Source organism: Staurois parvus, unplaced genomic scaffold (assembly GCF_062004578.1).
Source record: "Staurois parvus isolate SC_StPar_1 unplaced genomic scaffold, SC_StPar_1.0 ptg000078l, whole genome shotgun sequence".
NCBI classification, from domain to species: domain Eukaryota; kingdom Metazoa; phylum Chordata; class Amphibia; order Anura; family Ranidae; genus Staurois; species Staurois parvus.
The window spans coordinates 427,704-571,882 of record NW_028317874.1 but is presented as its reverse complement, the minus strand read 5'-3'; the positions used below and the strand labels follow the sequence as shown (position 1 = coordinate 571,882).

The window sequence follows — 144,179 nt, the reverse complement described above, 5'->3', positions numbered from 1 at the left end:
AAAGATTACTGTAATATCACAGCTAAAATGTGCAGATCATGTATCCATTTATAATGGAAATGTGGGAAAGAAAAGACATTTAGGAGACGGAATACAAATGAACTGTATATTCATGTTCTGAATTACATACATATATATTGAAGTCTCAACTGCCAAAGGTAATTCTGTGCTGTAGACTTGAGAGAAGTCAGAAGTCATGCAGTGGTAGGAAACAAACATTATCCAGAGAGCAGATTAGGCTAGGATTTGGATCCTGTTTTCATCTCCTTTCATTTAACTCAAATCCCTTAACCACATCACTGCTATATGGGGCTACCATGTACTTCCGTTTACAGTGTGTTGTATATGTATATGTTTTTGCCACACACAGCATAAGACATAACTGTGGAGCCAAGTATATGACTGTACATCATATTCAATTTGAGCAGGGTGGAGATAAAACAAATGTTCTCCACAAAAATGTACTGACTTGATGGCATATTGACTAATATTATAATCATCTGCATACCCACTTCCCATCCTGTGGAAGAATCTCAGGTAAAGGAATGTGCTAAGTTATGTGGATTTTCAGGTCTACATGGTAATAATAATGTACACCATTTAAATTTTCTTTGTCTGCTCACTTCTTATTTGCACCAATAATTTTGCCTTGAATGTCTTAAGCTGGCCATAGACAGTTCCTGCTGAACCGGCCAAGATTCGAACCACGTACGAGCAGGCTGAACGTACCCAAATTGATCGATCAACTTGGGTACAACCAGCCTGCTGGATTTTACGTGCGATTATTGCTAGTGGCTGTTATAGCTACTAGTTATAGCCACTAGCGATAATCATTGTGGCCTCCTGGCAGGGATGGCTCCTCCTGCCCCCGCTGGGAGAACATAATAGCTCCGCGGGAGGGATTCCTCCATCAACACAGACAGAATCCAGCAAATTTGTTTCCATAAACCCATAGTTGCAGGAAAGAAGTTTGCCCTGTCTATGGCCTGCCTAAAGCAAACCTGCCAAAAACCTGTTTTGGGCAATTCAATCTAAATACCTGTTAAACCATTGTGTACCAAGGTTACCTCCTGTAAAAAGCAGTCAGTACGAACAGTAAATCCAGAAATATTTCTAATTTTTCTGTGAAAGTTGCACTTGGCCTCACCTTCTTTTACCTCTTAGATCTTTTTATCGGTCAATAATGTTATTTCTGTCATAAAAAGACTGATAAGGAGGCTCTGGAGGTGGGTGCCAAGTTGAACTTTAAAGTAAAAGGCAAATCATTACATCACTGTTTATTAATATTGTTAAAATGTAAGAACAAAGTCAGTATCAACATGGTATAGCCATTTGAGGAATGTTTTTTTCTAAAGTGGACCCCCCTCCCTCAGATAAAAAATCCTCCATGTCTTTACATTATGGAGTTATAGGCAGTTTTAACATAATTGAGGAGATATTTCAATTTTATCCACAAAGAATATCTAAAATCTAATTCACATGTAGTGCCCTCTAGTGTACATAGTTGAGAGTAGTTAGAGGCTTTCTAGAAGCTTGTGTTTAGACAGAGAGTTACTTTAGGTTAAGCTGGAGGGCTCTACAGCTCAATCCTCTGGTACCTCCCCCTGCTCTAAAAGCTTGGATAAAATTCTAAAGTCAGTAGGCGGAGGTGAGGAGGGGCTGATCTGCATATTTATGGGAGTCTGCCCAATCCCAGGCCAGAGGCCTTGCAGTGTGACAGACCTGTCCATAAATATGACAGAGCCTGGCCATCAGGGAAGTTGGGTGGCAGATGGAGTACTAAGGGTTTGCTGCTGTGTAGCCTGGGAGGAGGCCCCGGAGAAGGAGAGTTCTGCTTCTAAACTGGAGGCTAGATAAAAGAGGAAAGTTGAAGGAGGAAATCCACTGCCCTGCAATCCACCAGGGAAGGACAGCCTGCATAGCTTCGAGGGGAACCAGCCTAGCGGAAGGTCTGAAAGCATTTCTAGCCACACCTCTGCATCCTCAGGGCCTATAAGGGAGAAGTTTGCTGGATGCAAGTTCTTGGCAAGTCTTCAGGGGACAGTTCATAGCTTACCCAATCCCTTGTCCTGGGAGCAGATACTATAGCCAGGTGGGCTGGTATTTTGTTCACCTAGGAGACTAATAGCTCTGACAAGTTTGGACTTTGCTAAAAATCCCGACTGTCACTTGCTAAAGACTTTCATATCTCCAGCTGAAACTCAGTCAAATTTCTGCCATTTTGTAGTTGTCTAGAGAAGGAAATTGTCCTCAATTGTTATTCTGCAATCAAGTTGGGCATCCCATAACCCCTTTATCCTATCTAAGTTAAATTCCCTAATAAATTCTAAAAAGAAAAGAAGCACATGGACTATTTCTTGTGTCTGGAAAATGTGTGTTGCCTGGCTGTGCAGGAGGTAAAAGGGGACAAAAACCAGCAGCTCTCAAGAGGCTAGAGCTACACTCAACCATTATGAGTATCCTTTGACATATATTAAAAGATACTGCTAATATACATGTGGAGCCATCATCTGAAGCTTTTGGACTACATACTTTCTTTGATATACTTCTTTATACGCATGTTTACATATCTGCAGTCTAAAACCAATATTAAATAAAATTATATTTCCATTCAAGCATGGGTTTCAATAAGCAAGCAGTCTAAGGGTTAGTACCCGGGCCATAACTGGATGTCTAAGTCAGAAATGCTCACAAATGGTTTCCAACATGCCAAATAAGCTATGCTACCCAATAAAAAGAAGAGTCATTGACGACATTACAGCGGGCCAAGTACTTCTCCACTCTAGACTTGGTGAGCGGTTACTGGCAAGTACCTGTGGCAGAGAAGGATAGAGAGAAGACGGCTTTTATCTTACCCATGGGCCTGTATGAATTCAACAGAATGCCCTTCGGGTTGAAGAATGCTTCGGGTACATTTCAACACCTAATGGAACACTGCCTGGGAGAACTGAACTTTGAGTCGATTCTGATCTACCTGGATGACGTAGTAGTCCATGCCCCTACGTTTGAAGAACATTTGAGAAGATTACGGCAAGTGCTAAGTAGGCTCTGTGCCCATGGTCTAAAGGTCAAACCGAGGAAGTGTCATCTCTTCCAAACAAGCCTAGAGTATCTAGGACACGTCGTATCAGCTGAGGGAGTTCGTCCTGCGGAGAGTAAGATAGAGGCAGTGAGCGAGTGGCACCAACCCAAGACACTTCGAGAAGTGAAAGCATTTCTAGGATTGGCTGGGTATTATCGAAGATTTATCAAAGGCTTTGCGAAGATTGCTGGACCACTACACAAACTCTTGAGAGGGACTGCCCAGGGTCCGAAGACACGACCCATATCATGGGGACTGCCTCAGCAGCAAGCGTTTGACGAGTTGACGAAAGCCCTGATTAGTGCCCCCATCCTGGCATATGCTCGGTATGACAGTCCATTCACATTCTACACAGATGGAAGTCTGCATGGATTGGGAGCAGTGCTAGCCCAAGAGCAAGACAGGCAGGAACGAGTCATTGCCTATGCTAGCTGATCCCTACGGGACTCTGAACGCAATCCGGACAATTATAGCTCCTTCAAACTTGAGTTGTTGGTGTTGGTCTGGGCAATGACTGAAAAGTTCTCAGGGTATCTCCCCGGAGCACAAGTCCTAGTAAGGACAGACAATAACCCATTGGCTCACCTGCAGAATGCGAAGCTGGGCGCCTTGGAACAGAGTTGGATGGCAAGGCTAGCAAAGTTTGATTATACCATCAAATGCCGTGCCGGTAAGGACAATGTAAATGCCCCTAACAAGTAAATGTAATTTTAAAAGTAATTTTTAATCTTTTTAAATCTGTAGCTTTCATTAAAAATATTTTTGTTTTGCCATGGTGGCCCTTGCTCAGGTATTTTCTTTTACTGTCTCGCAGTTGTGTTTCTGTGTTGTCGTGTTTCACATTGTCACAAGGGATGAGTAAAAACAATAAACATTGTTTGTAAAAGTGACAGTAGAAGCAAGGTTCCAGATTTGAAGTACCCCAAAGAATGGTAGTGGTAATTGTTATGTTTATGATGCAATGTGCTTTAGCAAACTAAATGTCATTCAGTTATGATTTACATTTACTTTAAAGCAGAGTTTCACCCAAAAGTGGAAGCTCCACTTACTTGCCTCCTCTCCACCTCTGGTGCCACATTTGGCACATATTGGGATGGAGCAGGTACCTGGTTTTGACAGGTAGCCGCAGCCAATTTCAGGTCAGATCGCTGCAGCGAACTGAGCTGGAAGTTCGCCCCCCCTCCTTCCCCCTGCAGCTCTCTGGGACACTTCGGAGGTCGCAGAAGACTGCGGCCCATTCACAAAGTGCAGTGCGCTTTGTGCATGTACAGTAGGAAACTGGATGTAAAGCCACAACACTTCACTGCCAGTTTCCCTTAGTCAAGATGGCGGTGCCAGCACCCGCTGGATCCCTGGACTGGTAAGTGCCCTAATATTAAAAGTCAGGGGGACATAACTGCTCTTTAAGGTTAGAATCTGGTCTAGAATTCTAAGTCCAGCCAAAAACATTTTGAAGGACGAATTGGGTTCTTACTGTCGTTCGGGGTTCCATTACCCCCAGTTCACATATATGCGGCCATGTGGGCCACGTTTTGCACGGGCACGAGAGCCCATTAATTTGAGATGACTCTTGTGCCCCGTGACACGTAGTAAAGAAGTCCCTGTACTTCTTTGGAAAATGCAGCCCACACAGGAACCTCGGTTCTCAGTACGGTTGCGTTTTCCAGTGCAGGCGGCGTGCCATTAGAACTATTTTCATGCGGATCCGCAGCAGCACCACCCGTACAGATGTGAACCTAGGGTTAGAGAGCGTTACTATCACTTCCTGTCATGGTGACAATATAATAATATACAGAAAATAAGGGGACCTCTTCTACAGCAGCACAGACAAAAATAAATATGTTGCTTTAGCAGAGTAGGGGAAGGTAATACCCTTCTATTAGTAGGCGCTCACTGGGTGAAACACAATAAAATGGGACAGTCTGCAGGAGGAGACTGTAAGGTTAACTTACTAGAACTGGAGAGTACAAAATCTGGTGCAGCTCTGCATAGAAACCAATCAGCTGCAAGGTTTTTGTCAAAGCTTAATAAAACAAGCTGAGTTTGGAAGATGATTGGTTTCTATGCAGAAGTGAACCTGATTTTGCACTCTATGGCTTTAGTAAATAAACCCCTGTGTGTCTGTGCAGGCAAAATAAAGATTTATGAGTGCGACCATGTGGTAAAAAGGTAGAACCCCATCTCATTTTACTGTATTGCTGTTGGAGAGTTCCCCTCACTTCCTGTCTGTTGAGATTGTTGTTAGTAGTCCAGGAAGTAAGGGGAAATTTCTCTAACGAAGCCCTACAGTAGATAGTAGTGAAAATCTCTCAGGATTTTCCATTTTCCCCACACTTTAGAAAACTAGAAAAAAGTTTTTGATTTAACATACACTTTAACCACTTGTCTACCGGGCACTTCTACCCCCTTCTGCCCAGGCCAACTTTCATCTTTCAGCACTGTCACACTTTGAATGACAATTGCGCGGTCATGCAACATTGTACCCATATGAACGTTTTATCGTTGTTTTCAAATAAATAGAGCTTTCTTTTGGTGGTATGTACTCACCGCTGGGTGTTTTACTTTTTGCACTATAAATAAAAAAAGAACAAAAAAATTAAAAAAAAAGGGTTTTCTTTGCTTCTATTATAAAATTGCACTGATAAGGCAACATTGATGGGCACTGATAGGCCGCACTGATGGGCACTGATAGGAAGCACTGATGGGCACTGATAGGAAGCACTGATAGGCAATGATGAGGCAGCACTGATAGGTAGAACTGATGAGGCAGCACTGGTGGGCATTGATGGGGAGGCACTGATGATGCACTGATATGCAGCAATGATGGGCACTGATAGGTGGCACTGACTGGTGGCACTGACTGATAGCACCAACTGGAGGCACTGACAGGTGGCACTGATGGGCAGCACTGATGGACAACACTGCTGGGCACTGATGGGTGGCACTGCTGGGCAGCACTGACAGGTGACACTGCTGGGCAGCACTGACAGGCGACACTGCTGGGCACTGATGGGCCACACTGCTGAGTGACACTGCTGGGCACTGATGGGTGACACTGCTGGGCACTGATGGGTGACACTGCTGGGCACTGATGGGTGACACTGCTGGGCAGCATTGCTGGGCACTACTGGGCGGCACTGATAACACTGTTCAACAGGTAAAAAGTTTTGGGCATAAAATTATCTAATCTTACATAATTTTGGGGTGCTGAAAACGAAAATGACCCTAAAAAATGTTGATTGGCTCTAGTTTCCATGATATATTCACCCATCTAATGACGTAAGCCATTCAAAATTATGATGCAACTTCAGCTGCATATTGCGCAATTGATACTGGTGACCAATAGAAAATTGCATGTATACTGAGATGATGCAATATTAGCCTTTAATTGCATCACTTCACTGCATAAAAGCTGCAGTATCTGTAGCTGATTGTAGTTCGACAGCGTCTTTACATTTCGTTTTATGCTTATATAGGCTACTCAGTAATGCCTCGAACTTGTGTGAATAAAGCAGATAATTTCTGCTATATCTGCGGTGAAATAACTTTTATCTCACAAAAAAGGAGGATAACAGGAATGATTAAGAAAGCCTACAACTTGTATTTTGGCTGCAAGATAGGAGACCAGGACAAGAGCTGGGCACCACATATATGCTGCAATTCTTGTGGGACGGCACTGGAGCAATGGTTGAATGGAAAAAAGGCATCTATGCTAGAGATGAGCGAATCGAACTTGGCGAAGTGGAATTCGTTTCGAATATTAGGAAAAATTCGATTCGCACCGAATCCAAATTTTAGCAAACTTCGGGTGCACGAATCGAATTTTCCCCGATCAGCCGGCAAAAAGTGTCACTGCAGAGAGCTCCGCTATTTCTGACAGTTCTGACAGTTCATTTACAGCGGTTGAAACATTGTATCTATTTGTTTCCATTTAGGATACAGATGTTTTTATTCGGAAATAAATAGATACAATGTTTCAACCGCTGTAAATGTGAAGGAACTGTCAGAGAATTGTCAGAAATAGCGGAGCTCTCTGCAGATACACTTTTTGCTGTACTGGAATTCTTCTTCTTTTCATTCTTCTTCTTCTTTTCATTCTTCTTCTTCTTCTTTTCATTCTCTTCTTCTTCTTTTCATTCTTCTTCTTCTTCTTTTCATTCTTCTTCTTCTTTTCATTCTTCTTTTCATTCTTCTTCTTCTTCTTTTCATTCTTCTTCTTCTTTTCATTCTTCTTTTCATTCTTCTCATTCTTCTTTTCATTCTTCTTTTCATTCTTCTTCTCATTCTTCTTCTCATTCTTCTTTTCATTCTTCTTCTTCTTCTTCTTCTTTTCATTCTTCTTCTTCTTCTTCTTTTCATTCTTCTTTTCATTCTTCTTCTTCTTTTCATTCTTCTTTTCATTCTTCTTCTTTTCATTCTTCTTCTTCTTTTCATTCTTCTCATTCTTCTTTTCATTCTTCTCATTCTTCTTTTCATTCTTCTTCTTCTTCTTTTCATTCTTCTTTTCCTTCTTCTTCTTCTTCTTCTTCTTTTCATTCTTCTTCTTCTTTTCATTCTTCTTCTTCTTTTCATTCTTCTTTTCATTCTTCTTCTTCTTTTCATTCTTCTTCTTCTTCTTTTCATTCTTCTTCTTCTTCTTCTTTTCATTCTTCTTTTCATTCTTCTTCTTCTTCTTTTCATTCTTCTTCTTTTCATTCTTCTTTTCATTCTTCTTCTTCTTTTCATTCTTCTTCTTTTCATTCTTCTTCTTCTTCTTTTCATTCTTCTTTTCATTCTTCTTCTTCTTCTTCTTTTCATTCTTCTTTTCATTCTTCTCATTCTTCTTTTCATTCTTCTTCTTCTTTTCATTCTTCTTTTCATTATTATTCTTCTTCTTCTTCTTTTCATTCTTCTTCTTCTTCTTCTTTTCATTCTTCTTTTCATTCTTCTTCTTCTTCTTTTCATTCTTCTTTTCATTCTTCTCATTCTTCTTTTCATTCTTCTTCTCATTCTTCTTTTCATTCTTCTTCTTTTCATATTTCTTTTCATTCTTCTCATTCTTCTTTTCATTCTTCTTTTCATTCTTCTTTTCATTCTTCTCATTCTTCTTTTCATTCTTCTTTTCATTCTTCTTCTCATTCTTCTTTCCATTTTTCCCTTCTTCTTTTCATTCTTCTTCTTCTTCTTTTCATTCTTCTTCTTCTTTTCATTCTTCTTTTCATTCTTCTTCTTCTTTTCATTCTTCTTCTTCTTCTTTTCATTCTTCTTTTCATTCTTCTTCTTCTTCTTTTCATTCTTCTTCTTCTTCTTTTCATTCTTCTTTTCATTCTTCTTCTTCTTCTTCATCTTCTTCGTCGTGCCCCGTGACTGCCCAAATGAGTGAAGTGTGCGGTGATTCTAAGATCGACGGCACTCATCTGCATGTCATACTGACTGTCAGTATTATTTCTCTTCCCCAGCAGACTCCAAGGGCATTTAAATTAAAGGTACAGTGTTCTGCACTAATATAAAGGCTCTCTGAAGCCTAGAAACCCTTTTAATAAGTTAAATTCGCAGCGAATAAATTCGCATCGAATCGAATTTCTCCCGCAAATTCGGCGAATCAGCCGAATCGAATTTTTGAATAATTCGCTCATCTCTAATCTATGCCTTTCGCTGTGCCAATGATTTGGAGAGAGCCAACAGATCATGTTAGTAATTGTTACTTTTGTATGGCGCCTCCAATTGTAAAAGGGCTAAATAAGAAGAAAACGTTATCTGTGCACTATCCAAATATTCCATCGGCAATACGTCCAGTTCCTCATGGAGAGGGGCTACCAATTCCTAAAGCACCAGAATCCTTCGTGGTTGAGTCAAGTGAGGAAGAACCTGAAGCGTGTAGTCACGTGCAGTTGTAAGAGATAGCCCTTTCCTCGAATACAAGAGAAGCAAAACCGACACAAACTGAAGACAAAACTAGTGAGAATCCTAAGTATTAAAATGATTCAACTTAGCTTATGGCTATAATTTTTCTTGGTAATCCTATGCAATATATTATGCCATTTAGGCTTTGTTATGTAGTCAATATCACTTGCTTTATATTTGTGGAAAGACATCTATCTATATAATTATTGTGCATTATGTAGTCATTACGCCTATAGTAGAAAACTTTCCGTTTACAGAAAAACTAGAGCCAATTGACAAATTTCATTGTTATATTTGAACTCAGAATGTGAAATTCATTAAGAAATGGATCCTTTTGTTTCCAAAACTGGCAAAAGATAAAAATTTGTTGAACAGTGTAATCAGTGCCCTGATTATTAGTGCAGATCTCCCCTGTCACATCTGCCGGTTATCGGCAGTACTTTCTTCACGCTACCGGCAACTGCATTTACATTGTGATCAGCTGTGTCATTGGACACAGCTAATCACGCGGTAAAAGGCTGCTGTGATCACCTTATCACATGATAAACTGTGTCCATAGGACACAGTGATCACCGAAAGTGCCGGGTGCATGACGCTGGGAGATTGCAGGGGGCGTATTCTGGGAGAAGATCAATGGACGCCCTCCCAGAACTAGACAACCGCGCTGTAGCCGTCTTTCATCTATAGCGTGGTTGGCAAGCAGTTAAGGGCTCACTTTAGTGGTGGGTTAAAAGATGGGGTACATTCACAAAACAAGGCAGTACGCTGCAACCTAAATGTGTTTTTCACATTGTTATGCATTGCAGCATGCTAAATTGGGTAGCCACTTAAAAATGATTGAGCTGCAATGAACTACAACACAAGACGAAACAGGTGCTGTTTGTATTTTATCACAGCACATGTGTTTATTGGAGTGTCATTCACTTTGAATGACACCTTGGAGCATCAACACACAGCGTTATGCATTTAATGATCAGTATTTCAACACAAGTGTAGTGAATGAGCCCTATGGGTACAGTGAGGGATAAGTAATGAGGTCAGGTTAAGAGGTAGGGGTTAAGGGTAAGTGTTAAAGCATATGCAATGCTCACAATAAAAAGCTACTGATTGGAAATGTAAAAAAAATTATAATGCAAGGATATATGCTTGATATTTCAGCTAAGCCTTGCCATTGTTACTAAACTCTTGTTCTGTATTTCCCTCTTTAAAAACTGTTATTCGTTACATTTTTATTTTATGTCTGCTTTAGTTGTGATAAAAAAAAGCAATGTTGCTAACATTTGAATAGGTTTTATCACACATATTTTATATAGGTTGTAGACTATCTTTAATCTGATCTGTACATAACAAGTTGTCCGTGTAATTTCCAGGCCATATGGAGTTATATCTCAATGACTTTGCTGTTTAGTTTTTTTTCTCTAACATTTACATACTGTGTTGAACCTGTGCCTGTGGCTGTGCTATGTATAGGAAATCTTCTGATGTTCTCCTTGTGGAAAACTGATAAAATGAAAACCACTTGCTGTTGTAAAAGTGCACAAGAATTTCCGAAGTATTTCCTCCGTTCCAAGAAATCTCTTCTGCATAGAAGCTTAAGGGGGAAATTTTTGTGAAAACATATTTTTAGTCTGAAATGTAATTAGGTTTTTGGGTTTGTATTTCCTTGTTTCTGCCTTTTACCTCTTCATATGTCACCTAAAGCTGCCCATAGACAGGTAGACTTTTCAGCAAGAATGGTAGACAATGAAAAACACACAAATGCAGCAAATGATGCACCAAAATATTCCACAAATGCATACTAAAGTTGCACACTAAAGTGGAAAATGTAATATGTCACTGTTACCAGTTGCAACCAAAACATAAAGTGAGGCAACTGTCTAGGAAGGGAATTCCCCTAACTTGGAGGGACCTCCTCTCGCTTCCAGTTGTATCTCTGAGGAAAGTGAAAAGAAATCACCTCACTCTATACAAAATTCAAAATAGTTTTGACTATGCATACCCTTTAGCTCCAAGTACATTTAAAATTCAAAGAAACACATCTAGAACTAGAAGGTAAGTGCCGGTAAAATATATGCTCTCCTCAAAGTAAATTTTTGCACTTTTCATTTAAACAGTGAGTCCAACTGAGCCATTGTTTGTTCATTCTGTGGAAGACATCTTTTACATCAGGGCTTAAAATTTCCAGTCTAGACCTACTAACCAGGCACAAACCTTACTCTCCACCAGTTGCCCCACTCAACCTTGCCCAGGACTGCCTCCAACCCCACCCCTGGCCAGCCCCCAAACCCACCCCCATCCCCCGTCCTGCCCCCAACCACACCCCCTTAAAGCTTATGAAATTAAATTTTTCTTTAGAATAAAGAGTCCAAAATATAAAACTGTATACCGTAATCATTACTGTATACATGTCATATCACTATAATGGAGTACAGAGGAGCTGGGATATACATTACTGTGTACATGTCATATCACTATAATGGAGTACAGGGGAGGGGGGATATACATTACTGTATACATGTCATATCACTATAATGGAGTACAGAGGAGCTGGGATATACATACTGTATACATGTCATATCACTATAATGGAGTACAGGGGAGCCGGAATATACATTACTGTATACATGTCATATCACTATAATGGAGTACAGGGGAGCTGGGATATATATTACTGTATACACGTCATATCACTATAATGGAGTACAGGGGAGGGGGATATACATACTGTATACACGTCATATCACTATAATGGAGTACAGGGGAGCTGGGATATACATTACTGTATACATGTCATATCACTATAATGGAGTACAGGGGAGCCGGAATATACATTACTGTATACATGTCATATCACTATAATGGAGTACAGGGGAGCTGGGATATATATTACTGTATACATGTCATATCACTATAATGGAGTACAGGAGAGATGGGATATACATTACTGTATACATGTCATATCACTATAATGGAGTACAGGGGAGCTGGGATATACATTACTGTATACATGTCATATCACTATAATGGAGTACAGGGGAGCTGAGATAAAAATTACTGTGTACATGTCATATCACTATAATGGAGTACAGGGGAGCTGGGATATACATTACTGTATACATGTCATATCACTATAATGGAGTACAGGGGAGCTGGAATATACATTACTGAGTAATGTATATCCCAGCTCCTCTGTACTCCATTATAGTGATATGACATGTATACAGTACTTACTCCTTGAGTCCCCTGCGGCGGTGGAGAGAGTGTCTCCTCTCAGCGGAGCAGAGCGGACCTCTCCTGCACCTGTCCCCTCAGTGGCGGTGCCGAAGAAGCCGGAAACCGGAACTCGGAAACCGGAACTCGGCTTCACAATGAGGCTTGGAGCACAGCCGCTCCATCATCTGTGCTTGCCGCTCGCAGCTAGAGAATTTATCCTCACATTTGGCGAGTGGGCGAGCGGCTTTTTCAAGCCCTGTTTTACATTCACTTGTTTAGTGAACCTGCTATCTACACACCCTCACCCAGGGCATGGCTGGGACCCAATAAATATTCATACCGCAGACTTGACTCTACCAGCCCACGTCTTTCCAGAACTATCCAGGTGGCAAGGTGATGCAGCCAACCCCACAGCCCATGAAACTCAGAGCAGACCAGAGCAATCACAAGCAGCTCCACTGATTAAAGGTTAGCCAAGAAACAAAATTTACCTAACCTAGCACCTATCTAGGAGGGTCTACATCATTTAGCCCCGGTTCACGTATATGTGGCCGTGCGGGCTGTGCTTTGCGCGGGCATGAGAGCCCATTCATTTGAATGGACTCCTGTGCCCCGTGATACACAGAGAAGAAGTCCCTGCACTTCTTCCGAAAACGCAGCCCACACAGGAACCTTGGTTCCCAGTACGGTTGCGTTTTCCAGTGCGGGCGCATTTCTCTGTTCGGGTGGTGTGACTGCACGGATTTTTGTGCGGATCCGCAGCGGCACCACCCGCACAGTTGTGAACCTAGCCTTACAGTGCTTCTTCCTAGCAGTTTAATACACAAACCTGGCAGAAGGAGGGAGAGCAGCCACAAATAAACACTATAATGTACACTGTTCCGGTGTCCAAGCCAAGTGGCATGCCTCTTGCCACTTAGTGCAGCTGTTTCCCAACTGGGCCAGCCCTACAGGAGAAGTTCTTGTTGTTTTTTTTTTATGTTTCTATATTTTCTCTATATTTGTGACTGTCGAATTGTACCCAGATTAACTGTAACTTTAAAAACCACTCCATGTCTTTTGGAAATTTGGAAATGGCCCCTCAATATGTTGTCAGTTATTGCAGAAATTTCCCAACTTGCCCCTTAGACTTTTAAGATGCTGTAAACAATTACAACAGTGTTTGAACAGGAGTAGCTTCTAGCTGGTGGATATACCACTTATGGCCTTTATGCATGTTCTTACTAAAAAAATAAGTAATTTCCCTCACAGCCAGTATAAAAATGTAAACTTTCAAGACAGATGTAATGCTGATTGGTTGCTTAGAAGAGGAACTTCACAAATGATTAAAAACACTTTGGGGGGATTTACTAAAACTGGAGCACTCATTATCTGGTGAAGCTTCTAACTTTAACTTTAGTTTGTTCAATTACGTTTTGCCGATAAAACATGGAAGCTGACTGGTTTCTATGCACAGCTGCAACAGATTTTGCACTCTCCAGTTATAGTAAGTAACCCCCATTGATACAAAAGGTAGTATATCTGAAGATCCAGCCCCAGCACAAAGTTCTGCAAGTGAAATCCTGAAAAACATATAAAAGAAATAATTGACGATTCTCTGAAACATTTGCTATGAATATGTCACAGCGCTCATCTGTCCCTCATTTGGAGGAAATGTCCTCTTTTGGAACCAAAAAAACCACAAACCAAGAAGTGCCTTATATTGTGATGCACTTTGGGATGAGATCTTTACTCAGAAACTCCAAGTAAAGCAAGGCATAATTCATAAAATGTCACAATTTATTGTATTTGAAGTATATAAAAAGTTACCTCAATAACCACATACCATATCAACGAATCCACAATGTGCATGCATGGAAATCCCAAACCCGCAGGGTAGAAGGTACCAATGCCTGGTGTGGCAAGGATGGACAGAGGAATCGCTGAATGACCTGAGCACTAGGCAGCGGTGACACCAGCTGCCGGGGACTCCAATCCACATCCCGTTGCGGCTGTAAGTGACATCAGCGGAGGACCAGAAGTTATGCAGAGTAAAGGCAGAAGTAGTCCCAGGAGGGTGCCATGGTAAGGGCACCGGTTAATGTGACCCGACGAAGATGCCCACCCTGAAACATGTAGTCATCTGACTCCACCGGTCTGCATTCTACATTGCCCACATGCTTCACATGCCCACCATCCACCACTGAGGGTCGACTCATGGTCCAGTCAAAGCCTGAAGTGTTTTCATTACTGTACGGAGTGGCAATACATAATTAACTGGTGCCCTTACCATGGCACCCTCCTGGGACCACTTCTGATCTTACTCTTCACTTCTGGCTGGATTGGAGTCCCTGGCAGCTGGTGTCACCACTGCCTAATGCTCAGGTTATTCGGCGATCCCTCTGTCCATCCTTGCCACACCAGGCAATGATACCTTCCACCCTGCGGGTTTGAGATTTCTATGCATGCACCATTGTGGATTCGTTGATGTGGTATGTGGTTATTGAGGTAACCTTTTATATACTGTACTTCAAGTACAATAAAATGTGACATTTTATGAATTATGCCTGGCTCCCTTGGATTCTCTGAGTGAATATCTCATCCCCAAGTGCATTGCAGGATAAGGTGCTCCTTGGTTTGCGGTTTTTTTGGATGCTCTCATAATTGTTCATATAAGTAAGTGAGCAGCCTAATCACTTGCCATTCTACATATAAACTATTGTGGTATTGTTTAAGCGCCCCTCCCTCTGTGTCCTCTTTTGGAACCAAATCCCTCTGCTCCTCTTTCCTCCTCAGTTGTCTCTCTTTTTTTTCCAGTAAAAGTGTTTAAACCGCAGGTTGTACAGCACATACAATAGTACAAGTAAAGTAAGAAATAAGTTGCAAATAAGCAACAACAAAGAATATCTCAGTTTCCAAAAAATACAAATACATATAGTATAGTGTGTAACAAGTGAAGGGGACCCAAATACCATTTAGGCTGACATTCAGCAGAGCAGAAAAAGCAATCTTGGGCAGCAGCAGGGGGGAAGAAGAAGAAACAAAAAAATAGGGAAGGGGGAGGTTGGGATGGAGAGGGGGGAGGAAGTGAGGGAAGGGGGAAGAGATTAAGGAGAGAGGAAGAGTGGAGAATAGAAAGGGGGTCAGGGAGAGAGGCAGGGTTGGGGGAGGAAGAAGGGGAATATAGATAAGGAGAAAGGAAAAGTGACAGAAGAAAATAGTAAGAATGCCTGCAATTAGGAGCCCAATAAAAGATTATGAAAGGGAGTTAAATTAAATGGTAACGCCTTGCATATCAACCCAACAGTTCCAAATCTTGTCAAACCTATGGGGGCAGTTCCTACTGGCATATGTCAGCTTATAATGGGCAGCGGCTTAATGATTAGCACTTCTGCCTGGAAGTACTAGGGTCACTGGTTCAAATCCCAACCATGGCACCACCTGCCTGGAATTTGCATGTGTGGGTTTCCTCCGGGTACTCCGGTTTCCTCCTACACTCCAAAGACATGCTGGTAGGTTAATTGGATCCTGTCTAAATTTGCCCTAGTATGTGCATGTATGAATGTGAGTTAGGGACCTTAGATTGTACACCCCTTGAGGGTTAGGGACTGATATGAATGTACAATATATGCATGTAAAGCACTGTTTAAATTGATGGTGCTATGTAAGTACCTGAAATAATAAAAAATAAGTAAACAGGCAGAGAGCCATTAATAGCTTCTTTCCAGCCATATACTGTAAGGGGGGCAGAGGTCTTCCACTTTATAAGAATCACTCTATATGCATAATAAGCAGAGTAAAAGACAAACAATCTTTCAGACTCAGTAGCCACCACCCCCTCCACAAGGCCCAATAGCCATAGAGCAGGATCCAGTAGGAGGGAAAGGTTGCCAATGTCCACCATGCCTCTCCAGTAGCTTTGTAGTTTGTGGAATTGCCAAAAGTTGTCTCTCTTTTTTAGCATGATGCAGGGGCTGACTGACCATTCAGTAGAGGGCCCAATGACTGTTGCCAAGCATAGGGAAGGACACATATTATGGGAGCTCTGCTGCCTCTCAGCATATACTGGCCCGATCTGCACACTGCTGACTCTGCTCTCCCTCCCACACTCCTTTGGGCATAACAGGTAGAGAAGCAATGAGTACAACCAGCTCTCACACCGATCCAGTCCGTCACAGTCTGTTCTACCCTGCAGCACACATGCCTCTGTGAATCTTCCCTTGCTCTCCCAGGGCTTGATGGTGGTGAAGTACATTCTATCCAGCTAATGTCTCTACTAGCCTTGCAGCCACAGCAGGGTGCCTCTCTGATCCTCCCCGCACACTCCCCCTTCTGCTGGGGCTTATATTGGAGGTTACGTACTGTCACTGCACCTCCTGCCCTGCATCCTCTGCATACGTGGTGCTGTGAATCTTCCTGAGCTCCCTCAAACACCACAATAAGAAAGGGGGTACATTAAGAGCACCTGTCTTGCTGAGCAGTAGCCTGGTCTGTAATCACAATTTCTGGCCCTGCTATCTGCACTCTCCTGCACCTGTGATTTCTCCCAAGTATTTGGGCAAGACAAAGGAGAAGTGAGCGGCGATTACATCATTAGAGAAAACCTCCTTGTTACTCCCTGCCCTGGCCACCTTTGACTCGCGGTAAAACACTTTGAAAAAAAATCCTTGTCGGTGACTGCGCATGAGCAGTCTGGAGCCAACCAAATCGAGCACTTCTGGGCTCAGCCTCAGATCGGGCAATGTGATGTGGAATATATTTACAGGCCCCATCGTACAAGTAGAGGCCAAGCTCAGCATTTCACTAATCGGCTGGCTCCAGACTGGACATGCACAGTCACTGACAAGGATTTTTTTTTTCACTGCCAGCAACTCACAAGTTGTAGCCAGGCCAGAAGGTATTTGAAAGGGGGCACTACGGAGGAGCAGTACATAAGGGGGCACTAAGGGGTACTCTGGAGGAGGCTGTAAGGGGGAACTCTGGAGAATGTAAGGGGGCACTCTGGAGATACTTAGTTCCTGCAGAATGCCCCTTTAGTACCTCCAGAGTGCCCCTTTACATCATCCAGAGTGCACCCTTAGTACAGTATTACTAAGGGGACACTTGAGGACTTAAGCGGGCACTCCGGATGCACTAAGGGGGACACTCTGGAAAATGTAAGGGGACATTCTGGAGGGTGTAAGAGGGAATTCTGATGGTAATAATTTAGTACCTCCAGAGTGCCCCCTTACATCACCCAGAGTGCCACCTACATCCTCCAAAGTGCCCCCTTGTTTCTTTATGAACAAGATCCACTGAGCACAGGTGCAATGCTTTGCAGACTCCTGTTGGTAAAAATAATAAATATACATTTTATTTTCTGCAAATACATGTACCTTTATCATTTTTTCCTTAATAGTGAATTTAGCCTTTAAATATTGATTGTCTTTGTTTATCGGAGTTTCTGTCATGTTTCAGCTTGTCAGTATAAAATGCTCCATCAGTACATTTTTTATGTCTTGTCAACAAAAAAAAGGCATCGGGGGTTGTCAACAATGCCCCAACACTGACCCATGAGGAGGGCTTCTTTTAGCACTGAGCACAGCACAGGGGCCCCAGGTGCATAAGGGGGGGGCTGCAGCTCCCCCTTCCCAACAGGGGGTATTGTGTGTGGATAGAGCATGTGATCAGTGCAGCAGGAGGGGGAAATAACTGAAAATGATCTTTTGTGGCTCTCACTGCAGCAGTTGAAAGCCGACATCTCCTGCTTCAGCTGCTGCCGTGAGATTGATTCCAGTTATTCCCCCCCACCGGCTACACTGATCCAAGTTTCTCTTGCTGCCTAGACCTGGGCTGGTAAATATGTCATCTGTCACCCCTATCCTTTTCTAAGTGAACACAGTGAGTGATTGGTACTGACCGGTACTGTATTCATTCATAACCGAAGCATAGCAAACTGTGTTTACTGGGCTTCAGTTTTTGAATGAACAGGAGCCTCTGCCTCCTGTTCATTTATCTGCAGTGTAGCTGAGGCTACAGAGAAAGGACCTGGGGAATGTGTCCTCAGTGCCTTTCTCTGTCTTAAAAATTAGACTTCAGGGTTCTGTTCTGTTTAGACCCCTGATATCTAACCAGAAGCCCCCCACAAGAGAGTTGTGAAAAAATTTAAAAAAAATTAAATTAATAAAAAAAAATGTAAATTACAAAAAATGTAATACGTAAAAAAAATAAAAATTTGAAAAAAAAAAACAGACTAACATTTCTAATCAGAGTAAAAAGCCACCCCCAATATGTGGCATAATTTAGCCACACCCACTGTTTGCTGCAGAGAGCTATGAGTGCCCCAGGTCACCAGCTCCCTGGTACTGGCCCCAGTGCATTACTTTGTCCAGGGGCCCATAATGTTGTTAAGGTGGCACTGCCCAGGAAAGGCTCCTGGTACCTGTATTGGGTAGCCAGCTTTAAGTCTTTTGCCATGGTGCATGTTGCAGAGCTTGCTGCCCCTGCATTAATGTTGCATCATAAAAATGGCTGAATCTTAATTTAAATCTGGGGACCCCATGATCTCCTATTGCCCGGGGGGGCCCATGAGCTGTCAGTCCACCCCTGGTATGAAGCATAGACCTCTATAAAAATGCACTATTTAACTACAAAAAAAGTATTAGGCTGCTCTAAACCTTTCATCTCAACTCTAAATTATTTCATTTCTTATTACAAAAAAAAGTATAAAGAACAAAATAGTGGTAGAAAAAGTACTTGTGGATTGATCCAATCACTTTTTGCATATTAGTTCTTCATGGTCCACCTTACTGGGAGTGTGGCATTGGTGAGTCCTTTACTTTCATATGTTGAGTTAAAAGGTGTCCTTCTTTCTCATCCCAGAAAGTTAGAATGACACCTGTCAATGTAAGAAGCAATACATGTCAAACAAAATAAAATAGGTGACACTTTTCTGATATTAGTAAGCAACCTTACAACAAGAAATTTCAGGTCATGAAAGGATATGAAACTATGGCGCTCCTGTAGCCCCCCAAAAAAACAAGGATAAGTGCCATGAGAGGTTGAAAGTGTATGACAGTCACTATTTATGAAAGTTTGTTCTTTCAGGCTGAGTTCATGTAAAGCAACACTGTTTATGATGCTTCATAGAGAACTGGTCATAGCCACCTGCTGCAATAAAACAGTAAATACCACCACATGCATCAAAGATCTGAGGACAGCTTTAAAAGAAAGTGACTCACCAAACCATCTTAAACCACTAGGGCCTGCATTCCAGGCACTCGCCAAACCACAGAAATTTATACACATATCAATGTATTTTAAAGACAATAACATAGCCAACCGTTTTGCAAGATGAAGACAATATTTGATGCTAAATAAATATTTCTTCTAGCTGTAGTAAACATCTATGGGGTAGGCTTTGTAGCCAGGTGTTGGCTATGTGATAATGGACAGATAGAGGACAGTGAGAAGTGGAACCATTTCACCTTCCCCTAGATGGACCTACTTTCAGCTGAATTCCAGCCAAGCAGCTAAATTCACAGTTGAAAATCATAAATTGGTGCTGCTTCACCTTCCAAAGCATTTGGGATTCTGTTTAGCTGGCCTTGTGACCTAGACAACCTTACAATACAACATTGGCAGGCCCTCTGCTTTCTCTCTCTCCTTCTCAGTATATACAGTATTGACACTGCAACACAACCTGACTGGCACCATGTGCTGCAAATCCCTCCCTCTCCCAGCCTGCTGTAATCAGAATTGTATAAATTGTGTGTATTGTTGTGTGTGTCAGACACTGATCATAGTTATTAGTGTTGCACTGATACTTCTACACCTCATTGAAAGATTCCACTTCTATTACTTTTCTGAGGACAACCAAAAATGTGGGATTTTCTTTTACTTTCACTTTCAATCGCACTGCATTCCTGTTAAAATCACATGTGATTCTTTGTACTGTGATTTGAACCCATTCATTTTGGGTTTCATCACCTGGAATGGACATGACATGGATCAAAAGGTATCGATAGCTTCACAACAATGTGGGCAACTATATAGATCACTTTTTACAGCCCTATGTAACATCATGCGTTCAGGACTCGGGATACATGTTGGATATATTGTTACAGTATCATTGGCAACCAGGGTATAGGTGGGTGTCACTAGATGTGGCCTCACTATTCACCTCCATAGCACATACATTTTGGTTTACAGCAATCCAACACTTCCTCTCTTTAGACAGTTCTCTGCATCCCTTGCAGGCTAATTTCATTATCAAATGTATTGAATTCTACTTAACTCACAACTATTTTGTGTTCCAAGATTCCTTTTACAGACCAGTAAAGGGCACGGCCATGGGAGCCAGGTTCGCTCCCAGTTATGCTAATATTTATGGAATACTGGGAAAAATTCTATATATGGAGTAACAACCCATTTGGAGCGAAAATGTCATTGATGACATCTTGATAGTATGGGATGGCACGGATGACAAATTAGAACGGTTCTTTACACATTGCCAATGTAATCCCTTTAACATCGAATTCGCCAAAGTTGTCAATGAAAACACACTTGTGTTCCTAGATCTTGATCTGATGTTTGATAATGAACTCAACATCATCTCAAAGACCCATTTTAAGCCCATAGCAGGAAATTCATATTTGCATGCCGCCAGCCATCATCATCCAAGATGGATTAAAAATGTGCCCTTGGGCCAATTTTGTAGGCTAAAAAGAACCTGCCCACAGCTCGAGGATTACGATGCACAGAGTAACATCCTTACGAGAAAATTTGCAGAAAAGGGATACTCTTCAGCCGTTATTGAACATGCATATACAAAATATAGAACACAATACTCTTTGGTGATTCCAGAGCAAGATCCAGATCCTGTAGAAAGAAAACAGCTCACTAAACGAACTGCCTTTTGTATCAAATATAACTCTAAGGCCTTCCAGAAAAAAAAATATTTTCAAAAAATTATAGGGCATTCTACAACAGGACCCCTTCCTTAATAATGCCATCCCAGAATACCCGGAGATCATTTTCAGAAAACCCAAAGACTACAGAAGTTACATAGCCACTAATAGAGTTAGAAACATTCAGACTTCTATGGGGTCCCTTGGACCATGCTTTTTGATCAGAAGGGTAGCTACAAGTGTGGTGTCAGCAACTGTGGTTGTTGCAAATATATGTAGCACAAGAAAAAGGAGGTCCTGGGGTATGATGGCAACTCATACAACATTAGACAGTTCATCAACTCTAGTACACAGTATGTGGTGTACTGTCTCATTTGCCCCTGTGGTCTGTTATATGTGGGTAGAACCATCTGCACTTTGCGTGTCAGATTTGGGGAGTACAAAAGGAACATTAAACATGGTCGTGAGAAACACTCCATCCCCAACCACTTCAAAGACAAATACGATAAGAGCCCGATGGGTCTTTGGGCTGGACAGCATACCCAAAAACATTGACATGGGCAGACGTTTTCGACATTTATTCCAGAGAGAAACTTTCTGGATCCATCGTTTGGACACCCTGTCACCCAGAGGGCTAAATGAGGGTTTAGATATAAATTCTCTCATCTAGCATTCACCAACTGAGGATCCCTCTGACCACTCCACTATACACATGCCCACGTGAATGATGGAGACTCTGCAGAAGTCAACACCCTCATTCACTTTGTGTTTTCTACATCAGGCACATTGCAGTTTGAGTTCTTATAGATGCCGTTTTCCTTTAATAATGGCCATATGGATTTTATGGTCCCATTACATGTTTTGGTCTCATTGTTTTCTTGTCATTTTTTATCACCACCATTTTTCCATCACCTTAATTTTTTATGATCATGCTCATTAACAGAGATGAGCGAATTATTCAAAAATTCGATTCGGCTGATTCGGCGAATTTGCGGAATAAATTCGATTCGAGTCGAATATATTCGCTGCGAATTTAACATATAAAAAGGGTGTTTCTAGGCTTCAGAGAGCCTTTATATTAGTGCAGAACACTGTACCTTTAATTTAAATGCCCTTGGAGTCTGCTGGGGAAGAGAAATAATACTGTCAGTCAGTATGACATGCAGATGAGTGCCGTCGATCTTAGAATCACCGCACACTTCACTCATTTGGGCAGTCACGGGGCCAAAACCAGAGTGTGGAGCCACAGTGTGGCGGTGGAGGCAGCAGCAATGGGAGGCCATACAGCACCCTATGAAAAAATGGAACCCACCAGCAGTGTGAGGAGACCTGAATGTGGCACATGGCAGAGTGTGGCGATGGAGACAGCAGCAATGGGAGGCCGTACAGGGACCCATGACACACTCTGGACCTGGCAGCAGCATGAGGAGGCGGTACAGGGGCCCATGACAGATTACGGGCCTGGCAGCAGCATGAGGAGTCGGTACGGGGGCCCATGGCAGATTACGGGCCTGGCAGCAGCAATGGGAGGCCGTACAGGGACCCATGACACACTCTGGACCTGGCAGCAGCATGAGGAGGCGGTACAGGGGCCCATGACAGATTACGGGCCTGGCAGCAGCATGAGGAGTCGGTACGGGGGCCCATGGCAGATTACGGGCCTGGCAGCAGCAATGGGAGGCCCGTAATCTGCCAGCACCCTATGACAAAATGGAACCCACCAGCAGTGTGAGGAGACCTGAAAGTGGCACATGGCAGAGTGTGGCGATGGAGACAGCAGCAATGGGAGGCCGTACAGGGACCCATGACACACTCTGGACCTGGCAGCAGCATGAGGAGGCGGTACAGGGGCCCATGACAGATTACGGGCCTGGCAGCAGCATGAGGAGTCGGTACGGGAGCCCATGGCAGATTACGGGCCTGGCAGCAGCAATGGGAGGCCCGTAATCTGCCAGCACCCTATGACAAAATGGAACCCACCAGCAGTGTGAGGAGACCTGAAAGTGGCACATGGCAGAGTGTGGCGATGGAGACAGCAGCAATGGGAGGCCGTACAGGGACCCATGACACACTCTGGACCTGGCAGCAGCAAGAGGAGGCGGTACAGGGGCCCATGGCAGAGTGGCGAAGCGTAAGCAGCTTAAATTGAAGGTCATACAGAGGCCTATGTTAAAAATAATAACATGTTTGGGGCATGATTCATGGCGGATTTAGTCAGTTGTGTCAGGAACTGGTGGTTTGAAATCCAGACTAATCCACGCCTGATTCATTTTCACAAACGTGAGTCTCTCCACACTTTGGGTGGACAGTCGTGTCCTCCGCGGAGTTACAATACCTCCTGCCGCACTAAACACGCGCTCCGATGCCACGCTACTGGCCGGGCATGACAGCCTTTCAAGGGCAAATTCAGCTAGTTGGGGCAAAAGGTCAAGTTTCGTTGCCCAGTAGTCAAGGGGATTGTCTACCTCGGTTGGCAGGGTGCTGTCCAAGTAGGCCCAAGCCTGTTGTTTGAGGTCCTGCTCCAGGTCCACCTGATGCTGCTGCTGCTGCGGCTGGTTAGTAGTTTCCTCACTGCGCTGGTGAAGAAAGCTACTCATCATCGACTGCAGACTGAGGCAGCCGCTGCTGGTGGAGCTGCCACTGCTCCTACCACCCCACCCCTCCCCTGCTGCCATGGCAGCGGAAAGCGAGCGCACAGGGCCCACAGTGTCTGAGGATGGACGTTGGCGCAGAAAGGCAGAGACCAACTGACTACATAGGTGGTTTTTATAGTACGTTATTTTGGCCTCCCTCTCAGCAGGTGTGAAAAAGGCCACCATTTTTGAACGGTAGCGAGGGTCCAACAAGGTGGACAGCCAAAAGTCATCCCTCTGTCTGATGGTTATTATTCGGCTGTCGCTACGCAAGCAACCGAGCATACTATGGGCCATTTGTGCCAAGGAATGCGAGGGACTCCCTGCCTCCATCTCCACAGCATACTGCCACGGTGCGTCTGGGTCCTCTGTCTCCTCCTCCTCCTCCTCTACCAGATGCTCCTGCTCCTCCACTCCTGTCCGCTGAGTGGAAAAACCACCCATTTCACTCAATAATTCCTGAGCACCAATGTCCTCCTCTACCTCCTCCTCTTCTTCCTGTCCTGCCCCCACAGGGGTCATGTGGCGTTGAGATCTGTGCGCCACGTCTACCGCACCCTGACCAGCCATTGTTAACAGCATTTGTTCCAGGACGTGCAACAGAGGAATGACGTCGTTCATCCCATAGTCCTGCCGACTCACGAATAGCGTGGCCTCCTCAAAGGGCCTGAGCAAGCGGCAGGTGTCACGCATGAGCTGCCAATGGCTGACATCTAAGTTACACAGGGGAGTACCTTTATCCGCTTGTAACATCAGGAAATCGGTGATGGCCTTTCGCTGTTCGTAAAGGCGGTCTAACATATGTAGGGTTGAATTCCACCTTGTTGCAACGTCGCAGATCAGGCGATGCTGTGGAATTCCGTTCTGCCGCTGCAGCTCAAGGAGGGTGTGCTTTGCGGTGTAGGAATGGCTGAAATGCATGCAAAGTTTACGTGACATTTTAAGGATGTCTTGCAGTGGGATGGTGGATTTTAGGAACCGCTTGACAACCAGATTGAACACGTGAGCCATGCATGGCGCATGGCACAACCTTCCTTGACGCAGAGCAGACACCATGTTCTTTCCGTTGTCGGTCAACATGGTTCTGATTTTCAGTTTGCGCGGAGACAGCCATCTGTCGATTTCTCTGTTCATTACACTCAGAAGTTCCTCCCCTGTGTGACTACGTTCGCCAAGGCTTACCAGGTGCATCACAGCGTGACACCGTTGCGCCCTGCACATGTGATATGCCGGTTGGGTAATGGGACTTGGCACGGGGGTGGCGGCTGAGGACACGGCGGAAGAAGAGGTGGTAGAGGCGGACATCTTTGCTGGACCAAGGACGTGCAAACGTGGAGGCAAAAGCGGCGTGACCTGTCCAAGTTGCTGGTGCACCACGTTCACCCAGTGGGCCGTAAATGACATGTACTGTCCCTGACCGTAGTTACAGCTCCACACGTCGGCGCTGCCGTGCACTTTGGCAGAGACCGACATGCTCAAAGACTGGCCCACCATCTCTTCTACATGTGAATGCAGGGCTGGCACTGCCTTTTTGGCAAAGAAATGCCGGCTTGGCACTCTCCACCGCGGCGCAGCACAAGCCATCATTTCTCGGAAAGGTGCTGAGTCCACCACTTGGAAAGGGAGGGACTGCAGCACCAGCAACTTGGACAGGAGGACGTTCAGCTTTTGCACCGTCGGGTGCGTGCTCGCAAACTGTTGTCTCTTGGAAACGGATTCCAAGAAAGACTGCTGACGGAATCCGTGAAGAGGAGTAGCAGGAGAAGGAGCATCTGAACGAGCGGAAGATGCCAACGAGCGACAACTCCCCTCAGCAGAGGTGTTGGAGCCTTGACTGGCTGATAGAGGGCGATTGACGTCGGGTGACGGAGCAAGTAACGGAGCGGGTGATGGAGCGGGGGCTGGGGCAGGCAGAACCACCATATCTTTATCACGGTTTTCCAAGGCCACCGAATGGCGACGCTGCATATGCTGACGCAACGCTGTAGTCCCAACATGGGCCCCCTGGCCACGCTTGACTTTCTGGCCACATAGTCGACATACGGCTACGTTTACTTCCTCTGGCGGCGTGACGAAAAATTGCCACACCGCCGAGTAGGAAACTTTGCCCCCGCAACTCCTCACTGGCTGATTGCTACTTCCTCCGTGCACACCGGCACCACTACTGGCCGTGGTGGTAGGCTGCAGTGGAGCTGGTGCTCTACTCCGTGGCCGTTTGCCTCCACTGACACTGCTGCGACCCTGCTGCCTCCTGGGCAACCCACCGACTGTTTTGCTCGCTGCCAAGCTGGCACCCTCTTCTCCTGATGATGCGGAAGCAATAGCCTGATGACGACGAGGCTGCCAAGTGCGATCAGCCTCATCATCATCAATTAGGGTCTCCGCCTCACTACTAGCCCCCTCGGCTGCGTGTGGGTCAGGAGAGAGACCTGTCTCTAGACCGGCTACCGAGCCACTCTCCTCGCCAGTACTTCTTCGCCTGGCTGCTGAAGAGGCGGATGTCTCCCCCCGTTCCTGACCGCCCTCTGTTAGCTCTTCCTCACTGTACAGTGGGGCTGAGCCCACAGCATGCGATACTTCGCTTGGTGAGGGAACATCAAAGGACAGGGGCAGGTAGAGGACACGTGATTTCAGTGGGCTTGCTCCCGGGCCATGCCAACTAACGGTTGTGTCTGACGTACCCACCGACCGTTGGCTGTAGGTGTCAGAGGTGACCTGGGAAGAGGAAGACGACCGAGCCAACCAATCGATGACGGCAGGGTTGTCGGTGGAGACACGACCGCTGGATGACACCGGGAGCACTGGCCTCTGGCTGCAACTAGTGCTGCCTCGACCCCTTCCTCTGCTGCCACGTCTGCTCGCTCCTGAAACATTGCCTCCTCTGCCACTCCTCTGCGTGTTGTCTGACATACTCTTTAATTCAACGATTCTGTGTCCCTGAGTAAAGATTCTGTGTCCCTGAGTAACGATTCTGTGTCCCTGAGTAACGATTCTGTGTCCCTGAGTAACGATTCTGTGTCCCTCAGTAACGATTCTGTGTCCCTGAGTAACAATTCTGTGTCCCTGAGTAACGATTCTGTGTCCCTGAGTAACGATTCTGTGTCCCTGAGTAACGATTCTGTGTCCCTCAGTAACGATTCTGTGTCCCTCAGTAACGATTCTGTGTCCCTGAGTAACGATTCTGTGTCCCTGAGTAACGATTCTGTGTCCCTCAGTAACGATTCTGTGTCCCTCAGTAACGATTCTGTGTCCCTGAGTAACGATTCTGTGTCCCTGAGTAACAATTCTGTGTCCCTGAGTAACGATTCTGTGTCCCTCAGTAACGATTCTGTGTCCCTGAGTAACGATTCTGTGTCCCTCAGTAACGATTCTGTGTCCCGGAGTAACAATTCTGTGTCCCTTAGTAACGATTCTGTGTCCCTCAGTAACGATTCTGTGTCCCTGAGTAACAATTCTGTGTCCCTGAGTAACAATTCTGTGTCCCTGAGTAACAATTCTGTGTCCCTGAGTAACGATTCTGTGTCCCTCAGTAACAATTCTGTGTCCCTGAGTAACAATTCTGTGTCCCTGAGTAACAATTCTGTGTCTGTCCCTGAGTAACAATTCTGTGTCCCTGAGTAACGATTCTGTGTCCCTCAGTAACAATTCTGTGTCCCTGAGTAACAATTCTGTGTCCCTGAGTAACAATTCTGTGTCTGTCCCTGAGTAACAATTCTGTGTCCCTGAGTAACAATTCTGTGTCCCTGAGTAACGATTCTGTGTCCCTGAGTAACAATTCTGTGTCCCTGAGTAACAATTCTGTGTCCCTCAGTAACAATTCTGTGTCCCTGAGTAACAATTCTGTGTCTGTCCCTGAGTAACGATTCTGTGTCCCTGAGTAACAATTCTGTGTCCCTGAGTAACGATTCTGTGTCCCTAAGTAACGATTCTGTGTCCCTAAGTAACGATTCTGTGGCCCTAAAGTCTCTTTGGCCCTAACTCTGTCCCTAATACACAGAGGTCTGTCTCTCTTGAATGACCGGAGGCTAATGGAGAATTCTAAGATGGCCGCGATTTATAGCTCCACCATTACACAGTGCTGGCTGGCTGGCTGCTGATTGGCTAATGCGATCACATGTCATGAATGAATGCATTATGGGTCAGCGCGCCTTGTCTGCGCGCCTTCCCAGAGATCCCCGCTCCGTCGCCACACATGTCGCCGCCATTTTTGGGAAAATTAGATTCGTGCATCCGAAGTTTGCTAATTTTCGGATTCGGCGCGAATCGAATATTTCCTAATCTTCGAAACGAATTCCACTTCGTCATGTTCGATTCGCTCATCTCTACTCATTAACATTACTTGTCATGTGAACTCTTACTACATATATATAGATTCCTCGTGAGTAACTATACCAGTACATCATATATTCTCATCATGTGTTTTTTTTCCCATATTGCCAGTATCATGATTTATTTTCCATTATTGAATAGCTTCATGTGCTTTTTTAACAATATACCGTGTTCATATGGTGCATTTTGCATATATTCACATATCCTTTTACTCATTTATATATTTATTTATTCCATTTCTATTTTTTCAGCATGACTAAGGCTGTGCAGAGTGTGTTCTTTTCATCTCCCAGTATACACCATTTATCGCATTCCGTTCTTCTCCCCCCCAGTACCACCACAATATTTCCCGTCCATCCACACTCATCCTTTCAGCTTTCATGCCGTCTTCAGTGTCACACACCTTTGTTCCACCCCCTCACAGTCATCCAGTCCCTTCTCTCCCATAGGAGGAGTCCTGCAGGCAGAGCTTGTGTCGGCGATGTTTCCAAGCGGTGCCGGAAGTGACGTCATTCTTGGCGTACTTCTGGTTCCAGCCTGTGGAGCACAGGGTGGCCGCGGCCTGTGTTCCAGCAACCACACCTCCCTCCCCACAGGCGGGACAGCATCCTCATGTCCCTCCCATTTGGCCTTGGGGCGCACGACCGCATTGGCGTGCGTTCCAGCGGCCATCCTTCCCACACTATATCTGTTCTTACCCATACAATCCCATCCAGGTATTAGAAGCACCAATGTTTTTTTTCTACCATCGGTCTACCTCACTCACATCACATCTGAAGTCCGAGAGGTACCTATACTCTACTCCTTTTAATTCATTTTATCCGGCCTTGCCGGAGCGTGTACAAAGTAGCTTCAGCAGAAGCTGCCCGCTGTGGGTCATCATATAGGATGGCCATTGCGTCAAAAAAATTGTCAACCGAACTAAGGTGAGGGTCATTTTTTCCCCGCAGTCGGTGGGCCCAGTCTTGGGGTTCACCCTGCAGGAGGGAGATGACGAACCCCACCTTCACGGATTCAGTCACAAAGGTTTGTGGTTGCAACTCAAAATAGAGAAGACAGGACTCACGGAATGACCTGAAGCATGTGCGGTCCCCGTGAAAACGTTCCGGTAAGGGTACTCGGGGTTCGGCCGCCGGGAGTGGGGCGGATGCCCTAGACACCGGCACAGGGGCTGCTACGGCCGGGGTGCGGGGACCGCGGCCTGTGGGGCAGGAACGGATATAGTGCAGGATTGGAAGTGATTCTCAATCTGCTGACATCTGTCCTGCAGGGCCGATACGGCCTGTGTCAAGTTAGACAGGTGCCTGCAGATCTCCTCAAGCGGCAAGGGCCCTCCTCTAGACTCAGTCATGGCCTTCTGGTACTGTAAGGGACCGCCTGGCGGTACCACTAGCTCTCCACTGAAAAGGCGTCCCCAGCGCACGGAGTCTAAGTCCCAGGGTGCTTGTTCACCAGGGCCCCTGATGGTGGGGATGGACTTGGGGCCCCCTGAGACCAGGTCGTGGCTACTGGGTGCGTCCGTCAGTGGTAGTGGTATGCGCCAAGGGCTCCCACGGGGAAGAGTCTGATATGAGGAGGTCAGCAGACCCCACTGCACGGGATGGATGGATGAGCAAGGTCAGACGGGCCGGGTCGGTAACAGAGAGGACGGCAAGGTACAAGGCAGCGGGCATAGAATGGTCGGGTCACACGCCAGGTCAGCAACAGCAGGTCAAATCCAATAGGGGGCATCCAGGAGAGAGGTCAGGCAAAGCAAAGGTCAGGGCAGGAGAAATACAGCAAGGTCAAGGCACAATCCGGGTCAGCAACTTACAATTCACAGGTTCGCAGATACAGGATACAGGTAAGACCAGAAGGCACTGAATGACAGCTCAGGGTCGTTTAAATATCCCGCCCTGCGCTGCCATTGGTGCCCAGCAGGCGGCCGCGGCTTCTACTGCGCATGCGCGAACTCGAACGCCGCGGCCGGCCCGGACCTAGTGCTCGAGTCCCTGCACAGGGTGGCACACTGCGCCTGCGCCGGGACCATCGCGGCGGGGATCGAGGGGATCCATGACAATATATATGTAAAGTACTGAGTAAATTGACAGTGCTATATACTGTAAGTACCTGTAATAAATAAATAATATCTACCCTACAGTTCTTCTCTATAACCCTTAATTTCCAGGACATAAAAACCCATGTGTTGAGGGGCATGCTTAATATAAAGATTACCACTAAGCTGTTGGACACAACAGCCAAATCTGAAAGAGTCTGAGCCGAATTAAACAATACTTACCTCCAGATTTCGACCAATGCCTCCTCAAACTCTGAAACACAATCAGCCTATCTCACTTTGGTCTGCCATGAACTCTTCTGCCCCTATCTACCTGATCTCTTTCCCTGTGCTCTGTCTTCCACATCTTCACTACAGACTCAACTACTTTGCTGAAGGAGACCATAAAGTGCATATCAGGTTTTCAGATAACACTATAATGAAATCACATACGTTTAGACACAATGAAGTCATAAATACAATAATGCACTTTCTCAAATTTCCTTGCAGCCAACTGTACTTCATTCATTACTCCAAAACCCAATGCAGAGCCCTAAACTAACATAAAATGAACTGTCCTGAAAACAGTAATTTTTTTGCTTTTATGTTTAGCCTTCCTACATTATATATTTGCCGTTATTATATTTGTGTTACTGCTACCTTCTTCAAAGTGATTCTAAAAGTAAAGATTTTTTTTTAAAATAACAAACATGTTATACTTACCTGCTTTGTGCAATGATTTTGCACAGAGCAGCCCCGATTCCTTTCTTTTTGTGTCCCCCACTGGTGGTCCTGGTCCCTCCCCCCTGCCAAGTGCTCCCCAATAGCAAGCCTCTTGCTCTGGGGGCACTCGAGCAGGTTAGCTCCTGAGCTGCATTCTGTGTGTCCATTCACACACAGATCACGACTCAGTCCGCTCTCTCCTCATTTACTCACTGGCTGTAATTGAGAGCAGCAGGAGCCATTGTTATGTGAGACAATGAAGAAAGGGAGACCCAGGAGAGTCACTGCTTTTGTACACATCGCTGGATCGAGTTGGGGCTCAAGTAAATATAAGGGGGGCTGTGGGGCAGCTTCACCCAGAAGGGTTTTTTTACCTTAATGCATAGAATGCATTATGATAAAAATCCTTGAGCCACTCTAAAGTGGAAGGAGAGTCTTATACCTAAATTCTTCACTGCAATCATCAATGTGAGCTAAGTTTAGTGTTATGCCACAAAATGCAAAAAAACACTGTTTTTATACCTTTATTTTGTTGTATTCCCTGCCTGTCGCATCAATGCAATTATTCTCCTTCCCAAGTCTAGGGGCAGCTGGTGGGTGTAGTAATAAGGTGTAGTAGTGTCGCTTCCAGAAGTGATGACCTGCTCCTCTGTAGCCAATTGGTGTGTACAGGATGGGAGGAGCGGATCACAGATTCACCTGTCAGAGCTCTCTCATGAATGAGAACACTTGTGTATCCTCATTTATGAGAAAATTAAAAAAACAATACAAATAAATCATTTACACAATAAGGATGGCAGAAGGTAAGGTCCACATATGCAGCTCTGCAGGGCTCTAAATCAGAACTGGCCCCAGGCAAAGGGAGCTGGATGTCGGGAGAGATACCAGTGTAGCCAGAAGTGTTCTGGGTTGTCAGCACAAATCACAGTCCACAATGCCCACTGTACCTTATGATCCAGGTGTCCATTCCAGGTGAGGGCCTAACCTTTACAGCTAGTTACTTTCATCACCTGGACTGGACATTACCTGGATCAAACGGTACAGTGGGCATTGTAGACTGTGATTTCTGCTGACACTCCAGAGCACTTCCAGCTACACTGGCTGCTCTACTGGCTTCTAGCTCCTTTTTCATGGGGACAGTTCTGATTTAGAGCTGTATATGTTCACCTGGCCTATTATTTATTACACTCTCAACATATGCAATCACAATAGCCAACTGCAGTGTCTGCCCTCTGCAGGTCAAGCTGTATTATTGCTTCCATCACAGTTGGACCCCATTTGCCAAGGAGCTCCTTCATTGCCACAGTTGCAACTGTGGTCCAAAGAGGAACTAATTCCTACAGAAGCATTTTGCCCATTCACTAGGGCAGCTCCTTTTTCTTTGTGTTCACCTTCTATTAAGGAGCTTCTACCTTTGCCTCAAGGAAGTTTTGAATCCTTTTGTGCACCAACTAGGGCCCCATCCAGCAATCAGAAGATCTGACACTGCAGTTTAAAGGGACATAGGCCTATTTAAATTGAAAAGCTCTTCTTTCCTCAGAATTAAACCCATTCAGTATCCCGTGAGAGCCCAAAGTGAGCTAGCCTCTTTGTTTGGTGGGTTTTTTGCTCACTGGGGAAGAAAAATCTCAGGACTAGGGCTACTGTTTAAATTCTGAATTGCAGGACATCTAGAACTGATCGAGATTGTGCTGTGTTGTGACCTTTGTTTGAAGTTACTAAGAGTGTAAGCTGTTGCCTTACTGTGTTTACATTTGACCTTAATACAACCAAAATATCAGTTCACTCTAAACTGTGTGTGTGTCTATTTTATGTTTGCAGCCAGAGGGTTCTTCTGACCAGAGGCTCAAGGTGGTGTCCACAGGGGTTGGGCTTTCAGAGCGGGGTCAAGAAAGACTGGGAACCCAAAAATGACTCAGCAGCCCCTGAGGAGGAAGAGCTACACCTCATTGAAATATTCCCCTTCTATTACGTTTCTGAAATGCATACAAGGGAGAGGTGCAGCGCTAGCTGAATGAATATACACTTATATACTTGATAAATATACACTAATATAAACCAATAAAAGTGCTGTTAAAGTGCAAAACGGTGACTAAATGATGAGTATAGTCCATAGCGTGCTCAAAATCCAAGAGGGTCCTCAAAGAGCTCCAATCCCTGGATTCGTGGATGAGGTGATAAAGGTAAAAATTGCGCACTCACCAGATACGCAATACAAATGCGCATTCAAAGCTAACAATTCCAGGGTCCTCATATGGATTTGGTCAGATCTGGTCACAAAAGCCCCTCGCCACTTGGTAGTGTTTGCCACACATAGAAGAAAGGGCCGCTCTGCAGATGTAAAGGACTCCCACCGGAGCCCAAAGAACAAAGGAGGCCAAATAGTGTGATACCTTATAGGCAAGGGGTATTTATTCCCAAAGACACACAATATACAGGCAGAGGCATGAAAGATACTGACCATACAATAGATAGGTAGTAAATGGCCGCCGGGGCCCTCGTGGCGCCGGTCGGCGTGACGTCACACCGCTTGTAGCCGCTCCCTGACGCGTTTCGTGCGAAGGCACGTAGTCATAGGGGGTTAGCTTACAGCAGTGGACGTCAGTGTAGGACCTAAATAGGGAAAGTGGCACATGCGCTGTAATCGCGCGCCATTTTCCCATCGACAAATGTCTCCGTATCGGGCGCCATTTTCATGTAGCCCGCCGAACAGCGCATGCGCGAGCGCTGTCAGCACGGAGTAAATGGCATAACAGCCCCGTGAGCAATCTAATAGCGCCATCAGTACCAGGTTACTCATTTGCCATGGAAATGAGTAACCTGGTACTGATGGCGGTATTAGATTGCTCACGGGGCTGTTTTGCCTTGGATTATCTCCACGTACAGGTTGCTGGGCAACACACCTTTCCCTGGTGATCATTGTTATGCCGTTTACTCCGTGCTGACAGCGCTCGCGCATGCGCTGTTCGGCGGGCTACATGAAAATGGCGCCCGATACGGAGACATTTGTCGATGGGAAAATGGCGCGCGATTACAGCGCATGTGCCACTTTCCCTATTTAGGTCCTACACTGACGTCCACTGCTGTAAGCTAACCCCCTATGACTACGTGCCTTCGCACGAAACGCGTCAGGGAGCGGCTACAAGCGGTGTGACGTCACGCCGACCGGCGCCACGAGGGCCCCGGCGGCCATTTACTACCTATCTATTGTATGGTCAGTATCTTTCATGCCTCTGCCTGTATATTGTGTGTCTTTGGGAATAAATACCCCTTGCCTATAAGGTATCACACTATTTGGCCTCCTTTGTTCTTTGGGCTCCGGTGGGAGTCCTTTACATCTGCAGAGCGGCCCTTTCTTCTATGTGTGGCAAACACTACCAAGTGGCGAGGGGCTTTTGTGACCAGATCTGACCAGATCCATATGAGGACCCTGGAATTGTTAGCTTTGAATGCGCATTTGTATTGCGTATCTGGTGAGTGCGCAATTTTTACCTTTATCACCTCATCCACGAATCCAGGGATTGGAGCTCTTTGAGGACCCTCTTGGATTTTGAGCACGCTATGGACTATACCCATCATTTAGTCACCGTTTTGCACTTTAACAGCACTTTTATTGGTTTATATTAGTGTATATTTATCAAGTATATAAGTGTATATTCATTCAGCTAGCGCTGCACCTCTCCCTTGTATGCATTTTTGATTATTGTGAAGGTTCATATGGTGCCTTTTTGGTGTTCAGCTGCTATTTTCTTATTTCATTTTATTCAATAATTGATTTTATATAAGTTGCTTTAAGCACTCACTTATCTTGAGATTTACCGTTTACTATTACGTTTCTGAGAACAACCAAAAATGTGGGATTTTCTTTTACTTTCACTTTCAATGATAATGGTAAACAGGACAAATAGACAAGGGCACAGACAGCAATAAAAAACTGACAGGTGTTCTAATCCTTCTCCCCTCTATACAAAACAAAAAACAGTTTGCCTTTAGTTATACATTAATACAAAAGTTTTTAATATTATTCATAGAAATAAATCGTAGATTTTTATATGGACTGGAAATCCACTTAATAAAATGCCAATTGTAAATGCAAGGAACAAAAAAATGCATATACATTTTACCCATGCTTTCCAAGTATTCCTTTAACAGAAAGATAGAGATATTTATTGGTGCCCAAACTGCAAGATGATGGATGTCTGAAGACATAAGGGTGTTCACTGTAATTATCCAATCACATAATTGGGTATGCAAAGTGGACATAGTTTACAGTTTAATTCATTTAACACAGACTTACATGCGCAGATACATTAGGGCATATTTGAGTGGAACCCAGTTAATTTGGCAATCTCTAAGGTAATGGGAATCAAGAAGTCTCCATTGCCTTTTTCCCTCATGAGCATTATGTCATCTGTAACATTATTTAGTTCATTTTTTAAAACTAACAATGGAAGACACAGTCAGCCCTGTCAGGGAGTACGAAGACTACATCAGTCCTTGATTGTCAGCATTATTCAAAAACCACAAACAAGTATTATTGTAGCATCTGTCTAGAAGGGTTTCCAGCTTCCATTACTCTTTGTATATACATTTTATTTTCCTAGTTCACTGGTTGTGACTATGACATCTCTTCTGTGCTGCCTGTAGTTTGCATGTGAATTCTCTATGGAATCAGTTGCACATACACAGAGACTAGTAGGTATGTACCTATTAAAGTTGAACGGCAGGAATCCAGCTACTTTAGAAAATATACTGGAATAGCATTGGTTAAGTCCAATGAGGTGCATGCCACCTGATGTTTAACTTACATCTGAGGGTTTTACACAGCTCCAGAAGTGCAGCTATTACAATACTCCCATCATCCAGACAGGAGATGTTGTGCTCTCACATGCAGCAGCTCTGCCCACTAATAGAAAGTGTTCTGTGATTGGAAGTGAGGAGAGGAGTGTAGGTATGCTGGCTGAATGCAACTCTGCAGCCCATAGGGCTGAGACCTGAGGGTCCAGCATCAGAACACTGGAGGCATAGCAATAGTTATGCTCCTGGCAAAAACAAAAAGTACATTAAAGAGATAAGTCCACAGGGTGGCTTGCACCTCATTGGACTTAACACCTACTAATGCAGCACATTTTACAAAGTAGCTGATCTGATTCCTCTAGTACCAAATTGTATTGTGACTGTAAAGTCTACCTTCATTTTGTAAAGCGCTGAACAAACTGTTGCCGCTATATAAATCCTGTATAATAATAATAATTCCTGGAGTTCAGCTTTAATTAACACAAAAGTGTCAAGGTCTGTAAAGGTACTATGAACTAATTCTAGCCATCAGTACTTACAGTTAGGTCCATATATTTTTGGACACAAGCACAATTTTCATACTTTTGGCTCTGTATGTTACCAGAATAAATTAAATGAAACAATCCAAATGAATATGAAGTGCAGAATTTCAGCTTTAATTCAAGGGGTTGAACATAAATATCAAGTAGAAATTTTAGGAACTACAACCATTTTTATACACAGTCTCTCCATTTTCAGGGGCTCAAATGTAATTGGACAAATTAATAGAATCATAAATTCTAAGTTCATTTTTAATATTTTGTTGAGAATCCTTTACTGACAATGACTGCCTGAAGTCTGGAACCCATGGACATTACCAGAGACTGGGTTTCCTCCTTTCTGAAGATTTGCCAGATTCTAACTGCAGCTGTTTTCGGTTGTACTTTGTTTGTGGGTCTTTCTGCCTTAAGTTTTGCCTTCAGCAAGTGAAATGCATGCTCAGTTGGGTTGAGATCAGGTGATTGACTCACCCTCCACCATGTTTTACAGATGACATTGTGTGCTTTGGATCATGAGCTGTTCCAAGCCTTCTCCACACTTTTTCTTCCCATCATTCTGGTACAGATTAATGTTAGTTTCTTCCATCCAAAGAATGCTTTTCCGGAACTGGTCTAGCTTTTTTAGATTTTTTTTGGCAAAGTCTAAGCTAGCTTTTTTATTCTTCAGGCTTATGAATGGTTTGCACCTTGTGGTGAACCCTCTGTATTTGCTCTCGTGAAGTCTTCTCTTGATTGATACGTCTACCTCCTGGAGAGTGTCCTTCATTTGTCTGGATGTTGTGAATGGGTTTTTCTTTACCATAGAGAAGATCCTGCAATCATCCACCACTGTTGTCTTCCATGGACGTCCATGCCTTTTTATGTTGCTGAGCACACCAGTGTGTTCTTCTTTTCTCAGAAAGAGTGTTGATTTGGCCACTCCTAATGTTGCAGCTATCTCTCTGATGGATTTGTTTAGTTTTTAAAGCCTTACAATGACCTGTTTCACTTGCATCGCCTGTTTCACTTGCATGGGCAGCTCCTTTGAATGCATGATGTAGGTTCACAGCACTAGATTCCAAATGCAAATACCACACTTAGAATCAACTCCAGACCTTTTACCTGCTTAATTGATGAAGAAATACCAAAGGAGTAGCTCACACCTGGCCATGAAACAGCTTTTGATTCAATTGTCCAATTACTTTTGGTCCCTTGAAAAAGGGAGGATGGCTACTCTTAAGAGCTGTAATTCCTAAACACGTCCTCCAATTTGGATGTACATACCGTCAAATTAAACCTGAGTGTGCACTTTCAGCCAATATCCATTATATAACTATAGCTTAAATATATTTTGGTAAATCCCTGAAAAAACTAAAATCGTGCCTGTGTCCAAATATGTATGGATCTAACTGTATATTATGAATCTAACATTAATTAGTACCAAATTCATTTAATCTAAATTTTGTGCAAACCCCATTCCTTTTTTCCCTATGTATTAGTTATTCTATCCTATCCATTATTTAAAGGTTTAAAACACAAATACATGCAAACCATGCATTCAAAGACAGGAAATAACTAATTGACACTTTATTATAACTATATAATAATGTACATACTATTATACTGTATATTTCATTTTATACATAGTATATATATTTATATATATATATAATCAAATATACAGTTTTCAGCCGGACCCTGGTGGAACACAGTTCTGCTACCTCTGGCAATGACCCTATTCACTGTCACCACTATTAACTGTCACTTTTAAACACAGAAGCATAGCTTCTGTGCTACAAGCGACAGCACGCTTCTCCCGGAAGCTCCCTCAGAACCCCCTTGCATGGTACTCAGGGCAAAACACAGAGGGGCAGCTGCCCAGGCATCCCATGCTGGCTGAGAAACAGCCTGGTTCTCGGGTGCCGAACCCCACTGCTGGATGATCTTACTGCCGCTGTCTAGTAGTGAAGAGGCAGAGAACACAGCACTCTGTGTTTTACACAGTCCTGAACCCTGCACTCTGTATATTACACATCTCTGAACCCAGCTCTCTATGTATTATGCATCTCTGAACACAGCACTCTGTGTATTATGCATAGCTGAACCCAGCTCTCTGTGTATTATGCACTCCTGAACCCAGCACTCTGTGCATTATGCACTCCTGAACCCTGTACTCTGTGTTTTATGCAGTCCTGAACCCTGCACTCTGTTTATTACACATCTCTGAACTCAGCTCTCTGTGTATTATGCATCTCTGAACATAGCACTTGGTGTCTTACGCAGTCCTGAACCCAGAACTCTATGTATTACGTAGTCCTGAACCCAGCACTCTGTGTATTACATAGTCTTGAATCCAGCATTCTGTGTATTATGCAGTCCCAAACCCAGCACTCTGTGTATCACGTTGTCCTAAACCCAGCACTCTGTATTATGCAGTCCTGGACCCTGCACTCTGTGTATTACACATCCCTGAACCCTGTACTCTATGTATTACATAGTCCTGAACCCAGTGCTCTGGGTATTATGGAGACCTGAATCCTGCACGCTCTGTATTATGTAGTCCTGAACCCAGCACTCTGTATTATGAAGTCCTGGACCCTGCACTCTGTGTATTACGCATCTCTGAACCCTGTACTCTGTGTATTACATAGTCCTGAACCCAGCGCTCTGTGTATTATGGAGACCTGAATCCTGCACGCTCTGCATTATGTAGTCCTGAACCCAGCACTCTGTATTACTCTGTGTATTACACATCTCTGAACACAGCACTCAGTGTATTACAAAGTTCTGAATCCTGCACTCTGTGTATCATGCACGCCTGAACCCAAAACTTTGTGTATTACACATCCCCGAACCCAGCACTCTGTGTATTACTCAGTCTGGAACCCAGCACTCTGTGTATTACGCAGGCTTGAACCTTGTACTCTGTGTATTATGTAGTCCTGAACCCAGTACTCGGTATATTATGTAGTCCTGAACCCAGCACTCTGTGTATTACTCAGTCTGGAACCCAGCACTCTGTGTATTACGCAGGCTTGAACCTTGCACTCAGTGTATTATGTAGTCCTGAACCCAGTACTCTGTGTATTATGTAGTCCTGAACCCAGTGCTCGGTATATTATGTAGTCCTGAACCCAGCACTCTGTGTATTACATAGTCCTGAACCCAGCACTCTGTGTATTATGTAGTCCTGAACCCAGCACTCTGTGTATTATGTAGTCCTGAACCCAGTACTCTGTATTATGTAGTCCTGAACCCAGCACTCTGTGTATTATGTAGTCCTGAAGCCAACACTCTGTGTATTATGTAGTCCTGAACCCAGCACTCAGTGTATTATGTAGTCCTGAACCCAGTACCTCGTATATTATGTAGTCCTGAACCCAGCACTCTGTGTATTACATAGTCCTGAACCCAGCACTCTGTGTATTATGTAGTCCTGAATCCAGTACTCTGTGTATTATGTAGTCCTAAACCCAGCACTCGGTGTATTATGTATTCTTGAACCCAGCACTCTGTGTATTATGTAGTCCTGAACCCAGCACTCTGTATGTTGTGTAGTCCTGAACCCTGCACTCAGTGTATTACACAGCCCTGACCCCAGCACACGGTGTATTACATTGTCCTGAACCCAGCACTCTGTGTATTACATAGTCGTGAACCCAGCACACGGTGTATTACATAGTCCTGAACCCAGCACTCTGTGTATTACATAGTCCTGAACCCAGCACTCTGTGTATTACATAGTCCTGAACCCAGCACTCTGTGTATTACGTAGTCCTGAACCCAGCACTCAGTGTATTACATAGTCCTGAACCAAGCATTCTGTGTATTACGTAGTCCTGAACCCAGCACTCTGTGTATTACGTAGTCCTGAACCCAGCACTCTGTGTATTACATAGTCCTGAACCCAGCACTCTGTGTATTATGTAGTCCTGAACCCAGCACTCTGTGTATTACATAGTCCTGAACCCACTATTCGGTGTATTACATAGTCCTGAACCCAGCACTCTGTGTATTACATAGTCCTGAACCCAGCACTCGGTGTATTACATAGTCCTGAACCCAGCACTCTGTGTATTACATAGTCCTGAACCCAGCACTCTGTGTATTACGTAGTCCTGAACCCAGCACTCTGTATATTACGTAGTCCTGAACCCAGCACTCTGTATATTACATAGTCCTGAACCCAGCACTCGGTGTATTACATAGTCCTGAACCCAGCACTCGGTGTATTACGTAGTCCTGAACCCAGCACTCGGTGTATTACATAGTCCTGAACCCAGCACTCGGTGTATTACATAGTCCTGAACCCACCATTCGGTGTATTACATAGTCCTGAACCCAGCACTCTGTGTATTATGTAGTCCTGGAGCCACCATTCGGTGTATTACATAGTCCTGAACCCAGCACTCTGTGTATTACGTAGTCCTGAACCCAGCACACAGTGTATTACGTAGTCCTGAACCCAGCACTCTGTGTATTACGTAGTCCTGAACCCAGCACTCTGTGTATTACGTAGTCCTGAACCCTGCATTTTTGCTGGTAAGATCCAATTTTATCCAACAAATATTGTTTGTATTTAGAATAATAAAAAAAGCAATTGAACGTGTGCACGTCCTCTCATGCCTGCATCATAGTTCATTTTTCCTCAAACTGACTAGTATAAACATTGTTCTTTTCTGAGTGACAGTGCTTTTAGGGTTGTCTGAGGATAATGATGGGTCATCTGCCTTCACCCACCCAGTAGATGTTTTCTTGTCTCTGCTGCAGATTAATACATTGAGGAAAAAGGTCTACTGATGTTCCCTATATTTCATTTTGCCAAAAGCTTTCTGTGGTTTCCATTCTCCTTTTCACTATTGTTTTTTACAAATTAGATGAACAAATGTACATACATATTTTAATGTAATATACAGCTAAGAAATAAAGCATGTTTATATTTAGGCACATTCAGGCTTTCGTTGTCATTAAAGCTATTGTTTGAGTTGTGCCAAACCAAGGCTTACAGTTGCTCCTACTTAAATTACACTGTTTGGCTCCTTTCAGACGGAGCGGACTCCTTCAAGTGGATCCGCCTGCTCAACAGGGGATCTCTCCACTGATTTCTGCTGAGCAAGTGGATGAAAGGTCCGTGTCCTCTCTGCTATGCAGAGCGGACACAGACCCAGGCCGCTGCGTTCTAGGGGGCCGTCGAATGGAAACGGACTGCCTGGCCATTTCCATTCAACTGTCATCTGAACTGCCGAACGGATGGGGAACAGATTCTCATCCGTCTGTTTTTAGCGTACAATATCGGATTGGATGCTGGCTGGTGTTAGTGGACACATGTCCGCTGACATCCGCTGCTCCACAGATATATTATATATGTTTGATATATATATATTAGATATATTATATAGTATATATTAGATATATATTGTGCTTGCCTAAAAAACTGACAGGCAGACCCGATCGGACCACCATTGTGAAAGGGGCCTTATGTAAAATGCTGGCAATAGATTCCAGGTGTAATTAAACAGTAATTGATCACAGTCTTAGTTATTAAAGCTTTTATAGACATAGCTGAAAGCTTGTGTGGAAGTGGCTGATTGGAGAGCTCTTGCTCTGACTCACATGGGGTGGTTTGAACTGCTGCAGAAAAGAACAATGCTTCTACAAAGACACCAGAAATCAGGTATTTTTACTATGTCTGTGGCTACTTGAACTAAACAAACTGTCAGACTGTACCTAGAATCTATTGACAGTGTTGTACTCCTTGCCCTTGGCATATTTTTTGTAGATTGAAGTAGCATTGAAATATTGGGGTTGATTTACTAAAACTGGAGAGTGCAAAATCTGTTGCAGCTGTGCATGGTAGCCAATCAGCTTCTAACTTCAGCCTTTTCAATTAAACTTTGACAAAAAAACCTGGAAACTGATTGGTTTCTATGCAGAGATGCACCAGATTTTGCATCTCATGTTCTGCAAATCAAACCCATTGCTTCTCACCAAATTCATACTGTCACACTTTTCTAAATTATAAGGAAATATGTCAAATGGCCAGCTGCTCTAAGATAATGATAGCAATAACACAAATACATATTTTTAAACCCTACCTGAACCAAAACAGGAGGACATGGATAGTAGTAATAATCTGACATAGGTTTTATCTCCTCCCAAATTTACTAAATAAAAGTATTTTATTGTGCCATTGAGGGCAATCATTCCAAAAGGGGCAAAAGATCAGAGAAAAAAACGTGAAAGAGGTTCTAAACCTGCTCCACTCTGCTCCAAGTTTGGGCTGGAGTTAGGTGTCAAATCAAAACAGATACTAAAGCCTAAAGGATGACCAACACTGCAAGAAATATAAAGTCTAAAAGTCAAAAGACTTACTGATAGAATATTGTGTTTTAGAATTGTGAGATAACTTAGGAGATAAAAAGTATAACCATGATGCTAATTGTCAGCCAATATGAACAGTATAAAAAAAGAAAGAACCAAAGTTAAACTGTTATTAAAAAGTAATTTACCTTTATCTTTCCTAACCTAAACATATTTAAAGTGGTTCTATAGGCAGAAGGTTTTTACCTTAATGCGTTCTATTCATTAAGGTAAAAAACCTTTCTGTGTTCAGCTCCCCCCCCCCCCCATCCCCTCTCATATTAAACTGGAGCCAAATGTTGATCCAGAGCCGTGCCCAAGAGCAGGGGCTCTTCTCTCTCCCAGCTCATTGGACATTGGTTCCTGCTGCTGTCAGTCTGAGCCTCAGAGGAGGGATTGGGGGTGGAGCCAAGCAGGAGGCTGCAAAGGGATACAAAGCAATCTCAAAGTGTTTAGACATCCATCAGTCAATGTTAGACAAATTGTCTATCAGTTGAGAGAAATTAGTTCCGTGGCTAATCTTTCTAGAAGTGGGTGCCCAGCAAAGATGACTCCCAAGGCACAATGCAGAATCCTCAATGAGGTAAAGAAGAACCCACAAGTAACAGCTAAAGGCTTGAAGACATCACTGGAACTAGCATACATCCCTGTTCATTAGTCCACCATACGTAAGTCTTTGAACAGGCAAGAGGCCATGGCAGAACACCATGGAGAAAGATGCTGCTCTCCAAAAAAAACATTTCTGCACACCTGAAGTTTGCCAAAGAGCACACTGGCAAACCACAATGCTACTGGATAAATGTTTTTTGGACTAATGAAGCAAAATTTTAATTGTTCAGGAAGGCACAAATAGAGTATAGCTTACCAGCACCAACCCAACTATGAAGTATGGTGGAGAGAACATCATGATTTGGGTTCGCTCCACTGCCTCAGTGCCCAGACCACTTGTCTTCATTGAGAGGAAAATTAATTCCCAAATTTACCAAAATATCCTACAGGATAATATCAGGATGGCTGTGTGCCAGCTGAAGCTTAGTAAAAGTTGGGTGATGCTGCAGGACAATGACAATAAGCATCAAAGTAAATCCACCACAGACTGGCTTCAAAAAAAGAAAATGTGCCTTTTGAAGTGGCCCAGTCAGAGCCCAGACCTTATTCCCATAAAGATTTTGTGGAATTACCTCAAGATTCAGCCTAAAAATCCAACAAATGTGTCTCAACTGAAGCAGTTTTGTAGAGCGGAAGGGTCAATAATTCCTACTGAACATTGTGTTGGTCTGATTCACAGCTACCAAAAGCACTTGCTTGAAGTCATTGCTGCCAAAGAAGGTTCAAACAGCTATTACCTCCAAGGGTTCACCTACTTTTTCTTCCAGCACTGGGTGTGTTCAATGAAAACACGAAAAATTAGAAATGTTTGTGTTAGCAGCTTAAGCATATTGGGGTTGATTTACTAAAATTGAAGAGTGCAAAACCAAACAGCTTCCAGTTTTTCTTTTTTTTTTGTCAAAGCTTAGTTGAACAAGTTAAAGGTTGAAGATTATTGGCTTCCATGCACAGCTGTTTGGTGCTGATTTTGCACTCTGCCATTTTGGTAAATCAACCCCATTATGTTTGTCTATTGTTTTGACTTAGATGAAGATAAGATCAAATTTTATTGGCAAATTACTGCAGAAAATAGTTAATTGCAAGGGGTTCACATATGTTTTCTTGATACTGTACATTGGAGCTGTAACAATTATAAATCTGATGTAACCATATATACAACTGCAAATAAAAGTGTGCATGTCAGAAAATGATCCACTCACAAACAATTTATCACCTTCCAGCATAGTGCCCCTGGAAATTAAAGTGATTGTAAACATTCAATTTTTTTTAATAGCAAACATATCATATTTACCTGCTCTGTGCAAAGGTTTTGTACTGAGCAGTCCCTAATCTCCTCTTCCCTGGTTTACTGCCTGTGCTCCTACTGCCTTCCAAATGCCCCCATAACAAACCACGTGCTATGGGGGCACTCTTGCTGGCTTGGTCCCGAGCTCCATGTACAGTATGGACTGTCTAATACTGTACTCCCAGTTGTGATGCAATGTGAGCAAGTAGTCAACACTGGTGGCCTCAAACCAGTGGCCACATTGTTTCTGCAATGTTATAATATCAAGTTTGTTTCTAATGACATATTCCACAAATGACTGGCTTTCATGATGGCTGGGCATATACAGGGAGGATAGAGGGCTTGCAAGGCAGAATTGAACGTCTGATAAAGGTTGTTGGGTGTGTGTTTGTAAACCAAGCTGAACTCTGGTTTGGATAAATTGGTTTACTTGTTTCTAGTAGTGACCTAGTCAGGTCACCTCTAATGGTCACCTCTAATGATTCTAATAATGAATAAATGAATCACGTCACCAATCCAATTCATTTTTTAGATGGCAGGGTTAAAATGATTACACTGTTCAACAGGTAAAAAGTTTTGGGCATAAAATTAGCTAATCTTACATAATTATGGGGTGCTGAAAACGAAAATGACCCTAAAAAATGTTGATTGGCTCTAGTTTCCATGATATATTCACCCATCTAATGACGTAAGCCATTCAAAATTATGATGCAACTTCAGCTGCATATTGTGCAATTGATACTGGTGACCAATAGAAAATTGCATGTATACTGAAATGATGCAATATTAGCCTTTAATTGCATCACTTCACTGCATAAAAGCTGCAGTATCTGTAGCTGATTGTAGTTCGACAGCGTCTTTACATTTCGTTTTATGCTTATATAGGCTACTCAGTAATGCCTCGAACTTGTGTGAATAAAGCAGATAATTTCTGCTATATCTGCGGTGAAATAACTTTTATCTCACAAAAAAGGAGGATAACAGGAATGATTAAGAAAGCCTACAACTTGTATTTTGGCTGCAAGATAGGAGACCAGGACAAGAGCTGGGCACCACATATATGCTGCAATTCTTGTGGGACGGCACTGGAGCAATGGTTGAATGGAAAAAAGGCATCTATGCCTTTCGCTGTGCCAATGATTTGGAGAGAGCCAACAGATCATGTTAGTAATTGTTACTTTTGTATGGTGCCTTCAATTGTAAAAGGGCTAAATAAGAAGAAAAAGTTATCTGTGCACTATCCAAATATTCCATCGGCAATACGTCCAGTTCCTCATGGAGAGGGGCTACCAATTCCTAAAGCACCAGAATCCTTCGTGGTTGAGTCAAGTGAGGAAGAACCTGAAGCGTGTAGTCACGTGCAGTTGTAAGAGATAGCCCTTTCCTCGAATACAAGAGAAAAGCCAAGAGAAGCAAAACCGACACAAACTGAAGACAAAACTAGTGAGAATCCTAAGTATTAAAATGATTCAACTTAGCTTATGGCTATAATTTTTCTTGGTAATCCTATGCAATATATTATGCCATTTAGGCTTTGTTATGTAGTCAATATCACTTGCTTTATATTTGTGGAAAGACATCTATCTATATAATTATTGTGCATTATGTAGTCATTACGCCTATAGTAGAAAACTTTCCGTTTACAGAAAAACTAGAGCCAATTGACAAATTTCATTGTTATATTTGAACTCAGAATGTGAAATTCATTAAGAAATGGATCCTTTTGTTTCCAAAACTGGCAAAAAATAAAAATTTGTTGAACAGTGTTATTGCTACACCAAGGTCTTCTTTACAAATATGCTTGGAAAACTGCAAATCATAATTGACCTGCAGCCAGGGCCAGAAAAAGACATCTTTCAAATGATGGAACATAATGCTTTCTACGCAAAATGTATGCAAAATATTGCCTGCACAATATTTATATCTTCACAGTGGTGAGAAAAGTGCAATTAAAAATGTGTAGCAACTTTTAACATCTCAATATGGTGATATAAAAGGACATAAAGATGTTCTTCAGCATGCTTTGATTATATGTAAGAAGTACAAAGTTTGTTACACAAGAAAAGGATCCTTGGTATGGATTGCAAGCTTACATACTGTATTTTCCCAAAAAAAGGTTATTACCTTCTGCATTTATGTTACATGTATTCAGACTTCCATTGTAGTGTATGAACATGTCCCAGATACACATTGCAAGCCATTCTGGGATGTAAAGTCACACAAAATGCCCACTGTTCCTATTATGTGTATTTCTCTTCTCAATCCACTGCCAAGAATAATAGTGTTGTTTTTACAGGGATTGTATCTGTTTCTAACAATGATAATGCACTCAAGAATCATAACGTCAAGTTAAAACACACTCTGGACCACCATTCTTTATAACAGTTTATTATAAATAGTAAATATTTACTGCACTTTTTTTTTACATGAAACATATTTATTGCAGCATCTGTTGCCGGTAATACCAGCTACAACACAGATAAAATTTGACTTCTTCCATCACCTCTAAGACGAAAGTGTAATTTCAGCACTAAGTCTATCCTACCTAAACCCCTAAATCATTACCCATCATTCTTGAAGGAATGTATTTTGCGCTCTACCTCGCTTTACCTGACAAAAAAAAAGAACAAAGAAATAAATAAAACTGTAACTCTTCAACCCCCTGCCAAAAGCTTTTCACTTTGGCTACAAGAAAATCCTCTAATTCTTTTTATTGCATACCCATCTAGCAATAAAAGTGGTTCACAGGCATCTCCATTTGATCCTACATGTTGTTTGATTTAAGCATGCCCATCGCCTACATAGCGTGAGCAGCATTTTATATTGCTGACTTTTGGGGATGCAGCATAATAAAATTAAGTTTTCCTCTGTTATAAAATAGAGGGGCTAATGCATAAAAATGGAGCAAAGGAAAAACATTGTGATGTATTAGTAACCAATCAGGTTTCAGCACTTAATGTTTTTACATAAACAAGCTTATAGCTGATTGACCACTATGGGAGACGCTATTTCCTCCAAGTTTTACACATCAGCACTGTTGTTTGGCTAAAGTTGTTAAGCTATTCTCTATATCTCATGTGATTAGCCAGAAAAGTAACACAACAATCCCTGGTTCTGTAACTTATTTGGTGGCCTACGAAAAAAAATGTCTTAAGCACTTGACATGGCTTCACAATGATTTCTTTGAGCTCTGAAGCAACCTGTGACTTGGCAAATATTGTTGAACTACTGGCATTTTTTGTTGGGTTAGGGTTCAACAATAGCCATCAATCCACAGCTGGGTATACATTCAGTATAGGTAAATGAATTGCAGACAAAATGGTGGAATGTCTCTTCACTGTGCTTAAATGGTCTTTTCATCTAGAAAAGTGTTAAACAAAGTCCAGAAAGTTTTTTTAAATGAAATATAGATATAGGAAAATACAAATTCATTGACAGGGAAATTGAAGTGAGGTATGGTATTGCACGTTGATTGACAGCCAGGTAATTGATATCATTTCGTCCAAATTTGGTGCTGGATCATCCTTTCTTTTCATCTCAGAGTTCTTAAATGTAGGGTGTTAATTCTAGTTAAGTCTTTATAAACCTTTTTCTATTTAGATCAAGCATAAATTTTAAGTGGCTAAATCCACTTCATAATAATTACATGAAAAATTGGAATGTTAACCACACAGTCAATTCAAGCTGCACAATGACAACACTTCTTCATGATTGGGCATCATGTGGTACAGAGTTTTATGTTTTTCCCTGTTTCGTGCCCATTTGTGGGGTCATTTGCAACATAAAAGTCTTCTTACCCTAATCCATCGCTGTGCTATTAAACAGGGTAGAAAGTTCAAAAGTTTTCCTCCCAACTTGCTCCACAAACTTTGTCATCATCAGTATTTTTGGCATTGGGTGGTTTGGATTGTATGATGGTGTACTGATCTGATTAGCTTATCTGGGACTTGAAAAAAGGTGTAACTTGTTAGCCAGAGTTGTGTGGATTCGTAAACAGTTGGTGACCTCTACCCAAGATATGGATGCTCATTTTGTAAGGCCAGAAGAGCCCTTTCAGCAGACACACAAGCTATCCAATTTTGCCCTGAACAGCAATCTGGATGGTGGCATTTCCTATCTTGTGCTTCACTTTTAGAGAAGCAATAATTGTCTTTTTGTTTATTTTCTAGTTGAGCTCCAGTTTAGGCTACAAATTGATGAGAGTATCCATCCTGTCTAAACTTCCGGAGATAACACCATCAGAGGGACAGTTGTCCTATGCAATGTCTGGTTTCAAATAATGAAAGGCACCTGTGGAAAAGAAAGATGCTTAGATGATATCAAAACAATTTCGTTCACAAGCCAACCTAAACCATAGCTTGACATTGTCATATGTAATACTGGTATATCAAAGAATCGGGTTAATATTTTTATTCCGGGGACAAGTTTGACAAACCCCTCAGAATCTATGATCATATCCGTTAATGACTCTTGAACTGACTTGATTAAAGACATCTGTTTTTAATACAGGGCATGCCCGTGGTTATTGCATGTCGGGCAAAACCTTCTGTTTTACCTAATGGCGGTCAGGTCTCATGTCTCGGCACGTAATCACCTCAAGATGTCCTTGACATCACTTAAGCAAATAATTATGCAACAGATGTTTTTCAGAGAACAATCAACGAGCACCGGAGACAAAAGAGACTCAGTGAAAAAAGGGCGTCATCAGCCTTCTGTAGGAAGCCACAATGTTTCTTGTTTTGTGCATTATCTGATAAAAAGTCAGCTCACTGCATGTGAACAGTGCCTGCTGCCTGAATGGGAATAGTTAAAAGTTCAAACTTTAGAGACAATCTATGACTTTTCACATGCAATGCTGGAGATGACTATTAACGTTCCGCTTCTGAAAAAAGTTTAAATACAGAGTAAACCTTTGCACACACTACAGTATGTGTATTTGGACACCTGACCATCACACCTATATGACATCCCAATCCAAAATCAAGGTCATTGATATGGTGTTGTCTGCCTTCCCCCTTCTTTCCACATAACTTTGGAAAAAAGTTAACCAAGTTAAACTAGTGTTCAGTAGGGTCGTGGTCAGGGCTCTTTGCAGGCCACTCTAGTTTTTCCACACCAAACTTGTTAAATAATGTCTTTATGGAGCTTGCTTTTTGTACAGGGGCACAATCATGCTAAAACAGAAAGGGCCTTCTCCAAGCTGTTGCCACAAGGTTGGAAGCCCACGATTATCCAAAATGTCTTTGTATGATATAATAGTAACTGTACCCTTCTCTGGAAATATACACACTCAGTAATTTGGAGGGATGTCTACATACTTTTGACCATATAGAGTACTACCAATAACTTATTAAGTATACTCACTCTGTCCATATTGGCCATACTGATATCCCGTTACAGGCTCCATGCTATATCCCGATGTGCTGTAGGTTGGCGGACAGTATGACTGAGATGTTGATAGACTATCCAAACTCTTCATATGTTCTAGTCTCTGGCTACAACTTGCTGATACAGCAGTGGTGGGTTCAAGACCCCCGGTTAGTGGAGATAAGGCATAGTCAGTCTGTGGCTGATGAGGCACTCCACCATGGTTAGTCAGAAGACCCATTACCTAAAGGATAAAAAAAAAATTATGTCAGTTAAAGCCTATCAAGTCTCAACTCAAATGTTATTTCAAGCTGACAAATCCATCATTAAAGGTGTGCTGGGTAGAGTTAGTGTGGCATGATTACTAAATTTTACCATTTACTTAATTTTAATGTGCTATAATTGCAACGACTCCAATGTTGAGTGATTGTTTTGATGTCAGATAACATATTATTAATGTGTTGTCTGACATTCACAACTGTGTTAATAAAATGTCAAAGATAATAATTCAATTTTTTTTTTTTAATAACATATCTACCAAATGTTAATAATTCTGTTTTTAATATTTCATCAGGGTTATCGTGCTGCTGCTCTTGCTGTGTTTAAGTAATAACCTTTTACAGAATAAAGTACCAGCCATAGCATATTTTTCTCATATAACTTGATGTTAGATTCTCTCCAGAAAAAAAACATTGCACTGACTTTACATTGACTCATGGGCACTAAGTAGCATTCAGCCATCGTAAATATTACATAAAGTCATAATTAAAAAAAAGCTAGAATGATTTTTCAGAAGGTTAGAGGTTGTCATCTTATGTACATTGCAAAGCTACCTGTATTGAATTAGCATCTATTGTAATTGTATTTCTCAGTTTATGTCTGTTTAGAAACTAAAGGAGTGGTAGCCCCAGGCTAGATGACCTCTGTATTCTTTCTTTTTTTTTCTGATCATCTTGACCTTTTCACCTCAACAGAGAACTAAGGGAAGGGCACGGTCACCTTGGTTTAATCCGCCATACTAAACTAGTGAGTATCTAGTTAACTTTGTTTCCTGTTCCAGACAGGCTCTTGTTTCCAATGTGAAAGATTGAACATCAGTGTTTGCAGAGGCAGACCTCTGTGAAATGCTCTCACACACTTGAAAGATATCTATTAAGCTTTGGATTGACAATGTCCGTAACCAGGTTGGACATTGTAATGGATATGTGTTCCTGAGGACTTCCATAATGTAATAAGGATCTATAGCACTCTGTGAACTATTCCAACCCATAGCTTGTGCTTCTTAATCTTCCATGGCTTCATCCTTGCTCCTTCCAACTTAAATTCTCTGTCACCCAACAGCTCATTTTTGATACTATTCACCAACTTGTTTTTTTACCTCTCTCTAGCGGTAATATTTTTTTCCCATTCCTTTTGCTGCATACTCCAAAATATAAAATACATTTTAAAAACTCTCTGACAGGTAAAGGAGAAGCCCCTGAAAAATCTGATTTTGATAGACATACCCTTTAAAAATATACTTTATAGAGCATTCAGCCCTGTGACAGGGGGAATGCATACGTATATGATTGGTTGCTATGGACAACAGATTGTCTCTTTAAGTCTTCTTTGTGGCCACATTTTCTAAGGGGTGAAGTGCAGTAAACGGGTGAATACAGACTTTTTTAAAGCGGAACATCACTCACTCAATCAACACTGACTATTTTTAATCCTTTGCTTCTAGCTTTAGCAAATAAATAGGAAAATATATCATATGCACTTGTTTTTAACTTTTATTACACTTCTTCAGTTGCTTCCTGGTTTTCTGGCCTAGGCAAATTATGTCATATATCCCAGGAGTCTTCAGGAGGGGAGGAAGGGTTTTCTCAGTTGAGCACACCCTCCTGATACATTCCTGACCTAAGGCCAGATGGATTCCAGGAAGTAAATACTACATGAATCATCCACCCTTTTTCAAGATGGCCAGGGACAGAAATGCTAGGGGGTGTTTTTCAAAGTGATTTCCCAGCAAAATAAAGCATGAAGACATGGATGGATGGGTGAGTTTGCTTTGAATAATAAAAATGAATTAAGTTGTGTTTTTGGTCTGTGGTGTTCAGATTCAGTGTAGTTCCACTTTAATAAGGGACATGTATACAGCAAAGTGTAGTAGCCCAGAGTAAACAATCATACTTCAATCTACTGAGGTCTTTCCAGTATTCCTGCCAGTAACATTTCCCTGTACTTTCCTTACTAAAAAGAGTTAATGTTAACTTGATGTGTTCAGATCATATTGACCCTAACACATGTGTAGCGTGTAATTTACGGAAGCTTTCACCACAGGAAGCTGGACACGTTGTCCTGAAGATGTCCAGAGCATTGCTCTATTGTAATGTGAAACAGATGGAGGCCAGATCTCCCAGTTCTAAGAAAAATGGTGCCACCTGCTCTGTGCTATTACTGTTGAGTGGAATGGCTGTGAATTCCTTAGTCGTGTTCACACGGGCATGAATCAAACTATGGCAGATTCTATCCCCCATACTTTTATATGAACATCTCCATCATGTGGGTTTAATCAGCCTTATGTCTTCATGGGATTTCTCCAACAAAGACCACTTATTGTAAAATCCTTCTACAAACAATGTATGTGGGCAATCCCATCATCACGTCTGTGATAGCTCTTCTTTTGCATACATATTAGGGCTAATTAACTAAAGTTAATCAGTCATTTGACTTATTTACTAAGCTTAGTGAACATTCACTTTGCTAAGTGAACAATCCGTACTCATAAATGGATCAGTAATTGGACCATTCCAGACTTGTATTTATAAAAGCAGGGCAAACAGCAGTGATGATGTGCGAAGTCTAAACAGATAACAGGTTTTTGTTGACCAATGAGACACTTTGCGATTGGTTTCTCTGCACTTTGTACATTGCTCCTCATCTTAACAAATACGTGGTGTTGTAGAGCTATATACAGATATTATGTAAATGTTCTCTACAGGAGACTATTTTGAAGGACAATTTTCAGCAGATGGCGGTATTCATAATGTTTTCTACTCCCATTACTAGAGCAAGAAGTACCATGGCTATTATGTCATATGCATATTTACAAGATTCTACATAGCTATGTTTATGTAAATGCATGTCACAGCATCCTCTATCCTTTCTGACCAATAGGTAGGTAAGAAGGGTAGGTAAGAACTAAATAGCTCACTTAATGTATATGTTTGAACTGCAATTAACTGCCCAAAAAAATAATTCTGTTCAGCCAAACTTTTAATCCAGATGTCCCTGCCAGATACTACACAAAGCCAAAATCATTTACTTGTTTCCATTGCATCAAAGAAAATATGTTTGGTAAAGACTGTGATTGGATAATGAAGAGACAGAAGCTCACTGCTGAGGTCATCTTCTCCAATTAACAATGTAATTTTGTTATATTTACAAATTCGCTGTGCACTAGACTAAAGTTTAGTTTGATTTGCTAAAGACAAGGACAAGACACTAAAAATACATTAAATTTTTTTAATGAATATGAAACTTGGATAAATGGAGGTCTTTTATAGCTGCTTAAACTTATATGCTAAGAAAATAAAATTTTGAATAAGACACAAAAAGGTTCTTCTCCAGAGGTTATACGGTGCTCTAAAGGTGACCCTTGGCCGACAGTCCACTAATTTCTATGACCAGATAAAAAAGGGTACCACCTGTATAAGAAAATATTAACTGTTCATTGTGATATTGTCACTAATGACAGCTTTTATCAATACTGGTTGGGTGGTAACTATGTCAGATGGAAACGCTATCCACAATGGTAATCCTTTTTTTTTTTAAAAAGGATAAAATTGATTAGGTAAAATGGGGAATTGTAAACTTTTACATTTGTTTTAATGTATGCACACATTTGTCCAGGTAACAGAATTAAATACATTTATAATTTATGATTGCTTGGATTCCAGCGTTGTGTGATCTGTAATCTGCTGATCAGAGAGATCCAAATAAATAATTCTAAACATAACATTTGCAGGACAGCGGAATGGTGATTATAATGTAATGCCAGTGATTTGGTGGCAGTGACTGCCATTTTTACAAAAGACCAGTTTGAGCACCCTTTGGGTTTTTAAATAGTGACTTGAAAAAATTGTAATAAAAAAAAATGGCAAAGTTCAGTGTCCAAAAGTCAAGCTAGTTGTTATCAGTGCTGTATTTGCTCCAGTGTGCATACTTTTCTTGTTTATATATGCCAAAATTTAGTGACACACTCCCAATCCTTCAAACTTCACAGCCTACTAAACATCCCAGATGCTGATGAGTAAACCAGAGGGAACGCTACATCACTTTAATGGTCCTTGCAGGTGGTTTCATTTTATTTCATTGTGAAAATATGAGCTTTCCCAATCCTTGCCTGTCAGACATATTTAAAAAATTAAAATAAAAAAAACTACATAATCTTTCCTATGAAAGAGAAAAGCATCAATTGCCAAAGGGTGTTAAAACTCATGTGAGAATTTTGTAGTAGAAATAAACAGAGGGAATTTGAGCAGCTGAAAATCTCCAGCTTGTCCCTTTTATAACTAAATCATCTTAGGTATCTAAGTATAGGAATTTAGGTATTTATACTGCTATTCTGTTTTAATACTCATATTGGCTGTGGTCTATAGCACACGCCTTAAATGGCCAGTGGACACAAAGTGCAGGTTCCCCCCCATGCCACAAAAACAAAATTGTGTGTATGTGTATATATATAATATATGCTGTATATATACAATTTGTTTCACACAACCTACCATACACCACACTGAAATACAGTAATGTAACCTGTGTAACTGCCATATAAAATCTGGCTGTAAATATTAGATGGTGGTCAAATGTGCTGGTAGAATCTGTCACCTGAAACATTATCGTATAAATTTGAAGATCAAGGGGTCTATTTACTAAAATTGCAGAGTGAAAAATCTGGTGCAGATTTGCATGGTAGCCAATAAGCTTCTAACTTCAGCTTTGACGAAAAAAAAAACTGGAAGCTGATTGGTTTCTATGTAGAACTGCACCAGACTTTGCACTCTCCAGCTTTAGTAAATCAATCCCTAAGACTGCCAATGTTTGCATGTCTATTTCTAATTTTGACACCTGTTTACTCTGAGAGGGGGCAATAATGACCATCTGTATTCAACATGGTTTTCTGCACCTGAGATCAGTTGGTTGTAGATGTCTGATGTCATCTGCTGTTGCCCATAGATATGCAGATATCCTTGGAACATCTTATATTTATGATTACCCTGAAGGATTAGTGAAAGGCTGGCCATAGTAACCTTTAATAGAATTATTAATATGAAATCATCTGTTGGTAACATCTCTCAGTCTATATTAATTTGAGTAGTAGTAATGTGTACTAAACCGACATCTTTAAAATATATTTGTAAATTATTTTTACATTTGTCATGTTGGTTTGGCATAAGTCAGCATTTATTTTAGGCTTATTGGTCCTTTAGGTATCAAGGGATAAATGTGTTATAATAATACATATATTTGTTTTTTTCTAAAGAGATTTTTACAGAACCACAGATAGGTCCGACCAATCCGATTAATTAGTAGCTGACCCTTGATTTCTATAGCCTTGTTTTATGTCATTCCTCAGCATCAGGGAAGCAGGCTGTGCAGTCTTAAAGCCATTCAATCCTACTGTGTCTTAAAGGCTGGAAAGTTTGGGCTTTCTGCAAATACCCAATAGAAAAAGCTGAAACTTAATTACACTTACTGTTAGAAAAGGAAGGTTTTATGAGTTTTTTGCCTGTAGGCAGTAATGTTTATTCCATTGCATTTTACTATGCAACCTTTTAACTCCAGAGTCTTTGAACTTTATATTTTCACAGATTTATCACTGTCTAGCAGAGAGCTGCTGCAGCCGTCTCAAGACTCTAACCTCACGTAGACTAGAGGGAAGAGATATAAGTCGTTATTTTTGCTCCCCTTTGTGCCATTAAAATCTCATTTTCTGCCTATTAAGATGCCCTCTCAGTGCTAGAACCAGGCTGATGAGTGTGTAATTGGGTATAATTGTCTTTTCACTTTTCATTTATGTCATTCTCAATATCCTTCTGTTTCCTCTCACTGCCGAGAGGAAGAAGTGTTCGGGGAGGATTCATAGCTGTGAAGCTGCCCCCACTTAGCCCCACAAAGAGGCCTGATTTTAATTATAGATTGCACGCCGTTCAGTGAAACTATTAGACACCTGAATATTAGTCCCTCTGATATAATAAAAAACCCTGTGTTTAGACACACATTAACAATGTCAAGCCAACCTCAGGCAGATGTGGACCGTAGTAAATTCAACCAACCTTTTGACACTCAATTACCAAGTCAATTTATTTCAGTGCAATTCCCAGATACAACAACCCAACTCCTCTGAATGAAAATTAACAGCCTAATTATTGCTCATATAGTTCCAAGGCATAAATATTCCTCTGGTTTGTAAATTTGAATGTGTTTTAACAGACCACTAAGTCCAAAAGCCAAGAGTCTTTTAATAAAAAGCATCCAGTAACACCCACAAATATGTTCCCTAAAAATATTGCTTACATTATAAGAACATCATACATTTGATGCTGTATTTACAATTGTTGCATAGCTTAGCGCAAGCTACTGTGCCTTATCCTCATTTATTCAGACTTCTGGCATGCAGTTGTAGGATCCTTTCCTTAAAATTGTCCATCAACCACTAAACCAGGTTGCTTGATGCAACTTTGGTGTCATCTTGTCTTTGTTATGCTGGTTATACATGTAAAATGCCAAATCTGTATAATGTAGCCATTCCCATGTCAGCACTGATTGTCTGGACTTGTCATGCAATAAACATACACTATATTCCCATTGCATAGAATTGTCATAGCCTGTCACATTAGTGACTATATTGAGAAACTGTTAGTAAATACGGGCACGCTTTATTCATCTATGTGACGTGCAACAACTGTACTTCCTACACTGCCCTGTGCCTAATGAATAATAATGTGCCTAATAATCTGCAATAGTAATCCTTTTTCTTATAAAAAGGAGAAAATTGATTTGGAAAATGGTGAATTGTAAACTTTTGAATTTGTTTTAATCTATTCACACATTTGTCCAGTTAATAGAACTAAATAAATTCATGGATCATGATTACTTGGATTCCAGCGTTGTGTGATCTGCAATCTGCTGATCAGAGAGATCCAAATAAATATTCTAAACATAACATTTGCTGGACAGCGGGATGCTGATTATAATGCCAGTGATTTGATAGCAGTGACTGCCATTGATTACAAAAGACCAGTTTAAGTCTTTGTTATGCTGGTTATACATGTACAATGCCAAATCTGTATAATGTAGCCATTCCCATGTCAGCACTGATTGTCTGGACTTGTCATGCAATAAACATATACTATATTCCCATTGCATCAAATGAATTGTCTTAGCCTGTGACAATAGTGACTATCTTGAGAAACTGTTAGCAAATACGGGCACACTTTATTCATCTATGTGACATGCCAGGACTGTACTTCCCACACTGCCCTGTGCCTAATGAATAAATTAGAAGCAAACAGTAACTAATAGAAGCGGAAAAGGTTGCTATAGAAGATAAAATTGAATTTGCTTTCACGCTGTGTTGTAAACAAATAATGTTTTTTTCACATTTGTTATTTCTCATGTTGCAATTTGTGCCATACGGTTAATTCAAACTGTTTGCCTCATGGCTACTGTCATGTTTCTTGAAAAAAGTCCATATTATTTGGGGGAAAGGAAAACACTTGAAAGACAGCCTATCAGCCCTGATGTTTGAAGTAGTAAGTGCGGGGGTGGAGGAGGAAAAAGGGGAAGGAAATTTGCAAAACAAAATCATGTGGCTTGTATAAAGAGCTCTTTATGGTTCGAATTTGGCAATTTCTTCCTTTCTTGCCTCAGGTGCTCAGCCTGCTTGGTTCTGGCATGCAGTTAAAAGAATGAAAACAGTCCACTGACCTGAGGTGAAAGGCCATTGCCAATGGTGGGGTTCATGGGGTTGGAAGGCCCGGATGGGGGTACAAAGCTGTCTGTGTAGCTGGAAAATCCATGGCGGCCGCTGGGCAGGCAGTAGGCCGAGCTGTTTTCAGGGTTAGATGGAAGGCTGCTTTGGTGAACACTGCTCGGAGGGAGAGGCTGAGGCCTGTGGAGTGTGCTGCTAGGATCAGAGACAGCTGCAAGTAAAACATATTCATGTTTAACCTTTATATAAGAAGCTATTGCATGCGTAAATAATCCTAAACTGAATGAACACTTTCCTTATGTCCTGTGCAATTGCGGAACACATAGCACTACCTTGAAAATGTTGTACTCCTCAAATCCCTCCACACATTCATGAAACTTGACAATGCAACTTACACTTAGCAAGCACAGAATGATATCATGACAATCAGACCTCCTTCTTGGTTCAGGCCTGCTCAGCGAAGGAAGAGGAATGGCAATACACAGCAACAAAACACTGTAATATTTGCTGCATGCTTCCTATATAAAAAGTAGATTTTGTTCATCATAACAGTTTTATGTTACAGTGTATGGCCATTTTAAATACTCTGGGGTTGATTTATTAAAGGAGCAGAGCATGGGATTTTTCCCTTAACTTAGTGAACTTGGAGACATTTCACATTGCAAAGATACCCAATCAGGTGGAGGGAAATTTAAAAAACAGTATTTTGCTGGCACATGATTGGATGAAGGAAGTCAGCAGAGTTTTAACTCATTCGCTAAGCTATGGGGAAATTCCCTTGGAAAGTTACAATTCACATTGCTAAATGAACATCCTATTTGTCTCTATTAACCACTTTAGCTCTGCCACATAGCAGAAATACTGCTACAGGGCAGCAGCTGTGTGCAAAATCACGTACATATATGTGATTTTGCATTTCCGGGTAAGGGGCACGTGCGAGGCCATACGTAGCCGTGGCTGTCAACCACCAGGTCCCGGCCAGTGATTACTCGCTGGCGCCCTGTGATTGCCGAGGATCTCTGACGGGGGAAGAACTGTTAGTAAACAAAACAGTTCTCCTCCCTGTCAGCCCCTGCACACTGCTTTGCATGGCTGTGCACAGCATAGCCATGCAAAACAGTGTGCTTACAGTGAAGCACAAACACAGAGCATAATGTAAAATGGCACACAGCACACAGTTAACCCTTTGCTCGCCCCACATGTTAACCCCTTCATGCCCAGTGCCATTAGTACAGTGTCAGTGCTTTTTATTAGCACTGATCACCATATTGGTGTCACTGGGGATCTGTCAGTGACACCAAATCAGTTCCCCCCCAGTGTCGGAATGCCTGCCATAGTCCCTCATAAATCACTGATCGCTGCCATTAGTAGTAAAAATGTAAAAAGAAAAAAAAAAGCCCAGTATATATACTGCCATTTGTAAATGCTATAACTTTCACGTAAACCAATTAATGTACACGTATTGGGATATTTATTTAGAAAAGACATGTAGCAGAATACATTTTGGCCTAAATTTATGATGAAATTTGATTTTTTTAATTTTTTTACTGGACGTGTTTAATAGCAAAAAGTCAAAAATATTGTTTTTTTCTCAAAATTGTCGGTATTTTTTTTTTATAGCACATAAAATAAAAAACACACAGGCAACCAAATGCCACCAAAAGAAAGCTCTGTTTGTGGAAAAAAAGGAAATAAATTTCATTTCGGCGCAGCATTGCATGACCGCGCAATTGTCAGTTAAAGTAACGCAGCACCGTAACGCAAAAAATGGCCTGGTCAGGAAGGGGGTTAAATCCTCAGGAGGGCAAGTGTTTAAATCAACCCACTCAGTTCTTAGAAATGTTTTTTAAACAACATTAGGCAAACTACCTGTACAGTTACATAATGTGAATAGTTCAAACTATTTTTAAAGCTCTTTACAAGTACAATGTGCTTCTATATATGAATTATTATTTATTAAAATAACACAACAGTATCATTAAGGAAGGCATCATCAGTTTTATAGGATACTTATTATTATTATTATTATCTGTTTTATTTGATAAACCTTGGCAAACTTTATTTGCTGCAACAGATATAATTGACAGATAGGAAGGCGTCTTAATCTACCTTGCGGTATTGAAGTAGGCTGGTACGATGTCTCCGATAACTGGTAGGTTGGCAAAGCTGGCATGGCTGCAGGTGGAAATGCCCCTGGGATCAGGTGGTTAAATGCCATTAGTTGATTGGCTCCTGCTTGCTTTCTCCACCTGGCACGACGATTACTAAACCATACCTAAAACGAAAAAGTTCAGAGCCGGTCAGTAACAGTGAAAAAGCAGGCCGGTTACAGCCACAGTCTGTCTGTATCTATATATAACAGCATATACTCAGGAGCAAAGTAAAAAAAACTCATGTTAAAAATAAATCAGATATCAATTATGTCCTCCATACATTGCCAAATCGACTTCAGATTTATGTTGTGGGAAACAAAGTAGAAAGAAATATGAAATACAATATATTTTATAGTCATACGTTATTGAAATTGATCAATGAAAACCACTGGGATTACACCGTTATCCAAAGTCTGTGTATAACATTTTTCTGAGTTAAAGGAAAGCTGGAATAAGCAAGTAAGGAGTAAGCTACAACAGACTGAACCTTTTTTGTGATTGGGTATATGTACCATGCCACACAGCAAATATGTGCTTTTATAGCTCATTGAACGTTCAGTACCTGTGATTGCAGACTGGCCATCTAAAGATTATCCAGACAGCTATGTAATACAATGGCCTACCTGTCTGGATGCAAATCAGATGAATTGTTTGGTAGGCCATTGCACTACAGTGTTTTTGGTAACTCTGTAGGAAATAATACAGAGATTGTACTATCACATCAAGGTTGATTTACCAAAGGAGCTGAGAATTGTCACACAATAAATGTTATGAATATTCCTTTCAATTATCCAATTATGTGAAAATCAAGTTTCAGTTTACTTATATCATCAGCACCTGATTGTATAATTGAAGTGAATATTCACACAATGTATTATGTGACGATTCTCAACTTCTTTAGTAAATCAGTCCAATTATGTGTCCGCCGCTTTAGGGGTACATCCAACAGATTTAGGAGGCACCACTTTTATATTAAATGAAAGTAAGAGCAGATTAGTAAATCATGTTAGAGAAAACTAATTTAGACTGGTTGGAGCAAAAGTAGAACAGATGCCTGTACCAACCAGTCAAGAATAAGCTTTCAGATGAAGCAAGGAATCAACACGTAATCTATTGGTGGGAGATGCTGTTTTTGCCCCATTTTTTGTAATGCACCTCCTCTCTCAGAGGGACATGGGACAACATAACACAAAGCAGGGGTACAGAGGTAACATATGCCATTTTAAAAAGATATCATATTCCAAGGCCCTAAAGCATAGTACAATATCATTCTATGCATTACACCTTGTATTCTTTTTATATACAGATTTGAAGGTCCCGGGTTTTTATAGGTCTGTGGCTGCTGCCTTTATCCCATTACTAAAAATGTTTCAAGCAATTAAATTAAAATCTTCCTGACTTCATAGCAGTTTAACTGGTTCACTGCTGCTCCTGTAATGTGATGCACTGTGCACCTCTTCAGCAGCAAGGGAGTCCTGACTGACAGCGATATGCCGCTTCATGCTGAGCTCAGTTAAAGACCCATATGTTAGATGTTCAGGGGAATTTGTTAGGCTGTAGATCATGGTAATAGTGTGACAGGTTATGAGTCTCTGGGGATCTGAGGAAGCCATAAGGAATGTTGTGAAGTCAGAGGGTTAAAGACACATTACAACAGCTGGAGAAAGGCTCCTGCATTTGCTTGGTAAGGGTCATTGACTTGCAAAAATAAATGCTCAGTGAAACACAACAATGCTTATTACATCTGTTAACATAATGAACATACTCCCGCATGCATTATTTTCACATCTTCCCAAAATCAAGATATAGGAAATAATACAATCAAAATAACCTGTTGGTCAGGTCAGGAGGGTTTAGGAGAGACCTTTCTCATTGGCGTACAATTATACTATGGGGTTTATTTACTAGAGCTGGAGAGTGCAAAAGCAGGCTCACTTCTGTATAGAAACCAACCACCTTCTAACCTAAGCTTGTTCAATTAAGCTTTGGCAATAAAACCTGGAAGCTGATTGGTAAGTCTAATTTTGCACTCTCCAGCTTTAGTAAATAAACCCTATATGACTGTGTGGATATCAACTGTGAAACTGTCTAATCTATTTGGAGAAATCCAAATAGCCAATCAACTGCATCAAATTTTCATGGTCTAAAAGAAACTTACCTATGACTATGTTGAGCAAGATTCCAATAGATGTCCCATCTGTCATTGTTCTACACATGACTAATGACAGATTATGATGGTCATCCTGATTCACAGTGATGGTTCTTTACAATTGCAATATTTCAGGTTTATTGGTGAGTATCAATGGGATAATTATTTATATAGTTGCAGTTTACTGCCAATCTGCCCTTAGTACCTTATGCTGAAAATTGACTGATTGTGTGACTTGTGTAATCCTACAGAAGACATTTCCTAAGTACCTGTACTCGTGCCTCAGTAAGCTTCGCTCTTTGAGCCAGTTCTTCTCGGGTATAAATATCAGGGTAGTGAGTTCTTTCGAAAGCTCTCTCCAGTTCCTCCAGCTGTTCTGCTGTAAATGTGGTTCTACTTCTCCGTTGCTTCCTCTTCAAGGGTAGGTCTGGTTCAGAGTCAATATCAGAACCTTCTTCAGACTGAGGTGATGAGGGTGCTGGAAACAAAAAAAAAAATTTATTAACACAGAACAATGATTGTCTTGTGTTGTAAACTATTATTTATATCAAATAAATCTTCATTATAATACAGAATACTAGATACTGTTATAAAATTGACATTTTGATGTATATCTTCTAGTCCTTTGATCTTTAATAAAATTTGGTAGGTTGAAAGATATGAATCAAGTTTGTTCTTTCCAAGCCATGGGAAAATACACAGATTTTGTTGATTCTTGGCTATCTGTGTGCATGGTCTGACAAAACAAACAGGAACTTTGTAGTAAAGCCCAGAGGAGACAGCCTAGCATCTCAGGATCTTGCTCTATGCTATAAAATACACACTAGGGATGGAAATTGGCCCCTGCTTATTCATCAATACACGCTGCTATTATTAATCACTCCAGGATGCCCAAATCATTACAGCATGCACTACATCACCACTTAGCCCAACAGGGAGTAATATTTTATGTGTGTGTGTGTTTGTGTGTTTTGTAAGTGTACTGGATATTAAATATGTATGCACATTTTGTAGATATTATTTTTCTTTTGTACATTGCCAATTGTTCCATTATACTTTGCAGTCTGGCAAAAATACATAATGAAAATGCTAGGACTAACAAACAATGCAAGTGCTTTTGCCAAAATGTTAACAATTGCTTAAGCCTTTAACCTGTTCATGGCATTTTAGGATCATCAACACAGGAGACACATATTTGCCTTAAAGATACAGCATCTCTATGGTGAACACAGATATCAATATTCGTTATCACTTTCCTAACTGCTAGATGTACTTTTAATTCACCATTAAATATGTAAGGCAGCAAGGAGGAAGCAAGCACTGGCATCTGTAATCACTATAGATTTTAATGATCTCTATGCCACAATACAGTGTGTGCCTGGTGCAGTCAGGAAATGGTAGATGTAGAGACGCAGACAAAAAAAAAATGGGCACACTTGATGGGCCACTTGGTCTTTTTTCTGCTGTCACTTTTCTATGTTTCTATCCTTTCATGGCTGTAACCCTTCACCAGAATGTAGCAAGGAATCCTTGCTTGGAAGTGGAACATTATGTATATGTTCTTATTTTAAAAAAAGAAAAAGAAAAACAAATCTAGTCACATAGGCACACCTGGGCCCCAGGTTGGAGCAGCTAAGGCTCCTAACAACTTCCACACAAAGGGATCTTCCTCCTCCCCACTTATAAAGTCATCCATTGACCTCTACTATAAAAACTGCTCCATGGAGATACGAAGATGAACAATATGAGCCTTGACATGGTTGTACTGCCCCATGAATACCAAAAAGACTAAAACCTGACTTGTAAAATTACACTTATGTAAATAATATGTGGATATAATGTGGATATAACTGGTGTTCATGTTAAAATACAAATACATCTTTTTTATTTCTTAAAACTTGTTGAAAAGTAGGATCTGTCATCAAATGAACCAACATCATGCCATCAACAGACAGTGGAAGAAACCACATCATCACAGTACCAAAGCTATGTATACAAATGTACTCCCTTAATTTCCACCTAATTGTGTGGGTACGAAAACCAGTACTGGGAGAATATAGATGATGCCAGTGCTGACTTTTGTTCTGAATCCATGACTCAGAGTATCGAAACCAGAGGCAGGCAGGAAAACCACATTTTCAGAAAAAGATCAGCAGTGTCAGCCCAGTTTTGCTCCCAATACAGGCTACTGAAAACCTAATTCAATTCAATTTTCCATAATATTCACTGATCTGCTATTAAGGACTCATTTTCTAATGAAGTAGTTTGTACCTTAGTCCATGTTCATCTAAAATACCCAATTCAGTTTTGGTAGAATAAACAACTAATGAAATTGTTTTTGATCCTGCTTGAATTTGAAGTGAATATTGGATAGTGTGTAATTATTATTAAAATAACTAGCAGGAACAAATTCTGTCTGATGCATTTCAGAAGAACAGAGAGAAAGTGCTGGGCCCAGTGCAAAAAGCTTAAGAACAGAACTTGGTCCTGTTGGCAATTTTCAGAAAGGAAGAATTTATTTTGCATCCTCGGTGTTCCTGTTGCTGATATAAGTGATTGCTTCAGTGGAGACAAGCAGAGCCAGCATATAACATTTACTATGGAGTGCAGAGTCTAACCTGGAACGGCATGTGGAATGTTAAAGTTAATCAACTTCTTTATATAGAGGCATATTTAGTTTAGGTAAAATTACAGTTTTTATTGTGTATTGTGAGTTGAATTTTGTCCTTCTAAATTGGCTTTCTAGTGTACTTGCATCTATTTTTACCCTGCCGGGGATGCATTCAATTATAGAAATGCATGTGACCAATGGCTTATGACACTGAGCTGCAGCGCTGTGCAGAAAAATCTTTCCTGGGGCTGCAGCCCAGGTCACAAGGGGTTATGGGACATGGATGCAGACTTCAATTCTGGAACTTCTTTTAATTAAACTTCACAGCCAGGCCGATGCTGTCGCTTATTCTTAAAAAGGCAAGACTTTGTAATCCGTCCAGGCAGGATTCAGATAACTTTTCTGCCCTTGATCTCATTGTTAACAAAATCCTCATTCTCAGTCAGATTCATCTTGGCTAAATTTTACCCATTGCTTTCCACGAGGATGCTGCACAAGGGTTACGAGTGTCTCCTCTGGGATCAACAAAGTGACATGATGAAAATCTAGGACTTTCTTGATTTATTATTCATTTTATTCAATGGGGTGTTCTGATAAAAGATCATGCAACTAATATTTTTTTTATTTTCTACTCGATAACGGTATAAGAGGGAGAATTCCACACCTTATGGACCTATCTTGGAAAAGTCCCATGTCCAGCCAATTAGATCTGCTGACACCTTTTAGAGGTAGCATTACACAAAGGTAGAGTGTGCCATAATTTGAACACTACTAACAACGCAGTCACACAAGGACAAGAACACTTGTCAGATCTACTCATTTACTACTCATCTGATTTCATATTATAGGTTCTGGGTCCAGGTTGTTATCTGTTGCTTGCAGTGTAAACCTCCAGGTTAATGTACAGATTGGGTATCTTGTATGCCGTGGTAAAATATAGCAAATGTTTATTAAGTCAGTTAATTTGTATTGGCCATGCTATTGTTTGTAGAAAATGAGACGTCACATTTCTGAAATAAACTCCATGTTCAGGATTCTGCTTAGGCCTACCTATAATGAGCACATTGTGATAGAAATTTGGGTTTAGCATCTGGCTTTTTTCATAACAAGCTAGATCCCTAGCTGTAACTTTCTTCCTCTGGCTTCAGTACTTAGTAAGTAACACACTATGAACAGGTATGCTGTCACCAAAATAAGAATTCCTGACCATACCTGTTCTAGGCTACTCTAAGTAGCAAAGCTGGAGCATGACCACAACAAGAACTTGCAACTAAGCACAGCAACACTGTAAAGTGATGCGTAAACTGTTGACGCTATAGAAAATCATCTATAATAGTAATAATATTATTAAAAATAACTCAATGATAACAACACTTACGTGTATAGCATGGGAGGCCTCATTATAATATTATAGCATTATGACTCATTATAAGTATTAGTTTAAAAAAAGGAAAATAATAAAGTGATATACTGAGGCTGATTTACTAAAGGAGCTAAGAATATACACTCAACAAATTGAGCCAAAATTCACTTCAATTATCCAATCATAGGAAAAGCAAATTCCTGTTTTTGCTTATTTCACATACACGTGATTGGGTAGTGAGCACCTGACTACTTTAACTACCCAATCACGTGTATGTGAAATAAGTAAAAGTAGGAATTTGCTTTTCCTATGATTGGATAAATCAAGTGAAACCTAACTTATTAAGTGAAAATTCTCAACTCATTTAGAAAATCAGCAGTATTAAGTGCAAGTCAAAAGTGGACACAAGTATCTGGCTGATTGCTGAACAATGATGGATTGTTTTTGTGTACCTTATAAAAACGATTGTTGGCTAATATTAGTTATAGCAATTCATATGTTACTTTGAAGTCACTTTAATGTGTGCATCACATTTTGGGAACTGTAACATCTAATTAGCTGGTAGTGAAATCAACCACTAACTAAATTAGCAATGGTTATTATTTTGCATCTTCTAATTGTTACAGAAACAGAGCATAGCCACCATAGACAAGGTCACCGTAATATTGATATATAATTTACCGTTTTAACAGCAATGTGTTTTGACTGATGATGTGCCTATCTATGCTTGAGTGAATCAGATAGTAGTACTATGCTGTATAACAGCCCCTTATCTTATTTGCAAACTTAGGCCAATCCATTGCCCAACATAACATTATCACAAAAGTTCAAATGCATGCCTTCCACATATCAGAATATCCTGCATACAAACAAGAAAAGAAGAAAAGAAGAACTTTGATATTGAACATTAAACCAGCTAATTTATCAGGGACAGCCATCAGCTGAGATTGTTTTTGGAAATCAGGGCCAGCTGTCTACATAACCAAATGCTGGAATGATTCAGGGGTTCATCTGATTGTCACGGCATTATGTGTCTGTGCTGCTGATAATATCCAACAGCTCTTTACAGTACACAGAAGGCTGGGTCAAGATTCACCGAGCCTTTAATAATTTCCTTTGTACAGTACAGAAGCAGCAGCATATTGGTGCAGCCCCGTTAATATAAATCAAAAAGAGTTACAGCAGAATCCATGTTTAGTGACGAAGTGTCAGAATGCGAATACAAGAACTTATGTTGCGCAGGACATTACTCCTCTTGCCAGCCCTGAGTAAATGACACCCGGCCTTTGTGGTCTTTGGGGATTTTTTTGTGTTGACTTACTTGGTTTGTCTTTGTTGGGGCCCCCGAGAAATGGCCTGTGGCTGGGGCCTTTTCTGCCAATTTCCACGCTCCATCTGTGGTATCCATTAGCAGAGTCTATACCAGCATTCAGGGCTCTGACACCTGCCTGGCAGGGAGTAGGATACACAAAGAAACTAGACTGGAAAAGGGGGATGAAATGGAAGGTTTTTTTTTTTGGGTGGAGTGGGGGAAGCTGAAGAAGAAGATGTGAAATGAGCTCTCGGTAGGGGTTAATCCTGGCACTTCTAGTCAAGATTATTTAGCACCTGGAACTGCACCCCTTACTCGAGGAGGCTGTACTGCCCCACACTACCAACCAGTCTGTACACAATGTAAAACTATTTTTGTATCCTCAAGCTTGCATCTCTCAAATCACACTGTGTTTTAAAGGGTATTAAATGATTTTGTCTATGTTATTATTGAGCAATAAAACTATAGATGATATGTACAGCTTTAAACATGATGCCAATTTTGATCTGCCTGCTTTCTAATACCATTGACTATTCAATGTGGCTGATTACCCATAACACTGTAAACACCCTTTTATTAATTAAGCATTAGGGACTGATTACAATTACAACTTATTTTGAACTTGTGCATTTATATCAGTTGTAAAAGAATGCACGCATGAGTCAAATACTTACATTAATACTTTGAAACATGAGATAAAAAGTTAGACATGACCTTTTTGTGTGCTATATGCTGATTTCAGTACATTTACCAGCCGACTGCTAAACATAGGAGTTGATTTACTAAAGGAATAATGTTCACTTTTCTGAATTAAAATGTTTTCGTAATACAACACAATAATATTTACATTCTTCTAATTAGTACCGCATTGTACATTCTGATGCAAAATGCCATTATAAACTTTAATATTCCTATATTCTTAGCATGCACCTCCCTGCTTGTAAGGCACCGCAGTATACAACATCTGCCGAGTAGCAACATTTTATTTAAGCACCTATGACTTTCCATAACATCATAAAACTGTCATATGGAAAAAAGTTTTCAATTCTGATGAACCTACTTCTCTTAACCTGGCTGTGCAGCAAGCTTGTTGAACAAGCCTCCTGTTATGTGGAGGAGCACAGTGCTCAGGGTGCCGGGGAAAGCTCCATTCATCCTGTCCACACAAATAACCATAGTTCTGTATATTTTTCACGGTGGCAACAAATTTCACGGAAATTGCTAGCCGTGAAAATATTATTTCACTGTGAAAAACCATGAAATTGGGAAAATCTAGCATTGTTGTATATATATTTAATGAGCTAGTGATTTTTTTTTCACTAGTCAGAAAGTCAAAAAAGGAAGCAAGAATTAACACCAAAGAATTTAGGAAGTTCACACCTCCTCAAAAAATAACAGGGTCTAGTAATCAATAAATATACTTTTCTCCATTGCTAATGTTATTTTCTGAACAAATTAAAAAATTTTAAGTGTGGAAATTTTCCAGCATGCTCAGTGATGTTTTGTATACATCATGATGCTTATTATCTCAAGATAAATGAACCTTTAGCTATCTCAAGCAGTGCTCAAGTCTGTTGCTAACAAGAATCACCTTCAATCTAGAATAGTAGCAATTAGAAGGTTTAGTTTCAGTATATAACAGAAATAAAATACATATTACTGTTGTTATTTTTCCCTAATTTTTTTTTCCATCATATGTACATATTTGTGTTCAATTTAGTGTCTGCTGATCACGCTGTAAGTCACACAGCCGAGATAGCTGAGGGAGCATAATGGAGAGAAACTTTGAGCTCATTAAATTTCTGGTCCACCCCAAACTTTTGTTTATAGTTGTAGAGAGAGTATATTATTCACTATATGGCACAACCAGCCACCTTATCAAGACTTACTCATCATCATGTCCAGTGGGAGCTGTTAATGAACTGGGTAATTGAGCTCATGACATGTGTTACCAAAGCAAAACAATAGGAAGAGGAGACAAATGGCCATTTTATTTGGCGATTAGAGGCTGGCCCAGGCTTTCAGAGAGCTTCCAATAAGTAACTGTCTAAATACATAAAACAGTGCATTGAGGCCCAACAGCTGCACAGACAATAATGGGGAAGTGACAGCCACAGCCCCATCTGTGCTTAACATTTTGTTAAAAGAAATTACTTGACTAAGAAAGCAAATCGTACAGCTGCCCCCCAAACACCGTCTAACAAGTACCGGGGCTTCCTCAAACTATTTAATGCACTCCATGACAATACTGCTTAACCCCTAATACATGGAGGTAAGCACAGGTTACACAAACTTCACACTCTGTTTAGCATAAAGTGGACGAGGGCCTGAAAATTAAATGAAATGGTTTCATTTACAAGGAGTTGACATCCCTGTCTTATGCACATTAACTACATAGTGTGAGTGATAGCATTTGTAACTAAATATAATTAGGCTGATTTACTAAAGGAGTTGAGAATCTTCGCACAGTGAATATTAATTTAAATTATCCAATCACATGAAATGCAACCATGTGCAGATAAAATAAGTAAACAAGAATGTGGTTTTCATGTGATTGGAAAATTAAAGTGAATATTCATGCAATTTATTCTGTGAAGATTCTCAACTCCTTTATTAAATTATTCTCCACCTGTCACCAAGAGAAGACAGCTAGAACATGCAGCAGTTCACCAATTAGGAATACTAGACTGCTTCTGCTGAATCCATCAGAGACAAGCTTAATATTGCAAACTAATGCAAATTCTCTGTAAATTCTTCCAAGGTTTTGCAGCTTTCAAAATGTGACTCTGTTGCAGATTCTACGCAACATTCCATGAGTCTCAGGGATTTAAATAAAACATTCCCAAACTGCTGATTTTCCATTGCTGATTACTTGGCAATGACATTAAATATTTAAAAAGTAAAACATTTTCTGAAATATCTGCTCTGGAACGTTGTCTGTGGTTTGTGATCTCGCCTGATGTGGCAGGCTAATGAAAGGTTGGTCATCTTACTAGTAAATAATATTATGTGTGTATGTATATACATATAAATATATATATATGTATATATATATATATATATATATATATATATATATGTATATATATATATATATATATATATATATATATATAGCTAAGTATCAATGCTGCTTACTACCAGTTCAGGCTCTACAGTGACCCTCACCACAGTATTTAATACTTGACATAAGGGTCTATTTATTGATGTTATCACCCAAGATTCACCCAATGTTTACTTTCAATATTTTTAATGAAGTTTTTGAAACACTATATAAAATAGAGGATCGATGACACTCAAAACAAGCACTAATATAACCCAATTTTTATACAAGATTCACACATTTCTCTAATTAAATCTTATGTGACAATATGGAAATCTTAGGTGAAAGTTGTGTGAAAACATTCATAAATAGACCCAATAATGCTGTTCAAATACTAGAGTTGCCCGCACACATAGATTTGTGAAAAATATATGTGTTGGGTTTTGCATGTAATTTCATAATTCAAGCAGCATGCTATATATTGGTTACATCTTTGTGGAAAAACTTGCAAATTATCACAGATCCTATTTATGTTTTTTTCTTCCCCATTGCTGTAAAGATATTGTCCAAGCTGATTATTTGATTACGAAAATCAGAGAGAATCTTTGTCAGCGTGGTATAAAATCACAATTGGTCTAGAAATGTATTCCTGACCCACAGATAAACTCTGACCCTGCACTCAGTGATCAGGGAGCTTAATAGACTACTGCCTCACTTTCTCAATCCAAAGCTGATGCATTTAATATGCATACTATGAGACCCCTCAACCCCCCACCCTGACCTGTCTATGGCAAAATTCCTTTGTTGTCACTAAATACCACATTAACCATTTCCTCTACTGTAGGCTGCTAATGGCAAAACACAGATGGCATCAGCCAAGTAGTAGAGTGCACCTAGAGTTGTCATCATAATGCTATCTACAAATTTGAGAAATATGCATATTTTTGAAAGACAAATTGTGCGATTCAAGAAAAAATAAATACATTTAAAGGAAATCTGTAGGAAAGAACAGCATGAGCTGACATTGGAGATCTGAAAATGCTAGTTGTCTGGCTGTCATGTTAACAGAATCATTGGTAAATAACTGATCAAGAAAAAGTTTAGAGATAGAATTTGTTATAGGTCTGAGAGAATAACTAAAACAAACACAACCAGGCAACTAGCATCCTCAAAAGGAAGTTGAGAATGGCTGACTACATTATTCTCCACTGACAGTTTTAGTGTAAATTTACGTAAGCCACCCAAGCTTTCCTACTCTGCAAGAACTTTCACTACCTGCCCATGAAGTATAATTTTTACTTAGCATACCAGTAGTGTAATGTACTACTGTGGGCTCCCTGTTTTTAGTGCTTTCTTGGGAAAAGAAGCAATACGATGATCCAAACTGCAGCATGAACATGGGTAAGCATCTGACTCTATGTTCACTTTGACACAACAGGACATGAAGTCAGTGATTCACCAAGCACTGGAGTATATTGAGTCATGCAGCTCAATGTCAGGGAGCTCTTGGAAAGCATCAGAGAACAGAAAAGGGCATCCCGTTGTAATGAATGTACAGGCCCCTATAAACATAATTATGCTCTTTACCATCTTTTGACAAAAGAGAGCCTTTTCCATTAAACATAATCATGCACGATTAAACCTGCTCATACTGAAAACTTGGCACCCCAACCAGTCTTGGGCTCACAGGGGTTTCAAATATTTTTCTGCATATTTATTATAGGTACTTATATAGCACCATCAATTTACACAGAGCTTTACATATATATTGTACAATAACATCAGTTCCTCAAGGAGCTTACAATAAACCTACCAGACTGTCTTTGGAGTGTGGGAGGAACCCCATGCAGGCACAGGGAGAACATGGAAACTCCATGCTCTGGTTGAAATGTGAACCAACAACCCTAGTGCTGCAAGGCAGAGGTGCTAACCACTTAGCAACTGTGCTGCCACATGGTTTCATACCAAATCTTTATTGTGGTAATGCTCAGTGCCTCTGACAAGTTTACAGAGACAATGATTTTCAAACCAGTTGCATAGAGATAAGTCATCTTCATGTCACAGATTTCACATCACACCAATGTATTGTCCATGGGGATACTGATTATGTATCAGAGTCATAATTTTTCCCATATGCAAATTGATAATCTGCAGATGGTGTAAATAGTATCCATAAATAAGCATGAAGATTATCTGAAGAGATAGCTTGTTTTAGACATTCTACACTGCTAATTGATATTTTTACACCTGATAGATGTCCTATTGGATTGGAGAGAGATGGAATATGTGATTGTGTGAGGCTACATGGAACATGTGTTATGGGAAGCTGACACACACCTGAACTACCCATGTCTCTCAGATTTATCCATCACATGGACGATCAAATCTGCTGCAACTGCTTCAAATCTAAGAAGGAGAAATCTTGGATGGTCCACTCTTACTATCTGTAGGCCTCTATATTCAAACCAACAAGTGCGATAATCAGGCTATGTTGGCGTGGTTGGCATTTTCTTTTAAATAAATCAATACATGTGTTATCAGTCTTACTAGAACCCCATAATTGTGGCACTTCAAACTTTCAGCTACTTTATGAAATGTAATACATTGTGTTCCTGCATATCACCAACTGCTCCTAAAAAGAAAACTTTAAAAAGCCGTACATTTTAAACTCTTTGCCTGTACAATGTTATTCCACCAGGCTCTAGCTCATTGGAACACTAGATACCAAACAACGCTATGCTCAACCTAATTTTTAGAATCAGAAGCTGTCACTTCAGTTATGATAACCCTTCATAGGCAATGGTTACATTGTTTAGGTACTTCTGAAAGATTACCTATTCTCAGGCAAACCCATGGAACTTGATTGTGCCCAATGTTCCCTACAAAGTAGAGTCGTTGAGATGTCTCTCATCTACTTATTATACTTTTGGATTTATTGTTAATCTGCATTGCATGGACAATGAAACATATGGTTATGCACCTCTATGAAAATTATGTATACCATACTTTGAAAACATTTAATACCTTTTTCTATTTTCTAAATGTTATGTACAAACTGTTAAAGAAAGGCTTTTATATAAAGACACCAAACAATGGCAGGGGTTAGTCAACCACCAGATACATGTCAACTTTTTTGCATTGTAGTCTTCATTTTAAAAAAAATGACAGTTGGAATTCCGATTCGTTGACCAACACCCTTGGTTTTTTTTTTCTTTCCTTACATTTAATAAACAGTTCCAATGTCACACTACCATTTGTTCTGTGACATTGAATCTTGTCAATGTTTTGTTTTTTTTCCTGCACTCCGGTACATCTATTGTGTTACAGCTCAACAATAACATGTACAACTTCTACTGCGATCAATTCTAAGTAAGCCATTATGAGAAATGTTTTAAATGAATACAAAGAAAATGTCTCTAGCTTTTCACTGTATTGTGGTCCAGCTTGTAGATTTTATTACTGTAATGTAAACCTTCCAGTAGGGTACAGGTTAGTGGATGGGATTACTGTGTGTGTTAATCTAATATGTTCAATAGCTTTTATATGTGGAATGTTCATTGGTTAATTTAACAATACAAAACAATAAAGTTCTTTCTACATGAAATAAATAAGAAAATATTTGTGAGAAACAATAGTTGGCAGTACATTGCTTGTACATTGGAGTATGTTACAGAATGGTGACTACAGTTCTTCTGTTATACACAGGAGCGAATATCAAGGATCAGTGCTTAGCTTGCAGTACTGTGTACTTGGACTTAGTATATACCAGGGAACTATCTGTATGGAGGCCCCGAAGTTTGCATGGGTTTCAATTAAGTGCTTTAAACTCCTCTTATGATTGGCAAATATTTGGTAGTAAAATATGCTCCAGAATGAGTATGTATTTTGGTAAATCCCTACTAGAAGCACGAAATGGTGTAATCAATTCACTATGTCAACATGTGTCAAATAATAATAAAAAGGAACAAGGTGCACTAACTCAGATTAGTACAAGATTCATTCTCATTAGCTGCTATGAATTGGGCACTAAGCACATATGGGTATATGTTGCATGTGTTTTAAATTACAATGATTGATTCCACTGCAGTAATAGTTTGGTGAATGTCACATTAACTTCTTTATAAATATGTCCCCTCGTGTTTTACTCTATGTATTTTCTTATTTAAGCCTTTAAATCTTAGAATTGTATTAATGGTTTGAAAACATTGGAAAATTGATTACTACTTTACTTCTTGCAGTGAATATGTCTGTAAATTGGATAGACAGGATAGGGCTCATTCACTCCTGAGGAAGTCATTAATGATGAAAGGTGTTGATTAGGAGGAGTCTGCTGACATTTCCACATGTCTCAGAAGCAACTTCACAATGCTGTGAGCTCCAGAAAGAAAGCAGTGATAAATAAAAAAACACTACAACCTTGCGTTGTTTTTGCTTTGAAATTCTCAGTGTTTTTATCTGCTATCTACTATTAAAATAAAATGTTTTACAGTTTTAAATTGTGAAAGTTTCCTCTGTGTTCCAAATATTGGGGAAGTAAATATTCATAAAGTATGTCGGACAATTGTATGGAAACAAAAGAAAGGCAGCATGCCTTTGGTATTACCATAAGCACTTTTTGACCTTACTTTTTTATAGTTAGGTCAATAATACCTAGTCAGTGTGAAGAGGGAACGCACTTTGGTGAATTGTACAGTCTGTCTTCAGTTTGAATTGAGGGGCACTCAGGGAGCTCTTGGACTTTTTCTGCTTCAAATTATTCAACCGTTGGGAATCGGCACAGAGGTAATTATTGCAGCAGGATATTTATTTATTTATTTCAGGTACTTAAATAGTGCTGTTAATTTGCGCAGCGCTTTACATATATATATTGTACATTCACATCAGTGCCTAACCCTCAAGGTCCCTAACTCACATTCATACATACACATACCAGGGCCAATTTAGACAGGAGCCAATTCACCTACCAGCATGTCTTTGGAGTGTGGGAGGAAACCAGAGTACCCGGAGGAAACCCAGGCAGACACAGGGAGAACATGCAAACTCCAAGCAGGTGGTGCCGTGGTTGGGATTCGAACCAACGACCCTAGTGCTGACAGGCAGAAGTGCTAACCATTTAGCCACTGTGCTGCCCGGAAATTTATTGATATCTGTTTTATTTTTTCACATTATACCAAATATATATATATATATATATATATATATTTATTTATTTTTTTTATTATTATTAATAGGTGATTTATTTACACATACATCTCACTAGCAATTACTGGTACTTTGAAATATTTGTATATTTTTATTTTTTAGATATCTTTTGTCATTATTTTATTAGGTAATAAGCTTGGCAACTTTGTTTTTTCCTAGAGTGGCATTATCAATTTATACAGAATGAATGCCAATTAAATTATCTTAATAATGTTAATCGTAGCCAATCGACTAACAACTGTGTGATCAATTTATAAAATAGATTTATCTATACAATAGTTTTATAAAATAGACTAACTATATGAATAGGTTTTTACTAAGGTTTTGGTTCTAAAATACAAGAATTAGGAATATTAAGAATAATTGCAAGACATAGTTTATGCATCACGTTTTCCTAAAAGGGGAGGGAATACAATGCAATTAATTCCAGTTTTTGGCTTTCCCAAGATAATTAGGTGACTTTAGAGACCAGGCCCTTGGTACATCTAATGTTGTTCACACTACATGATTGACAAGTCTGTGTCTGGCTACTCCATTAACAGTTTCATTTTGTTGCTATTTGCAGTTTGCTTGGCTAATACTCCGAACAAATAGGGGCTGTTTCTTTGGCCCTTTTTTCTACTTGACCTTCCCCTGCCTCATTCTCTTTGAGCCTCTCAAAACTGCCTTGAAAAGGCATGTTGAATGAGCACAGTCCATCAGAGAGCCAGGTTCATCCCTCTCCGCGCCCTCAATACTTCACTTCAAAGATGGGTGCATTCTTTAATTGGCCTTTGAATTGATACCAAAGGGTCACAATGCGAGTGGCAAAAAAGAAAGAGGCCTTATTGAAACAAAGCTACAGCATTCACTTGCAGATAAGCACGTTTTAATGCTTCAACGACCACCACTTTTAAAGGCTTTATTGAAGACTAGGCTTTTTGAAGGCTGGGCGGAAAAAAAAAAACTTTATTTTTGCTTAAGAGATGATTAGTTCAAACAAACAAGAGTAAACAAGGAAATAAGAGAGAAAAAGAACAGAAACATTATAAACAGCGTAGGAAACTGTAAAACTGGCACGAAAGCAGAATAAAGCTACTTGCTGCTTTATTAAACTTGCCAAAAAATGAACCTGTTTGAAGATCTTTCAATTCTTGCTTTTGGTTGCTATCCTTTCTCAAATATATTTTTTACATTTTTAATTAGTATTCGTTAGCAACAAGAATTTGCACATATTTTTATTTATTTACCTAAGCTTTACAAGTCTAATATTATGTAATACTTTTGCATGTTTAAACATGTTGAGTTCTCAATTTAACAAAAAGAGGATTTAGAAGTATTTTGTATAGTAGACCGATATAAAAAGAGCAAATTCAAAGAGAAAATTAAGCATCACTATCATTGACTATCAGTGAATCCTCAGATATCCTGAAAAATCCTGAATATTCTATTTCAACCTATGTCTGTCCTGAACAAAGTATTCTATTTAATTCATTTTACTCAGTGTACTTTTGTAAATTAAATGTCTGATTTAATTTATGATTATTATGCAACAAAATCATTTTAAAACTTTTCACTTAGGCTTCGTTTACACTAGTGGGATTTCAGATGCGTCTAGAGTCGCACAGAAGCTCATGACAATGGAAATCACATTGCTTTCAATGGTGCCCATTCACATCAATGCAACTCAGCATGGCACAGTTTTGGAAAAGGTTTCTGTACTACTAACCTTACACATTAAATTTTCAGTGCTTGCTGATGAGAGATTTAACACACTGACCCAACGTCCTCAGAGCTGAAAACAACATATTGAAATTGAAGCAGTTGTCAGCAGGAGTTAAACCTCTTGCTAATAGATGGGTGAGATCTCACATACAGGGGTAGAGACTATTCACTAAATGTTTACTTAGCTTAGTAAATACAACTGTGTTCACTTCATTCAGCCAATCATGTGCCAGGAAAAAATCTTGCTTTTTTTTATTCCCTTGCACATAATTGGATGTTAAAAGTAACTTTCAGTAATAACTGCCTAAAGTATTACATACACCAAGATTCTAGTATTAAATTATTCTTATGTTTTATAGATTTGTTTCACATGAGCTCAAATTTAATCACTGATACGTTAAAAGAGGAACTACTCCAAAGACATGCTGGTAGGTTAATTGGATCCTGTCTAAATTGGCCCTAGTATGTATATGAATGTAAGTTGAGGACTTTAGACTGTACGCCCCTTGAGGGTTAGGGACTGATGTGAATGTACAATATATATATAAAGCGCTGCGTAAATTTATTGCGCTATATAAGTAACTGAAATAAATAATAGTAAATAAATAGCAAACATGCTAATACCTCCTGATATTAGAACACTTTAGAAATGTGTTCATTGGCAGGACTAATGATATATACTGTATGTCTGAAAGTAGCATCACAGCAGATATTTTCTCTGGGGTGGGAACCAAGTACTAGAGATGTAAAGCAAATGCCTACTTAAACAAGACCGGAAGGCCCAGGAGGCTTGTTACTAACAGGAAGCTAAGTCATAATAGGCAGTCTTTTCTGTATATAGTTATACATTTTACTTCCATTAGTAACGGCAATTTAGTTCCTTTTAGTTTATATTTAAAGTGTTAGTTTGTGCAGATCTATGACAAGACAATTTGTACAACCTGTGCAAATCAATTGCTTAATAGAGACAAAGACCTAATGTGACGAGATGTATTTGCCAACAGGCTCAAGTTATTCAATTATTGCCATTCTCACCTGCATTATATATTGTGTATAAAGGTATCTGTATACATTTTCTTTCCTTTGTCTGATATTAGCAATTCATTTATTTATTATTTATCACAGGTACTTGCATAGCGCCATCAATTTACGCAGAACTTTACATATATATTGTACATTCACATCAGTCCCTAACCCTCAAGGAGCGTATAATATATAGTCCCTATCTCACATTCATACATACTCATGACAATGTGTTAATAGTTAGATAACTTATGTTGTGCAACTTATGAAATATCAATGATTCTGGAACATTTTCAGCCTTGTATGCTCTTCTTTAAAGAGGGAACCCTGGTGCCATGGTAGTGTAAACTTACTAAAAATCTTACACAACCGGTATCCCTTATAGATCCGTTAGTATGGTAACCCTGGACTCCAAAGTAACACTTTCTCCCCCGAAAGTCCAAACAATAAAAGTCTCTCACAGAGTCACTAGTGTCAAAATAATTTTAAAGTGATATCTTCTTTATTCAATGTCTTCTCGTGTGTATTATTCTACTCCATCCTCCATTGATTACCCTCAAAAAAAGATAAAATGCACATAGTGTATTATCCTTGATAAATGTGATTCACAGTCACAAATGTGTGTGTATCAAGGATAATACACTATGTGCATTTTATCTTTTTTTGAGGGTAATCAATGGAGGATGGAGTAGAATAATACGCACGAGAAGACATTGAATAAAGAAGATATCACTTTAAAGTGTAAACGTACTACTTATATGTTAAGCAATCCCAGCACATGAATTAAAATTTTATTGCACCTGCTTTCCTCCCTTCGTCCAAAAACGTGCTGGTCTATTAACTAGCAGAATGTTTTAAATATAGATACAAAATAAATATAAAAAATAAATAATGCAGCATTACTCTTTTGCCACGTTGGTCATTTTAACCAACTTGCCAGTTTTCTAACACAGAGGCGTAGACAAAGAAGCAGGGCCTAAGAAAAGATTGGCATAGATTGAGTTCTTATATATGTTGAAAGAGTTTAGACACTGCGGCAGTGTGTCCCACAGCATGAAATCCACATGAAGCCTGGCATTTACAAAGGTCATTTATGTAATTAAAAATAAGTCACGTGCCACTTAACAAGAGGCAGGCTAAAATAAAGATTCTCTTATGCTGGTGTATAGGACTGAACACATTAATTTACCCTACTGATAGATAGATTTATGACAAGTCTTTGAAAGGTTGAGTTTTGTTCATTTTGTCTAATTTTTGTTGCTATGCATTCATAATGAACTCATGGGGCTTTATCAGCTTGTTTAATGCATTTTCAAAAGGAAAAGCTATACGAATAATCTGCCAGTCTTAGTTGACTCTTCTACAGTATAAATAGGGAACTGCTCTTTACATATTACCTGGAAAGTCCAGACTTCAAGAAGCTTGTGGTGAATTCAGAGACTAAGACAAGTCCATTTTAAATGAAAAAAGGCATTTCTGATGATGCAAGATAAGACATAGCTTGGTCCCTGTGCTTTCAGATGCTTCCCTTGTACCAGGTTTAGTTCTGCTAATACTTTGTTTGGTATCACTTATCTGTTATTTATTGTTTTATTAGCATTTCAGTGCTGCCTCAGATCCCCAGATGTTATTAATGCTGAATGACTGAAAGATCCAATATTCTTATGCTGCCAATAAATTCAATTATTTTTCAGCTTATATGGACTCTGCATCTACATCTAAAGAGCAATGGAAATGAACATTGTGATTATTTTCCAATCTGCTGTTAATGTATTTCATTTAAGAAGGTAAATCCGTAAAACTAAGAGACTTATGTAAATGATCATCCTATGGAACAAGGATTTAACTGTGAAAATATAAAAAAATACATGTCAATAGATTCCAAGCAAATATTCTCACTGCTTGTTTGAAAATCAGTTTGTGACTGATAAATGGAGCTGTTTTACCATAAAGACACTTGTGGGCCAGTTTCCTGGGCAGTGGGGTTAGAGGGGGAGAAGGCTCATGATTTACAGGGAATATTGGAAGGATTTAAAAGACTTTTTATAGTGTAGAAAATATGAAACTATCTTCTCTCTTGCTTTGGATGGTTGTATAGTTAATATGTAGCTCTGCATATAGGGTAGACAGCATATTGCTTGAGCAATAGTTTGTTTCAAAACAATCCGATGACACAAGGGTCAGAATTTATATGGTAGAGCACCAATTCATTTGGGTGCTCCTAGAGCAGCTTGATGTCTGAATTGCCAGTTATCCCTTTCTCCATATAGAAAATGGAAGTAAGGTAATGCCTCCCATTTGTGATATCCATCTATCGGCCAGTTACAAGATCATAGGGAATGCCAGGATTTGTTTGATGACTGGTAGATATCTAATCACCTGTTGTCACATCTGATTGTATATATCCACCTTGATAGGCATATTTTTGCTCCCAACACCAGCACTATAAAAGGAAATTTTAGCAAAACAGCTGCCTGTCCTGCTCATGAACAGGTTTTTTTTTAACCTCTGACTAGATTTGTGTTGTTAACCTTATGTTTCACTATCCAAATATGAAAAATATTACCATAAATAGTAACTGAAATGGTATATTGGTACCTGCATCAGCCATTGTGCCATCTATAGCCAGCATACATATGCTAAAAATGGGTTGTTTGCAAATGCAGTCAGTGGGGAGTGAAGAATTTTACTTTGCTTAGTGAATTTTGGGTGTTCACTTTGCATACCCAATGGAGCAAAAACAGGATTTTTGCTTACCTAAGACTGAATGGTGACTCAATGTCATCTTAATCACTAAACTATGTGAACGTTCCCTTTGCAAGGTGAAACTTCTTCACTCTTTTAGTAAATCCACCCCAATGTGTCAGTAGATAACCCTCTCTTTTCAGTTACTTGAGGGTGCTATTTCTGGATCACCTTTCCTAACAGAGCTCCAGGCCAGGATTACTAAATACTTGCAAAACAAGGTTATTAGGTTTACTTGATTTTTTTCTTGTAGTAAAATAATCTTGACTATTGACATTATTCACCTTCCTTTATTTGTATTCATAATAGCCTTACTACTTAGTTACTTTAGCCAATTGTTCTGCGATCAATCAGCTGAAACTCCAGGTGACTGGAGTAATTGGAACTTCACAGATATGCCAAGTTCTTTGCTGAATTGTGAATGGCCTCTGGCTTAGTTGCACTCCCTGTGTCATGACTAGCCTTCCTTATGGATAATCAGTAACAGAACAGCCCAAATGTTTGTTCTTTTTGGAATGTGGAAGTGCTTGCTAAATGGCGTGTGTCACACTGGACTACAGAAACAGTTACAGAAACAGTTACTTGGTCTGTGATTTAAGGGATATATAAATGTTCTGATATATGAAATAAAGCCCTGGTGAATCAGACCTATAGCTCTGCAACCAGCAAAAATGATGCTGACGATTAGAGACTTCTTGGTCTAACTCAGCAGGGACCGTGTCAGACTGCTGAAGAGAGACCACTGCTTCCACACGGATAGTCCTTCTCTGGAGCATACTGGCAGATGACAGGCTTTTTTACTTAGGCTGTAGCTTCTTTTTAAATAAAACAAACTCTAAAATATTGCATTGTATTCAACTTATTCCACCTGAAAGCTTAGGAAATCTTTAATAGTAAATAGCCTCATTTACTATACACACAGTATATTACTATAATACACCGTGCAGAAACCAATGACAATAAAATATCCCCACTCACCTGACTCTGCACTGCCTTAGGGGCTAAGAGGTTAGCAGTCATGCTTTGCAGCTTGGCCCCTATCCACATGGGTTTTGTACATTATCCCTCTATTTACAAAGTCTGGCCAGATAAGTTTAAAAACATGTAAATATTTGATAAATATTTTTACATAAATTTGACTAAAATTGTTATTGTTTGCCTTTAGACAAGTATATGTTGTATAGGTTGATTTATAATAAAAGGTTTTGTGTACCTGATGCTTGTTTCAGTGGCTTTCATCTTTGTGTTCACTACAAAATAGCATTATTATGTTTGTTTATTGCAGTGTCTTCCTTTAACATGATGTTGATAATATCATAGATTTCCTGTTTGCATACTTTCTAAAAATATGCTCAGTTTTATTCTATGGAAAATTGGCATTTAAGTTGAGTTGAAAAGTTCTCTAAAGATTCAGCTTGGTGAATGGAGGCACGTGGTTCTCATTTAAAGATGTCCGCATGGAGCAGTTCAGCTGCATTGTGGGGGCGTTCATACACAACCTTCATAATCTTAGCATGGAGCCCAAGTATGCAATTTCAGTATGTGACAAACTCTGAAGAACTAATGTAGTACACACCTTTCAGAAAGTAATTGAAGATATGCATCCATCATCACATTAAAAGTGATGGAAAAAGTGTCTATATTCTGCTAGGAATATATACTCACATTGTAATTCAATGAGTTATTACATATTGGAGTTGCTTTACTAAAGTAATAGAGACTGTTCACTTTACAAAGTGAATGTTCACTTAACTTATGTAAAAATGTAAAGTTGTGTTCACTTCCATCATCCAATCCTGTACAAGCAGTAAATCCTCAGTGAAAATGCAAATTCCAAGGTGAATATAGACTTAACTTAATGAACAGTCTCTGCTCTATTTTAGTAAATTAACCCCGATGTTGGTTTTCCGCTGTGTCGCCCTTGCAATATGAGTCAATATGTAGCTGGTCTAATACTGCCGTGAAGATCTTTCAAAGGGATTGAATATTTCCTCAGCAATGCTAAACAGGGAGAAAGGGAATCCATGCATGGACACAATGGGGGAGATTTTCTAAAACTGGAATCTGGTGCAGCTGTGCATGGTGGTCAATAAGCTTCTAACGTCAGCTTGTTCAATTAAACTTTGACAATAAAACCTGGAAACTAATTGGTTCTGTGAAGAGCTGCACCAGATTTTACACTCTCCAGTTTTAGAAAATCTCTTCCAAAAAGTCTTATGAATCAAATGGTTCATGCAGCAATCTGGCCATTAACTTGAAAAATCTATTTCACACTGGATTTGCTTCATCAGGTGGAACATCTGCCTGATTGATATTCTTTTGAATTTAGACAGATATAATCATAGACTGGTAAAAAAAAAACAATCATTTAGAGGTGCAGTAGCAATCTGAAATTCACAAAGGTGAGATGATTTAGAATATATAAATCTGTTCAGACTATATTGTAACAGAGCACACCTTCCAGCCAAACAGCACAGCCAGGTTATAATGTTGAACAATGTAGCCTGCTCCAGAACCTGTCACAGACTGTAATTGGGCCATGAAAGTAGCACACTGCTGAGGTCATTCTTCTGCTCTCCTCTTGTTTCAAGAAATAGTGTCCTGATAGACTAAATAGGTGAATAAATGTATTTGCTACTGAGACAATAACCACTTGTTGACAGGAATTTCATCTTCAGCACATTAAAATCCAATGTGGTGCCAAAAAAGCTAGGTCCCCTTTCAGACCAGATAGACTCTGTCCCAATCATTAAGGGATCCTCTCACAGATCCCCTGCTGATCGGAGCAGATCGGGCAGATGACACTTCCATGTCCGCTCAGTTTATGCAGAGCGGACACAGACAGAGCCCACTTTTCTCTTTGGTTTGCCTCTGTCTGTTTGCACCTGACTACCCTCCAATTTACCTAATTAGAAGAAGACAGATCCCCTTTTGTTTTTATTTAGCAGACCAGATCTTACTTGGAGGTATGCAAGTCTGTTTACACCAGCCTGTCCATTGGAATGCATGTACCTTCCAATCAGGTCCACCTGAAAAACTGAAAGGCAGACCTGACCAAACCTACCTTGTGAAAGAGGCCTAACTGTAAGAAGCAGTTACATTTTTCAGTAACATAATGATTAACCACCCCTGTAGCTCTAGCCTAGGTACTTATTCTACTGTTAAAACTTTTTTTGTCTTTTTTATTTTGTATGGAGATCATCTTTAAATGTTTATACTGAAAAACAGCTTTTTAAGAAATCATCCTACTGTTTGTTGATAGTGTTATTTTTTACTCATATTCTACTTAAACATTTTCGGATTATAATAAATTACATTTTCTGCACCAGCTCCTGAGCCATTGGGTCACCCCAAAGGTTCTATAAAAATAGGTTTGTAAATTCAAACCATGTGTCAGTGGATAAACTCCCCATTTCAGTTACTTGAAAGTGTAGTTCTAATCTAGTTTTCAATAAAAAAAAAAAATACCAGCACATACCTAGCAAAGTTTTCAGCTAAGGAATGCTGGAAAAACTATTGATTCACTCGACTTCAGAGCTGTCATGGACAATAAGGACAAGGTTTCTGGCTGAATGGGGGGCCTTTATCAGATGCAAAAGACTCTATTGAGTCTAAAACGTTGTGCTTTTTCATTGTTCTGTTTGATCTGGTCTGAATGTCTAGTAAATAAATGTTTCTAGTGCCATTCAGAGTTTGCTAGACAGTTTTACTGCAACTGCCTTGAACCTCGTAGCAAAAAGTTGAAATTTAGAGGCAATACCTTTAGACTTTGTGGACTGTGGCTTAAAGAGAGTTCTGCATAGGTCTTATCTGATGTTCCTGGGAACAGCAGATATAAAAACACAGACATGTTTTATTCAGCATAATAATGCTTATTTGACTTAGGGACTACATTAAACAGTCATAAAAATGCACAACGTCCCCCTCTCAATAGCCTGTTTAGAATGGATTAAAAGGCAACTCAACCTGAAAGATCTCCCTTTGTTGCCTGAAAGTTTCAGTGTGAAACACCAATCACAGCTCATCAAGCAAATCTTAGATGGAATTTGTGCCATGTGGGTGTATAGAATGTTCATTTTTAGAGTTTTTACAAGTTGATTTTATTAGAAGTGCTGCAAAATAGGAAGAGCTAGGTGACAAATAATGACAGCTTTGTTACTTTCAACAGGGGCTGTCAATACTTCCTAGTACTATTTGCAATTGTCTGATACACTCTATTCTATTTAACAGTGAAATTTAATCAAAGTGATACCATGCAGCGACTAGATAGGTAACTATATTGGTAACAACACTAAGAGGTTGATTAACTAAAACTGGAGAGTGCAAAATCTGGTTCAGCTCTGGATAGAAACCAATCATTTTTTTTGTTTTATCAAAGCTTAATTAAACAAACTGAAGTTAGAAGCTGATTTTCTACCATGCACAGCTGCACCAGATTTTGCTCTCCACAGTTTTAGTAAATCAACCCAATTTTGTGAATTAACGATTACTATTGTTTTTAAAATAGCAAAAAGCAAAAGTAAAATCACACCACTATGATTTTTTTAAGGATGGGCAATACATTCTAATGCAGTGTGGTCAGCTATAGCAACTAATCCAATGTCAGCAAATTGTATTAAGAGAAGCCAAAGATATTTTCCTAAATGTAAAGGAACGCATTCTGTGTGTGGCTGTAGAAACTGTAAAATGGTACCATAAACATGATTGCCATTTTTTACCCTAAAATTTTACATTAATGCCATAGTAGAAATAACATGATATACAAAACACTCATCTATTATGTCATGTTTTGCAAAGTAAACTCTTAAAACGTATCCATGAGAAATGCTGCTTTGGTTGGTACATCTGGTGCACTTCTGTTAACTGCCCACTCATATGTACCATGACCACAATGTCACCTATGACATCAGCAATGTTACTAATACACTGTGTGAAAACTTAGGCTGCCTTACAGAGAATAGGTGTGCTTCTGCCAACCTCTGGTCTTGTATTGTGTTTCTACTATTTGTTTGGGCAGGAGTTCATCAGCTGCAGATCTGCAATCCATTGAAGAATGGGTTAAGCTTCTTAATACAGGTTTTCATTTGGCCAACTGTTTTTAATTTGCAAATGAAAGTTATGGTAGAACTCTATCCTTTGGATCGCTTCCAGCATGTCAAGAATTAATTGTATTGAAAACAGCATTGCTTAAATGCAAGGCCGTCCAGTTACTCTGCGTTATTTACACAAACAAAGTCCTTCTCAGTTTCTTTGATAAAAGCAGCTAAATCTTTTTCCTCTTTCATGTTTTGTCAGCACTTGAATCCCCTTTGTCCTCTGGCTATTTGCCGAGCTGTGGACAATGGATCAGGAGAATGGAAGCAGATTGTTGGAATGGCTCTCTGTAAGCCTAATTATGATACGTTGACTGCACTCACCATGACATATTAAGGGGACCCAGGCTTATTCAATTAGCCACTCCAGGTTTCCCTTTCAGACCTAAAGTTATCCTTTGACTGTTTGTATTTCTAACAGTATTCATGTCTATTGTGAAAGCAAATCCTTCAGAGTTTTGAGAGCTTTTTAAATAGGAACTGTTATTGTAGCTAATTTTTATTAACAGAATAATAATCTGATAAAGAAACAGACTTTTGTTATGTAATAAGTACAAATCAGTGTGCATATGCTCACATCACCCTGATTATGCCTCTTCTGCTCCTTCTTCATATTCCTCACCTCACCCTGGTGCAGGCAGCAAAGATCTTCACCAACCCACAACAGCCAATCAGATATCAGCTTTCAGCGATTTGCTAAAGTCCAAATAATGAAAGCTGATTTCTCAATTGTTGCTGTGAGCTCTCCTCTTGTAACAGAATGTTATTAAAAAACAGTAGAGTCATGTATTATTGTATTTTTCGATCATTTCCCATTTAAAATGAGTCTTCTTAAGACTCGTCTTTCATGGTCTCAAATGGCCCTATTAAACTTGGAGCTTTGGGCACCAGCAATGATTTCCTGATTTAAGAAGGTCATGTGCAGCAACATCCAGAAAGGAATGTTGGCTGAGCCTGGACAGCAAATAATCTGCTTTTCTTTTTTCCGTAACAAAGGATGCACTTCTTGTTTCATAGGTTTTAGCCACAGTAGGTCATAAAAGTAACGGATGAAAGAGGCACCACAAATGATCATGAGAATTACCACTATCTGCTACAATGGTTTGTTTTCTGCTATAAATAAAGAAAGCTCCTTAATTACATTTATCTTATAAAACCTATAAAACAGGTGAATTGCCATTTTAGATAGATTATAATGAAGGCATATAATACAATATCAGACACATTAAAGTTTTGTCTATGTGAATAGCGAACTTTCAGTTGTTTTAGTAATATAATATTATCTTGATGTCTGCTTCAAAAACTTGAAATGATTCCTAGATTGTAAGCTCCAAGGAGCAGGGCCCTCCTATCCCTCTTGTATTGAACTGGATTGTTGCTGTATTGTCTCCCGTTATACTGTAAAGCGCTGAGCAAACTATTGGCGCTATATAAATCCTGTATAATAATAATAGTGTTTGCATGTTAACCAGGTCTTCTGAAGAGTGGTTGTTATTTCTGCAAATGTGTGTCTTTTGGTTTGAGACACCTAAGCCACAAATATACTTATAAAGAAATTATTGCGATGCTAAAGGTGTCTATACACAGGAGAAATGGTCAGTAAGGGGGAGATTTACTAAAACTGGTGCACACAGAATCTGGTGTAGCTGTGCATGGTAACCAATCAGCTTCTGATTTCCAGCTTACTTAGTTAAAGTGATTCTAAAGGCTGAAGTTTTTTTACCTTCATGAATTCTATGCATGAAGGTGAAAAACCTGTGCAGCTTCCCCTCAGCCCTCCCTTGTACTCACCTGAGCTTGATCCTGATCCAGCGATGTGTATGAGAACAGAAGCTCTCTCTGGTCTCTGCCTCCTCAGTGGTTGAAAAACAGCAGCAGGAGCCATTGGTTCCCACTGCTGTCAATCACAGCCAGTGAGGAGGGAGCGAGAGTCACATAGACACACAGAGGTGGCTCAGGAGCAAGCACGCATGAGTGCTGCCAGCTTGCTCTGGGGGCACTCAACAAGGGGGAGAAGCAAGGAGCACCAACGTGGGATCCAAAAAGAGGAGGATAGGAACTGCTCTGTGCTAAACCATTGCACAGAGCAGGTACGTTTTATATGTTTGTTATTTTTTAAAAAATCTGAACTTTTACAATCACTTTAAGCTTTGACTATAAAACCTAGAAGCTGATTGGTTACTATCCACAGCTGTGCGAGATGCTGTGCGCACCAGTTTTAGTAAATCTCCCCCTATGTGTCAATCAGACATTTATATACCTATTTGATTACATGCTATACCCTTATACTGCACAACAAGAACAAGAATGGTAAGTTGGTCATACCAATAAAGGGCAAAACGTTAAAGAAGGATCCTTTCCCTCTGTTTCCATGTGCATGTGTATTTCACTACATGCATGTATGTTGTCAATAGACATTAATCTAGTCTGGCAATGAGGAATTTCATATTTTCAACTAGTTTGACTGCTCATTTAGCTGGCAAAGCACATTAAAATATGAATGTACAATCTGCTTCAGATTTAACAAATATTTGTCATTTAATGGCTTATTAAACTAGTCTGCTTAATTTATATACTATTTATGTGTGTCAGTTATGAAATTATATGTTCAGTTTTGATATCCCTTAGCAGTTGTTGCTGTACGAAGGCTATATTTTGCATATAGCTATGCATGAACCTCTGTCTTGTCATTCCTAGTACATAGTAAGCAGGAATGAAGTCATATGGTCTCCGAGTACAGTCTGTATATGCCCACTCTTGCTGAGGCCCTGGTGCTGTTTTTAATTTTGGGAAGATGTTCCACCTATCTTGTTTCTGTCTCTTTTATTGTAGCTCCAGATAGAATTTCCCTGAAGACCAGAAATTAGCTTTACAGCACACAAAAACAACTGTTCATAGGGATGGGTATTTAGGACAATATATTCACCGCTGGAGGGACTGTAATGATCACTGATCATTTTCTAAATTTGAGGAAACAAATTGTTTCCTAAAACAACTTCTGTTCCCATTTTACCAAGGCCAGATACCGGCACTCACATGCATATGTTTTACTCAAGTAGCTTTAGGTATAACTGCTTCATAGCAACCATATATAAAGAAGTTGTAAATCTGCACACATGGACAGAAATATAGTATATAGAACAGTAAAAGAAAAAAAAATGGAAATGACTACAAAATACAATACTATTTGGAAGAATACCATTCCATCTTCTGTTAGCTATATTTTTGAAGCTATATTCTTCCAACTTCCAGAGCAATAGTGGCTATATATGGATAGACATATGTAGTGTTTGCTTTCAATAAACATTGTAGATGATTTCTGGAGAAAACCAAATTATATGAGAACTTGATCAACCAGGTTGAATTAATCCCCAGACAAAGGAATTCCATTAGGGGTATTTCAGTCTATTGGCTTGTTTTGAGGTTGAACATTTCAATAACTAAATCAAGTCAAACCAGAACTAATATTTCAGTTTTTGATAAATGCTAAATAGCTGGTTTCCATTTTCTTTTTATCTTTAAAGGACTCAAGTAGTGCTATCTCAGGGCTACATACCTGCTGAAGCCATTATAGTAGGCCATAGGTTGAATTATTCCCCAGACAAAGGAATTCCATTAGGGGTATTTCAGCCTATTGGCTTGTTTATAGGTTGGACATTTCAATAACTAAATCAAATCAAACCAGAACTAATATTTCAGCTTTTGATAAATGCTAGATAGCTGGTTAACATAGTCATATCTTTAAAGGACTCAAATAGTGCTAGTCACACCTATATACCCGCTGAAGCCATTACAATTGGCCACAGCTTTTCTTATTGATTTTATAAAATATTTAAAATTGTGCCTAAAAAAAAACCAAAAGCTATAGGAACATCCTGTAGTGGAAGAAATGCCAAGCTTGATGGAAACCAAACACTGATATGGGGATCTCACCACTGGAATCTACTAAATATTCCATATTTCCGAAATAATCTCCAGAGCCCCCCATATCCTCTGGAACTCTCTACCCCAATTTATCAGACTATCGCCTACTTTGCTCACTTTTAGGCAATCTCTGAAAACTTATTTCTTCAGGGAAGCCTATCCTGCCTTCAGCTAATAATGGAATCTTCTCTTCCTCTTACGAGTCCATCCCCCACAGTTATTACCTTTTGTACCACTAGCCCCTCCCTCTTAGATTGTAAGCTCCAAGGAGCAGGGCCCTCCTAATCCTCTTGTATTGAACTGTATTGTTGCTGTATTGTCTCCCGTTATACAGTATTGTAAAGGGCTGAGCAAACTGTTGGCGCTATATAAATCAATAAATAATAATAATCTGTATATTCAATTGTAGGTAATTCAACCCATTAGACTCCACGTGACCTATAAATGAAATAACCCTTTCATATTTTCTGTTTTGTCTTTTGCATTTTTAGCATAGGATGGGAATGTCTGAACTTGTAGGTAATGGAAAGCAGCAGAACTGAAAATGTAGAAGTACAGGAACTGTTTATAAGACTCTTCCATGTTCAAGTATCATGCAGTTCTTGTCTTGTCTGCAAGTTATTGATTGATGGACTGTAGTTACACATAGTAAAAATCAAGGGCAGCCTCTGCCTCAAATAGTAGGTTTCACGTAATGTGGATGGTCATGAATGATCAGAGCTTGTATAGAAGGGGACCATCATGCAAGTCATCCTAGAAAACCAAGACCTGTAAACACATTCCTGACTATGAGCGTTTCAGAGTTTCCCTGTAGACATTGCAGCTTTTGGATTAGAGTTTATTGTGATTCATCTCACAGCAGAGCTTGACTTGACTTCAGTCTATATCATAATGAGCAATTAAATGTTTCTATTTCTTCCTGAGTTACCATGAATGGTTTATGTCAGAGCTGATTTTCTAACATTCTCTTTATACTGTACAAACAGAAAGCTAATAGCAATGCCTTTCTTTTAATCAGGGTGTAGGGATTTAATTGTGGAGATGGTATGTTTGCATCCAGCACATTTTTCTTGTGTAACTATTTCAGTGCTGAGTAGGATGGCGGGAGTATGAACTAGATTTGGGGATTAGTCGCTATGTACATACCAAAACATCAGTGTCCTTTTTGTTTTTTGTATTTTTGTAATAATGGAAAATACAAAGACTTATAAGCAGACTTTGCAGAATTTAAACTAAGACATGTGTTTCCTTTTTTTGTTTATTCAGGATTTTTTTAATTCCTCATTCTTTCATCCTTTAAAGCAAAAAGCAGACTGGCAAAGGGGAATATTTTTCTCTGACAAGTAATCATGTAATCATGTATGGGATATAGTTAACTCTATGGATATAAACAGTGCCATGGCCAAATTTAAAGTACCTATTTAAGAAACTAGTACATTTTTCCAGAACCAAATGTGTGGCAAAAATAAGTTTTAATAATGAGAGGTTATATGTTTTACACACCGATTTCCTGCCAGTGATATTGCTGAAGTATATGGAAGACAGAACCTTTCAGTTCTTTCTAGTCTAAATGATTTATGTTAAAGAGAATATAGTGTCTTTTCATTTTCTTTTTTTAATATATATGTGAACCATAGATAGCCCCTGAGTAACCGGCTGAAATTTGATTCATCTATGGCTGGCTTAAGGAGTTGGATAAACTATACTGAACCTCTGAGAGCTCCCTCTAGTTCCTAATCTGCAAATGTATATATTACATGTACAAAAACCTTAAAAGAAAAACACTGCAAAAATAAAACAATCATATTAAAATACTTTAAAGTAAATGTAGAATTATTAACTAATAATAAATATGTTATTATGTGCCTTCATTTTCTTGCATAACATAGGCTGTAAAATATACAACATATAGGCAATGCAAGAGAATGGGCTATGTAGAGGTTTACTCTGGAAGAGATCATTGGATTTTCAGTACACTGAAAAATCATATTATTCATTCTTTGATTGTTTTAAACCTAATTGGCTGAAACTTGCATTGTATCATACAATCTGCTTTTGTATGGGCATCTGTACTGCCCTCTTAGTTACAGCAATGGAGACTCCAGACTTTCTCACATTCACATACTGATGCCTACAGTGAGTTGACATTACTGCCTGTTCATTTGGGATCTAAGGGCCACTAAAAGGATGGTTTTGTTCTTTCACTGACTTCAGCAAAATGTGAAAACTTTAGTGTTCTGCCAACAGAACAATGGTTGTAGATGAAAACATATATTTTGTGTTCTAGGTCTATCCCAGAGTTGTCTATCCTGCAGGCAGTGGCAAGATGTCGATGACAAAGGCTCCTCTATGGTCCTGAAAGCTCCATTCTGCTGTATGACATATTATTTTAACTGCATGTGGCCTACATAGTTGTAATTAAAGCATGTAAATGTCTCTACAAACTTAATGAATTCCTTGTAGCAGATTCTGAAAGCTTATTGAAAAGCGGTTTTCTAAATTTTGTTTGTATCTGCATCTTCAAATCAATATGAACTGAGTACAGTGGGAACATAAGGTATGAAATTATGCTATGAAAAATGTGTTTTTTTATTGTGAAAACGTTATACTGTATTATTCACATACTGTATACTGTATATTATAATATTATACAATGTTATTATTATAAGCCTAACCAAGAAGATTTGTATTGTGCTAAACTAAAATGCTATCCACAAATATTGCAAGACATTTTGAAAGTCAACTTACATTAGTTTACATTAACCACCAGTACCAGTATATTACACCCCTTTACTTTCCAGGCTATCTTTTAGTTTTCAGTGCTGTGATAGTTGTGTGCAAATTAATTTTATATAATTTTTTGAGACAGATTCTCCTTTCTTTTGGTGTTTTTTTTACTTTATAAAGGATAAAAGACCAAACATCATGAAACAACTGTTTTTTGTCAGACATTTAAAAGAGATCATCTGCATTTGGGATACATTGCTTAAAAGAGTGTTGTACAATAAATGGAACATCAATATTTTGCCTATGGAAGAAGAAATGGGGAGAACCTGAGCAATTTACTGATGAGCTGGGAAAATCCCTCTTTTATTCCCTTTGAGCAAAGCCAGGAGATGTTGGGCAGGACTTGCTTGATCTCTGTAACAGGGGCGGACTGACAACTCATGGTGCCCCTGGGCAATAGGGGATCATGGGACCCCTGTGTCCTTGCCCAAATTCAAAAAAGCCTATGCAAAAGGTACCAGGGGCATCTCATGGGGCCCCCTACTGACCCTAGGCCCTTGGGCAGTGCCTGAGTTTCCAAATGGTCAGTCTGCTCTGTAATTACTGTGAGGATCCTTGTGAGTCATTCTGAGAGGAAGTGGAGGCATCTCAAAGGTGAAAGCATGCAGTGTTTACATCTGTGATTGCTGCAAATGCTTATCATTGCGATCACAAGGCACAGGACACATCTGATTGGCTCTGTGCCTTATGCTTGTGAGCTGCACTGTCTAATGACAGCAGGAATTGGGAGCGAGCCTGGTGGGGCTGAACCCTCTGTACTGAAGTACCTTTGAAACATCCATAATAGGTCCCCCAACTGGACATTTTGCTGTAATGCTCATTCAGGAGGTGGTTCAGACAAGTAATCCACTACAACCTAATGCCACAGAGCTCTCTGCATGTGGAATTGTTTGTGCTATGTAATATCTTCTCAATCTGCTTGTTTTACCAACAGCCAGATATAACCTTTCTTAGTATTTACACCTTGATACATCACATTTTTATTGCCTACAAACAACGGACTGGTGCACAAAGCAATCCCTAGAAAAAAACCTTAGAATCTGAGTAGTTACTCTGTATACATTTTATAAAACTCAAAGCTTCCTTTTTAATTTTGACTAGAGTGTACCAATTGTAAACACTATGGTATTTATTAAAGTGGAACTACACTGCATCTAAGCACTACAAACCAAAGTGCTATTTAATTAATAATTCATAAATAATAATTAATTAATAGTTAATCCTTTTTTAATATCAAATCAAGCTCATCCATCCAACCATGTCTCCATGCTTTATTTTTGTTGAGAAATTACTTTGTGAAAACACTCCCTAGCATTTCTGGCTATGGCCATCTTGAGTGTGGGAAAAGATTCATGTAGCATTTACTTCATGGAATCTATCTGTCCTTAGATCAGGCATACAGGCAGAAGGGCGTGCTTAGCTGATAAAGCCCTTCCTCCCCTCCTGAAGACTCTTGGGATGTATGACATCATTTGCCAAAGCCGCGAGAAAGTAACTGAAGAAATGTAAAAAAAAGTTTAAAAACAACTAAATAATGATATACTTTCCTATCTATTTACTCGTGCTAGCAGCATAAGGATATAAAAAGGCAATGCTGGTTGAGTGGGTGCTTTAATTAAACAAGTATGTACATCTCTGATAAATATTTATTGCAGAAGTTCCTTCTATATAAGATTACATTACTTTACAATGTAGCATAACAACTGAAATACTGCACACATTACAAAGAACAGTAATGAGCTAATTCCAGTAGCTACCAATCATATATGGGCATTCAAATGCCAGCATAGATGTTCTTAAAACAATGTATATGAAGATATAGATTAGTACACCCATGTTTCCCAGGTTTGGATGACAAATGGATAGAAGCAGACATTACCATCTCAGTAATCCTGAGACTGGGATGGGGGGCAGGAGAGAAAAGACATGAGGATCATAAAATATATCAGGAGCTAGGATATAACACACAGTTGTATGCCGTTTGAATGAGCACAATAGAGTTAATTTTACTAAATTACATGAGACTGTTCACTAAGAAAAGTGAATAAGGTGAGGCTGAGTTCACTTCAGTCCTCCATTTTTTAAGTTAATGCCTGGGCATTCAAAGTGAACACGGCTTCAGCTTTTTTTTTCTGTTGTTCTGTTAAAAAAAATGGAAATTTCCTTTGCAAAGTGAACAGTCTCTACTTCTGTAGTAAATTAACCTCAATAGTGGGGAAAAAAAACAAAAGAATACTCTGGTCACTCAAGGCCCACTCAAAATCTGGAGGATTTCTAAACCTTAAGGATAGATTTATTTGTATGAAAGTTTTATGAATGAAATGTGCAGACATCTATGCAGACTTTCCAAGATGGTATCAGAAATGACAATAGTTAATTGTTGTAGTCCTGGGTAGAAATAATAATGGCTAAAAACCTCATTGAAAATCATTGAGGTATACAGTATAGTCATATATTCTTGTCGGAATGAGGAGAAATCAAAGCCATGTATAAGTCTCTAGGCATGCCAGAATCTGAAATTGTTGAGACACATATTATGTGATGTCTATGATGTAAACCACCAATACAGATGTCACCTACCAATTTCAATCCAAGTTTACCATGCTTATAGGCTTATATTACCACAGGCAGAAGGCAGCCAATAACTGCTCATTAGCACTAATTCAGAATGACATCAATATTCCTAAGAGATCATTAGAGCTATCCATCTAATTACCACGGTGTACTTTGTAAATCAGTGTTTAGAAAGAAACTGAGCAAAATTTTGTTTTGTCCATGTGATTCCCTTTTCCTCTAACCATACCCCCCATGTAATAATAGTAAATAGGCACCACTAACTATTAATAAATAACCAAAAGCATGTTACTAAATTGCTTCTGATTAGCAATAAATGCCATCTGTCTCCAACCATAGAAAAAAACTATAATATTAAATGTAATTGCTAAAATTCTTTTGAAGCAGCGCTTTATTATCCAAATAGCTCTTTATTTTGTGTTAACCCAGTGACTAGTTGCTTCTTGGAAGAAGGAGGCAATATGAGTTTTGCTGGATACACATACCGAGTTGATGAATGCAACCAACCACGAACATTTTCTATTAAAACTGATCAAAAATGGCAAGTACTGGTGGTAGGTTGCCTTTGCATTTGTGCAGTCATTTTGTGGTCCAAAACTATTAGAAAGAAGTGAAATTTGGGTTTATCCTTAAAAGAGAAGTATGGCCAAAGCTTTTTGGCCATACTTCACTTCTGGGTCACAGGAGTGAACATACTTGCACTTTCCTGTAACCCAGAATCAGCCGATAAAACTCACTGTCAGCTGATGTCACTGAGTCGCTCCAGGCTCTGGATGGATCCTGACCATATTGTTGGGATCCCCCAGATGCCTGATCAGCAGCTGGCTCAGCTTCTCAGCATGTGACTGAGAGCCAGGGCAGCTGCTCCTGCCCCCTCCCTAGCCCTGAACTCCAGTGAGCACTGGAGGAGCAGAACAGAGAGCGGTGACTGACAATCACCACTCTCATCTTCAAGTGGACTAAGAGTAATCAGAGGTCATGTGAGTGTTCAGTTCTTGGGCTTACAGCCAGCCAAGGACAGCTGTAGCATCAGACTGATACTGCAGCATGGAGGTGAGTGTATATGATTGTATTTTTCTTATACCCCAAACTTCTTTAATTCCTTAAGGTCCATTTTCAAATATCAAGATCAGTCCAGGTATCAGGCACTAAAAAAATGTAACAAAGAGTGGAAAGAAGTGGATGCATAAAAGAAAGTGTTAGTGAGAAACAATGGTGATGCTGTGGAAGGACAGTGTGAACTGATGTTGGTTTCAGCCCTGTCATTCATCCTGTGACCACATCTTCCTCCTGCTAGGAGCAGTGACCTGTGCTTGCTTTCCTGTACTGCTGTTTTACTTTGACTTCTGGTGTCATTTCACTGCTCTGTAACGCAGATAAGTTTAATTTTGGGAAAGGCTGCTCTGCTGAGAAGGTCTCCTTTACATGAAATTAGCACAAAGTGCAATGTCCCTTAGCAACTAGTCATAATCTTACTTTAATTAGACCAAAGAATTCTGACATCTTGCTATAGGTGCTTCTCCTTTGCTCTTTTTAATGCCTTGCTGAAGAAGTACAAATTATGTACTTAGAAGTACATCAGTCACCAAGTAAGGAGAGTCTGGACATGTATCATGTTACTATTTAACTGTGTTCTTGCCAAGTCTGTCAGTGCCTGGAGTAACAAGGCAATGTAATACAAAATTAATTCTAGCTGAAGAAATGTGGAATATGCACTATCCCGAGCTCTAACTCAATTAAACCTCTAAGTAGATTTCTACAAATGTGTTAAAGATGTAAATAAAGGTGTCCAAAAGTGCTTAATTTCTATTGCTGATCACTCAGCAATTTCAGTGTGAATTAAAAAAAATTGTATTTTCGGTCAGTTTTGATTAGTTTTTTTTCTTAGTTTACACAGTTATTAAACCAATGTTTTATAGCTTTTTCACTGCTTATATGAAAAAACAATTTTTGTAAATAAACATTTAGGATAGGGTGCCCTGGTGTTACAGAATATTAAGGGTTTCTAAAAAGACAGCACAACAGAAGCTGTTTTCTTTCACAGACAAAGCAACAGGAGATGAAGGAAGGAGGGGATATGTCACTCCTATGAATTACTGGGGTTTGCTCACTAAAGAAACAAAAAATGTTTACTTAGAAAAGTTAATGCTTACTTTGGAAAGTGCATGTTCATGTTTACGTTCATTATGTCCATGTAACATAGTGAATATGGTGCAGTTATGTTCACTTTGAAATTCCCAACCATGCACAAAAGACATTTAAAGTGGAAGTCTAGGTTAACCTATCTAATCTTAAATCTGTTTGCACCCCCCCTTCTAACTCTTACCTATTCTAAGAGGACTCTGGTCTGGGCATGTGATAAGCTCCCATGTGCTGGTTACAGGGGAGAGGAGAGATTGCCAACAAAGGCTGCAATGCCTAGGCAGTGAGGTTACCCATAGGATTACTATAAGACGTTCATTGTCAGCGGTCCCTTCTTTTCCCTGAAGCTGGTGCTGGAAGCTGATCATGTGACTGGACCTTAGAAAAAGTAAATATAGACATCTTTTCTCTACAGGTTAGGTAGTATAGGAGGATTCAGAATGGGGGTGGGAGAAAGTTTAAGAATAGCTTTAGCCTGGACATCCACTTTACAAAAGGGATTTTTACTTGTACAAGATTTGAGGATTGAAGTAAACACAGCATCAGCTTTTTCGCTAAGCTAAGTTACCATTTACTTTACCAAATGAACAGTGTATATTCTTTTTAGTAAATAAACCCCATATGAGTTATTGAGCTACATTTTATAGAAAAGCAGTCTGTTATAATCTGGTAAACACATGAAAAGAAGCCTAGAGCTCCACTTACTGGCTGGTAATATGAAAATATGAAATTTTAATTTCTTATAATAAATAAAATATATGCAAAATATTATACATTTGCTTTAAAACAGAAATACCAACTATTGCATTGTCACAGCTAGTGATATGAACAGTTACTGGTCATGTAAAATAGTCTTGCTGCAAGTGTGACAAAACTGCTTTAAAATAATGGTGCTAAAATGAAATAACACGTACTGATGATACATCTCACAAAATATTTAATTACAGAAACTTGGTCTTTAATCATAAGTACTGAGATCAAAAGCATAATTAATCTGAATCTAGTCATACAGAGACCAGTGATCAGCCAAAAATCCACAAAAGGGTTTAGCAGCCAAATAGGATTTTCCAAGTCAGATAAACTGAAATGATCACCCTTTGATCTCATTAGGAACCAATAACAATGGCATATAAAACACAAGGGGCAAAGCTACTGGCTTCTCTAGAGGTGACAAAGGTATCAACAAACAACTACTTAATCAATATTTGCCCAAAGAGACTACTTAAAGACATCCTTTTCACATTCTAATGCCTGGTTGTAAAACAGCTGTAAAGCAACCCCTAAGATGAGGTATTAAAACAACTTAATTACCTTTTTACTGTCCCCTTTGCTGTATATACACCCAGGATTAACCATATGTCTGCTGTATGGGACCTAACCATTGCACTTCTGAACACAGACTATTTTATTTATTTATTTATTTCAGGTACTTATATAGCACCATCAATTTACGCAGAGCTTTACACATATATATTGTACATTCACATCAGTCCCTAACCCTCAAGGGGTGTACAATCTAAGGTCCCTAACTTACATTCATACATACACATATTAGGGCCAATTTAGACAGGATCCAATTAACCTACCAGCATGTCTTTGGAGTGTGGGAGGAAACCGGAGTACCTGGAATAAACCCATGCAGGCACAGGGTGAACATGCAAATTCCAGGCAGGTGGTGCCGTGGCTAGGATTTGAAAAAATGACCCTAGTACTGCCAGGCAGAAGTGCTAACCACTGATAGCCACTGTGCTGCCCACACTATACAGGAATACTGAAAAAAGCATTGCTGTACTCAAAGGAATATTTACTAAAATGAGAAATAACATTTAATGACTACATTGTGTCCATGTTTCCCCTGCTTTCTCCAAGGAATCAATAGTTTTAAATATATAGAGTAAGTAAACCATATAACAAAAATTCTTTAACAATAAAGTTTTATTAGGCATCTACTGTATATACAATTATACAATAGCTACAAATATTCAAGTATGTCATATCACATCGGGCATTATACAGCATAGGTATTCACTCCACGGTTCATTCCAGACAACAAAATTGCATGTATATAGGCACAGTGAGCACCAATTAAGTCATATAGCAGCTGATGTTCAGAAAATAATATAGAAATTGAGTACCCAAAATGGAATAAAGAGAAAGATAACTGAGCCAGGCCATGGTGAAGAGAGAAAGGAGGAGCAAAAAGCCAACATTTTGGGAGTAGCCCCATTCTAAAGAACCTCCTTCTCCAAGAAATCAACAAAGGAGAACTTTATATTTCTAGGGTGAGATGCAGAAATAAATTTAACAAATCAGGATAGGTGAACTGCATTTTTGCCTCTGGGAGATATGTGTGAGAATTGCTATACCAATACAGTCACCTGTAAAAAAAAGCTACAAAAACATCACATGTGGTGATCAAGATCTATCAAGAGGTTAACAGCAGAATCATTCTAACCATTGGAAGTGCTGGTTTACCCCATGCAGATATCTTCTAGAAAGATGGAAAAATCTCTGCAACCAATATCCAAATGTACACTTATTGCAAATTAAGGGAATATTAATTTCACTAAGTTTGCACCACACTGTAATTTCAGTCAAGTTAGAGAGAAAGATCTCGATGGATTCAAAAAGTCCAAGACTTGTACTAAACAAAACAAGTCTGCATGTTTCTTGTATGGCTAAATACATAGATGTAGGGCATTTTCCAATGGAGTTCAACCTTTAAATTGCATTTGAAGCCAAAACCTGTTTTTTTTTAGATCTGAATGGAGTAAGCAAGAGTTAAAACCCTGAGGATATTTATTGCTGTTTGTGTTCCTTTAGGAAAACTTCCCTTCTCCTGGAGACCAACAAGGAGTAAAGGGGAATATCTACAAAGTGAGAGCAATTTCACTAAATTGTCAAATGTTCCTGTTGGAATATTGCCTCTCACGTCAAGTTCCAGTGACAGGGACAAACACAGTATTAAATTTAGCAGAGGTTCTAAGCCTTCCCCACTATCTCTACAACCAAGAAGTTATGTCTCTACATAGATGATCCAGAGGAAGACACATAAAACCCTCCAATACGGTCCAGTTTGCTTCAACAGAGACTATTTTGAACTTCTATGATCAGCATCCTACTTTTCAGGAGCACCAGCCTGTCTTTTCTGTAGCCTTTAAGCAGTAATAAAGTTTGTATGCATATTAATATGAATTACAAGTGTAACTTTAATATATATACTGTTTAGGTGCACTTGAAATTCATATCACTATTTAAATGATGTAGTAATAGTGCAGTTTAATGGAACAGTTTTAATTATGTGTTAACACATAAAACATATGCTTATTTGTGCATAAATATAGATGTTAACATACTTAAATGGTTGTAAGCCCCCCAAAAATAAAATCTTGTTTTTTGTGAGCTTTCTGTGCCCTTTTTTGTATGTTTTTTTTTGGGGGGGGGGGTTTGGTGTTTTATTAGTTAAACTTTAGAATTGTACATGGACAGACATGCTGTAGGTAGAAAGTGTATAGGGATGTCAATCATTAGGATGCTTCCCAAGTCGCCAGAGCTCCTGGGATAGGTGAGGTGACAGAAGCCGTCGAGCACCCTTTTGTAATTCTACTCCCATCCAATAGAGCTGGAGCCTTGTGTGATCATATGACCATAATAAAGCTAAAAATAAATAAGATATTTGGAGGTAGTTTTTATTAATTATATTGGCAATTATTCAATAAGAAATGTAGGCAGATTAATATGTTTTTCAGAAGGCAATTCATTTACTGTTGCTTTAAGGCTCAATGCACACTGAGCTTAAAAAAAACACCAGTTCCCTTGGCAGAGAAAAACGCTGATATAGAACGTTTTTGTACACAGTTTAGGCGAGTTTAGGATAGTTTACCATTTTTTCTGCTAGAAAGCTCTAATCGAAAACGTGAACCAGAAGGGTTTTTTTTTCCTGCCTCTAAATGTTGAGCCTTAAATAGTCCTCTAATCATCCTAATATGCATGGACACATAGGATAACACTGAGCTGCTTCTACAGCAAAAACGCAATACTCCTGTAGAAGCAGCAATTTTTAAGCCAGTGTGCATGGAACCTAAGTTTTCCTGATGACAATGATTTGCAAGCACATGATTACACAACTGCTAGACTGTCACACTCAGTTACTAGCCAGTTACATATGTTCTAGGCATGCCAGGATTGCTAGTGACATGTAACCAGCCCTTAGATTTACTGCCCAGCGATCCAGTCCATTTCATCCTACATGAAGCGCAGAGCTGTTGTAGTTCCGCTCCATTACTCAGAGTTAGGAGTGTGTAAAGCTGGATGAGCCCCCAGCAACTCTACTACACAGGGGAGCGCTATGACAACACTGTGCCCTGGGCACATCACACCCTCCAATAGATCATCTGTCACAAATATTAGCAGTTAAGTGGCTGAGCAGAGAGAGCTGTAATGGAATGCACCCCACAACCCTGTATTGGTCACATTCCTGGGAGCTAGTAAGATCTATAACATTTTTCAGTAGCTATTGTCACCAAAGCAGAAATGTTCAGTTTGATAATTAAGCTGCTCATGGAACATCTTCTTGAAAAACAAAGTTCTGCTCAGGGGCGGACTGACAACTCATGGGGCCCCCGGGCAATAGGGGATCATGGGGCCCCTGTGTCCTTGCTCAAACTCAAAAAAGCCTATGAAAAAGGTACCAGGGGCATCTCATGGGGCCCCCTACTGACCCCGGGCCCTCGGGCAGTGCCCGAGTTTCCAAATGGTCAGTCCGCCCCTGGTTGTGCTTTTTTTCATATACTTAATCGCCAACATTTCAGTGAAATGAAAACTCTAATTAGTGTGTCCCTATTTATGAGCTTATTCAATAGTTAAAGAGTTCATACTACCTTTCAACCTGTTTAGCTCTCTGAGCAAAGCATACCAATTCCCTGTTCAGTAAATCACACCCAACATCCACAGACTAATATACAGTGTCTTCTGAGTATGTGTGGAACTACTAGATCAAGCAAGGCTTGGCATCACCCTTGTAAATTTCTTTGCCTGAGAAAAAAAGATTTTTTTATTGATTTATCCCCTCCAGAATTTGCAGCAGCCCATTAGCTCAATAGGATGCTGTCAGGTAGCTGACTGTACACTCTCCATAAAAAGATCTCAGCATGGTGCTGACGTCCTGTGCATGCCATTTGCAAACAGTAAAATGAGTATAATACATGAATAAACATGAAATGAACATCTACAAATAGGAAATTAGCCCCAGAACTGCTCTGTGCTGCAGTTCAGGGATAAACACTAGCATATGTTTGTAGAGAAGCACTGTCCCTTAGAAATCAAGATCTATATATATACATTGGACAGTGGTGCAAACCACACACTCTGCACCACCGTAAACTGCCCAGTTGTCTTTGTGCATAGCCACCAGGATGCTCATCGAATGGTCACAACTAACCATAATAACTTTTTAATGTTTTTTTAGATTTTTTTTTAAGGATATTTATATTTAAAAACATTTTAAAATTATTTTATAACCTGGTTATTGTCATTTATTTTAAGAAGAATGCACATGCACTCAAGTGCTCAAAAAACAGACGGTGTTTAACTGTATGTGAACTGCCCCATTGAATTAAAAAGTAGTTTCATGTATTTTTTTTCTCTCTAGATACTTCATTGCTAAATCAACTGAATAAGTTGAGGGGGCATTTATCAAAACCGGAGCAGAGAGAATCTGGAGCAGATGTGCATAGCAACCAATCAGCTTCTATCTTTCATTTCCAAAACTTACATGAACAAATGGAAGATAGAAGCTGACTGATTGCCATGCACAGCTGCTCCAAATTCTGTTTGCTCCAGTTTTAATAAAGCACCCCCTCTTGGATGGCAAAATGCAAGTCAATGCACCAACAATGAAGCATGCAGGGCTTTTCTCCAAGGCACTTTTAAAGAAATCTGATGGGCCCTGTAGAAAACAATGGATTTCCCTATGTCTAGAAATTTTGCCCACCCTGAAAAATGCAGCAAATGTAAAAATATAAATAGAAAGGCCCTAATAATCCTAATATAGTTGTAAGGCCTCGGGCTTTGTTCTTAGCTTTGAGAGGTAAATATACAGGTAAAAGCAAGGGTTTCCAAAGAGAATTTTGGTGGTAAGCATCCTTATGACTGCACTCTATGAAAAGCTCAGCCAAGCTGCTCCATACAGACATATGAGATCACACCACTGAATGTACCACAGCACTGGCCTTAAAACAACTAGCTAAACATTATCTAGATCTCATAAACTGTTACAATATATTTTTCCTTTACAACTTCACAATCTATATTCAATTATATTCAAATCTTTTGGTGGTTGACCTGTCCTGGTGAGACAAATGCCCTTCTTGTCCCTTTACTAATATGACCCTGGAGGGTAGTAACGTAGAGTTGTTGACCCTGGATAGTAGTATCAGGACGACCATCTAACTGGCACATGACTTAGCTGCAGGCAGATGAAAGCTGGGCAACAAGTCCCTGATTGTCAGGTTGCATCTAAATATTTAAGCTCTGGGTTGGCAGTCGCGTGTCCCGTATACAGCGCTGCTCTGTACACATCCCGTGACCACAGCAACAAAATATGTCTCTGTCCCTGCAAAGAAGCTTTCACTAAGAACAAAACCATGTCTGTGGAGCCACCATATGTACTCCTTATGTCAGATCCCTTTCAACTTCCTTACAGAAAGTTTCCCATTCAAAACTGTGAAACCTACTGGTTGCCAGCTAAAGGAGAACTACAAGTACCAGAAGGCAGGGTCCTAAAGCACAACAGCTCGATGCATACATTGGTAAAATGGTAAAAGCATGGTGTGTGTGGGTGTATGTGTTATATTATTAACATTACTCAGTCCACTTGTTATGTATACTCGCTGTGCTTTCTGCTTAATAGTGCAGTATTGATCCTCTTAATGCAAGTCTATAGGTTATCTAAGACCCATACTGATTAACAGATCACAATAAAATATGTTTGTGCCCGTCCTGTAATTGATTTTATCTCAAATACCACTAGAATGACAGTCAACAAACCTATAGCAATACCTTCATGAAAATATTGTAAAACAAGTACAAAACAATGTACAAATTAGTCATTAATAATTAGTTTTATGTCAACTTTCCAATGGGAGCTAAAATATATACCGTACCCAGTGGACTTATACTATAGTTATACTATAGTTTCAAAGGCCCAAAGAAGTTTGATTTGGCCACTGGAGTGCGCTAGGCCTAGCCTTTTATTTTCATCTGAGTTTAATTTTATGTTATACTCCCCGTTACAGTATTTGACTTCTATTAGGCACCCTGGAGATCTTTTTCTAGTGCTTAGAAAGCCCTGAACATCTTGTCCAGATTCTGCAATCACAAGGGGTTAAATAAAAGAAATAGGGGAGGCTGTAGAAATTTCACGAATGTTTGCCCGGGGCTAGAGAGGGCGGGAATCGTTCAAGATGAAAGTGAGAAAGGAAGAAAGAAGTCAATTTAATCTGCCTCCAGAGCTCAGAGATTGGGAAGAGTTTGCACAGAGTCTATTGGGGCTGAGCGCCTGACCAGGGACAAATGCATTGTGACGCCGCCTGGGGGCCAGTTCCACTCTGCATGGGGGAAACACAGGGACCCATTCAGCTGGCAGCTCTTTAATACACTCCGCAGAGCTGTAAATGTCACACTGAGCAGCAACAGAAATATTTAGAGGACCCAATTCACGTTTAGAGCAGACAATGTGGATGAGGACACACAATAAAAGGGAAAAAAATAAGCTCTTCCTATTTTGTGTTTGGAAAACTAGGTTCCCATATGGGCTGGGAGACTTGTCCCTAGCACTGAACTCTGAGATGAGGCCAACAGCACAGAACAGACATTTCCAATTCATCCTTGTAGCATGTAGGATTTGTCACAAGAGTCCTACAACTGTCCATAAAACACTTCCAATTCATCCTACTAACATTCAGGACTTGTCATAAGAGTTCTACAATTGTCCATAAGACACTTTGAATTCATCCTACTACTAATATCAAGACTTGTCATGGGAGACCTACAAATGTCCAAAAGACACTTTGAATTCATCCTACTACTAATATCAGGACTTGTCGTGGGAAACCTACAGCTGTCCAAAAGACACTTCCAAATCATCCTACTAATATACAGGACTTGTCATAAGAGTCCACAACTGTACAAAGAGACACTTCCAATTCATCCTACTACTAATATAGAGGACTTGCCACAGGAGACGTACAACTGTCCAAAAGACACTTTGAATTCATTCGACTACTAATATCAGGACATGTCATGGGAGACCTACAACTGTCCAAAAGACACTTCTGATTCATCCTACTGCTAATATACAGCATTTGTCACAGGATTCCTACAACTGTCCAAAAGCCACTTCCAATTTGCCCTACTATTACTCTACAGGACTTGCAATAGAAGTCATACAACTGCACAGAAGAGACACTTACTATTCGTCCTACTACTAATATACAGCACTTGTCATAGCATCCCTACAACTGCACCCTGGGCATATGTCCTAGAGGCAGCTTATACATTAATTCAACTGCTACTAGAATTAGCAGGGAACCAAGTCACCAATAACACACCCCAGGCTGAACTAGCAGTACTGGGAAAATACAAAAGGCAATCATACATAGCAGTGGTGAATTGGAGTCATGTGGCTGATTTAGGGCCCATTTCCGCTAAGGGCTTGTTACCACATACTTTACTTCAAGGCATGTCAACACACAAATACGTAAGTTTGATGCAATGCTATTCATTCTGAATGACATCTAAACACTCTTTGCTGACAGGCGTAGGTTGCAGTGCCTCACAACATGTGGCAATGCATTTAAATGCATTGCAGTGCACTGTGCTGCCAGAGATATTTTTGTGCTTTAACATGTGTTATGTTAGGGCAGACTATTCATTTGAATGGGCTCCCCAACACACTACAATGGACCAAAAATCATTGCGGCAGCATTCTTGTCAGCACAATGCACTGCATGTTGTACAGTGCTGCAATTTACATCCATCAGCCGGGTTCATTAGGGTGCCATTCAGAATAAATGGTACCACATTGCACTGATGCATGTTCTGTGAGATATTGCAACGTGATAGGGTGACACTGCCATGCTGCATTAGCACACCAAAAAAAGTGCATGTAGCATGTAACATTATCAGCAGCACAGAAACACATATGCTTTGAGAAGTTACTTTGTGGTGCCCTGGCATGCGTTACTGCAGGGCACCACTTTGATCAGGGCCTCAAGGAGTCTGTTCACTCAGTAAAATGTTTTTGAAATTTCCCTAACACAAAATTAGACATTCATAATTAATGGTTTCACTTTATTTACTATCATCTAAACAATTGCCTCTCTCTCTCTGTATGGGGAGCCTCCTGCTTCCAATGATTTCATCATCAATCGTCTAATCTACTTTTCTGATTACTTTATATTTGTATATGAAATTATAGGACTTCATGAGAAAAAGTTTCCCTTTGGAGATTTATGGCACCCCATGGCTTAAAAAATTAAAGACTTGGAAATAAGTGATGTGATCAAAATAATCAGGAATAGATTCATGTAGTTTTATGTATATTATCATTTGTGGCTAATAGAAAATAAACTAATCTAAGAAAAATTATCTGCACAAATGAGAAGAAATATATGACAAAAAGTAATACAATTCGCTGGGCGATACAAAATGACCATATGGACCGACATCATGACATCACTGATATCCTGTATTTCTCTCTCTCTCTCTCTCTCTCTCTCTCTCTCTCTCTCTCTCTCTCTCTCTCTCTATATATATATTTATTTATTTATATTTTTATATATATATATATATATATATATATAAATATATAAAATTCTGCATGTAGTGAATAGTTAGTTTTATATACTGTATGTACAATGTATATATATCTATATATATATATATATATGTTACTGATATATAAAACATAGTATACAGTTGCTTAATAAATTCATTCAAGCAGTTACAGTCTAGTGTCAACATCTAGAGGTCCCAGTACTGACCTGCAGAAGAAATTCCCTCCATTTGTCACTAAGCTAAAGGAGTAGAGTGAAGGGTTAACCTGTGGTCTTATGAGGCAGGAACATTTCATCCAGTAAAGCTGGTGGCATTTATTTCTAGGGCTTCAGAAATCTCTTCAGAAATCAAAAGCAGAGAAGAGAAAAGTTTCCTTTCATTCTGAGTTGCATTGTCCCTAATGATATCCATTTGTTATAAAAGGCATCAAGAGTCTGATGGTACTGTATGAGGGGAAAAGTCCCTGTGTCCGCCAGCCTGCCACCACCACAAGGGGGCGCTAGGGGCATTAGGAACTATTAAGTGCCCCAATGCAATATACAACTGAGAATTTCTTTACTTCTTGAAATACTCAATAAGTTTTATTTGTGGCATCTGTATGTATCTAATCTGTCCGTCTATCTATCTATCTATCTATCTATCTATCTATCATCTCTCCATCTATGTCTTCAATGAATGGAGGCAGCCTAGAGGGGTTAATGGTTCAGTAAGTTTCTTTCACTGATCCTGCAAGCCCAAAGACAGCCCAGAGACATTTTGTAGGTAAAAGTGGCCTTTTTTCTTTCACAGTAAAGAGTCCATAAAACTCTCAGTAGCAGTGGCTATTGAATTATTCATCCCTCATTGCAAGCCCATAATGTCTTTTCTGGGGCCTTTGTGAGGCAGCTTTCTCACTCTTTTCTCCCTGAATTATAAAAAAGGCAGCCTCTCCTTTGTCCAGCCCAAGCTGCTTCTAGCTGAAGCTTTGTCTGAGCAGAGCTAAAGTGTGAGTTTCAATGGACTCTCCTTCCTTTGTCCCCCAAGTTCATCTCCAAGTGTAGATTGTGTATGGAGAGGCTCCTTTGTCATCCATGGAAAAGTTGTACAAATGTTTGACCAGCTCATTTGGTACTTTTTGTCCCCTCTAGTGCCTGTATAGGGACACCGATGGCAATAATTGCAGGCAATCCCAAAGTGCCTCATTACACTGGGAGACAGACAGGTAGACAGGCTGTATGGAGGGATGAAGAGTTCCAGGAGACTGCAATGGAAATATCTGGGCCGGTCACATACATGGCCACATACATGGCACTATGTACGTGTGTGTATGTATATATTTGTGTGTATATATATATATATATACACACACATATATATATATACATACAGAGAGAGAGAGAGAAGGTGCATTTAATCTGTGCTCTGTGGTTCTTCCATATATATGTGTTTGTTTAAAGATTCATGCACACTAAGGCTTTTCTTTTTTCCAAGACTGAGTTCTGAGATTCTGGGTGATATATATATATATATATATATATATATATATATATATAATCAGTACTATAATAAGATGATCCTATCAATAAAAACAAACTTAGATTAATATTATTATTACCATTAGCTGGCATTCCTCAAGCCTAGGAAGACCCCCTTATCATATTTCTGACCATGAATAGCACACATAATTATCTATAATATATTGGAACATGTCAGGTTTTTGTAGATGTATAGTAAAATGTATAGTAAAATTGTTTGTAATCTTACATTGAACCCTATTAAAGGTTGTACTGGTTAACCCTAAATACTCATCTGAGGAAATAGAGAGAGAGAGAGAGAGAAAGAAAGAAAGAAAGAAAGAAAGAAAGAAAGAAAGAAAGAAAGAAAGAAAGAAAGAAAGAAAGAGAAAGAAAGAGAAAGAAATAATAGGAATAGATAGACAGAGAGATAGATAGATAGATAGATAGATAGATAGATAGATAGATAGATAGATAGATAGATAGATAGATAGATAGATAGATAGATAGATTTACTGTAGGTTTGCCTGTTCTATGGACTGTTGGATTTTTGCTTTCTTTGGGAATCCGATTAAAAAGCATTGGGGAAATACAGGGCTTCTGTTTCTCATTTCTTCTAGGACAAATGTTTCTGTTGGAATGGAATTATTATCAAAGGCCCTGAAAACAGCTGAAATAAGTTTGTGTATTGCGAAGGAAGTATATCATTTCAAGGCCCGGCTCTGGGTGGCTGGAGGGGCCGGCAGGGAAGGGGTTAATGATGGGGGGGGGGGTAGGATGGGCTGTTCTGGGTCAGATGACAGTTACAGATCTCCTCCATAAAGGAAATAAAGTTTATGCGGTTCCCCCAGCCAGTCCCTCACGGAACACAATCTGGAACTCCTGTGGTTTCCTATTGATGTCTAAAACTAATCTGCCAGGCTCTATAAACTTCCATTGCCTTTCTTCAGCCCTCCTAGTCCCCTCCTGGATACTATCTACCCCTGCCATCACCATGCACAGGTCCAGGATCCGCTAATATGAGTCAGGTAAAGAGCAATCAGTGCACAGTGCCTACATCCACCATCGCAGCAGTAAGTCCAGGGAGAGCTGACCGGACACTGACAGCACACCACCCATCATCAGATACAGTACAATGGAAGCACAGCTCTACACCAAACTTGCAACATCCACCACAAGAACCAAACTAATTCTACAAGATACCACAATCACAGCACGTGTCCTCTCGGTAGGCATATGCATAATCCCAAAAAATAATACACTTACAATAGGAAAACTATTATATATAAATAAATAAACATGCAACCCTCCGGCTGGGACTTATAGATCTTCAGCGTCGAAGCTATACAAATGAAAGGTTGTGATGTTGCCTTTTCCCCCAACAGGTTACAAAATTTTACCACAGGGGGTGATTTACTAAAAGAACATCTAAATTTTCACAAATGTAAAATTAAAACTTAATCAGGCTGTAGTGATTTTTTTCAATTTGTGTAGAAAAATAAAATGTCGAGGTAATCATAGGGAATCCCATTGCGGCCGTTAATAGGACAATATATTGATTGAGCAGTGTAGCAGGTTGTTAGGTCCCCATATCCCATCAGTGAACATCATTGTGTATATACAGGTCAGTCCCAGCTGGAAATGTATATAAGGATGTACCTCTCTCTCTCAGGATCCCATCTATACTGTGCTTCGTCCTCTTCTCCTGCTCCTCCTGCTCCTTCCTCTCCAGGTCATCCTCATCCTCACCCTTCCCAAATTTACTCCTCAAGATGCGACTGATAGAGCTGACTGCAAGGAACATAAAGGACAGGCTTGTAGTTTCATTTCGACAATTGTCCACCATCCCATAATTATCTGCCCATGTAATATTCCCAGAGCATGTACACAGCCGTATACTAGACCAAACTATGAGGGAGTGTGGTGTGACACCGACTACAAGCATTCCAACATCTTCCTTTCAAAACATCCATGTATTTCATGGCATCTTGCTGATAACATAGCAATACATAGGATACATTGTAGTTAATTACATCTAAAGGAAATGTTCTATCAATGTTTGTATAATCAAATGTCACTGTTTTATATTACACGAACTGGTGTTTTATTAAAAATCAATAATAGTAATTGCTCAACAATAATACCATCAATAACAATTTTTTTATCATTAGTTATAATTGTAATGTATTATTTTCTAAGTAAGCAGAAGCTGCATTCAATGTAAGGGCAAACAAACAAAAAATAAAAAATATTTTTTGTTAGTGACGAATAAAGTTACCTTGAGGTCACATACACATATAAACATATAAAAAACATTATTATTATTATTATTATTATTATTATTAATAATAATAGTAATACTAATAACAATTATAAAATTATTATCGTTATTAATATTATTTATTCTTATTAATATTTTATTATTCAGGACTTATATAGCGCCAACAGTTTGTACAGCACTTTATAATATATTATTAGCAAATATAAAGTTATTACTATTATTATTATTTCTATTATTATTATTAACCACTACTTGTACTATTGTTCAACACTAGTATAAATATATATGATGGCTGGGTATTATTATTATTATTATTATTATTATTATTATTATTATTAATCTTTTTGTATTGTTATTTACTAATATTATTATTTTATTGTTATATTATTATTATTGTTATTTTTATTTTATAATTATTATTATTATTTTTATTATTACTGCAACTAGTACTACTTCTTTCCATCACTAGTAAATTAGGTTTCTTGAGGTTACTTGAATTGTCTATAAATAATGAATGCTTGGATATAGTAATATTATTATTATTATTCGTTATATTTTTTTATTGGGATGATGATGAAGAAATACATTCTATAGATTAATCATTCTTTTATAAGCAGGGCTGTATGAATTGGCCACTCATTCTTATTAATTGGTGTAGGAATTCCTCCCCGGCAATAAAAGCATTTTAGGCTGTCGCTGTGTGCACTTTACAATAAGAGCCTATTAACATGTATGCAATAATGCAGACTGTGGTTAATATTTGATGGCTGCAGTTGGCTCCACAGGAGGAGCCACGGCCTCTCCATAGAGCAGCAATCAATAGATTTTATTGCCTAAGTGATGGGGCCGCTTCTAATAGAGATGGATGATCTGGATTATCAATATTAATGGCTGTAATACCTGAAGGAACGGTATTTCGATCACAAACTCCGTCCTTAAGTAATTTATCTCGAATTTCCCAGCTGAACATACCCGGGTTGTCTCGTTTAAACTCTTCAATCTTCTTCTCCACATCTGGAGTGGTCACCTGCTTTAGATAGAAGAGGACATAAGGTGAGTCCAGCGGCTGGTAGCAGCTCCAGTCCATCCATCCATCCATTTATCCATCCATTTATCCATCCATTCATACATACACAGGGGAGGGGAGATCACCTTGCACTTCTCCACTTCTGGGCTGACAATTCGGAAGCTGGCAAAAATCTCAGATCACATTACACGAAATGCCACAGGTGGAAGGATAACTACCCCTGCACCGTACAAGAGAGCTACAGATGGGACTAATGATGAGAACACTCAAATCATCCATGCTTATGGGATAGGCGGTCTGAACCTCTCATCACTTCTATCATTAATTCTATTATCTATTTGCTATTTACAAATCTGCTCCACCTGAGTGTACACAGTTATAGAAAATTTAAAAAAACATATGTAGATTTAAAAAAACACGTACTGTATATATACATTAAAACACATACGATAGATAGAAAGAAAGAAAGAAAGAAAGAAAGAAAGAAAGAAAGAAAGAAAGAAAGAAAGAAAGAAAGAAAGAAAAAGAAAGAAAGATAGATACAAAAATATTCCAAATCCCTAAACACACATAAGAAATATATTCATATATAAACAATAAATATATTAAACAACGAACAACTATTTAAACACACACACACACATATACACACATACAGTATTACATTACTCTCAATGTTTTCAATATGTATATATGTTTTAGCAATTTAATTATATATATATATATTTTGCTTTTGTTATTTTTATTAAATTAATAAAACATATATACATCAATTATCAAAGGGCAAGTGTATTCTGTGGTTTAGCCTGACATGAAGATAGAGCTCCTGCAGTGGGATCTCGCTGACATAAGAGTGGCGCAGTTTGACTCGGGGTCAATTGTGTTTATTGGCTCTATTGATCCCTCCTATGATGGCCAGTAGCAGCATATGGTTGTGTGCACAGGATATCTGACACTGCACTTTCTCCATGTACTCAATGCTCCTATGAGTTCAACAGATACAGTATAAACTCCTGTGCAGTGCAGCCAGTGTCCCAGTCCTAGCTCAGTCCTGCTGATGTCCTATGGAGATACAGAGGATTGGGTGGGATTTCCTTCCAGGGACTGAGCAGCACTCAGATAACAGGTTCTACATTGACACAAGTGGCCCCAGTCGCTCTCTCCCAGTAGGTCCTCACCTTGGGTTTGCTGCCCCCGATTGCTCCTGGTCTGATGGATCCAGTCTCCTGGTACCTGCACAGGATCTTAGACACACAGCCATGGGACACCCTGAGCTGGCGGGAGATAACACAAGGTCTGATGCCATGGTGGGCCATCTCCACTATCTTATGTCTGATGTGGTTGGGAAGAGGCCTGCCATTGATGAACACACCGCCGAGCTGGTTCACTCTGCCTTGTCCTAGAGGAGTGGACACTGCATGTTAAAAAGACATCAGAGAGTTATTATTATTATTCTGATTATTACTATTATTATCATTTCATAAACTGTGACTGAAACACATCACCCCACTTCTCCCCTACCTCCCTGATCCACAGGAATAGTATAGTTCATAAACCCCCATATAAATGCAGAGGAACCTATAGAGATATTATTTCTGGATACATTATCCACCTGACCCACACAGTATAATTTTCATACATTCCCATATAAATGGATAGAGGAATCTATAGAGATATTATCTCTGAATGCATAATCTGCCTGACCCCCATAGTTTGTTCAAACTTCAAGAAATTCCCATATAAATGCATAGAGAAACCTATAGAGATATTATTTCTGGATACATTATCTACCTGACCTATCCAGTATAATTTTCATAAATTCACATATAAATGGATAGAGGAACTATATAGATATTATATCTGGATGCATAATCTGCCTGACCCACATAGATTGTTCAAACTTCAAGAAATTCCCATATAAATGCATAGAGAAACCTATAGATATATTATTTCTGGATACATTATCTACCTGACCTATCCAGTATAATTTTCATAAATTCACATATAAATGGATAAAGGAACTATATAGATATTATATCTGGATGAATAATCTGCCTGACCCACATAGATTGTTCAAACTTCAAGAAATTCCCATATAAATGCATAGAGAAACCTATAGATATATTATTTCTGGATACATTATCTACCTGACCTATCCCGTATAATTTTCATAAATTCACATATAAATGGATAGAGGAATCTATATAGATATTATCTCTGAATGCATAATCTGCCTGACCCACATAGATTGTTCAAATTTCAAGAAATTCCCATATAAATGCATAGAGGAACCTATAGAGATATTACCTCTGAATACACAATCTCCCTGAACCACAAGACTTTCAAAAATCCCCATAGAGGAACCTATAGAGATAAATAGATACATAATCTACCTGACCCACATTGGTAGTATAAACTGTCATAAATTATCATATACATGCATAGAGGAGCCTATAGAGTTAATATATCAGTATACATAATTTAACTGACCCACACAGGTAGTATAAACGTACATAAATCCCTATATAAATACATTGAGGAACCTATTATCACAGGACGCATAATCTACCTGACCCACATAGTATAAACGTACACAAAGGTCCCACCATGTAAATACATTGAGGAGTCTATAGAGAGATTGTCACTGGATACATACAGTATTGCTTGATCTACGCTAGTAAACTGCTGTATAAAAACATATAGGAAACTATATAGATATTATCTCTGGATACATAATCTACCTGAACCACACTGACAGGATAAAGTGTAACACATCCCATATAAAGTACAATGAAGAACTATAGAAATATTGGGAACTATTCACACGCTACTGTTAAGATAGTAAATAATACGAGTGCTTGGCATCATTATTTGTACAAACATTTAGCAAAGCAGGGCCTAAATTATAATTAATCGATTCATTACAGCAATCAGTTCATACAATTAATTTTTTAGGGATTACTAAATGGAACTGTTTTAGTGCACTTTAGTTTGTGGTACACTAATATAAAAATACACACAAATCTCAGTCAACAGACAAAACAACTTTTGTTGGTAAAGTTTTCCAAAACTAATATATATATATATATATATATATATATATATATATATATATATATATATATAAACAAAACTTTTTAAATATTTTATATATATATATATATATATATATATAAACGTTTTTATATGTTTTTTGTTTTGTTTTAGTAATTGTGAAATACATATTTTATGCTATTTATTTTCTATAATGCAAAACACCACTAAAAGTACTCAAACAGATGTTTGCAATAATTCAGCACTGATCATCTGCACATTATTCTAAGCAAATAAGTGTAAGATGTAATAATGACATATATATATCTCCATATGTATATATATATATATATATATATATATATATATATATATATATATATATAATTATTTATATATATATATAATTATACAGTTGGTCCCTCAGTGTTCCCGACATATTATTACACTGTAAACACTTCCCCTCCATGGAGCACCCTGACATGAGCTGTGGAGGAGCTGACAGCAGGCAGAGGAGACAGTCAGACAGACAGCGATGTGCACTTTCATAAAATAATCATAACCTCCTCCGAATTGTACGGAGACTGGACAGCCCCGGGGATTTATCAAATGGGCCTCCATGTCTGACACTTAAGTACAATGACGTATGTGTGTGTATACTGCTCAGGGGGTGCACAACACCAAATATATATGTGAATGTGTGTTTTCTAAATATTTCCATAGATTATAAAATATATTTATATTATATATATATATATATATATATATATATATATATATATATATATATACAGTATAATACATATATTAACTAATATACATAGCGAGATTGATGATAGATATAGATAGATAGATAGATAGATAGATAGATAGATAGATAGATAGATAGATAGATAGATAGACACTGTAGATAGATGAATCTAGTGTACACACACACATATACAATTATTGTACAATTATTTTTAGCACACATATATAAAGTATAAATTTGGATGTAACAATTATTATTGTAGATTATATGTAGGGATTATTTCCTAAGAAGATGTTATTGCAAAATATTTGATTCTAAGCAAAGCTCCAGAAATCAGGTTTGTGTCATTTAAATAGAGGTAAGTCTCACTTTGTATAACTGCAGCTGATCCCTATTTTGTTAAGTAAGAAATAAACCCCCAGAGAAAGTGACAACGTTCTTAAAAATAAATCTAACAACAATCACCAAGGTACCAATAGATTGGTTATTGGGATATTTGGTGACATTTTAGGGACAAAGCTTTCCAGGCCCGAACTTGGATAAATCGGGCAGTGTGTGGAATTAGGATGATCGGTCGGTCAGTGGGTGGTGTGATTTCAGATGAGATCGGCCGAGGCTCAGCTGATGTGATCAGTACCTTCTAGTGGGAATCCAGTCCTGGGGTAGTTCTGTCCAGGAGCCGGTCTCATCATTCTTGGCACAGCTCCAGCCAGGCTTGTCATGTTGGGGTGGAGAGTCCCAGTGATAGCTCCCAGGACAGGTTCAGATCCGGGTGGAGGCACAGGCAGGTCCAGAGGCTGACTTCACTGTCCGGATCCCTGTGTGGAGAGGCGGCAGCTCCAGAGTGAAAGGAAACCTCCTCCGGAGTATTTATTAGTTCTTTCAAGCCAGGCTGCATCAGGATCCCCGGGCTGCTATTGGCCAGCGAGGGGCATGTCCCGTCTGCAGAGCGCGCCTCTGATTGGTTGGAGCTTGCCACTTTCTCTTCCCATCATTGAGGGTCAGTGTCGGCGATCCCTATCTCTTCCCATATCACATCACACGCCGCATTGCTCCCTAATGGGCTGCTCACTGCTATTTACTAACACACATTAACCCCTTTGTTTTTCTGAGGACACTCAAAGCGTTAAACCTTAGAAATAAAAACAAAAACAAACAAAAAAACAGAACTCCCAAGAAAGTTCTATTTATTGATCATATTATATATTTACATTTGTTTATTATTGTATTTGTTTCTTTTTTTTAAAAAAACTGTTTTTGGGTAATTTTTGGGGGTTTTTTTTTTACTTTTTTTCTGGCTATTTCGTGTTTTTTTTTCTTTTCTTTTTTTTTTTTTTGGTGATAGAGTGGGTGTCTTTTCACTATAGCATTTGTTGAAAGGAATTTATAGTAGCATTGAGTCTGGAGCAGAGGATAAATAGGAGCAGGGGATGGAGGATCCCTCAGCAGGAGATGACGCCAGGAAGGTTGTAAAGGCTGTCTCTCCTCTCTCTTCTCCTCTCTCTCTCCTCTCTCTGGATGTAAGGTGCCATTGTCAGCGGCCATTTATTGAGAAGATGGTCAGTGCCAGCCAAGCGGCCGCTTTCCTCTCGCAGAGCTGCCCTGCCTCTCTATTTGTAAAAGCCTATTCAGGGGAACTGTCAGTGCTGCCACTGAACTCATTCACCGGCCTAATCAATCAAAAGGATGAGAAACATTCACATTTCGCCTTTGAAATAAAAAAAGAAAAAAGAAACAATGATTGCCACGATTAACCTCTTCCCAGCCGGGAGACACTTGCCAGGCAGATTCTGGAGAGGTGCCCCCATCAGGCAAGGGAAGGGTTAATGCGGACCAAGGATTTGGGGGGGGGGGGATTGCCCTTCATAGGAGGGAATTATTAATGGATAAACACCGATCTGTCACTGGAGATTCAACAGATGGGAAGAAATAAATATCTTCACATCCCACTACTGGCTGGGTGTATGGGGAGCCTCCTGCTTCAAATGATTTCATCATCAATCGTATAATCTACTTTTCTGATTATTTTATATTTGTATATGAAGTTATAGGACTTCATGAGAAAAATGTTCCCTTTGGAGATTCATGGCATCCCATGGCTTAAAAATTGAATGACTTGGATCAAAATAATCAGGAATAGATTCATGCAGTATTTTTTATAGTATTATTTGTGGCCAATAGAAAATAAACTAATCTAAGTAAAATTATCCACACAAATGGGAATAGTAAAAAGTAATACAATTCGCTGGGCGATACAAAATGATACAAAATTATATAAAATGACGATGGGACCGACATCACTAATATCCTCTATTTCTCTCCCATCTCTCTCTCTCTATCTATCTCTCTGGCTCTCTTTCTCTCTCATACCCTCTCTCTTTTTTTTATCTCTCTCTCTTAGCTCTTCCTTTATTTACAACAACAATTTTCTAATAAATATCCATTGCATACCATTTTACAGACCCACTTGCAATCAGTTTAAATAAAAATAATGTAAAGAATAATAATGATGGGTTAATTCTGATTGTGTACTATTAAATATCAACTACATACTTTTTATAGACCCGTATGCAATTAGTTTATATAACAATAATACAACTATTATTATTATTGTTGTTATTATTATTATTATTATTATTATTATTAATAATAACAATGACAATAATAAAATAATAATAATAGTTAACTACAGCTCTTTCCCATTGTTACTAATTATTGCCTGGGCAATCCATCCAGACCCATTTATAGGAAGGTCCCCATAGATGCACAGATGATACAGTGATCATATACCCTGGCATGTAGATGTCACAGAGCAGACGTCTGTGTTATCTATAGGACTGTATTCTCGGTGCATACATATGATGTGTATTGGCAGTTTATTGTAAATTACATTTATATACGCCTTTATCGCTGAGTTAATAGGTCTAACAAATATAATAATAAATAAACTGACTCAATACAGAAGTGGAGGGATCACACTTGAAAACAGGAAAGTTGTTCACCTGTTCCTAATATCCAATAGAGAACAGAATACCTTGTCTCCTATGTTGTCCAATTGTTTAGCAGAAAAAAAAATATTCTAAAAAAAGGATATTTTTATCAGGTCAATCTTCCCTTAATGCCAGAAGGGTAAAGTACATCTTTTACTTATTTCTTAATTTACAAAAAATATTGTTGATTTTATGTATGCCTGTATATTGTAAATATTTCTCCAAAAAGGTGAATTATGGTTTAGAGTTGGCAATTATGAAAATATTACAAATGAGTTTTCGAGAGATTCTTGATTTTTGGATAGTCGGTGATAATAACAGGCAACGTTTGCGTTCAATGGGCGGTTCATAAAAGGAAAGTCTTGTCCTTGTCATCACATGAAAAGTCACTTTATTAAAGTCCATTAGCTGATGTGACCGCATCTTAGAGGTTGGGGGCTGTGTTATATCAATAATAGGTGTACCTCCTTCCCTGATATCAGTCCCCTCGTATTGATGACTTTATACTCCTTATGTATACAAGTGGTTTTAGGTTGTTTAATTTGCAAAGCGCCTATTTAAGGGAATTCTGTGTGTATGCTCAATACTCAATGATGTGAAAATGAATAACAGAAATAAATAACAGGATTTGCTTGCACATGGTGACTGAAGTAAACACATTTTCAGCTTAAACTCAGTGAGCATACCGTTTGCAAAGTGAACAATTCCCAAAAATGAACATTCACTTTGCTAAGTGAACAGTCTGTTCTCATTTAGTAAATCAGTCCCATTGTGTTAAATGTAAGCTGCTTGATTCCCATTTAAAAAATGTTGCAAATACTACTGCTAAAAAATGAAGAAGTCAGAGGAAGCCAGTGGGGCACAGTCCTCTGCTCTGCACTAATTACATATGAAATGAGGACTGCTTTTAGCTCGTTTGCAATGAATTCCAGTTTGGATGCCCCTGCTGTTCCCTAACAAACACATTATGTCCCCCCACTGAAGCAGACACTCACTGCATGGGCAGTCTGATTTGGAGCATTCAGGACTACAGTCAGACTCAGAGCCATCCACTGAACAGAAACTACTACTCCTTGTCATCAGCCCCAGCTTCATGGAAATATATTAATGACATGACAGTTCTATGTGCTCCTTTGTCCTAGCAGAGATCGCTATAGTCTATGAGATGATCGAACTGATAGACTCATTTACTAAAGAAGACTATTTTTCCTTAGATCATTGAACTTGTCCAGTGCGATTGTGGCATGAGCCTGGCCGATTCTCTAGGTATCCCCAACAGATCATTCAGAATTTCCTGACAGGTGCTTTAAAGCAATGCCAATGACTTAAATTGTATGATAGTTATTGTATCCAAGGGAAATCCCCAACACACGGCCTATTGGGGTACTGGAGAACCACTCCTCTGGGGAAATCATACAGTAGACTAAATGACCTTCCAGCCTAATATATGGGTGGGTGTCCAGTGCATTTGGGGGTCTACTAGTAATGGAAATTTCTGTTTCCACCATGTTTGTTGGTATTTATATTATATTGCACTATATTATATTACATTTAAATCCTGAACAAGGGGTTAGGCATTAAAATTTCCCCACCAGTTCTCATTGCACGCCCCATGTTTAGTAGGAAACACCAGGGTAATCAACTGGTGACTGTACAGGATAAATGAGGACTACAAGTACAAGGCAGTAGATGATAATTCAACAGAATACTCAGCCTGTTGTTATAAATTGTGTATTACTACAAACTAGTAACATACACTACAGTCAGTGCAATAAATAGAATCCCAGCCTTCAGCTTCACATCAGAGCCCTGGCAGAGACGTCTGTCCTTACACCCCCTCACTGGTGTGCACCTCATGTAATATTACAGGCATGCTGTGAAATATCACAACAGGGAGCCATTTGTCAAGAGAACTCCAACTGCATTACAAGCCTGTAAAGTTTTGCAAGGTAGGTTTAATGCTGTCACACTTTAGTACACTTCTGGGGAGACAGAACACATGACAAAGGTAGGCAGAGGCCTCTACAGAAGACTGAGCCATTAGGATGATTTACTAAAGGAGCTGAGAATCCTCACACAATCTCCACTTTTATTAGATTGTAAGCTCTTATGAGCAGGGCTCTCTTAATCCTCTTGTTTATTTATTGTATTCTACCTCTACTGTCTCCCTTTTATTGTAAAGCACTGCGAAAACTGCTGTCGCTATATAAATCCTGTGTAATAACAACAACAACAATAACAATAATAAGACAAAATAATAACTTTTATTTTTCTATCATATGCAGATGAAATATATAAATAGGGGTTTGCTTATCACTTTAGATATATTGCTTATATTTGAGAAACTGAAGTGATATTGGATATTTTATTATTAATATATTATTATATAACCCTCTTGTATTGAACTTTATTGTTGCTGTATTGTCTCCCTTTATTTTGTAAATCGCTGAGTAAACTGTTGGCACTACATAAATCCTGTATAATAATAATAATAATTATTATTATTATTATTCAAATATTTGTCATTTGTCATCTACTTCGAAAGTTCACTTTCATTCTGAGTTTGTAATTTTCAGCTGAGCTCCTCTTGTGTGTGTGTACAATAACATGTACTAAAGAAAACATATAGGGGTTGGTTTATAAAAAAACATAAACAATAAAAAAAGCCTGGAGAGTGCAAAATCTGGTGCAGCTGGGCATTGTAGCCAATCAGCTTCTAACTTCAGCTTGTTCAATTAATCTGACTATAAAACCTGGAAGCTGATTGGTTTCTCTGTAGAGCTGCACCAAATGTTGCACTCTCCAGTTTTAGTAAATAAACCCCACAGAATACCTACAATTAGGCTATGTTTTTTTTTACTCAGGTATAACTTTTGTGGGCAATGGGGTACATATTGTAAAGGAAAACAGAGGGCCTGGTTTATTAAAAGCAAATAGACTGTTCGCTTTGCAAGGCAGGTTGCACTTTACAAGATCATTTTAACCAGAGCTAAGTATATATGTAGTGTAATTTTACCTTGGAAAGAATACCTAATCAAGTTCTAGGAAAATTAAAAAAACTAAGTTTTTACTTGCATATGATTGGATGTTAAAAGTCAAAAGAGCTTCAACACATGTTTTGGGGACCATTCCCTTGCACAGTGCATTTCTTCTTGTAAAATTAGCAGCCTATTTTCCTTTAGAAAATTAACCCCAGAAGGCTCAGTTAGCAATGTGAATAATGGCTGTGGTCATATGTGCAAGGTGAAGTCTTGCATTTACAGGCCCCCTGCTCAGGATTCCTAGACAATCACTTTATACCTTCACATTCTTAACTCCTTTAGTAAATTGCCCCCAATAACACAGTCCCTGAGAAGATCAGCTTCTAATACTGCTTACATTGGAAATATCCTCCCATAATGACATGGATGCCATGACAAGAAAGGCTTTAATCTCTGCAGAATGTAGCAACATATTTCCAGTGTTTGGCCCTACAGGACGCCCCCCTGCTCTGGCTGTGCTATGTCAGTCCCATGTCACACCATGATGTCATTATCTATTCCTATAAAGGGGAATGGCACTCATGGAGTGACTCCACTCTCTATGACACAAACCCAGGGGTGGTCAGGTAACCAGGGCCCCACAGCTCCCTCTGCTTGTCTCCAGCCATAACTCTGACAACAAATGGCCCTGGCATGTCTTCTTATAACTTGGTCCTTGGTCTTATTCACGTTCATTTATTTATACCTGCATGTGACTGGGAGTTTGAATTGGGAAAACAAAAATTGTTTCTATTTGTTTATTTGTAGTATTTTAAGTGAAATAATGTACTGTGTTGCCACTTGTATCATCTCTAATGTCCTTAATCTCCCCTAGAGATTAATAAAAGCCCCTCCCCAATTGAGGAAGAGTAGCAGAGCTCAGCCCACGCAAATGATGATGAAGAAGAAGAAGATGGAGTAAGGATTTCACGGTCCCATCCACCCAAGACACACACTAATTATAGCCTGACCGGCCAGGTGCACCTTAAATGGGATTATCAGCCAGCACTTACATCACATGGCCAGCATGACAGACAGCAATGAGCAGCACTAATTCCTCCCTAAATGATAAAATTGCTGTTTTCTTACCTTTAGCTGTTAGGAAGCTCCTGTAAACTGGGCAGCTGCTTGTAGCCCTATAGTGATATTCTATCACCTGTAATTATTATTTGTCCTATACAGGTCAGAAGGAGCATACACAGGGACAGCACAACCTTCCCCAGTCTCTACATACCTGCTGTAACAGATCAATGAGACACCAACCTTCCTCCATGCAGATATCAGGGTCATGAAAGAGAAAATATAAGGGAATCAATCAAATTGTATTCTTTTTTTATGGGGGAGGGGGGATGTGTTATATCTTAGTGAACCTGGATATTCAGAGAATTGGTGATGAAGAGGATAGTTCAGTTCATGAGCCAAGTCACCAGTAGATTCTTCACAGATTGGACACCTTCCACAATACGTATTCTGGTCTGATCTGAATGATGCTATGGTGGTGTGTGATCCAGTCTACCCAACTAAACAATCCATTCATTTATCTCATATGTAGAGATAAAGGTGACAGATAAGTAGATAGATAGATAGATAGATAGATAGATAGATAGATAGATAGATAGATAGGATACATCTAGATATACAAATAGGGATGGAAAAAATATATATAAATGGAGAGGTAAATAGATAGACGAGTAGATAGATAGATAGATAGATAGATAGATAGATAGATAGATAGATAGATAGATAGATAGATAGATAGATAGATAGATAGATAGATCAATAGATAGATAGATAGATAGATAGATAGATAGATAGATAGATAGATAGATAGATAGATAGATAGATAGATAGATAGGCAAATAGAGAGATGGAAAATAGATATAAATAGAGAGATACACAGATAGACGAGTAGATAGATAGATAGATACATACATACATACATACATACATAGATAATGGATAGCATTTAACTTTCAGAGTATATAATTGACAGATGATACAGATAGATAGATAGATAGATAGATAGATAGATAGATAGATAGATAGATAGATAGATACTAGATATAAATAGATATACAAATAGAGAGAAGGAACATAGATATAAATAGAGAGGTACACAGATAGATGAGTAGATAAATAGATAGATAGATAGATAGATAGATAGATAGATAGATAGTTTCACACAGATGGTTAGATAAAAGGTACAAATACATTTCTAGACAGATAGATAATGGATAGCATAGACAGATACATTTAACTTTCAGAGTATATGATTGATAGATGATAGAGAAAGATAGATAGAAATTAAATAGATATACAAATAGAGATGTGGAAAACAGTTATAAATAGAGAAGTAAATAGATAGACAAGTAGATGGGTAGATAGATAATTTCAAACAGATGGTAAGATAACAGGTATAAAATACATTTCTAGATAGACAGATAATGGATGACGTAGACAGTTGATGTCCTTCCTCCAAGGCTCATTAGGTCACATGACATGAGATGAAGGGGTGACACCGGCATTGTCATGCACACAGATGTCATCAGGGGGTGTCAGTTCAGGTGTACCTGTTCTTTGGGAATATTCATTCTTTTCATGTGTGAAATGACTGTATCTATGGGAGTCCCTTTATGTCTTTGTTGTTCTCTTTTTGTTGTTTTTCTCCTGCATCAATGACAAAACAACTGAAGGTAGAAAAGATCAACTTAGCGCACAGGGGGTCCATTGTCATGCTGTGTATAATGAAGAGGGTTCTATATTGGTTTAGAGCCGGTCCTGGGAAGGGCTCAGCCTATGTAAATGAACTCAGAATAGAAATCCCACTTTCATCTCACCTGTTACCTACTAATGACCTGAAAGGACAAGACCTGCGGCTATCCCACTGATGACTTCCACCCCACTATTCACTGCAAGGAAACCTTCATTTGAGAACAAATTATCACTGTATATAAAACAAATCCTCTCTGTGATAGCAAACACATAGTCATCAGAGTAATAATCATAACAATGGGCAGATACACACCACGATATACATCCCATTCACCTATTATTACTAATTACGGCTGCTGTCTTTATTGGCTTTTACTACCATTATTATCATTATTATTATTATTATTACTGATCTGCCTCTTCTGCTAATATTACTAAATATTATTATCGATCTGCCTCTTTTGCTATTATCACTGATGATTATTATTACCGATTTGCCTCTTTTGCTATTATTACTGAATGTTGTAGTTGTTGTTATTATTATTATTATTACTGATCTACCCTTTCTGCTATTATTACTGAATGTTGTTGTTGTTGTTATAATTATTGTTATTACTGATCTGCCCTTTCTGCTATTATTACTGAATCTTCTTCTGCTTCTTCTTCTTCTTCTTCTTCTTCTTATTATTACTTTATTATTACTACTACTACTACCACCAATCTGCCTCATCTGCTATTATTACTGAATGTTGTTGTTTTTATTATTATCCCTCTCTATTATTTTCTCCCCCGGCATTATTACTGAAATGACTGAATATTAATATTATTTTCATCTGCCTCAACTTTTATTACAATGTCTGTTAATGTGATTATTAGATTATTATTGCTATTATTGTTATCTTCATGCTGATCTGCCTCTGCCTCTACTGACATCAGTACTGACTATATATATATATATTTTTTTTTTCTTCTCCTAATTATGATTATTATTATTACCACTGATTTGAATCTGTCTGTTATTGTTATTACTGCTCTTGTGGTATCCAAGGTTATAACTATAATAATATATATATTTAAATGGAATGAAATTAGATAAAACACAATAACTAGTGCATTTGATACATCATTTGTGTTTTCAAGTGGTTATTACAAATATTAACAGAACCAATGAACGAATAATAATGATAATAATACACCACAAGTTTAATTATAAATCATTTTATTTGACATACTGGGTACATTTTTGTTTTTTCTTTCTTTTTATTAATATCTATCTATTTATTTATCTATTTTTGGGGAAATTTGTCTCTCCATATATTTAGTGACACTTTTGTACACAGTTGTACAACAATTTCGGTCGGTCGGTAGGTAGGTGGATGGTGTGTGGGATTATTATGAGGGATTATCAGCAGCACTTGTCCTGATCAGATATGTCACCTGCTCCCTGTAATGATCGCCCATTTCCCTGTACATCACACATCACACACTGCCAGTGTTTACACAACAACACAGACAATCTCTGGTAACACTGATCACAATCACAGAACACTTATCATATCAGATCGGCTGGTCTGCCCTCATTACCTGTCCCATCTCCTGCCCCCTGTACAATACACAGAACCTGGAAATCACTGCTCCTGGATCCTACACCAATATAAGAACATTCCTCCTGTCATGTGTACCAGGGCTGTGAGCGGTCTGTCACTGTCACTAACCCCTGTTTTTATTATTAATACAACAACCATTTCCATTGTACAAATCACCATAATTATATACTGTTATGTGATAAAAGTAACACGATGCAGTATATTATACGAAATGTTATGTTCACCAATAAAATCAAGAAGAAATAAAATATGTATTTATCATCAAAATAAAATACATATTTATTATCAAAACTGTCTGTTTAAAAAATACTATTCGGGGGGAAAATGACTATGGTAAAACATTTTTTTTGCAAATCCAAGGAAACCCTTTAGCCTCTCCAATAAATTACCATAAATGCTTTAAACTTATATAGAAATGACCACAAATGTAATCAAAACGACCAATCAGAGTTCTTGTTCAGTTTTTCATCCAATGAAAATAAAATCTGATTAGTAACTTTTGGCAGCAACTTCATGTTCTTTTATTGAATGGTCGAATCCCTGCGTTAACAGTCACTGGTAGTCCTACAGCAGCAGGCAGAGGCTCAGGGCGCCCGGCTTATGGTGCTCCCCACTTCTACTAACAGAAATGAGGAGCTCTCACTAATTGTCATGTAGTCACTGAGGAGTACCAAGGATGTGCTTAGGAAACGAGATCCAGAGATTTTACCTGAAGGCTCTCATCATGAGCTCTGGAGATGGCTTCCTCTTATCTTCCAAACGTGACTTCCCATCCACAGAGGTCTCCTGCTCTGCTCCAAGTGGTCTGCACATTAATTATATTTTTAAGTCTGACCCCCACCACAAAGAAACACAATACTGCAAGCTGCAAAGGAGACAGAAGTTTAACATTTGGAAATTTCTGAAATGTAATCTGCATACCTAATTGATTCCCAGAATATCACTTTAAACCAGAAGATGTGTATCTGCATGATGGATATAACATTAATAGGCATATCCACTCAGGTCTACTAGTCACTAAGTTCTTTGAAGATTACACTGCTTATTTAATGCCCACTTCACACATTATACCTGGTCCCTTTACTGTGGAGAAGGCATTTTCCCACATAAATTCAGTGGAAACTGCTTCTCTTTCTCCTCTTCTCTCTACCTTCAGTTTTTTCCTGTTTCTCTGTCTTCTGGCTTCCTTTGTCCCACTACCTTCTCTAGCAGCAGTGATATGTGCAAAATGTAGAGACCAACAATATAGAGCCAATTATATTTCAATTTATTTAGGTCAGATACATGATGAGTTCTGAATATATACATAATTATATATATATATATATATATATATATATATATATATATATATATAAAAACTGTATATAGGTTGAGCACAAATCTTTATATCTGAACAAGATTTCAACTGCTGTGCCAAAGGAATCACAATAAAAACTGAAACAAAATAAATGTAGTGCTAAACAAACCTAAAATATAAAAATAATCAATTTGCAACAAAGAATTATTTATGAAGTGCCAAACTTAAAAAAAAAATAAAAAAATAAGTGCCCTCTGCCACTTGGAAAATGCAAACTGATAGGAAGCAGTGAGAGTAAGAAGAAAAAATAAATTTTCTATATTCAAAGTTCAGTGTGAAATCAAACCTGCAATGTTCACAGAAAATCTAGATATATCTATTATATCTGAAACATGGCTCAGCTGCTGTGTTATTAATATCAAAATGAAAACTTGAACCAAAAATAAGCACAGCATTAAAAACACTTAAAAATAGTACTAATCAATTCGGTGAAACACAATTTGTATGATGCAAAACCAAAAATTAAATATTGAATAATAAAAAAAATAATACAGTGTTCTATGGCAAAAATAATTTAAAAACAAGTGAAAAAATGCCCATGCAATGATGCATCCTTCATTACATCCATCCATTCATCACTACATCCAGTATCTCTGTAGTTACATATACAACCTCTGTGGAAATGTACCCTAAATTAACTCACCAGACTTTCAAGGCCCTGTTACATGTCTGTGGTGCACCAAGGCAGCCCATTTAAAATGAACCCTTACAATTGCGCATGACCTTTTTTTTTTAATGCAATGCAACACACTACTACACGTTATGGCTTGCTATGATGCAGGCATATTGCCTTAGTGCATTGGGCTACCATTAAAAATAAACAGTCCCAACATTGTACAACCATTTTGTATGTTATAAAACCTCAATAAAATAAATGGTCCTGTAATGTATGTTACTAAGCAATCATCTAATTCCATGCTCAATGCTATAAAAATGAGTGAAATCACAAAAAATAAAATCACAAAGTTTTTTTCATACCGGGCATTGTAGTAAAGCACACTGTACAGAAGGCATTACTGCAATGTGGACGTGTGAATAAGCCCTCAGACCCATAATGATCATCAATTCTAATTTCTCTTAATATCAAACTCCATGTGTCAAAATTCCAGGTGTTTATTAAAATAGAAGTTTAGGCTATACAACACCCCACCTTTGTGTTACTAATTTTTTAAGCAGTCAGGTGACTGCAAAGATCCAATCACTATGTAATATGTAAGATTGAACAGGGCCGTGAAGCAGTGACGTAACCCAGTGCCATCCACTGTTCTAGGTTTGTTGGAGGGAGAGAGAGTTTCTTCCCACCAGTCCCACATCACACAGAATAGACAGAGTCTTGCAGTCACATGATCAGAAAGAAAAAAAGGAATCTAAATTGTGATTTATGCTAAAATGTATTCAGTGCAATGGGAGCAGTTGGGAGAATGTTAAAAGGTGGGGTGTTGTGTAGCCTAAATTTCTACTTTAAATAAAAGCAAAAACTGCCACATAACATTGCCAAATGCTTTGCTAGCTCTGAAATAAACGGTAAGGAAATCATCAGCATACACTTGCAATACCTATGCTTTTGTGTGACATTGTGAGGTTTATTTCCTGCTGGAGAGTGCAAAATCAGGCTCTCTTCTGCAGAGAAACCAATCCGGGTATATTTGTCCAAGCTTCATTGAACAAGTTGAGGTTAGAAGCTGATTGGTTTCTATGCAAAAGCCCAACTTTGCACTCTCCAGCTTAAACCCCTTTGTGTGTAAGTGTGCTGATTCTTTTAACAAAGCGACATCACCTCCAAGAACGACGCGTTTCATCCAAAGAGGATTTCATCACCAGCACTGGGTTACAAAAATAATGAAAACAGTATTTTCTAAAAGAAAACGTCATGGGAATCATTTATGGTTAAGGTTCTGATTTTTTTTTTAAGCAACACTTCCCCATATATAGTTATTTTCTACTGTTTCATACAGGTGTCCTTTTATGAAACTGAGATCAGCGGCAATCCAAAGGATCATTGCTGATCTCAGATCGTTAGTGGTTTAGGAAACAGAGATGATTAGCGGAGAACATGTTCTCCATTGATCATCTCAGCACGCAGATGGCCAGTGTACGAAGGAGCGATATCAGCCCTTCACTGGCGATCTGTGTTCTCCCTCCAGATTCTCCAGCCCAGAGCTGGAGAATCGGGGGAACCGCAAACGAAGCAGCAGTAATTTACCGCTGGTTAGTAAATGGTGTTTGACTGATCTCTTACTGTAATCTCGCGAGATTGCAGTAAAAGCAGCCATTTTCTACTGTTCAAAGCATTTGTGGATCGCTTCTCTCCACATTCGGAGAAGCAATCTACACCGCTTCATAAAAAGGCATTCACAGGAGAACTGTCTCCTCTGAGAATGCCACAGAACCAAGCAGTGGTCATTTACTGCTGCATGATAAAAGGACACCTTAGTTTGTTTCTTTGGGTAAAAAAAAACAACAAAAAATAGGTTGGTATTTTAAAGTTTCTGATTTCTGATTTTTTTTTTTGATTCAATCTTTAAATGTTTCACTTCCAATAAAATCTAAAGTAAAAGCCAAACTCCCGCCAAACTGTTTTTGTTTTGTTTGGAATAAAAAATTGAACATTTATTTGGATAGCAAAACATAGTGTGTCTAATTGAAAAATGAATTTCAGATCCAATCAAACATTAGAATTAGATTTTTAAAAAAGTGATTACTAAAAAAGATGCAAAATTGAGTCGACATTAAAATGTTTAAAAAGAGGGGAAGCTACCAAGTACGAAGGGTTGTAAAGGGTTTGTAATACACATGTCAAGGAGGCCACAAACCTTGATATATTTTAATTCTGCAGTGATGGTTATTGATACCAGTTAAGTTCTAGTATGACATGTCTGTAATTTTCAAAACTATTGTCGTGTCTTTATCATTTCAACAATATTTTTTAAAGATAATGAAACCCCAGAGCAAGCATACACTTTATTGCAGTTTACCAGTCCTCACATTCAATAGCTGCATTATTAATTTTTTCAAGCCAAGAACATTTCAGCAAGTACAGAAAGTACATGTGTTTGCCAAAAATGCAATTTCCTTGTCACTTCCTGTGAGCTGATCCAAAAGCATAAACCAATGGTATTTTATTTGTGTAAACTATTAATCTCTAAATCTCTAAAATTAAGGAAGTCATGTTTGATGTACAGGCTGCGTGGCAACCATGGCTCCCTCCATAGATACACAGAAGGAATGAGCGTTGTCACCCCAGGTAAAGAAGTGTGTTGTTTGCACCATTACAAGCAGAAACTAAAGCAAAAATCCTGCAAAAAAGAAGAAAACAAATGCAATAACAACATTTGAGGACCGATAAGCTGTAACATATTACATATTTTTGTTTTTGGGTTTGGATACACTGTATTCTGAGCCATTGTTGTTTATACTCAGAGGTGATTTACTAAGCAGTGTTTCAAAAATTCATTCTGCAAATAGTAACATGTTCTTTATTTTTAAATGATTGTAACTCAGATTTTATTCTATCAAATAGAAAAAAGGATTGCTGGTTTTGCATAATATGCTCATAATTGAGTAAATCCCCCAAAGATGCTATAGATTAGTAATCAATATTTCACTTTTAGGTCTTGCTTCCGCAGATTTGTTTTAAAAAAAAAACCCTGATATGCTTTTAACTATTGAGATTTGTCAATAATGCATAAGAGGTGTCCTTGGATTATACAAGAAAATGTTCAACTAGCCCTCCAATGTCCTGGTATTCAATCTGTCATTTAAACTACTCTCCTCTAGGGGAGCTCTGTCCTTGCTGGTATTCTTAAAATGTCATTCATCACTCCTTTCCCCATCAAATGAAGGCATAGATGTATATAAAAATCAATGCTATATATATAAATACATATACACACAATCACGTACACAGTGCATATTATTATTATTATACATTATTTATATAGAGCCAAAAGGTTTGCTCAGCACTGTACATTATAGTGGGGGACAGTACATGAGACAATACAGTAACAAGACAAAACACGAGGTGTTCAAGGGCCCTACTCTGTCGAGCTTACAATCCAGGAGGGAAGGGATAGTGGTACAGGAGGAAGTGGCTGTGGGGGATGGAGTAGTAGGAGGAGTGTAGAGTGTAGATCAGCAATTAAGTGAGGGTGGGGTAGGCTTCCCTGAAGAGATGGGTTTTCAGGGTGCGCCTAAACGTGAGGAGGGAAGGTGACAGTCTGATGGATTGGGGTAGAGAGTTCCAGAGGATGGGGGAAGTCCTGGAGAAGTCCTGCAGTCGGGCGTGGGAGGTGGAGACCAGGGAGCTAGAAAGTAGGAGGTCTTGTGAGGAGTGAAGAGTACGTGCTGGGTGGTATTTGGGTATCAGGTCGGTGAGGTAGTTTGGGCAGCGTTATGAATGGCTTTGTATGTCAGTGTTAGTAGTTTGAATTTAATGCGTTGGGTATATATATATATACAGTGGGGATCGAAAGTTTGGGCACCCCAGCTAAAAATTTGTATTAATGTGCATAACGAAGCCAAGGAAATATGGAAAAATCTCCAAAAGGCATCAAATTACAGATTAGACATTCTTATAATATGTCAACAAAAGTTAGATTTTATTTCCATCATTTACACTTTCAAAATAACAGAAAACAAAAAAATGGCGTCTGCAAAAGTTTGGGCACCCTGCAGAATTTATAGCATGCACTGCCCCCTTTGCCAAGCTGAGACCTGCCAGTGCCATGGATTGTTCTCAATCATCGTCTGGGAAGACCAGGTGATGTCAATCTCAAAGGTTTTAAATGCCCAGACTCATCTGACCTTGCCCCAACAATCAGCACCATGGGTTCTTCTAAGCAGTTGTCTAGAAAACTGAAACTGAAAATAGTTGACGCTCACAAAGCTGGAGAAGGCTATAAGAAGATAGCAAAGCGTTTTCAGATGTCAGTATCCTCTGTTCGGAATGTAATTAAGAAATGGCAGTCATCAGGAACAGTGGAAGTTAAAGCAAGATCTGGAAGACCAAGAAAAATATCAGACAGAACAGCCCGCAGGATTGTGAGAAAAACAATTCAAAACCCACGTTTGACTGCACGATCCCTCCAGAAAGATCTGGCAGACACTGGAGTTGTGGTACACTATTCCACTATAAAGAGATACTTGTACAAATATGGTCTTCATGGAAGAGTCATCAGAAGAAAACCTCTTCTACGTCCTCACCACAAAAATCATCGTTTGAACTTTGCAAATGAACATATAGACAAGTCTGATGCATTTTGGAAACAAGTTCTGTGGACCGATGAGGTTAAAATTGAACTTTTTGGCCGGAATGAGCAAAGGTACGTTTTGAGAAGAAGGGGCACAGAATTTAATGAAAAGAACCTCTGTCCAACTGTTAAGCATGGGGTTGGATCAATCATGCTTTGGGGTTGTGTTGCAGCCAGTGGCACAGGGAACATCTCACGAGTAGAAAGAAAAATGGATTCAATAAAATTTCAGCAAATTTTGGATGGTAACTTGATGCCATCTGTGAAAAAGCTGAAGTTAAAAAGAGGATGGCTTCTACAAATGGATAATGATCCTAAACACACCTCAAAATCCACGGGGGATTACATCAAGAGGCGTAAACTGAAGGTTTTGCCATGGCCTTCACAATCTCCTGACCTCAACATAATTGAAAATCTATGGATAGACCTTAAAAGAGCAGTGCGTGACAGACAGCCCAGAAATCTCAAAGAACTGGAAGACTTTTGTAAGGAAGAATGGCCAAAGATACCTCAAACAAGAATTGAAAGACTCTTGGCTGGCTACAAAAAGCGTTTACAAGCTGTGATACTTGCCAAAGGGGGCAGTACAAGATATTAACTCTGCAGGGTGCCCAAACGTTTGCAGACACCATTTTTTTGTTTTCTGTTATTTTTAAAGTGTAAATGATGGAAATAAAATCTAACTCTTGTTGACATATTATAAGAATGTCTAATCTGTAATTTGATGCCTTTTGGAGATTTTTCCATCTTTCCTTGGCTTCTTTATGCACATTAATACAAATTTTTAGCTGGGGTGCCCAAACTTTCGATCCCCACTGTATATATATATATATATATATATATATATATTTTGTTTTTGTTTTTGTTTTTTAGAATCTGAGCAATTTGGCTTGTAGATATTTCAAAGGGAGATTTAATATCTAGCTCAGCAGCCAAACTCTTTGCAGTGGTACCCTGCAGCACGGATAATCTAGGATCAGTTCTTACCAAGAACAAATAGCAATTTGGAGATTGCTTGTTCTCATTATGATGATCTGGGATACTAATGGGTGTTTTACACCTCCCCCCTTCAGATTAAAAAAAATGGTATAGTAATTAGCTTCTATGTAAAGTGACTAGTGTGTGTGTGTGTGTTTCTGTAAGACTGCTCTCAGCTCATTGGTCTGTTAGTTCCTTTGACAAGAAACTGTGTTTAAAGCGTTGCCATGCATATATTATGGAGCTACATACATAGAAAAAATCTATAACAATGTTGTATACCAGCCCAGTGCAAATAGCAAAATAAATAACAAATCATTTTAATCTCACTGGTATACTGCTTACACAAATGGACTATTTGATAGACCAAAGAAAAGTATGTGCTTCAAAAAACTATTGAAGATATAATGGTAGAAAAAACCCAGAGGCCAAATCTCTGCACATGAGTTTCCAGATCTTGGTTTTGCTGGGTTTTTCATTTATCTTTAATTATAAAGATACAGCAGTAGAAGTAAGACTCTGGATACAGTCAAGAATTGTAATAGAGAGATGTTGCTAATGGAGTCCCCAATAAATATAAGAAGCAAAAGCTGAGTGTCCTCAAATAACTACAATATCAGTTTTGGACTCTTAGGTGTCTGTTTATGAACCAGCAGTAATAGATCACTGCTCAGTGCTCCGGCATTCTCGGAGAACACAGTTCTCCTGTGAATGCCTTTTATGAAGCAGTTCTTCGAACGAAGGGAGAACGCTCTCCAAACGCTGGAAAATGGCTGATTTTACTATAATCTCTCGACATTACAGTATAAAATCAGTTTATTAAGCAGAGGTAAATTATCGCTGCTTAGTTTGCGGTCCCTCCGATTCTCCAGCTCTGGGCTGGAGAATCTGGAGGGAGAACACAGATCTACAGTGAAGGGCTGAACATGTTCTCCGCTGATCTCCTGAGTGTCATAAACTGTGAATGACCAGAGAATAGCTGCGATCCTCTGAATTGCAGCTATTCTCTGTGTCATAAACAGACACCTTAGTTACCAGATTTGCTGCGTTATATCTCTAAAATATAAAATCCATCTGCCCAAAAATTTGTATTGAAAAGGCACATTTGTACGTAGGTCTGTGTAAAAGTGAACTATACGGGGAGGCAATTTGTACTCATATATCAAGTGGTTTATTTTACTGTTTTGTTTTGTCCAGTCCCAAAACTTGATTTTACTTTATGTTACCACTTGAAAGAGAACACAAAATAAAAATTCATTTTGCTTCAGTCTGGGTTTAGTTACCAGAAAACCATATAATATCCAGGAACATATGAATGCTAGGAATCAGCTTCTCTGCCTGGAAGCCTTAATTCTGTCACTTTACTACAAAATCTGCTTCTGAAACAAGCTCAAATCCAGTGGTGTGTGTGTATGTGTGTGTGTGTGTTGGTAGGCAAAACTGGCAAAGGTTGTCCACAAATTCCTATCATCATGGCAAGTTATTCACTACAAACCACCAGCCAACTTTTTTTAACAGTTGCATTTATTGACATCGTACAAAAGTATAACAAATCAAGGTACATCACCAGCCAACTTTTTAATTCTGTAAAGTGAAGCCCCCGACCCACCCTTGTTGCCCTCTGGTCAATAAATGAATGGATCTATAGGAGTTTGTCTGTTAATGTATATAATGATAGCGCAGCGCAAATCCTTATGGGTTCACTGTGTCCTTATGATGTAATTATTATGTTGACAATAGGTTCTTGGGCTAATATAGACCTGTAATTATACATGATAGGGAGGTCTTCTAATTAGGTTGTGTCTTGTGTGTTGTGCCATTTCCATACATTAGTTGGTTTCCTTTTTCCCATTCAATGCAATGTGGACGTAATTGTTTCTCTTTAGCATTTACAGATCAGCTCACCCAACAGAGCAGATCAGCCTGATTTCCTGCACACCATAGTTAAGTCAACCAATTAGCTCATTACTTTTCATAACTTACTACTACATAAATGCTACTAGACATGTCAAACAGTTTAGGGATACTATATGCATTGAAACTAACAAAGAATCTGCCAAATATAAAGAAGATGTACACAGCTTAAAGCTGGCCACAGATGTAAAGATCGGACCATGATCCTGACTTAAGCCCCGTACACACGATGAGAATATCAGACAAATGACCGTCCGGTTTTTTTTGCATGCTAGCCTTATATCAAAAGTGAAAAGGTTACTAAAGTTATGAACATTTTTGTACGACATGATAAAAATTCAAAAGTGATGTATTGTATTGTATTTGTATTGTATTTTTGGATGAAAACTGTACTGATTAAACAAAAATCGTTAGATCTGGTACCATACGAGAAACATTTTCATGCTTGTCCCTTCGAATAATTTCGGACAAAGCTGTGTACTACTGATCAGATTATCATACGATTGCTTCGAAAGTGGTGTTTTTTGTATGATTTTCTGATTGTGTGTTCTAGGCTTTAGAGTCTGTCTTGGATGGCCAAGTTTTTGACAGATATAGCAATATCGCCAAATCTAAACGAGGATCCATTTGGATAGCATTGGCACCAAACTTCTAAATCATCTAGAGGACAAAAAAATGTCAAAGGAATTTCAATGCATAGGCAGCTTCAGTTATTCTCAGAATTGAGTTTCCATTAGTATATAAAGAACATGTAAAAATCTCTGTAGTCCATATACCTTTAATAATCATTGGCAAGTAACTTTTCTTTGATTTCTTTGCCTTGTTTACCAGTGGAAATCTGGCAAATTCTCACACTGGGACCAAGAAACAAAAACATGTCACAAGGTAGTTCACCAAAAGGTCAATCTTTAGTGCCACAAGGAATTATGGGAAATATAACAGCAATCAAGCAACAAGATAGTTTGGTTATAACTGTTTATTTTCGAAAATTTGCACTGAATTATATAAATTGTTGTTTACACTGTAGGCTGCTTCATCCATCACCCAAGTTGTATTTTTTTGCACTAGGTTTCTTTGGAACTAAAGGACAGCTTCTCATCCTATCAGTAATTATACCTATTTTCAAAGTCTAATAGGCCATGTGGGCAATTGTCCTCTTGTCCCCATTCCCAGCTTCCCCCATAAAGGGTTGAATAATATCATTCACAATGTGGGAATAGTCTTTTAATTTCCTCTTTTTCTTCACTGTGTTTCCACATTGACAGGTCACTTCCTGAGGACAGACTGAAACGCAGTTTTGCTACAAATCATTTTATGATGTTGGATATTGCAGCTTTATTTTGATGTCTCTCCAAAACAAAACTATTTAAAGAAAATCCTCTCTTTTATCTTTTTTAGACAATTCCCAAAATGGCCATACATTTTTCTAAACCAACATAATAAACTAGGTTAAAGAGAGTAACATGTCCATCAAGTACAACCTCGGAGGATTTCGTCCTAGGAAGGCTATATATCAAAGCATAGATGAATCAGTTGTTTAGATTTTATATCCACGTATATTGATAGTTTCTCCAGGGTGATTGTACCATTTCCACAATTCATTTTATACCCACATTGAGCTATGCTAAGACAATTTATAGTGCTGCATCATAAAGTACTGTATTACATCACAAAGAAAACCTGGTTCTATAGGTTCTCTTTTACCCATCTTGTAAAGTTGAAGGATGTGAAGTCATTTCAATTAAATGACTAATAAGAGTAAATAATTTAGAAGCATATTTGTCAACTTCTTTGTGGGCAATTTCACCAACAGTCCCAGTGCACATGTTTACTTTATTAATAATACATAAACCCTTTAGGTATTGGGAATACAACGCTACAACTAATTCACTGGGTTGTATTTGGGAAACGTAATTTCTGAAGGATTCAGACATTTTGGGACATATTTGTTTGTGGGTGGAAAGGGGGTTACTTGCAGTTGCGAAAGGAATAAAACAAGAGCGCACTGGCTTAGAGCATTATCCCAAATACCAATTTATTAAAACGTAGGTAAAAGTATACAAACGAGTGTAGAAAAATCGCATATAAATAGACAGTGACAAAGTGCATGTCTCCACAATGAGTCAAAGGACCTGACGTCAAAGAAGTGCCGTCCTAGGCCCAAATGCAGCTGACGCATTTCGAGGGTCCCCCTCTTCCTCAGAGCCATTAGTTCATTGGGTTGTATTTGGGAAACCTAATTTCTGAATGTTTCAGGCACCCTTTGGGACATATTTGTTTGTGGATGGAAAGGGGGTTACTTGCAGTTCTCTGTGGAAAAGTTAAAAGCATATCTAAAGCCAAGAACAAAAATGTAATGTAATGAAGTTTACCATTCCTTAAATGTGGTGGCTGCATTAGTTTTCTTCATAATCAGTTTTTTTTTTAGAGCGACAACACTATTCCATCATACTATATCTATAGAGAAGCAGCTTTGTCATCATAGAACAGGACTACTGGACAACTCCTCCTCTCTTCTACTCCATAGAGGGGAATGGTTCTGTAGTCCACCCAAGGTATGGAAATACAGTAATGTAACTGATAAAAGTGGAGCATAGGTAGAGATAAAAAAAGCTATCAACTCATAAGGTTTTTGCCAGCATCAAGACTTAAAAAAAGGAACTAAATAATAGACTCTTCTGGTTTGTGTTTTTGATTGGAGATTTCTGGCAGAACAAATGCTAGACACTCCTAAAGGCACATTATTGTTAGGGTTTGCATACATTTTAAAGGAGAGATGAGGAAAAAAGCACCTCCATGGCTGATGTAAACTTGCTAAAGAGTACTACCTATTTTTTTTGTATAAATCTATTACATCCTTTTAACGTTTTTCATTTGTAAACATTTATGTATAGGTAGTAGACCAACTTTAAATGTTCATTCTACCAGAAACTATGCTAGGAACTAACAGGTTTAATCACCCACTGATTTCTTACATCATTCAAACATTCTAAGGCATGATTTGAAATAGTGACACCTTCATTTTGCCCAGGACAAATTAAGGTGTCACTCACTCACTCACTTATGAATTCCACAGCTATTTGTAATGGCCATGCTGGTTGGGTCAGTCTAGAGGTATTAATGCTACTATCCCAGAGTTGAAGCTGCCCAGGAAAACAAGAAAACACTGACTTGTATTCCTGTATGCAGTAAGCCTTCAAAGGTTGAGTGTATAAAAATTGATGTTTCAGGTTTTGGTGGATGGCACAGGAGTCCTTTTAAATGAAATATGTTGCCAGCTTACTGACAAACTTGTTTCAAAGTGCAAAGCTCTTTATTCTTGTACAATCACATAGAAAAGTAATGTTTTGGGACCACGCAGTACCCTTCCTCAGGCATGTGATAACAGACAGCAAACAGTGCAGAGATATAAAAGAACCATCCACCAATAATAAAGAGCACCTCCCAGTGCCTCTCACCCCATTTGCCTTCCAACTTGGTAAACTGTTATAAGTGTTAATTTGCCATATGAGTATACACATTCACAGGTAATGTGCGATCCAGAATAATTTACATACAATTTGTCACTCATGTTTGAAACAATGTGCTTGTGTATCAACAACTGGAGCCAAGGGAATGCGCATAATTGTTAGCTTTGTGAAAACACCAAATACTCACTGTAATTCTCATCTAGAGAGGGTACAGGGTACAAGGGCATTCAAGCCTTGTAATGTTTTATGTAACACTCCTAAGCAGCGGAACACAGAGAAGAATAGAAAGAACAGGAAAAAAAAAGCCAAGGGAGGAAAAAAAAGGAAAGAGAAAAAAAGAACATTAGATAAAAACATAATCATGCCAGACTTGAGTTGACATAAGCAATAGGGCTGCTCTTCTGCATATAGTTAGATTCTGTCCGAGCACATACTCTTATTCATATGCATGTACTATGATACTACTTGGTGGGCAGACTCCTGACGTATGTGTGCAGAAAGAGAGGACCTAACAAAAAGAAGTGACATAAGCAGCAGACAGGATTCCCAGTGTGCTCAATATCATGAAAGATTTCTTTTAGGACCCCAGTAGAGAGAGTTCCAAGGTACTCCCATCTGCTGCTAACTCCATATTCTCCATTTACAGAAAAACAGCTAGAAAAATGAAACTTTCAGGCTCCTTTTTAGCTGTTATAGGGAATAGTCAGGAATCCCCTAGCTAAAATCTCAAATGGAAAACAGTGGAGACTCTATGGACAGGTGTCCCCCCCAAATCGTGAAGATCCGTTTTGTTTGGACTGATCCTTTAAATTGTGCGGATGGCAAATCCACTTGTCGCCGCTTGCTGGAAGCTATACCAGAAACTTGATAAATTGAGGCTTTGAATGTCAAACAAGACAGAAATATAGAAGTATAACAAAAACAGTTACATGAGATTCCATAAATAAACATGACATTTATTTTGTGACACATTGCACCTCTGATGAGATGTAATAAGATTTGGTTTCCTCTGTGTGATCTTTGTCCTTCCAATAAGTAAGAGATACTTAGATCACTCCCAGAGCACCTCTTTCCCAGAAAATAGACTGAATATGAGAAAGGCTGACTGTAAATGCTGTAAATGTAGGAATGTAACAATAACACAAATGGCCAAGGCACTTGACACTTTTTGAAACTACTACACTATACTATATTACTATGTCAGTGTAAGAAGAAATGTAACTCTAGTGGCCTACATCACAGAAGAACCATACTTACCAAAATATTCTGATGGCCTAGCAGCACATAAGGCAGTGGTGTTTAGAAGATGAAAACAAAGCACACCATTAACATATACAATAATGTGTTTGAGTGCATGTGTTGTACATTGCTATAATGCCTTGTAAAATACGTGTTTTACTACGTATTAACACAATGCACTGATCTGATTGGGCATTTACCCTCTTACTTTGTAGCTTGCATGAGCCAGAAAAGCAATACTTTAATTTACTTTATACTCCAGTCTCATGGAACACATACTGACCTTTTCTGCTCTCCCCTAACACCCCATTCAGATGCCGGGAAAAAGCCATCCAATGTAAACGGTGAGTCACTCAAGTTGTAGCTTACATAAGGCTACGTATGGACTCCTCTGATGTGACAGCAAGTGGTGTTTGGTGATTAGCCCAACACTGTCACATAGAGGGAGTCATATGTTTCTCTATACTTGGATGTATACTATAAGGGGAGCGAAGAAAAGGAATGTATGAGTTGCTGTGGATGGGGGACAAACGTGCTACTTTGCCCTCCGTGGGTAAAGTTTGCTTTTAGAAAGCACAATAATTTTTCTAAGGCATCATCATAACATCTGTCCTCTGTCCTGATAATGCATTAGACTGATGTAGTCTTCTTTATTTTTAAGGGGCATGCTTATACAGTACTTGCTATTATATTATTGCTTGCGGGATATGTGACATTTTACTTTCTAATTTTGATAAAGGGCAAGTATTATAAGAACGTCACGAGACAAAATTATATCTACTAATTTGTACCTTACAAAGAATAATTTAAAAAGTGGCTCTGGGCTGTTTTCAGCTGATGCTCTACTGATGACAATTATTACTTGAAATGCTCATATACACTATATTGCCAAAAGTATTGGGACGCCTGCCTTTACATGCACATGAACTTTAATGGCATTCCTGTCTTAGTCTGTAGGGTTCAATATTGAGTTGGCCCACCCTTTGCAGCTATAACAGCATCAACTCTTCTGGGAAGGCTGTCCACAAGGTTTAGGAGTGTTTCTATGGGAATGTTTGACCATTCTTCCAGAAGAGCATTTGTGAGGTCAGGCACTGATGTCAGACAAGAAGGCCTAGCTCAAAGTCTCCACTCTAATTCATCCCAAAAGGTGTTCTACTGGTTTGAGGTCTCTGTGCAGGCCAGTCAAGTTCCTCCACCCCAAACTCATTCATCCATGTCTTTATGGACCTTGCTTTGTACACTGGTGCACAGTCATATTGGAACAGGAAGGGGCCATCCCCAAACTGTTCTCACAAAGTTGGGAGCATGAAATTGTCCAAAATGTCTTGGTATGCTGATGCCTTAAGAGTTCCCTTCAATGTAACTAAGGGGCCAAGTTCAACTCCTGGAAAACAACCCCACACCATAATCCCCCTTCTCCAAACTTTACACTTGGCACAATGCAGTCAGGCAAGTACCATTCTCCTGGCAACCACCAAACCCAGACACATCCATCAAATTGCCAGACAAAGAAGCATGATTCGTCACCTCAGAGAACATGTCTCAACTGCTCTAGAGTCCAGTGGCAGCGTGCTTTACACCATGGCATCTGACGCTCTGCATTGCACTTGGTGATGTAAGACTTGGATGCAGCTGCTTGACCATGAAAACCCATTCCATGAAGCTCTCTAAGCACTGTTGTTGTGCTAATCTGAAGGCCACACAAAGTTTGGAGGTCTTTAGCTATTGACTCTGAAGGCAGTTGGTGACTTCTGTGCACTGTGAGCTTCAGCATGCATTGACCCTTCTCTGTCATTTTACGTGGCCTACCACTTCGTGGCTGAGTTGCTGTTGTTTCCAGCTGCTTTCACTTTGTTGTAACACCAGTAACAGTTGACCGTGGAATATTTAGCAGCAAGGAAATTTCACGGATGGATTTATTGCACAGGTGGCAACCTATCACGGTACCACGCTTGAATTCACCGAACTCCTGAGAGCAACCTATTCTTTCATAAATGTTTCTAGAAGCAGTCTGCATGCCTAGGTGCTTGATTTTGTACACCTGTGGCCATGGAGGTGATTGGAACACCTGAACCCAATGATTTGGAGGGGTTTCCCAATGCTTTTGGCAGTATAGTGTATGTTGGAATCATCAATGCAAATGAGTATAATTACATCAACATGCGTATGTATCACAGCATCACTTCAACTATCTCTACTATTCTATTGGAAGCTTCCAAGGTAAAGATGCATAGTGCTCCCCTACTCCTAGAACTGAGAGGAGGAGCTTTCACATATTCCTTCTAAGGAAAAGATGTATAGTGTCTCTCCCTACTCCAGAACTGAAAGGAGGAACTTTCCTATATCCCTTTTAAGGAAAAGATGTATAGTGTCCCTCCCCACTCCTAGAACTGAAAGGAGGAACATTCCTATATCCTTTCCAAGGAAAAGATGCATATCCCTACTTTTAGAACTGATAAGGGGAGCTTTCACATATTCTATCCAAGGAAAAGATGCATAGTGCTCCCCTACTCCTAGAAATGAGAGAAGGAACTTTCACATATACCTTGTAAGGAAAAGATGCATAGTGCCCTCTCCACATAGAAAAGAGAGGAGGAGGATTTTTCACCTATACCTTCCGACATAAAGATACATAGTGCTCCCTGCTCCTAGAAATGAGAGGAGGAGCTTTCATGTATCCCTTCCAAGGAAAAGATGCATAGTGCCCCCCCCCCACACACACACATACACACACTCCTAGAACTGATAGTAGAAGCTTTCACGCATTCCTCCAAAGGAAAATGTGTATAGTGCCCCCAACCCCTAGAACTGAGAGGTGTATTATAATTATAACATTTTTATTCCTCCTTGGAGCTAAAGATGTTCATAATTCATCAGAAGTGCAAATTTTAGTCTGTAATTTGTCCATTGTATAAAGCTATGTTTCTCATACAAAGCATTTTAATTTAATTACACTGCAACAAAAATGACTGAATATGAATTTAAAAAGTATACATACAAACCTTTGTAGAAAAAAGCCAAGAGAAGAAAAGGATGTTATAAAAAAAAAAATTAAAAAAATGATAAAATGGTACAATTTGTTAAATCAAAAACTTTTTTTTTCTTTTTTTACAATTGTAGCACTACTCCTGTACTAGCCACAGGAATACTATCCAGGTCCTCCCCAGTTACTTTGCCCCACAGCCAAGTACATATGCTCATTCACACATTTCTCCAATAACCAGTCTAGGGGTGTTGTTTTTGTTGTTTTTTTATTTATGGAGAACTTGGATAGGGATGAGGGAGATGAGTGGGATTCTCCAGAAATAGAATCTATGAGAACTTTATCTAACCTTCAGGGCAAGCTATGTCAGAGTCCGTACTTGAATCAAACAGTGGACTTCAGCTTTAAGGCAGTAGTACCTTCTGTAGAGCTCCAGAGCAGTGTCCCTTTAAAAGTAGGCCAGGTGGACAAAGCTCTTTGGGAACACCAGTCTGTGTTCCCTTTGCTAGATCCACAGCTGACTTCCTAGCACCAGAGGGGTTAAACAGCACTCATTTTCTAAGATCCTTTTTGGATGTCTGTACTTATAAGGCTCAAAAGCAACTGGGTGCCTTCCTCCGTGATACCAAACCAGATCTTCAGTAAACAGCCCCTCAGTCAGCATAGCAGCACTGGGTCTCAGAATCCAGGCCCTCAGGTCACCCACCTGATGTCACATGGCAGTGATC

At 39.2% G+C, this 144,179-nt stretch overlaps 1 protein-coding gene across 8 annotated transcripts; it reads right to left on the bottom strand.

Annotated features, from left to right (window-relative positions):
• Positions 1-46,706: 46,706 nt before the first annotated feature.
• PAX3 (paired box 3) lies at positions 46,707-116,756 on the bottom strand. 8 transcript variants are annotated; one of them, XM_089669493.1, is made up of 10 exons: positions 116,564-116,756; positions 114,450-114,506; positions 113,321-113,556; positions 112,016-112,145; positions 110,494-110,625; positions 62,251-62,459; positions 59,789-59,954; positions 57,676-57,890; positions 49,699-49,945; positions 46,707-48,624 (listed from the first exon to the last, which is right to left on the bottom strand). In XM_089669493.1, the coding sequence occupies exons 1-10, from the start codon at positions 116,646-116,648 to the stop codon at positions 48,590-48,592; spliced, it is 1,512 nt and encodes a 503-aa protein (XP_089525619.1). In that variant the 5' UTR covers positions 116,649-116,756; the 3' UTR covers positions 46,707-48,589. The 8 variants fall into 8 exon arrangements, with proteins under 8 accessions (XP_089525619.1, XP_089525623.1, XP_089525620.1 ...); XM_089669497.1 differs by having other exon boundaries at positions 112,088-112,145; XM_089669494.1 differs by having other exon boundaries at positions 112,016-112,142.
• Positions 116,757-144,179: the final 27,423 nt, after the last annotated feature.

What these genes read in the sequence shown, in the direction of transcription:
- PAX3 (XM_089669493.1), bottom strand. Translation starts at nt 116,648, where the DNA reads ATGACAAGCCTGGCTGGAGCTGTGCCAAGAATGATGAGACCGGCTCCT. An exon ending in TCGAAATACCGTTCCTTCAG is followed by an intron (nt 110,626 to 112,015) that starts GTATTACAGCCA and finishes TGTTCCTTGCAG; the next exon opens with TCAGCTCTATCAGTCGCATC. An exon ending in GCCTACTTCAATACCGCAAG is followed by an intron (nt 57,891 to 59,788) that starts GTAGATTAAGAC and finishes TTTTACTTGCAG; the next exon opens with CTGTCTCTGATCCTAGCAGC.